At 49.1% G+C, this 142,975-nt stretch overlaps 2 protein-coding genes across 4 annotated transcripts in view; one reads left to right on the forward strand and one right to left on the reverse strand.

Annotated features, from left to right (window-relative positions):
- Window positions 1-268: 268 nt before the first annotated feature.
- irf7 (interferon regulatory factor 7) lies at window positions 269-80,009 on the forward strand. The gene is made up of 10 exons (XM_073049979.1): window positions 269-565; window positions 1,322-1,487; window positions 32,341-32,527; window positions 32,611-32,726; window positions 38,953-39,013; window positions 45,116-45,253; window positions 54,303-54,425; window positions 63,437-63,805; window positions 75,831-75,943; window positions 77,646-80,009. Exons 1-10 carry the CDS (start codon window positions 552-554, stop codon window positions 77,805-77,807), a joined length of 1,449 nt encoding a protein of 482 aa, XP_072906080.1. The 5' UTR covers window positions 269-551; the 3' UTR covers window positions 77,808-80,009.
- Window positions 80,010-97,322: 17,313 nt separating this feature from the next.
- LOC140729774 (cadherin-related family member 5-like) overlaps window positions 97,323-142,975 on the reverse strand; it is a 152,742-nt gene continuing 107,089 nt past the window's right edge. For 2 of the 3 annotated variants that reach the window (XM_073049977.1, XM_073049976.1), the window contains 11 exons: window positions 140,498-140,662; window positions 140,331-140,424; window positions 139,163-139,257; window positions 137,597-137,803; window positions 129,593-129,712; window positions 128,820-128,892; window positions 125,030-125,143; window positions 108,282-108,533; window positions 107,019-107,246; window positions 104,036-104,199; window positions 97,323-99,685 (listed from right to left, as the gene is read on the reverse strand). In XM_073049977.1, the coding sequence (XP_072906078.1) occupies window positions 99,242-99,685; window positions 104,036-104,199; window positions 107,019-107,246; window positions 108,282-108,533; window positions 125,030-125,143; window positions 128,820-128,892; window positions 129,593-129,712; window positions 137,597-137,803; window positions 139,163-139,257; window positions 140,331-140,424; window positions 140,498-140,662 (1,956 nt within the window). In that variant the 3' untranslated portion in view covers window positions 97,323-99,241. The remainder of the gene's footprint in view (window positions 99,686-104,035; window positions 104,200-107,018; window positions 107,247-108,281; window positions 108,534-125,029; window positions 125,144-128,819; window positions 128,893-129,592; window positions 129,713-137,596; window positions 137,804-139,162; window positions 139,258-140,330; window positions 140,425-140,497; window positions 140,663-142,975) is intronic. The other variant, XM_073049978.1, reaches the window with a different exon arrangement.

Raw genomic sequence — 142,975 nt, forward strand, 5'->3', positions numbered from 1 at the left:
AGGGAACGCATGTTTTTGGCGGGACGAGTTTTGGGGACACGTACGGTTAGATGGACGAGATTATGTTAACTGCAGAGACGAATTTCGGAAACGCTTGTAATTGGAGGGATCGATTTCAGTGGAAGCGTGTGATTGGAGGCAAGGGTGTTCAAGGAGCTTGTGATTGGAGGAAAGGGTGTTCAAGGAGCTTGTGATTGGAGGGATAGTTGTACAGAATGCGTGTCATGGGGAGAAGAAATAGAATAGTGAATTTACAATATTATTGATAAGGTGATCGTTCGGCCGGACGATTCTATCCTGGGGGAGTCCGTGCTTCCTTTTTCCTGCTTTACCCGTGGCTGGAGTAGACGCTTCGCTGTGATATGAAATAGAAACCAAACGCGGAGCCTGTGGGGCCGCTCATGTGATTTCCAGGAAAGGGGCGGTGTGGCTGCCGAAAGCGCCGGCGCAGGAATCCCCGCCGCTCGCAGACCGAGGGGAGGGAACCGCCTTTCTAATAAAAACTGCCGCTCCGGGTTGGGCTGTCGATAGAGCTGCTCACACTCTCCTGGATGGGGAAGCAAAGGTAGGGAGAATGAGGGAGTAGCGAGAGGGTTACGTAGTGTAGGAGGATGATGGGTCGAGGAGAGGGTGGACAGGACGCGGGGAGCGGAGGTGTGGGTTGAAAACATGGCTGGAAACCCAGTGCACCACAAAGTGCTGGAGGACCTCAGCATCTGTGAATAGGAACATTTCAGTCCGAGACCCTTACGGGAGGGGAGGAGGTGTGGTAATTGATTGTGCAGTAGAATTTGAACATGTGAACTATCTGTCCTCACCTCCCTCAACCCCCCCGACTCTGCCCTCACCCCCCCCGACTCTGCCCTCACCCCCCCGACTCTGCCCTCACCCCCCCGACTCTGCCCTCACCCCCCCGACTCTGCCCTCACCTCCCCGACTCTGCCCTCACCTCCCCGACTCTGCCCTCACCCCCGACTCTGCCCTCACCCCCGACTCTGCCCTCACCCCCGACTCTGCCCTCACCCCCCGACTCTGCCCTCACCACCACCCCCGAACCCCGACTCTGCCCTCACCACCCTCCGAACCCCGACTCTGCCCTCACCACCCTCCGAACCCCGACTCTGCCCTCACCACCCTCCGAACCCCGACTCTGCCCTCACCACCCTCCGAACCCCGACTCTGCTCTCACCACCCCCCGAACCCCGACTCTGCCCGTCCCCCCGAACCCCGACTCTGCTCTCACCACCCCCCCGAACCCCGACTCTGCTCTCACCACCCCCCGAACCCCGACTCTGCTCTCACCCCCCCCCCCCAACCCCAGGATGAGCCAACAGAAACCGCAGTTGCGACCATGGCTGATTGCGCAGATCGACAGTGGCTGCTACCAGGGTCTTTGCTGGACTAACGAGGAGAGGAACATGTTCCGCATACCCTGGAAACATGCGTCCCGTCACGACCTGTCTGAGGATGACTACCGCATCTTCAAGGTAGGGAGGAGGAGGGTTGGTTACACCTGGACCAGGAGAGTGTCCAATGTTCCCTTGCTGGATCTCACTCTCTCCAGCCTGGGGCACCCCAAAGGACAATCATGGGGAGCCCAGAGATACTGCCGGTTATCAATTTCCAGGTTGGAATGTCTAATTCCAGAGGATGTGTATTTAAGGTGAAAGAGGGTAATTTCAAAGGAGATGTGTGTTTTCTTTACACACACAGTGGTGAGAGCCTGGAATGTGCTGCCTGGGGTGGGGGTAGAGGCAGATGCATTGAAGACTTCTAAGAAGTTTAGATAGACATGTGAATGTGAGGAAAATGGCAGGATATAGTTGGCCATTTGATTACTAATTTAAAAATGCAAACACGAGGAAATCTGCAGATGCTGTAAATTCAAGCAACACACACAAAATGCCAGGCAGCATCTATAGGAAGAAGTACAGTCAATGTTTCGGGCTGAGACCCTTCGTCAGGACTATACAGTTGACGTTTCGGGCCAAAACATCGACTGTACTTCTTCCTGTAGATGCTGCCTGGCCTGCTGCGTTCCACCAGCATTTTGTGTGTGTTGCTTGAGTTGATTCGGCACAATGTTGTGCTGAAGGACCAGTTCCTGTGCTGTCCTGTTCTATGTTCTATGCAATTTAAATTGGTTTATTTCTAAACTTTCCCATTCTGTTGCAGAGAAGTTGGCCGCCTTAGCAAACTTTCTTCCCCTGGAGACACTCTTGTACCCACGCAGAGTTTTCTGTCTTAGAGCAGGTACCTAAGCCGTGACCTGTTTGTTGCTGGTGTCGTGAATTGGTTTTCCTCAGTGCTGTTCAAGTGCCTGGTGCTTGTCCCAAGAATGAGCACATTTCCTCTCCAAACCTGTGGCAAAGGAGAAGATGCCTTTTGGAAAGTCAAGGCTGCGTAGGACTAATACTCTGAATGTAGGGCATGAGGGGATGCAATGGGCTTAGATCATAGAACAGCACAGCACAAAGATACTATCTACTCTGTCTGTGCTTCTCATAATCTTATGCGGTAAACCCCTATCAGATCTCCCATCAGACTCTGCCATTCCAGAGAAAACAACCCAAGCTTGTCCAGTCTCTCATGATAGCACATGCCCTCTAAACCAGGCGGCATCCTTAAGCACCCTCTCCAAAGCCTCAACATATAATGGGGTGACCAGAAGTGTGTGCAAATGGTCTGACTAGAGTTTTATAAAGAGAGGAGCATAGTTCATTGAAAGCAGTGTCACAGGTGGTCCTGATGAAGGGTCTCAGCCCAAAATGTTAGCTGTTTGCTCTTGTCCATAGATACTGACTGACCTGCTGAGTTTGTCCAGCGTTTTGTGTGTGTTGCTCTGGATTTCCAGCAACTGCAGATTTTCTTGTGTTTGCCTCAGGTAGTCAGGTGGTGAGAAGGTGTTTAGCACGTTGACCATCATCAGTCAGGTGGTGAGAAGGTGTTTAGCACGTTGGTCATCAGTCAGGTGGTGAGAAGGTGTTTAGCACGTTGACCATCATCAGTCAGGTGGTGAGAAGGTGTTTAGCACGTTGGTCATCAGTCAGGTGGTGAGAAGGTGTTTAGCACGTTGACCATCATCAGTCAGGTGGTGAGAAGGTGTTTAGCACGTTGACCATCATCAGTCAGGTGGTGAGAAGGTGTTTAGCACATTGGTCATCAGTCAGGTGGTGAGAAGGTGTTTAGCACGTTGGTCATCAGTCAGGTGGTGAGAAGGTGTTTAGCACGTTGGTCATCAGTCAGGTGGTGAGAAGGTGTTTAGCACGTTGACCTTCATCAGTCAGGTGGTGAGAAGGTGTTTAGCACGTTGACCATCATCAGTCAGGTGGTGAGAAGGTGTTTAGCACGTTGACCATCATCAGTCAGGTGGTGAGAAGGTGTTTAGCACATTGGTCATCAGTCAGGTGGTGAGAAGGTGTTTAGCACGTTGATCTTCATCAGTCAGGTGGTGAGAAGGTGTTTAGCACGTTGGTCATCAGTCAGGTGGTGAGAAGGTGTTTAGCACGTTGGTCATCAGTCAGGTGGTGAGAAGGTGTTTAGCACGTTGGTCATCAGTCAGGTGGTGAGAAGGTGTTTAGCACGTTGGTCATCAGTCAGGTGGTGAGAAGGTGTTTAGCACGTTGACCTTCATCAGTCAGGTGGTGAGAAGGTGTTTAGCACGTTGGTCATCAGTCAGGTGGTGAGAAGGTGTTTAGCACATTGACCTTCATCAGTCAGGTGGTGAGAAGGTGTTTAGCACGTTGGTCATCAGTCAGGTGGTGAGAAGGTGTTTAGCACGTTGGTCATCAGTCAGGTGGTGAGAAGGTGTTTAGCACGTTGGTCGTCAGTCAGTTGGTGAGAAGGTGTTTAGCACGTTGGTCATCAGTCAGGTGGTGAGAAGGTGTTTAGCACATTGATCTTCAGTCAGGTGGTGAGAAGGTTTTTAGCACATCGGTCGTCAGTCAGGTGGTGAGAAGGTGTTTAGCACGTTGGTCATCAGTCAGGTGGTGAGAAGGTGTTTAGCACGTTGGTCGTCAGTCAGGTGGTGAGAAGGTGTTTAGCACATTGATCTTCAGTCAGGTGGTGAGAAGGTTTTTAGCACATCGGTCGTCAGTCAGGTGGTGAGAAGGTGTTTAGCACATTGACCGTCATCAGTCAGGTGGTGAGAAGGTGTTTAGCATGTTGACCGTCATCAGTCAGGTGGTGAGAAGGTGTTTAGCACGTTGGTCATCAGTCAGGTGGTGAGAAGGTGTTTAGCACATTGGTCATCAGTCAGGTGGTGAGAAGGTGTTTAGCACGTTGGTCATCAGTCAGGTGGTGAGAAGGTGTTTAGCACGTTGGTCATCAGTCAGGTGGTGAGAAGGTGTTTAGCACGTTGGTCATCAGTCAGGTGGTGAGAAGGTGTTTAGCACGTTGGTCATCAGTCAGGTGGTGAGAAGGTGTTTAGCACGTTGGTCATCAGTCAGGTGGTGAGAAGGTGTTTAGCACGTTGACCTTCATCAGTCAGGTGGTGAGAAGGTGTTTAGCACGTTGGTCATCAGTCAGGTGGTGAGAAGGTGTTTAGCACGTTGATCTTCATCAGTCAGGTGGTGAGAAGGTGTTTAGCACATTGACCTTCATCAGTCAGGTGGTGAGAAGGTGTTTAGCACGTTGGTCATCAGTCAGGTGGTGAGAAGGTGTTTAGCACATTGGTCATCAGTCAGGTGGTGAGAAGGTTTTTAGCACGTTGGTCGTCAGTCAGGTGGTGAGAAGGTGTTTAGCACATTGATCTTCAGTCAGGTGGTGAGAAGGTTTTTAGCACATCGGTCGTCAGTCAGGTGGTGAGAAGGTGTTTAGCACGTTGGTCATCAGTCAGGTGGTGAGAAGGTGTTTAGCACGTTGGTCATCAGTCAGGTGGTGAGAAGGTGTTTAGCACATTGACCTTCATCAGTCAGGTGGTGAGAAGGTGTTTAGCACGTTGGTCATCAGTCAGGTGGTGAGAAGGTGTTTAGCACATTGACCTTCATCAGTCAGGTGGTGAGAAGGTGTTTAGCACATTGATCTTCATCAGTCAGGTGGTGAGAAGGTGTTTAGCACGTTGACCTTCATCAGTCAGGTGGTGAGAAGGTGTTTAGCACGTTGACCTTCATCAGTCAGGTGGTGAGAAGGTGTTTAGCACATTGACCTTCATCAGTCAGGTGGTGAGAAGGTGTTTAGCACGTTGACCTTCGTCAGTCAGGTGGTGAGAAGGTGTTTAGCACGTTGGTCATCAGTCAGGTGGTGAGAAGGTGTTTAGCACGTTGACCTTCGTCAGTCAGGTGGTGAGAAGGTGTTTAGCACGTTGACCTTCGTCAGTCAGGTGGTGAGAAGGTGTTTAGCACGTTGGTCATCAGTCAGGTGGTGAGAAGGTGTTTAGCACGTTGACCTTCATCAGTCAGGTGGTGAGAAGGTGTTTAGCACGTTGACCTTCATCAGTCAGGTGGTGAGAAGGTGTTTAGCATGTTGGTCATCAGTCAGGTGGTGAGAAGGTGTTTAGCACGTTGGTCACCAGTCAGGTGGTGAGAAGGTGTTTAGCACGTTGGTCATCAGTCAGGTGGTGAGAAGGTGTTTAGCATGTTGGTCATCAGTCAGGTGGTGAGAAGGTGTTTAGCACATTGGTCATCAGTCAGGTGGTGAGAAGGTGTTTAGCATGTTGGTCATCAGTCAGGTGGTGAGAAGGTGTTTAGCACGTTGACCTTCATCAGTCAGGTGGTGAGAAGGTGTTTAGCACGTTGGTCATCAGTCAGGTGGTGAGAAGGTGTTTAGCACGTTGGTCATCAGTCAGGTGGTGAGAAGGTGTTCAGCATGTTGGTCATCAGTCAGGTGGTGAGAAGGTGTTTAGCACGTTGGTCATCAGTCAGGTGGTAAGAAGGTGTTTAGCACGTTGACCTTCATCAGTCAGGTGGTGAGAAGGTGTTTAGCAAGTTGGTCATCAGTCAGGTGGTAAGAAGGTGTTTAGCACGTTGACCTTCATCAGTCAGGTGGTGAGAAGGTGTTTAGCACGTTGGTCATCAGTCAGGTGGTGAGAAGGTGTTTAGCATGTTGGTCATCAGTCAGGTGGTGAGAAGGTGTTTAGCACGTTGGTCATCAGTCAGGTGGTGAGAAGGTGTTTAGCATGTTGGTCATCAGTCAGGTGGTGAGAAGGTGTTTAGCATGTTGATCATCAGTCAGTTGGTGAGAAGGTGTTTAGCACGTTGGTCATCAGTTAGGTGGTGAGAAGGTGTTTAGCATGTTGGTCATCAGTCAGGTGGTGAGAAGGTGTTTAGCATGTTGGTCATCAGTCAGTTGGTGAGAAGGTGTTTAGCACGTTGGTCATCAGTTAGGTGGTGAGAAGGTGTTTAGCATGTTGATCATCAGTCAGGTGGTGAGAAGGTGTTTAGCATGTTGGTCATCAGTCAGGTGGTGAGAAGGTGTTTAGCACGTTGATCTTCATCAGTCAGGTGGTGAGAAGGTGTTTAGCACATTGATCTTCATCAGTCAGGTGGTGAGAAGGTGTTTAGCACGTTGATCTTCATCAGTCAGGTGGTGAGAAGGTGTTTAGCACGTTGGTCACCAGTCAGGTGGTGAGAAGGTGTTTAGCACGTTGACCTTCATCAGTCAGGTGGTGAGAAGGTGTTTAGCACGTTGACCTTCATCAGTCAGGTGGTGAGAAGGTGTTTAGCACGTTGGTCATCAGTCAGGTGGTGAGAAGGTGTTTAGCACGTTGACCTTCATCAGTCAGGTGGTGAGAAGGTGTTTAGCACATTGACCTTCATCAGTCAGGTGGTGAGAAGGTGTTTAGCACGTTGACCATCATCAGTTAGGTGGTGAGAAGGTGTTTAGCACGTTGACCTTCATCAGTTAGGTGGTGAGAAGGTGTTTAGCACGTTGGTCATCAGTCAGGTGGTGAGAAGGTGTTTAGCATGTTGGTCATCAGTCAGGTGGTGAGAAGGTGTTTAGCATGTTGGTCATCAGTCAGGTGGTGAGAAGGTGTTTAGCACGTTGACCTTCATCAGTCAGGTGGTGAGAAGGTGTTTAGCACGTTGGTCATCAGTCAGGTGGTGAGAAGGTGTTCAGCATGTTGGTCATCAGTCAGGTGGTGAGAAGGTGTTTAGCACGTTGGTCATCAGTCAGGTGGTAAGAAGGTGTTTAGCACGTTGACCTTCATCAGTCAGGTGGTGAGAAGGTGTTTAGCACGTTGGTCATCAGTCAGGTGGTGAGAAGGTGTTTAGCATGTTGGTCATCAGTCAGGTGGTGAGAAGGTGTTTAGCATGTTGGTCATCAGTCAGGTGGTGAGAAGGTGTTTAGCACGTTGACCTTCATCAGTCAGGTGGTGAGAAGGTGTTTAGCACGTTGGTCATCAGTCAGGTGGTGAGAAGGTGTTTAGCACGTTGGTCATCAGTCAGGTGGTGAGAAGGTGTTCAGCATGTTGGTCATCAGTCAGGTGGTAAGAAGGTGTTTAGCACGTTGACCTTCATCAGTCAGGTGGTGAGAAGGTGTTTAGCACGTTGACCTTCATCAGTCAGGTGGTGAGAAGGTGTTTAGCACGTTGGTCACCAGTCAGGTGGTGAGAAGGTGTTTAGCACGTTGGTCACCAGTCAGGTGGTGAGAAGGTGTTTAGCACGTTGGTCATCAGTCAGGTGGTAAGAAGGTGTTTAGCACGTTGACCTTCATCAGTCAGGTGGTGAGAAGGTGTTTAGCACGTTGGTCATCAGTCAGGTGGTGAGAAGGTGTTTAGCATGTTGGTCATCAGTCAGGTGGTGAGAAGGTGTTTAGCACGTTGATCATCAGTCAGTTGGTGAGAAGGTGTTTAGCACGTTGGTCATCAGTTAGGTGGTGAGAAGGTGTTTAGCATGTTGGTCATCAGTCAGGTGGTGAGAAGGTGTTTAGCATGTTGGTCATCAGTCAGTTGGTGAGAAGGTGTTTAGCACGTTGGTCATCAGTTAGGTGGTGAGAAGGTGTTTAGCATGTTGATCATCAGTCAGTTGGTGAGAAGGTGTTTAGCACGTTGGTCATCAGTTAGGTGGTGAGAAGGTGTTTAGCACGTTGGTCATCAGTCAGGTGGTGAGAAGGTGTTTAGCACGTTGGTCATCAGTCAGGTGGTGAGAAGGTGTTTAGCATGTTGGTCATCAGTCAGGTGGTGAGAAGGTGTTTAGCACATTGACCTTCATCAGTCAGGTGGTAAGAAGGTGTTTAGCACGTTGACCTTCATCAGTCAGGTGGTGAGAAGGTGTTTAGCATGTTGGTCATCAGTCAGGTGGTGAGAAGGTGTTTAGCATGTTGGTCATCAGTCAGGTGGTGAGAAGGTGTTTAGCACGTTGATCATCAGTCAGTTGGTGAGAAGGTGTTTAGCACGTTGGTCATCAGTTAGGTGGTGAGAAGGTGTTTAGCATGTTGGTCATCAGTCAGGTGGTGAGAAGGTGTTTAGCATGTTGGTCATCAGTCAGTTGGTGAGAAGGTGTTTAGCACGTTGGTCATCAGTTAGGTGGTGAGAAGGTGTTTAGCATGTTGATCATCAGTCAGTTGGTGAGAAGGTGTTTAGCACGTTGGTCATCAGTTAGGTGGTGAGAAGGTGTTTAGCACGTTGGTCATCAGTCAGGTGGTGAGAAGGTGTTTAGCACGTTGGTCATCAGTCAGGTGGTGAGAAGGTGTTTAGCACGTTGACCTTCATCAGTCAGGTGGTGAGAAGGTGTTTAGCATATTGATCTTCATCAGTCAGGTGGTGAGAAGGTGTTTAGCACGTTGGTCATCAGTCAGGTGGTGAGAGGGTGTTTAGCACGTTGATCATCAGTCAGTTGGTGAGAAGGTGTTTAGCATGTTGGTCATCAGTCAGGTGGTGAGAAGGTGTTTAGCATGTTGGTCATCAGTCAGGTGGTGAGAAGGTGTTTAGCATGTTGACCTTCATCAGTCAGGTGGTGAGAAGGTGTTTAGCACGTTGGTCATCAGTCAGGTGGTGAGAAGGTGTTTAGCACATTGACCTTCATCAGTCAGGTGGTGAGAAGGTGTTTAGCACGTTGGTCATCAGTCAGGTGGTGAGAAGGTGTTTAGCACGTTGGTCATCAGTCAGGTGGTGAGAAGGTGTTTAGCATGTTGACCTTCATCAGTCAGGTGGTGAGAAGGTGTTTAGCACGTTGGTCATCAGTCAGGTGGTGAGAAGGTGTTTAGCACGTTGATCTTCATCAGTCAGGTGGTGAGAAGGTGTTTAGCACGTTGATCTTCATCAGTCAGGTGGTGAGAAGGTGTTTAGCACGTTGATCTTCATCAGTCAGGTGGTGAGAAGGTGTTTAGCACGTTGATCTTCATCAGTCAGGTGGTGAGAAGGTGTTTAGCACGTTGGTCATCAGTCAGGTGGTGAGAAGGTGTTTAGCACATTGACCTTCATCAGTCAGGTGGTGAGAAGGTGTTTAGCACGTTGGTCATCAGTCAGGTGGTGAGAAGGTGTTTAGCACGTTGGTCATCAGTCAGGTGGTGAGAAGGTGTTTAGCATGTTGACCTTCATCAGTCAGGTGGTGAGAAGGTGTTTAGCACGTTGGTCATCAGTCAGGTGGTGAGAAGGTGTTTAGCACGTTGATCTTCATCAGTCAGGTGGTGAGAAGGTGTTTAGCACGTTGGTCATCAGTCAGGTGGTGAGAAGGTGTTTAGCACGTTGATCTTCATCAGTCAGGTGTTGAGAAGGTGTTTAGCACATTGATCTTCATCAGTCAGGTGGTGAGAAGGTGTTTAGCACGTTGATCTTCATCAGTCAGGTGGTGAGAAGGTGTTTAGCACATTGACCTTCATCAGTCAGGTGGTGAGAAGGTGTTTAGCACGTTGGTCATCAGTCAGGTGGTGAGAAGGTGTTTAGCACGTTGGTCATCAGTCAGGTGGTGAGAAGGTGTTTAGCACGTTGGTCATCAGTCAGGTGGTGAGAAGGTGTTTAGCACGTTGGTCATCAGTCAGGTGGTGAGAAGGTGTTTAGCACATTGACCTTCATCAGTCAGGTGGTGAGAAGGTGTTTAGCACATTGACCTTCATCAGTCAGGTGGTGAGAAGGTGTTTAGCACATTGACCTTCATCAGTCAGGTGGTGAGAAGGTGTTTAGCACATTGGCCTTCATCAGTCAGGTGGTGAGAAGGTGTTTAGCACGTTGACCTTCATCAGTCAGGTGGTGAGAAGGTGTTTAGCACGTTGGTCATCAGTCAGGTGGTGAGAAGGTGTTTATCACGTTGACCTTCATCAGTCAGGTGGTGAGAAGGTGTTTAGCACGTTGGTCATCAGTCAGGTGGTGAGAAGGTGTTTAGCACATTGGTCATCAGTCAGGTGGTGAGAAGGTGTTTAGCACGTTGGTCATCAGTCAGGTGGTGAGAAGGTGTTTAGCACGTTGGTCATCAGTCAGGTGGTGAGAAGGTGTTTAGCACATTGACCTTCATCAGTCAGGTGGTGAGAAGGTGTTTAGCATGTTGGTCATCAGTCAGGTGGTGAGAAGGTGTTTAGCATGTTGGTCATCAGTCAGGTGGTGAGAAGGTGTTTAGCACGTTGACCTTCATCAGTCAGGTGGTGAGAAGGTGTTTAGCATATTGATCTTCATCAGTCAGGTGGTGAGAAGGTGTTTAGCACGTTGGTCATCAGTCAGGTGGTGAGAGGGTGTTTAGCACGTTGATCTTCATCAGTCAGTTGGTGAGAAGGTGTTTAGCATGTTGGTCATCAGTCAGGTGGTGAGAAGGTGTTTAGCATGTTGACCTTCATCAGTCAGGTGGTGAGAAGGTGTTTAGCATGTTGGTCATCAGTCAGGTGGTGAGAAGGTGTTTAGCACATTGACCTTCATCAGTCAGGTGGTGAGAAGGTGTTTAGCACATTGATCTTCATCAGTCAGGTGTTGAGAAGGTGTTTAGCATGTTGGTCATCAGTCAGGTGGTGAGAAGGTGTTTAGCACGTTGGTCATCAGTCAGGTGTTGAGAAGGTGTTTAGCACGTTGGTCATCAGTCAGGTGGTGAGATGGTGTTTAGCACGTTGGTCATCAGTCAGGTGGTGAGAAGGTGTTTAGCACGTTGGTCATCAGTCAGGTGGTGAGATGGTGTTTAGCACGTTGGTCATCAGTCAGGTGTTGAGAAGGTGTTTAGCATGTTGGTCATCAGTCAGGTGGTGAGAAGGTGTTTAGCACATTGGTCATCAGTCAGGTGGTGAGAAGGTGTTTAGCACGTTGATCTTCATCAGTCAGGTGGTGAGAAGGTGTTTAGCACGTTGACCGTCATCAGTCAGGTGGTGAGAAGGTGTTTAGCACGTTGACCGTCATCAGTCAGGTGGTGAGAAGGTGTTTAGCACATTGGTCATCAGTCAGGTGGTGAGAAGGTGTTTAGCATGTTGGTCACCAGTCAGGTGGTGAGAAGGTGTTTAGCACGTTGGTCATCAGTCAGGTGGTGAGAAGGTGTTTAGCACGTTGGTCATCAGTCAGGTGGTGAGAAGGTGTTTAGCACATTGACCGTCATCAGTCAGGTGGTGAGAAGGTGTTTAGCACGTTGGTCATCAGTCAGGTGGTGAGAAGGTGTTTAGCATGTTGACCGTCACCAGTCAGGTGGTGAGAAGGTGTTTAGCACATTGACCTTCATCAGTCAGGTGGTGAGAAGGTGTTTAGCACATTGACCTTCATCAGTCAGGTGGTGAGAAGGTGTTTAGCACGTTGGTCATCAGTCAGGTGGTGAGAAGGTGTTTAGCATGTTGGTCATCAGTCAGGTGGTGAGAAGGTGTTTAGCACGTTGACCTTCATCAGTCAGGTGGTGAGAAGGTGTTTAGCACGTTGACCTTCATCAGTCAGGTGGTGAGAAGGTGTTTAGCACGTTGGTCATCAGTCAGGTGGTGAGAAGGTGTTTAGCACGTTGGTCATCAGTCAGGTGGTGAGAAGGTGTTTAGCATGTTGGTCATCAGTCAGGTGGTGAGAAGGTGTTTAGCACGTTGACCTTCATCAGTCAGGTGGTGAGAAGGTGTTTAGCATATTGATCTTCATCAGTCAGGTGGTGAGAAGGTGTTTAGCACGTTGGTCATCAGTCAGGTGGTGAGAGGGTGTTTAGCACGTTGATCATCAGTCAGTTGGTGAGAAGGTGTTTAGCACATTGGTCATCAGTCAGGTGGTGAGAAGGTGTTTAGCATGTTGGTCATCAGTCAGGTGGTGAGAAGGTGTTTAGCATGTTGGTCATCAGTCAGGTGGTGAGAAGGTGTTTAGCATGTTGACCTTCATCAGTCAGGTGGTGAGAAGGTGTTTAGCACGTTGGTCATCAGTCAGGTGGTGAGAAGGTGTTTAGCACATTGACCTTCATCAGTCAGGTGGTGAGAAGGTGTTTAGCACATTGACCTTCATCAGTCAGGTGGTGAGAAGGTGTTTAGCACATTGACCTTCATCAGTCAGGTGGTGAGAAGGTGTTTAGCACATTGACCTTCATCAGTCAGGTGGTGAGAAGGTGTTTAGCACGTTGGTCATCAGTCAGGTGGTGAGAAGGTGTTTAGCACATTGACCTTCATCAGTCAGGTGGTGAGAAGGTGTTTAGCATGTTGGTCATCAGTCAGGTGGTGAGAAGGTGTTTAGCATGTTGGTCATCAGTCAGGTGGTGAGAAGGTGTTTAGCATGTTGACCTTCATCAGTCAGGTGGTGAGAAGGTGTTTAGCACGTTGGTCATCAGTCAGGTGGTGAGAAGGTGTTTAGCACATTGACCTTCATCAGTCAGGTGGTGAGAAGGTGTTTAGCACGTTGGTCATCAGTCAGGTGGTGAGAAGGTGTTTAGCATGTTGGTCATCAGTCAGGTGGTGAGAAGGTGTTTAGCACATTGACCTTCATCAGTCAGGTGGTGAGAAGGTGTTTAGCACGTTGGTCATCAGTCAGGTGGTGAGAAGGTGTTTAGCATGTTGACCTTCATCAGTCAGGTGGTGAGAAGGTGTTTAGCACGTTGGTCATCAGTCAGGTGGTGAGAAGGTGTTTAGCACGTTGATCTTCATCAGTCAGGTGGTGAGAAAGTGTTTAGCACGTTGATCTTCATCAGTCAGGTGGTGAGAAGGTGTTTAGCACGTTGATCTTCATCAGTCAGGTGGTGAGAAGGTGTTTAGCACGTTGATCTTCATCAGTCAGGTGGTGAGAAGGTGTTTAGCACGTTGGTCATCAGTCAGGTGGTGAGAAGGTGTTTAGCACATTGACCTTCATCAGTCAGGTGGTGAGAAGGTGTTTAGCACGTTGGTCATCAGTCAGGTGGTGAGAAGGTGTTTAGCACGTTGGTCATCAGTCAGGTGGTGAGAAGGTGTTTAGCATGTTGACCTTCATCAGTCAGGTGGTGAGAAGGTGTTTAGCACGTTGGTCATCAGTCAGGTGGTGAGAAGGTGTTTAGCACGTTGATCTTCATCAGTCAGGTGGTGAGAAGGTGTTTAGCACGTTGGTCATCAGTCAGGTGGTGAGAAGGTGTTTAGCACATTGACCGTCATCAGTCAGGTGGTGAGAAGGTGTTTAGCACGTTGGTCATCAGTCAGGTGGTGAGAAGGTGTTTAGCATGTTGACCGTCACCAGTCAGGTGGTGAGAAGGTGTTTAGCACATTGACCTTCATCAGTCAGGTGGTGAGAAGGTGTTTAGCACATTGACCTTCATCAGTCAGGTGGTGAGAAGGTGTTTAGCACGTTGGTCATCAGTCAGGTGGTGAGAAGGTGTTTAGCATGTTGGTCATCAGTCAGGTGGTGAGAAGGTGTTTAGCACGTTGACCTTCATCAGTCAGGTGGTGAGAAGGTGTTTAGCACGTTGACCTTCATCAGTCAGGTGGTGAGAAGGTGTTTAGCACGTTGGTCATCAGTCAGGTGGTGAGAAGGTGTTTAGCACGTTGGTCATCAGTCAGGTGGTGAGAAGGTGTTTAGCATGTTGGTCATCAGTCAGGTGGTGAGAAGGTGTTTAGCACGTTGACCTTCATCAGTCAGGTGGTGAGAAGGTGTTTAGCATATTGATCTTCATCAGTCAGGTGGTGAGAAGGTGTTTAGCACGTTGGTCATCAGTCAGGTGGTGAGAGGGTGTTTAGCACGTTGATCATCAGTCAGTTGGTGAGAAGGTGTTTAGCACATTGGTCATCAGTCAGGTGGTGAGAAGGTGTTTAGCATGTTGGTCATCAGTCAGGTGGTGAGAAGGTGTTTAGCATGTTGGTCATCAGTCAGGTGGTGAGAAGGTGTTTAGCATGTTGACCTTCATCAGTCAGGTGGTGAGAAGGTGTTTAGCACGTTGGTCATCAGTCAGGTGGTGAGAAGGTGTTTAGCACATTGACCTTCATCAGTCAGGTGGTGAGAAGGTGTTTAGCACATTGACCTTCATCAGTCAGGTGGTGAGAAGGTGTTTAGCACATTGACCTTCATCAGTCAGGTGGTGAGAAGGTGTTTAGCACATTGACCTTCATCAGTCAGGTGGTGAGAAGGTGTTTAGCACGTTGGTCATCAGTCAGGTGGTGAGAAGGTGTTTAGCACATTGACCTTCATCAGTCAGGTGGTGAGAAGGTGTTTAGCATGTTGGTCATCAGTCAGGTGGTGAGAAGGTGTTTAGCATGTTGGTCATCAGTCAGGTGGTGAGAAGGTGTTTAGCATGTTGACCTTCATCAGTCAGGTGGTGAGAAGGTGTTTAGCACGTTGGTCATCAGTCAGGTGGTGAGAAGGTGTTTAGCACATTGACCTTCATCAGTCAGGTGGTGAGAAGGTGTTTAGCACGTTGGTCATCAGTCAGGTGGTGAGATGGTGTTTAGCATGTTGGTCATCAGTCAGGTGGTGAGAAGGTGTTTAGCACATTGACCTTCATCAGTCAGGTGGTGAGAAGGTGTTTAGCACGTTGGTCATCAGTCAGGTGGTGAGAAGGTGTTTAGCATGTTGACCTTCATCAGTCAGGTGGTGAGAAGGTGTTTAGCACGTTGGTCATCAGTCAGGTGGTGAGAAGGTGTTTAGCACGTTGATCTTCATCAGTCAGGTGGTGAGAAGGTGTTTAGCACGTTGATCTTCATCAGTCAGGTGGTGAGAAGGTGTTTAGCACGTTGATCTTCATCAGTCAGGTGGTGAGAAGGTGTTTAGCACGTTGATCTTCATCAGTCAGGTGGTGAGAAGGTGTTTAGCACATTGACCTTCATCAGTCAGGTGGTGAGAAGGTGTTTAGCACGTTGGTCATCAGTCAGGTGGTGAGAAGGTGTTTAGCACGTTGGTCATCAGTCAGGTGGTGAGAAGGTGTTTAGCATGTTGACCTTCATCAGTCAGGTGGTGAGAAGGTGTTTAGCACGTTGGTCATCAGTCAGGTGGTGAGAAGGTGTTTAGCACGTTGATCTTCATCAGTCAGGTGGTGAGAAGGTGTTTAGCACGTTGGTCATCAGTCAGGTGGTGAGAAGGTGTTTAGCACGTTGATCTTCATCAGTCAGGTGTTGAGAAGGTGTTTAGCACATTGATCTTCATCAGTCAGGTGGTGAGAAGGTGTTTAGCACGTTGATCTTCATCAGTCAGGTGGTGAGAAGGTGTTTAGCACATTGACCTTCATCAGTCAGGTGGTGAGAAGGTGTTTAGCACGTTGGTCATCAGTCAGGTGGTGAGAAGGTGTTTAGCACGTTGGTCATCAGTCAGGTGGTGAGAAGGTGTTTAGCACGTTGGTCATCAGTCAGGTGGTGAGAAGGTGTTTAGCACGTTGGTCATCAGTCAGGTGGTGAGAAGGTGTTTAGCACATTGACCTTCATCAGTCAGGTGGTGAGAAGGTGTTTAGCACATTGACCTTCATCAGTCAGGTGGTGAGAAGGTGTTTAGCACGTTGACCTTCATCAGTCAGGTGGTGAGAAGGTGTTTAGCACGTTGGTCATCAGTCAGGTGGTGAGAAGGTGTTTATCACGTTGACCTTCATCAGTCAGGTGGTGAGAAGGTGTTTAGCACGTTGGTCATCAGTCAGGTGGTGAGAAGGTGTTTAGCACATTGGTCATCAGTCAGGTGGTGAGAAGGTGTTTAGCACGTTGGTCATCAGTCAGGTGGTGAGAAGGTGTTTAGCACATTGACCTTCATCAGTCAGGTGGTGAGAAGGTGTTTAGCATGTTGGTCATCAGTCAGGTGGTGAGAAGGTGTTTAGCATGTTGGTCATCAGTCAGGTGGTGAGAAGGTGTTTAGCACATTGGTCATCAGTCAGGTGGTGAGAGGGTGTTTAGCACGTTGGTCATCAGTCAGGTGGTGAGAGGGTGTTTAGCACGTTGATCTTCATCAGTCAGTTGGTGAGAAGGTGTTTAGCATGTTGGTCATCAGTCAGGTGGTGAGAAGGTGTTTAGCATGTTGGTCATCAGTCAGGTGGTGAGAAGGTGTTTAGCATGTTGACCTTCATCAGTCAGGTGGTGAGAAGGTGTTTAGCATGTTGGTCATCAGTCAGGTGGTGAGAAGGTGTTTAGCATGTTGACCTTCATCAGTCAGGTGGTGAGAAGGTGTTTAGCATGTTGGTCATCAGTCAGGTGGTGAGAAGGTGTTTAGCATGTTGACCTTCATCAGTCAGGTGGTGAGAAGGTGTTTAGCATGTTGGTCATCAGTCAGGTGGTGAGAAGGTGTTTAGCACATTGACCTTCATCAGTCAGGTGGTGAGAAGGTGTTTAGCACGTTGGTCATCAGTCAGGTGGTGAGAAGGTGTTTAGCATGTTGGTCATCAGTCAGGTGGTGAGAAGGTGTTTAGCACGTTGGTCATCAGTCAGGTGGTGAGAAGGTGTTTAGCATGTTGGTCATCAGTCAGGTGGTGAGAAGGTGTTTAGCACGTTGGTCATCAGTCAGGTGGTGAGAAGGTGTTTAGCATGTTGGTCATCAGTCAGGTGGTGAGAAGGTGTTTAGCATGTTGACCTTCATCAGTCAGGTGGTGAGAAGGTGTTTAGCACATTGATCTTCATCAGTCAGGTGTTGAGAAGGTGTTTAGCATGTTGGTCATCAGTCAGGTGGTGAGAAGGTGTTTAGCACGTTGGTCATCAGTCAGGTGTTGAGAAGGTGTTTAGCACGTTGGTCATCAGTCAGGTGGTGAGATGGTGTTTAGCACGTTGGTCATCAGTCAGGTGGTGAGAAGGTGTTTAGCACGTTGGTCATCAGTCAGGTGGTGAGATGGTGTTTAGCACGTTGGTCATCAGTCAGGTGTTGAGAAGGTGTTTAGCACGTTGGTCATCAGTCAGGTGGTGAGAAGGTGTTTAGCACATTGGTCATCAGTCAGGTGGTGAGAAGGTGTTTAGCACGTTTGTCATCAGTCAGGTGGTGAGAAGGTGTTTAGCACGTTGACCGTCATCAGTCAGGTGGTGAGAAGGTGTTTAGCACGTTGGTCATCAGTCAGGTGGTGAGAAGGTGTTTAGCACATTGGTCATCAGTCAGGTGGTGAGAAGGTGTTTAGCATGTTGGTCACCAGTCAGGTGGTGAGAAGGTGTTTAGCACGTTGGTCATCAGTCAGGTGGTGAGAAGGTGTTTAGCACGTTGGTCATCAGTCAGGTGGTGAGAAGGTGTTTAGCACATTGGTCATCAGTCAGGTGGTGAGAAGGTGTTTAGCATGTTGACCGTCACCAGTCAGGTGGTGAGAAGGTGTTTAGCACATTGGTCACCAGTCAGGTGGTGAGAAGGTGTTTAGCACATTGACCTTCATCAGTCAGGTGGTGAGAAGGTGTTTAGCATGTTGGTCACCAGTCAGGTGGTGAGAAGGTGTTTAGCACATTGACCTTCATCAGTCAGGTGGTGAGAAGGTGTTTAGCACATTGACCTTCATCAGTCAGGTGGTGAGAAGGTGTTTAGCACGTTGGTCATCAGTCAGGTGGTGAGAAGGTGTTTAGCACATTGACCTTCATCAGTCAGGTGGTGAGAAGGTGTTTAGCACGTTGGTCACCAGTCAGGTGGTGAGAAGGTGTTTAGCACATTGACCTTCATCAGTCAGGTGGTGAGAAGGTGTTTAGCACGTTGGTCATCAGTCAGGTGGTGAGAAGGTGTTTAGCATGTTGGTCATCAGTCAGGTGGTGAGAAGGTGTTTAGCACGTTGACCTTCATCAGTCAGGTGGTGAGAAGGTGTTTAGCACGTTGACCTTCATCAGTCAGGTGGTGAGAAGGTGTTTAGCACGTTGGTCACCAGTCAGGTGGTGAGAAGGTGTTTAGCACGTTGACCTTCATCAGTCAGGTGGTGAGAAGGTGTTTAGCACGTTGACCTTCATCAGTCAGGTGGTGAGAAGGTGTTTAGCACGTTGATCTTCATCAGTCAGGTGGTGAGAAGGTGTTTAGCACGTTGGTCGTCAGTCAGGTGGTGAGAAGGTGTTTAGCATGTTGGTCATCAGTCAGGTGGTGAGAAGGTGTTTAGCATGTTGGTCATCAGTCAGGTGGTGAGAACGTGTTTAGCACATTGACCTTCATCAGTCAGGTGGTGAGAAGGTGTTTAGCACGTTGACCATCATCAGTCAGGTGGTGAGAAGGTGTTTAGCACGTTGGTCGTCAGTCAGGTGGTGAGAAGGTGTTTAGCATGTTGGTCATCAGTCAGGTGGTGAGAAGGTGTTTAGCACGTTGACCTTCATCAGTCAGGTGGTGAGAAGGTGTTTAGCACGTTGACCATCATCAGTCAGGTGGTGAGAAGGTGTTTAGCACGTTGGTCGTCAGTCAGGTGGTGAGAAGGTGTTTAGCATGTTGGTCATCAGTCAGGTGGTGAGGAGGTGTTTAGCATGTTGGTCATCAGTCAGGTGGTGAGAAGGTGTTTAGCATGTTGGTCATCAGTCAGGTGGTGAGAAGGTGTTTAGCATGTTGGTCATCAGTCAGGTGGTGAGAACGTGTTTAGCACATTGACCTTCATCAGTCAGGTGGTGAGAAGGTGTTTAGCACGTTGACCATCATCAGTCAGGTGGTGAGAAGGTGTTTAGCACGTTGGTCGTCAGTCAGGTGGTGAGAAGGTGTTTAGCATGTTGGTCATCAGTCAGGTGGTGAGGAGGTGTTTAGCATGTTGGTCATCAGTCAGGTGGTGAGAAGGTGTTTAGCACGTTGACCTTCATCAGTCAGGTGGTGAGAAGGTGTTTAGCACGTTGACCTTCATCAGTCAGGCGGTGAGAAGGTGTTTAGCACGTTGGTCATCAGTCAGGTGGTGAGAAGGTGTTTAGCACGTTGGTCATCAGTCAGGTGGTGAGAAGGTGTTTAGCACGTTGGTCATCAGTCAGGTGCTGGGTCCAGGATCTGGGACATTATGCTGCTGTTGCACTCGTCATTGATGTGGTTTCACTTGGTGTTTGCACAGTCCTGGTCACCCTATTGTAGGAAGGTTGTAGTTAAACTGAAATGAGCATGGTGAAGGTTTATGAGGATGTTACCAGGACTTGAGGGCCTGAGTTACAGAGCGAGGTTGACCAGGCTAAGGTTAGGGTCTTTATTCCCTGGAATGCTTGAGAATGAGGGACAACCTACTAGAAATGTTTAAAGTTATGAGATGGATGGTAACAGTCTATTCCCCAAGTAGTGTAGTCCCACCCTAGGAAACATAGATTTGGGATGTGTGGGAAAGGGTTAAAGGGAACATGGGGGCAAATTTTCGCACAGTGAGTTGGTGAGTATATGGAGCGAGCTGCCACAGGAAGAGGTTGAGGCGGGTACAATAGTATCATTTAAGCAGAACTTGGAGGGGTAGGGATTAGAGGGATATGGGCTGAAGTTGGAAGTTGCTTGGTGGGCAGCATGATCAGTCTGGATTGATTGGGCCAAAGGGTCTGTATCAGGTATATTGCTCTCTACTGTATTTATGTCCTTGGTGGTAGGTAGGCTGTTGCTGGTGATGTGTTGAGCAGTTATGACAAGCTGCTGTAGAGTCTGTCAGGACACTGGTTTGAGGAAGGGTGGGTGCCGGGGAGAGGGAGCTCATTCAGTGTATCTGCACTCTGACCGTGTCACCAATCCTTCTCTCTGCTTTTCATTCGCTGCCTTCCCACTTCTCCAAGCTTTTCCATACCCTTGGCATTCCCAACACAGGGTGACTGCTCCACCAACATCTCCGGTCGGGGGTCACCGTTACTAGAAACCAGATTGGACCTACCACAGAGAGGGTGGTAGTGAGGAACCAAGACTCTGAGTTCATGGATGGCAAGTGGTCCCCATGAGACTATGTCTGTGGACTTGGACAAGGCAGTGAGAGATTGTGGCAAGGTTGGGTGATGGAGGAGCTTCCTGACAAACTCCAGAATGAAGATGAGAAGAGCAGGCAACGTGTTCCGTGTGAGAGCTGACTGGGGTATGCTGCTGGACAGAGGGTCCCAGTGACCACCTTGGTTCATGCTCCTTGCACCTCAAGGAACTTCCAACGATGAGCTGGAACCTGAGTTTTGGGCGTGTCATAGGGAGAAGGATTTGGATATCCTCAGGAAGGGGGTTTCAGGGAGGCACATCTGGTGCAGAGGGGTGTTTGGGGTGGCGATGTCAGGGGGAGGGTTTCAGGCAGTGCATTGTGTGTGTGGGGGTGGGGTTTGGGTCGGTGTGGTCTGGAGAGGGTTTCGGTACAGTACATTCAGTGTGTGGGGGTGGGGTTTGGGACGGTGTGGTCTGGAGAGGGTTTCGGTACAGTACATTTGTTGTGTTTTTTGTGGTGTGTTCGGTGGGGGGTGTGGGTGGGTTTCGGGCTGCATGATTGATCAGTCAGTTATGTTATCCGAGTGCTGCAAGAACTGCAGGATTGGTCATTGAGGATGAGGGGGTGACATTGAGGTTGGTGAAAAGGGCTTATGAATTGGTTGGAGTCGCGGCCGCCAAGCAGAATCGAAGAGATAAGAGGAGGTATGATCAAAAGGTGAGGTTTTCCCAACTCTTAACTCTTTCCCCTTAACCCCTCCCCCCTAACATCCCTATTAAAAAAAAAAAGAGAAAAAAAAAGGAATGCCTGGATATTGGAGGGTCCCCACACGCTCCACGCAGTTCGTAATAACTTTAGTGTATGTATTTATTTCTTTCCCCAAGTAACCAATTATTTCATCTTCGGAGCACCTATATATTTAATCCTGTCTTTTGTAAATAAGGGCGCCAAATTTTCAAAAATGTTTCATATTTATCTCTTAAATTGTAAGTGATTTTTTCAAGTGGAATACAGCCATAAATTTCGTTCTTCCAACGATCTATACTTAGATATGTATCCGATTTCCAAGTCACTGCAATAGCTTTTTTGGCTACTGCCAATGCAATTTTTATAAATTCTTTCTGATATTTATTCAATCTGGATATCGGTTTTATCCCTTCAATATTACCTAGTAAAAGTAATATTGGGTTGTGTGGAAGTTGTATTCCAATAATTTGTTCCAGTAAAACTCTTAAATTTGTCCAAAAAGGTTGAATTTTAGAGCAAGACCAAGTAGAATGTAAAAAAGTACCAATTTCTTGGTTACATCGAAAACACTGATCAGATAGATTTGGGTTTAATTTGTTTATTTTTTGTGGTGTAATATATAGTTGATGTAAAAAATTGTATTGCACTAATCTTAATCGAACGTTTATTGTATTTGTCATACTCTCAAGACATAGTCTTGACCAGTTTTTTTCTTCAATTTTGATATTCAAATCACTTTCCCATTTTTGTCTTGACTTATGGACTCCTTGTTTAATTGCCTGTTTTTGAATCAAATTATACATACAAGAGATAAATTTTTTAATCTTTCCTTTTTGAATTAAAGTTTCTATTTCATTGGGTTTCGGTAGTAACATTGTTTGACCTAGCTTTTCTCTTAAATAAGCCCTTAGTTGAAAGTAACAAAAAAGAGTGTTGTTTGATACTTTATATTTATTCTTTAATTGATCAAATGACATTAATATACCTCCTTCAAAACAATCTCCTATATATCTAATCCCTTTTTGAAACCAATTATATAAAAGTTGATTATCCATTGTAAAAGGAATAAGTCTATTTTGGATTAAAGATCTCTTTGCTAATAAGGATTTCTTTGTCTCATCGTCAACATTTATCTTATTCCATAAATCAATCAAATGTTTTAATATAGGAGATTCTTTCTTTTCCCGTATCCATTTAGATTCCCATTTATATATAAAGTCTTCTGGTATGTTTTCTCCTATTTTATCTAGTTCTATTCTGATCCATGCCGGTTTGTCTTTCTCAAAAAAGGATGCAATAAATCTAAGTTGATTTGCTTTATAATAATTCTTAAAATTTGGAAGTTGTAACCCTCCTAGCTCAAATTTCCATGTCAATTTTTCCAACGATATTCTTGACATCTTGCCTTTCCAAAGAAACTTACTCACATATTTATTCAGCTCTTGAAAAAAACTTCTGGGGTAATTGTATTGGTAGTGATTGAAATAAGTATTGTAATCTAGGGAATATATTCATTTTTATGGTATTTACTCTACCTACTAATGTTATTGGTAATACCATCCATTTATCAAGATCTTCTTGAATTTTTTTCAATAGTGGTAAATAATTTAATTTGTATATGTTCTTTATATCATTATCGACTCTTATACCTAAATATTTTATACCATTTGCCGGCCATCTAAATTGGGTTATTGATCGACATTGATTATAGTCTCCTTTAGTAAGAGGTAAAATTTCACTTTTATCCCAATTTATTTTGTAACCTGATACTTTCCCATATTCTTCTAATCTATAGGATAATTTACGCAACGATTGCAATGGGTTTGTTAGATAAAGTAGAACATCATCAGCAAATAAGTTAATCTTGTATTCTTCCTGGTTAACTCTAAAACCCTTAATATCTGGGTCCATTCTGATCAATTCAGCTAATGGCTCTATCGCCAACACAAATAAAGCAGGTGACAATGGACAACCTTGCCTAGTTGACCTTGTTAACTGAAATGGTGTTGAAATTTGACCATTTGTCACTACTTTAGCTTTGGGATTAGTATTTAAGGTTTTAATCCATTTTATAAAAGATACTCCTAATCCGTATTTTTCCAATACTTTAAATAAAAAATCCCACTCCAATCTATCAAATGCTTTTTCTGCATCTAAAGCAACTGCCACGCTCATTTCCTCCCTCTTCTGTGCTAAATGAATTATACTAAATAAGCGAGTTACATTATCTGCTGATTGTCTATTTTTAATAAATCCTGTTTGATCCATATGTACTAATTTTGGTAAGCATTTAGATAATCTATTAGATAAGATTTTTGCTATTATTTTATAATCAGTATTTAATAAAGAAATCGGTCTATATGATGATGGCTTTAAAGGATCTCTATCTTTTTTTGGCAATACTATTAAAATAGCTGTCGAAAAGGATTCTGGAAGTTTATGCGTTCTTTCCGCTTGGCGTATTAACTCCATAAGAGGAGGAATTAATAAATCTTTAAACTTTTTATAGAATTCAGGCGGAAAACCATCTTCTCCTGGAGATTTATTACTTTGAAGTGATCCTAGGGCTTCTTCGACCTCTTTCAATGTAAAAGGCATATCTAATCCCTTCTGTTCTTCCGTATTTAATTTTGGAAGAGTTATTTGTGATAGAAACCTTTCTATCTTGACATTGTCATTTTGTGATTCTGATTTGTACAACTCAGAGTAAAAATTCTTAAAAGCTTCATTAATTTCTAAAGGTTTATAAGTAATTTTATTTACTCTTGTTCGAATTGCATTTATTGTTTTAGAAGTCTGGTCTGTTTTTAGCTGCCATGCAAGAACTTTATGTGATCTTTCACCTAGTTCATAATATCTTTGTTTAGTTCTCATAATTGCTTTTTCCGTTTGATATGTTTGGAGCGTATTATATTGTAACTTCTTGTTAATAAGTTGTCTTCGTTTTTCTTCTGTCATATTTCTTTGGGATTCTTTTTCTAATTTTGTAATCTCTTTTTCCAATTGATCTATTTCTATCATATATTCCTTCTTAATTTTAGAAGTATAACTTATTATCTGACCTCTCAAGTATGCCTTCATTGCTTCCCACACTATAAATTTATCATCAACTGAATGTGAATTTATATCTAAAAAGAACTGAATCTGATTTTTCATAAAATCACAAAAGTCTTGACGTTTTAATAATATTGAATTAAATCTCCACCTATAAACTGATTCCTCTTTATCTATCATTATCATTGTCATTATTAAAGGAGAATGATCTGACAATATTCTTGCTTTATATTCCACATTTTTCACTCTATCTTGAATATTTGTTGATAATAGGAAAAAGTCTATCCTTGAATATGTTTTATGTCTATTTGAATAAAATGAATAATCTCTTTCTTTTGGATTAATTCTTCTCCATATATCAATCAGATTTAAGTCTTTCATCAATGATAGAGTTAATTTTACTGCTTTTGATTTTGTAACAACCTTTGTTGATCTATCTAAAGCTGGATCTAGACAAAAATTAAAATCTCCACCTATTAATATTTTATCATGTGCATTGGCCAAATTCAAAAAGACCTCCTGTATGAATTTTACATCATTTTCATTTGGTGCATAAATGTTCATAAGGGTCCATAGTTCTGAAAAAATTTGACAGTGTATAATTAGATATCTCCCCACCGAATCAATTAATACGTTTTGTATTTTAATTGGTAGATTTTTGTTAACCAAAATTGCAACTCCTCTCGCCTTTGAATTAAATGAAGCTGCAATAACATTTCCAACCCAGTCTCTTTTTAATTTCTGATGTTCTATGTCTGTTAAATGAGTTTCTTGTAAAAAAGCTATATCTGTTTTCATTTTTTTAATATATGTTAAAATTCTTTTTCTTTTTACTGGCCCATTAAACCCATTAACATTAAAACTTAAAAAGTTTAGTAGATTAGTCATTATTTTTTTTATTACATTATTCCAATCTGTAATAATACCTAATCTTTCCACTTTCGTGGTATCTTGGGAAATCTTTATAAAAATCGTGTTGCTATGTGTGTCCCCACCAATCATCCAGGCTAAAAGATAGAAGAAAATTAAAATATAAAGAAAAAAACAAAATACCCCCCTACTAATGTTGTGGAAAAAAAACACAACATTACCCCCCTCTGCTGTACGGGTCATGGCAACCGCCATGATTACACACGTGAATCCCGCAGTAACCGATCCAAAGCTCCCCAGCCCCCCCGCAACACAAAAACGTATATGTATAAGAAGAGAAAAAAAAAGAAATACCATTCTCATTTAGTATTTCTAAAATTTTGCTTTTCTCTTCTATAATATCCATAAATGTCCATCACTTCTGTTCGTTGGGTCTATCTTCATCTTTAATCCATTACGTTTGGAAGTCTCTATGCGTAATTAGTGAATAGATGGAAGTTCTTGTACAAACTCCTCCGCTTTTCGATAATCGGGAAAAAAATTTTTTCCTTCCTCCAAAAAAATTATCAGTGTTGCTGGATGACGCATTGTAAATTTATAACCCTTTACCCATAAGGCTTTTTTCGCTGGGTTAAATTCCTTCTTTCTCTTCAACAGGTTGTAACTTATATCCGGATAAAAAAGAACTGGTTTTCCTGCTATCATCAATGGCCCGTTTCTATTTTTGGCACTTTGGGCAGCGGCCTTCAGGATCTTTTCTTTGTCTTGGTATCGTAAGCATTTTATCAAAATTGATCGTGGGTTTTGATCAGCTCGAGGTCTTGGCCTTAAGGATCTATGAGCCCTTTCGATCTCAATTGGAATTTCTCCTTCCATTTCCAACTTTTCAGGGATCCATTTTTGAAAAAAATTTATTGGATCTTCTCCTTCTATATCTTCTTTAAGTCCAACAATTTTAATATTATTTCGTCTACTGAAATTTTCAAGCTTATCAATTTGTTCCATAAATTGTTTTCTTTCTGATGCCCAAGCAGCATTTTCATTTTCTATTTTGTCCATTCTTTCAACCATGTCCTCCGTTGTAGTTTCCAAGTCCGTAATTCTTTTTTCCATTTTTTCCTGTCTCTTTGTCATTTTATCAAGCATAATCTCCATTTTGGTCATTTTTTTTCGAGTATTTTTTGATTATTTTTAATGTGTCTAATTTACGCATTATCTGCCTCAAAGTCTTTTCTATATTTCTAGAAGGACTTTTAACTTCTTCTTCATCTGATCTTTCCGAGACGCTTGACTCTCCCTCCGATTCACTATCACTTTCAGTTGCAGTGGTAGCTGGGCTTTGTAGTTCTTGTTGCTCCCGTTTGCGCATGCTCCGTCCTTCGCGTTTGCGCAATTCACGATGACCCTTCCCTTTAGGAATGGCCATTGTTGCCACGGTCTCTTGTTCCGCCTCGCCGGTGGCACAACGTACCTGAGACCGCGGTTCCTTGGCAGACGTGGGCCCCGCTCTTGTTCCAACTTGCGTAATCTTCCCGGTATTAGTTTTCTTCATCTTCCTTCTTTGAGGCAGAGCTTGACACAATCCGGAGTAGTTTATAAGTAACTTTTAGAAGGTACTGACTAACTTTTCTTCATTTAGACATTAATTTATTAACTTTTTACGGGAGAGCTGGGTTCCAGCATCTCGATCCTACGTCATCACGTGACGTCCCCTCCAGCCCAAGATCTTAAGGCACAAACTAACGGAGATGGGAGTAGACTCTCACATGGTGGATTGGATAGTGGACTACTTGGCAGATAGACCTCAGTATGTGCGGTTGGGAGACTGTAGGTCTGACACGGTGGTCAGCAGCACAGGAGCGCCGCAGGGGACCGTGCTCTCTCCAGTCCTGTTCACCCTGTACACATCAGACTTCTAATATAACTCGGAGTCCTGCCATGTGCAGAAGTTCGTTGATGACACGGCCATAGTGGGGTGTGTCAGGAATGGACAGGAGGAGGAGTATAGGAAACTGATACAATACTTTGTGATATGGTGCAACTCAAACTACCTGCGTCTCAATATCACCAAGACCAAGGAGATGGTGGTGGACTTTAGGAGATCTCGGCCTCATATGGAGCCAGTGATCATTAATGGAGAATGTGTGGAGCAGGTTAAGACCTACAAGTATCTGGGAGTACAGTTAGATGAGAAGCTAGACTGGACTGCCAACACAGATGCCTTGTGCAGGAAGGCACAGAGTCGACTGTACTTCCTTAGAAGGTTGGCGTCATTCAATGTTTGTAGTGAGATGCTGAAGATGTTCTATAGGTCAGTTGTGGAGAGCGCCCTCTTCTTTGTGGTGGCGTGTTGGGGAAACCACAACCAAAGGAGTTGAATGACTTCAGACCTGTTGCCTTGACGTCGCATGTGATGAAGACCATGGAGCGGCTGATAATACAGAATCTGAGGCCACAAACCAGGCACGCCTGGGACAATACAGGGGGTGGGGTTTGGGACGGTGTGGTCTGGAGAGGGTTTCGGTACAGTACATTCAGTGTTTGTGGGGGTGGGGTTTGGGACGGTGTGGTCTGGAGAGGGTTTCGGTACAGTACATTCAGTGTGTGTGTGGGTGGGGTTTGGGACGGTGTGGTCTGGAGAGGGTTTCGGTACAGTACATTCAGTGTGTGTGGGTGGGGTTTGGGACGGTGTGGTCTGGAGAGGGTTTCAGTACAGTACATTCAGTGTGTGTGGGTGGGGTTTGGGACGGTGTGGTCTGGAGAGGGTTTCAGTACAGTACATTCAGTGTGTGTGGGGTTGGGGTTTGGGACGGTGTGGTCTGGAGAGGGTTTCGGTACAGTACATTCAGTGTGTGTGGGGTTGGGGTTTGGGACGGTGTGGTCTGGAGAGGGTTTCGGTACAGTACATTCAGTGTGTGTGGGTGGGGTTTGGGACGGTGTGGTCTGGAGAGGGTTTCGGTACAGTACATTTGTTGTGTTTTTTGTGGTGTGTTCGGTGGGGGGTGTGGGTGGGTTTCGGGCTGCATGATTGATCAGTCAGTTATGTTATCCGAGTGCTGCAAGAACTGCAGGATTGGTCATTGAGGATGAGGGGGTGACATTAACCTCTGCATCGTCCAGCAGGTTTACAGTTCTGGCTGTGGGAAATGCTGACTGCAGGGAAGATGAGCAAACTGACCTCAGCACTGTAGGAGCAGGGGAGTCCATTTGGCCCATCTTACGCTGCCCTGTTGTTCTTCTACTTGGCACCAACCCCACAATATCCAGCGTGCATGTGTCTGTATATACAATATAGCGTATATATGCATACATATGCTTATTGTTGTAATTAGTACTGTATATTTTACGTTTTGCTCTGTACTGTTGCTGCAAAAGAGGAGCTGAGGAGCAGTGTTTTCACACAGATGATAGAGACATCGAGCAATCCAGCAATGATATCGGCCCTTGGCCCAACTGACCTTGCTACCACAGTGTTCACCCATATAATGCCTCTAGATCCCATTTCCTGTGTTCAGCCCATATCCCTCTTGGGCTCATCTTAAATTAGACTATTGTATCTGCCTCAACCACTTCCTTTGGCAACTCGTCAGGGTGCGGCATGCAACAAACAACGACATTCAACAATGATAAAAAATTATGTAAAAATAAAGTTAGAGGTTAAAGTACAGACATGGTTGCCGTTTCTATAGCTTTGGGTTTTTATAGTATGGCCGTACTGGCTCCATGCCCAAGCCTCCTCCTCTTACAGCCGGGCTTGGGATTATCCATCCATGACAGAGTTAACGCCCAACCCCTCGTTTGCAGCCGCACTTGGGACTGTACATGGCGGAGTTATAAATACCAGCAATTGTTTACAATGTAAACAGTGTTATAAGAAGTAGTTTAAAGTAACAGAGGTAACCAACAGAGGCCACCCCCCCCCCCCCCCCCGCCCTGTGATAGTGTCACCCTCTGGGACCACCACCTGGACCTGGTTACGTCTGTACTGGAGCTGTTGTCAGTTGAACGTGCAGGTACAGGTTGCCATTAAGAAGTTGGGTAGCTGAGTGGAAGGGTTATAAGACCATAAGATATAGGAGCAGAAGTAGGCCATTCAGCCCATCGAGTCTGCTCTGCTAGTCAATCATGGGTTGATCCAATTTTTCCAGTCATCTCCACTCCCCTGCTTTCTCTCCATACCCTTTGATGCCCTGGCAAATCAAGAACCTATCAATCTCTGTCTTAAATGCACTCAGTGACTTGGCCTCCACAGCTGCATGTGGCAACAACTTCCACAGATTTACCACCCTCTGACTAAAGTAATTTCTCCTCATATCAGTTCTAAATGGACGCCCTTCAATCCTGAAGTCTTGTCCTAGACTCCCCTACCATGAGAAATAACTGCCATATCTAATCTTTTCAGGCCTTTTAACATACGGAATGTTTCTATGAGATCCCCCCTCATTCTCCTGAACTCCAGGGAATACAGCCCAAGAGCTGCCAGACATTCCTCATATGGTAACCCTTTCATTCCTGGAATCATTCTTGTGAATCTTCTCTGAACCCTCTTCAAAGTCAGTGTATCCTCACCCAACAGGACCAACAACCAATGTGCAGAAAACAATGAAATGCACAAATACAGCAATAAATAACTAAGCAATAAATGTGGAGAACATGAGATGAAAAGTCCTTGAAGATGTTGGTGAGGCCTAATTTGGAGCATTGTGTGCAGTTCTAGTCACCTCCCTACAGGAAAGATGACAAGATTGAAAGAGTATAAAGACAATTTACAAGGACTTTGCTGGAATTTGAGTGATAGGGAAAGATTGAATCCATTGTGCTCCTGGAGCAAAGGAGAGTGAGAGGAAACTTGATAGAAGTATACAAAATTATCAAGGGTGTAGATAGGGTAAATGCAAGCAGACTTTGCACTGAGGTTGGGTGGGATGCAACTAGAGGTCATGGGTTGGGTGTGAAAAGTGAAATATTTAAGGGGAACCTGAGGGGAAACTTCTTCTCTTAGAGGGTGGTGAGAGTGTAGAATGAGCTGCCAGTGTAAGTGGTGCATGCGGGTACAACAGCAGTATTTAAGAAAAATTGGGATAAGTATATGAAATCTGAATTAGGTTTATTATCATTGTCGTACGGTATGTTAAATTCTCTTGCAACAGAACTGTAGTACAAACATAAACATTGTTATAAGTTACAAAAATACATAGTGTCGAACAGCGGTGCCGAGGGAGGGTCACACCGCGGGAGGGGTGGTACCGAGGGAGGGTCACACTGTGGGAGGGGCGGTACTGAGGGAGGGTCACTGTGGGAGGGGCGGGTACCGAAGGAAGGTCACACTGTGGGATGGGCGGGTACCGAGGGAGGGTCACACTGTGGGATGGGCGGGTACTGAGGGAGGGTCACACTGTGGGATGGGCGGTACTGAGGGAGGGTCACTGTGGGGGGGGCGGGTACCGAGGGAGGGTCACACTGTGGGATGGGCGGTACTGAGGGAGGGTCACTGTGGGATGGGCGGTACCGAGGGAGAGTCACTGTGGGAGGGGCGGGTACCGAAGGAAGGTCACACTGTGGGATGGGCGGGTACCGAGGGAGGGTCACACTGTGGGATGGGCGGGTACCGAGGGAGAGTCACTGTGGGAGGGGCGGTACCGAGGGAGGGTCACACTGTGGGAGGGGCGGGTACTGAGGGAGGGTCGCACTGTGAGGGTGGTACCGAGGGAGGGTCACACTGTGGGAGGGGCGGTACCGAAGGAAGGTCACACTGTGGGATGGGCGGGTACCGAGGGAGGGTCACACTGTGGGATGGGCGGGTACCGAGGGAGGGTCACACTGTGGGATGGGCGGTACCGAGGGAGAGTCACTGTGGGAGGGGCGGTACCGAGGGAGGGTCACACTGTGGGAGGGGCGGTACTGAGGGAGGGTCACACTGTGAGGGTGGTACCGAGGGAGGGTCACACTGTGGGAGGGGCGGGTACCGAGGGAGGGTCACACTGTGGGAGGGGCGGTACTGAGGGAGGGTCACACTGTGGGAGGGGCGGTACTGAGGGAGGGTCACACTGTGAGGGTGGTACCGAGGGAGGGTCACACTGTGGGAGGGGCGGTACCGAGGGAGGGTCACACTGTGGGAGGGGTGGTACTGAGGGAGGGTCACTCTGCGGGATGGGCGGTACCGAGGGAGGGTCACACTGTGGGAGGGGCGGTACCGATGGAGAGTCACACTGTGGGAGGAGCGGTACTGAGGGAGGGTCACACTGTGGGAGGGGCGGTACTGAGGGAGGGTCACACTGTGAGGGTGGTACCGAGGGAGGGTCACACCGCGGGAGGGGCGGGTACCGAGGGAGGGTCACACTGTGGGAGGGGCGGGTACCGAGGGAGGGTCATACCGTGGGAGGGGCGGCACCGAGGGAGGGTCACACTGTGAGGGTGGTACCGAGGGAGGGTCACTCTGTGGGAGGGGCGGTGCCGAGGGAGGGTCACACTGCGGGAGGGGCGGGTACCGAGGGAGGGTCACTCTGTTGGAGCTCTCTCTCTCCTAAAATTGAAAATTTGCTGTAAAATTGCCCAAGAATGGTTTTGGAGACTACCAGAGGACTTTGAGAGTGTGGCATATCACCTTGGCAGTGGACTGAAACTTTTTTTGGGAGAATTTGTTTTGGCGAAGTCTCTCGGTCCGTGTGTCTTGGTGTTGAATGGTGGGTGCAGCTGGCAGCTCACGCCTGACTTTGCTGGGGGCAGAGACAGATTTATTCCATTTGTTATCCTTCCGGTTCACAGGGTGAAAAGGGCTTTGGAGTAGCAGACCAGCTGGGAAAAAGCTTTCATCTGTTTGCAACTTCTGCACAGATAGTGCTGAGGTTTCTTCTAACACTGCACGGATTTCTCTGCCTAGCCACTCCTCCTCCCCTCTCATCCTGTCCAGTTTCATCTCTGAACTGTTTCTCTTTGAGTGTTTGCTGGTGTTCCACTGGGTGTAGACTGTTTGACTGTTTCCCCGCTCCCCCCCCCCCCCCCCCCCCAGCGGTACTGTTTGAACTGCGCCATGGCTGGGTGCAGTTCCAAGATGGCGCGGCCCAAGTCCTATGCACTAACTGCTGACTCAGGAGCGGCAGCTCTCGAAGTGAACCACCTGTTCAAGCTACTGACTCTAAAGAATGCTGTACAGTGCCTACTTCAGTCGGTAGGGATGCCACCGGAAAGGCCATGGCAGAGACTGTTGGAGGCTGTGAGGGAGATTGTTGCAGTAGCGGATTTGAATGGGAAAACTTTCATTTGAAGTCACTTTATGCAGGGGTGCTTCCCCTGTACATTGGGGACCTGGTGTGGAAGGTGTTGCATTGGGCTGTACTGTACAGCAGGTTCACTGTCCATCCTGTGACTGGGAGGAGTCAGTGTACCACATTTAAATGAATACGTTGGTGCCCAGCTGTCCTCGGAGAGGGAGTATGTGGTTGCAATGGGATCTCCAGGAGCAGTGGGTTCCCCAGGGAATTGACCGTTTTATAGACAGTAGTAATCATATTTTAATTTGAATTATTCTTGTTCTTGTCGATACTGCATGTTTGTACTTTGTGTATTTGTTTTGTAAATAAACTTTTATAGTTTTATGGGAAAAAAACGGGGTGGCATGAGGAGGTCTAGATGTAGAGAATTTCCCTGATCTTTGCAGGACTGGGCTATTGCTAGCGGGAAGTTCACCGGACAGGATGCCAGTGACCCTCCCAAGTGGAAAACCAATTTCCGATGTGCCCTCAACAGCAACGATTCATTCAAGAGGGTGGCTGACAACTCAAAGGACTCTTCTGATCCACACAAAATCTACTGTATCGTGAACCACAACCCGGTTATTGCCTCAGGTATGTCTCCACGCCTTGCTCCCCTCTACCACTTTGATAAGAGTTTACTGGGATGAATGGTGAGGGGTGTCTTCTCGTTATAGGGGTGCGCGTTGGAGCCGCAGAGACAGATGATGAACTGGACTCGATCTTGTACTTCAGCCCGGAGACTGAGCCTGGACGGCCGGACTTTAACCTGCTGCCTGACCCCTACGCACAGGTAGGTGCTCGTCACATACTGTCCCGGCCTGTCCACTGCCGCTCCTGTATCATCACCCCCTCCCACCCTCCCACAACCTGCCCCTGCTGCATCCTCTGCCCGTGCCCTCAGCACGGCACTTTCCTCAGTGCCATCCTCCCACCCGGCAACCCCTCCTCAGAACTATTCCTTTTTTTTTTACAAATGTACAAAATGATACTCAAATATAAAAGACATACAAAGGTTAGGGTAACCATACTGTTACCAAATTGAAATTAAAATACAGCTATAATGACGGAATACCCTGCTTGGCCACAGTTCTCAGAAATACCCCATTGAACCTATGCTCCCTCTCCAAGGACGCCTTGGCACAGATGTAGACCCGGAAGTGGGGCAGAGCATTCGACTGCCCACTGCCTGGACCCACGAATGGCCATCTTGGCCAGGTCTAAGAGCAAGCCTACCAGGACATCCTCCGAGTGACCCTCCCGACTGGGTAACCATACCAGGAACGTGGGCTGAAGTGCAGCCAGAACTTGAGTAGCAGCCCCTCCAGATATTCAAACGGGCTGCAACCTCTCGCATCCACGTAGGCATGGTACACTGACTCCTCCCGGCCACAGACAAGACAGGTGGACAGAGTAACAGCGAAGATGCTCAGGAATCTATTCCATGGTACTGCCTTGTACAACCCCCCTCCACCCCAGGTTCCTAATGTACAGAGGAGGGACCCCTGCATAGAGAGACTTCTACTGGTGGCCTCCCTCACTGCCTGACAGTGAGCCAGACCACCACAGTGTGCCCGGATGGCAGGCAAGGGCACTGAAGTGAAAAGTGTGCAAGGGGAGCCCGTACGGGAACTGTCTCGACATATCGTGGAACGGCATGGCGGGCATCTGCGAGACAGCTCATGCTATGTGGGACCAGCTCCCAAAGGAAATCTCAAGGTTTGGGTCCGGTGTGGATGGAGTCACTCCACATCCACTGTGGCAGGATGGGAAATGACCTTCCCTGTGGAATGAGCTCTGCTCCCTGTGGGTGCAGGAGTACTCTGACCAGAAGAGGCCTCGCAGGAGCTCCCAGTAAAAACACTCGCCTGGTGGCGCGGTCACTGCTCGTCACCTGACCTTTCTGTGGACCAGAGAAGCCAGTGTGCTGAGAGACCACCCCCACAGGCTACACTCCTGCCATTCGCCAGCACTCAAATGCACTCTGAGCAGTCAGCTCCCCCCTTAGACCAGGGGTCACCAAGCTTCTTTGCACCGCGGACCGGTTTAATATTAACAATATTCTTGTGGACTGGCTGATAGTGAGGAAGGGTGGTGTTAGTCACGACCAGAATACTGCGATACTCGAAGGAGGTTCCTTACATCCAGTCTATTCCGCAATTTAGTTTACGTGGCTATCAGCACTTGCTTCTGTCCTGCTTGCTCACGTTTTTTCCGCTCTAAAAACTCAATGGGTTTGTCTTTAAGTGCAGGGTGCTTGGACTCAAGGTATCGAAGCAGTTTTGAGGGCTTCATTGCCTCATTAGACAGCTTCCCGAACTCCAGCCTCCCGCCCGCCACCAGACGCCTTGGCCAGGTGCGGCTGGTCATGCGTGGGGTGAGAGGACGAGGTCAGGGCCGGAGATCCCCGTGCTGGGGCCACGGCGGTCACAGTCCGGAGAGAGTGACTGACCGAGTGAGGAGTGCGACAGGATGCCTCCCCGCCCTCCTTGTAGGTAGGTAGCATCTATCGGCCAACAAAAGTTTGGCTCGAGGGATGACTTTCAGTAGATCGCAGTGAGGTAGCTGCTCTGCTACTTACGAAACCCTGAGCCCAAATTAGGTCGTCTGCGAATAGTTTAACACCGGATTCCCCATGAACATTCGGTGTGGTAAACAGGCTTAGAGGCGGCGCCCATCTGTCCGCGCTCCAGGCCAGTAGCATCGGCACTTCTCACCGGTTACCCGAGGCCAACCAGTGATGCCTAGCACAAGGGTATCACTGCGTTCAGGCAACTGATGACCTCAAGTGCGTTCAAGTTCAATGGTGGGCGTGACAGGGAATAAGGAAAGGTGCAGCTGACTCATATCGCCAAATCATATCGTTTCCTCGTGGCCCGGTAGCACATGCTTTGCGGCCCAGTGGTTGGGGACCACTGCCTTAGATAGCCTGTTTGGTAGGTGCACCCATCAAACCAGAGGCTGCAAGCTCAGGGGATGCAGCCCTGGCTGAGAGGGAGTCTCTTTCTCTGAGGCCATCCTCCAGCCCTGGGGTCGCAGCCCTGGCTGAGAGGGAGTCTCTTTCTCTGAGGCCATCCTCCAGCCCTGGGGTCGCAGCCCTGGCTGAGAGGGAGTCTCTTTCTCTGAGGCCATCCTCCAGCCCTGGGGTCGCAGCCCTGGCTGAGAGGGAGTCTCTTTCTCTGAGGCCATCCTCCAGCCCTGGGGTCGCAGCCCTGGCTGAGAGGGAGTCTCTTTCTATGAGGCCATCCTCCAGCCCTGGGGTCGCAGCCTTTTGCCGAGGTAAGTCTTCCCCCTATCTTCGGAATCAGAAGATGCATGCCTCTTCCTTTTCGTAGCTCCAATGTGGGGAGCTCGGCTGACCTCCATTTCGGCGGAACTCTTGGTCCTCAACACCACATCCTCCCTCACAGCTTCTCCAGGCCCTTGCTGGGTTACCCTCCAGGCTGGGGCTACAGGAAGGCCCTGGCTTCTCGTGTGGTGGAGAGGCCTAGAGAGCCTTCCTGCCCTTTACCTCAAACCACCCTTCCTTGCCAACTGTGCCACACTTGTGCTCACCCACAGTGAGGGATAATGCAGAGTGCACACCAGCACGAAGCATGCAGGATATTGAACTGAACTTTATTAATAACCCCGCTTGAACAGTGTGTGAACTCCTCCCATGTAGGAGTGGCTAACTCAATGGCACAGGAATAACAATGTTAACTACCACTACATCTCCCCTTCTTGGAAAACAAGAAAAGCCAGGTATGTACTCCTTGTCCATACAACTGCATTGAAATTCTAGTCACTGAAAGTCAGCGACTCAGCTCACTTCACCCATAGTATGTAACTTGTGCTCCTTACTTAAAAACCATTATAACTCTCTTTTTCTTTGATTTTTAATACTCTCTCTTCATTTTCATTCCTTTTCACCAATTCCTTTTTTAAGAACAGTCTCATTTTGTGAAATGTTTTCAAAGTTAAAACTCTTTTTAAAAAAGCACAGAATCTAATGGAGGTCAGGGTAGACTACCTGAACACTCGGCAAAGTGAGAGGATTATTCTGCCTCTTTTGTCACTTGCCCTGAGCCATCAGGCTATGGAGTATATCTCTGTGGCGGAACAGATAAACAACCCGATCCGGTGTAGGTTCCTGGAAGTGTTGGAGCGAATGGAGATTTGTGATCAAGCGTGTCCACCTCAGGTAAGTGGTCCTCGTCATAAGAATCAGGCCACTGTATTTCTTCCTCTACCTTTCGTGGACTTTGAAGACACATGAACACGTCTGTTCCACCTGATTTCACCTCGAGATGTTCTGTGACAAATGATCGTGGTGCATGCTGCCCGACTATTTTTCGTTTGGTGAACTGGTCTGAAACTCAAACAGCTTCACCGCTCCTGAGCGGTGATAAAGATTTTGCTCTGTGTCTGAGTGTGCATTCTCTTCATTTTTTATGTGTGTTTAAAAATTTCTCACTTTGTCTAAGTCTCGTCAGTGAGGTTGGAGAAGGGAAGGAAGAACGGCCAGGTTTGTTCCCAGTCTCCAGCCCATTGACAGCTCTGATGGACTGTAGCCATTCACAAGAGATGTGGAGCGATAAGCATGCAGTGCTTTGTAGGGGTCTGTAGCCGTCAGTAGGAGACTCTGAACAGTTTGCACTGCTTTCTGCTTCTCCATTTGCCTGTGGAGATGTGGACATCTTGTCTGGCAAGTCCCTAGTAAAGGCTTTGAGTTCTGAGCAGCTGAATTGTGAACGTTTGACTGACACAAGTGTCTCTGGTATTTCAGAGCGAGGGAATCCAGCTTTCAGATGCTGTATATCCACGCAGAGTCCTCAACGTTCTGTTACTGGTGTGCAGTGAGAAGCTATTTCTCTCTCTTCAGCTGCCGAATAACCATGCCTGCAACTTGCCATGGAAAGCCTAGGAATTCTGTGGGATGCAGAAGTTCAGTAAGATTGTTGTGCAGTTTCCTGCATGCTTCACGTTGCTTCACATAATCTCCCAGCTGAGTGCTCAGACCAGGCCACCACATGGATTATCTTACTCTTAGGTGACATTTTTTGATGCCTTGATGAAGCTGGTGGATTTGACTGATAATTTTGGTGTGCACAGAAGCAGGAATGATGAGTCCGGAGCCCTTTATCAGCAAACCATCAGGAATGGTGACTGTCTTTCAAGCCAGTAAGGACTGAGTCTGTGAGCTCCTTTTGGAACAGCTGGGCCACCCATGCACAGAGTACTGCAAGACCTTGCTGCAAATCTGGTGCTTTTTCAACTCAATGCAAATTTCACTCAGCTTACTTTGTGATGCATGTGATACATATCTGAGCTAAGTAAACGCTGGTATCTTCCATAAGATCAGAGACAGCCTCGTCTTGCAGTGGTTAGGAAGTAGGGCACCACTCCTGGCCTCAGTTTGATAAGGTACTCTTCTTTCAGTACTCTAGGCCTGTGAACAACTCTGGGTACTTCTCCTGCCACTGAACATTGTGTAGCAAATCTATCCTTGGACAGGGCTCTTTGATGTGAAATGGAGAGTTGCTGCATCTCCTGCAGTTGGGCATTTTACCTGTTCTTTGGTTCACTTGTCTGTTTTATTTGAGTTGAGCTCTCTACTGTCACTTCTTTCTGACTGCACCCTTTTTTTTGTACAGCTTCTAGCTTTACCTCGGCATCGTTTTCGTGCCTGAGTTCTTCCTGTGGCTGACGAGCATTCTCACTCTGTTTGAATTATAGTAATAGCTCTCTCTAGTCTGAGATTTACCTGCAACTGGAGTCTCTGACAATTTGGTGTCTAGTAGCCCAACAACAATCTTGTCTCTAATGAGCTCATCTCTCAGAATTCCACATGCACAGTTGTCTGACAGGAATACAAAGCTGTGATGAATTCATCTGATTCCTGTCTTCTGGAGTTGAACTTTGCCCTCTCATCTTCACATTTTGTTTTTCTGTGAAATATCACCTCACCCCGAGAATGTAGGTGAGGAAGGAGGTCTACTTTGTGGAGGTGAGGGTGCAATTATGGAAGGTCACTTTCTGTACAGGGCCTGTCGCCGGCTCTACTGCCATGAAGACCCTTCCATAGTTATCCCCCTACTCAGGGCCAGGGACACCTCTCTAGCAGACAAGTGACTCTTGGTGCATCTTAACCGATCCCAAGAATGCTCTCATCCTCACTCACAGACGCAGCCAGGTGAGCTAACATTTACTCAGCACTCGAGGATGCAGCAATATCACATTGCACCACCCTTTTTGGAGTTACCAGTGAAAGGTGGTGGCTCTTCAGGAGTTCTTTCACCAGAAGCTACGACTCCTGCTACGGAACTTGGTTGGGAGCTGCAGCCAGCCATGTTAAAGGCCCAGACAGTCAGAAATTATGCTGACGCATTGTGCAGCAGGGCTAGTCCAATGTTTCTCTGTCCAAGGATTCAGCAGAAAGCTATTCCCCTGGTCATCCTGGGGGGAGTACTCCAGGTGGGAGGGGTTTATCGATTGGAGCTGGAGAAGTCCAGCTCAGCTCCCAGTAAAAGTTGCAGACGCAAACTTTGGAAGCCACCAGCCACTGTTGCTTTTGTGACCTGAACACAGACTCAATAAAACTCAGCAAAGCAGCTTCCTCTGAGAAGAAACTGCTATAGTCCTCTGCCGAAGATTAGACACCTCCTTCTGTCCTCATCACCGTTCTTCAGGGTTTATTCTGGAAATAAATCAAATTGTTTTCCTGAGAGCTCACGTACCACAGTCTGTCTCACAGTGAGGCCCTCCCTCAGTCCCCTCCACCCTCCCTCAGTCCCCTCCACCCCCCACTCCCCCCGGCACCGTGAGCGTCATCCCAGGTCTCTGCTTTAATTGGATGTTGACCCCAGGTTTACAGTGTGAGTGGAGGTGACTGAGTGAATGACACATCACGCTCTGTCCCTGCTCGTGTCTGGGGAACAGTGGTACCTTGGGGGTGGGGAGCAGTATGTTGCCCTGCGTTGCAGTGTGGGGGTTGTTGGGCACAGACAGCATGGTGAGTGCTCTGTTCTGTTGAACAGGAACCTGTGGAAGATGTGATGCCGCACTTTGGGTTGATGAGTTTGTCCGACAGTCCTCAAGGTGAGTGTTGCTTCACTTTTTTTGCAGGTACAGAAAACGTGCTGAAAGCACCAGCGGTTAATGTGGGGGAGGGGAGATTGAGGCAGAGGATTTGAATATTTTATGTAGTTGGATGCTGTTCAGAATAGGCCCTTCTGGCCCCAGGAGTCTCACCGTCCAGCACCCCATCAATGTAACCCCAACCTAATCACAGAACCATTACCATGACCAATTAAACTTCAAAGTGGACTGTGGGGAGACAACGGAATACCCGGAGGAACCCACGTGCACACGGGATGCACACAGGAATACCCGGAGGAACCCACGTGCACACGGGATACACACCGGATTACCCGGAGGAACCCACGTGCACATGGGATACCTGGAGCCTTTTCGTATTAACTCTTAGCTATTTATCTCATTTGTCCCTTAAAGCAATCCACAATTTAGCTCTCTTCGCTTCTTATTTTTAAGTTCCACTCAAATGGTCTCATTAATGTCCTGTCTTATCAAGAAGGCAACACCAGTCCATGCAGCCCTGTTCCTCCATCACGTCTGAAGCATCAGTATCCAGGAATGTTGAGCTGGCGGTCGCGCACTTCTCAGCCACGTTTTGGTAACGGCTTATGTCTCAGAAATTTCTGGTATCTCATGCTCCTCCTCCCTCTCGCCCCCAGGCCTTCCTCTCCTTGTTTGTTTCGTCTCCCCCAGCCCAGTTGTAGGCCCCTTGGTTCCCCATAGTTTGGTTTTTAGTTGTCGATTACATCCTGTCCGCTTATCTGGTTCTTGCGAACCCTGGCCAGGTTTGGTGTGGAAACCAGCCAAGCATAGGCAGTGTTCTGAGAGAGCTGAGCTGACGGTGACAAATGGTGGGTCACCAACCCTTGTTCTGAAGCAGCAGGGTATGCAGGTTCTTCGATTGAGCATGTTTTGGGATTGTGGTTCACGGAACTCCCTCCCTCCCTCCTCCAGCTCATGGAAATGTTGTCAGCAAGGGCTGTAACTCTGGCCACTGACCGCCTGCTTGTTCCCCTCACCCTCAGGAATAACGCTGAGCCTTGGTCCACAACTCAAGCTGTTATTGGGGCTGTTCACCACTCTACTTTTCTCTTTTGTCTGTGCATATCCATGCGTGTGTGCCTGCACATTTAAGAAGCTTGGAGGAGTGTGGAGGTCTGTGGGTCAATGGGACCGGGCAGTTTGCTGATTTGAGGAGTGTGGAGGTCTGTGGGTCAATGGGACTGGGCAGTTTGCTGATTTGAGGAGTGTGGAGGTCTGTGGGTCAATGAGACCGGGCAGTTTGCTGATTTGAGGAGGGTGGAGGTCTGTGGGTCAATGGGACCGGGCAGTTTGCTGATTTGAGGAGTGTGGAGGTATGTGGGTGAATGGGACCGGGCAGTTTGCTGATTTGAGGAGTGTGGAGGGCTGTGGGTGAATGGGACCGGGCAGTTTGCTGATTTGAGGAGGGTGGAGGTCTGTGGGTCAATGGGACCGGGCAGTTTGCTGATTTGAGGAGTGTGGAGGGCAGTGGGTGAATGGGACCGGGCAGTTTGCTGATTTGAGGAGTGTGGAGGTCTGTGGGTGAATGGGATTGGGCAGTTTGCTGATTTGAGGAGGGTGGAGGTCTGTGGGTGAATGGGACCGGGCAGTTTGCTGATTTGAGGAGGGTGGAGTGCTGTGGGTGAATGGGATTGGGCAGTTTGCTGATTTGAGGAGTGTGGAGGGCTGTGGGTGAATGAGACCGGGCAGTTTGCTGATTTGAGGAGTGTGGAGGGCTGTGGGTGAATGGGACCGGGCAGTTTGCTGATTTGAGGAGTGTGGAGGGCTGTGGGTGAATGGGACCGGGCAGTTTGCTGATTTGAGGAGGGTGGAGTGCTGTGGGTGAATGGGACCGGGCAGTTTGCTGATTTGAGGAGTGTGGAGGGCTGTGGGTGAATGGGACCGGGCAGTTTGCTGATTTGAGGAGGGTGGAGGTCTGTGGGTGAATGGGATCGGGATGTTTGCTGATTTGAGGAGGGTGGAGGTCTGTGGGTGAATGAGACCGGGCAGTTTGCTGATTTGAGGAGGGTGGAGGGCTGTGGGTGAATGAGACCGGGCAGTTTGCTGATTTGAGGAGTGTGGAGGGCTGTGGGTCAATGAGACCGGGCAGTTTGCTGATTTGAGGAGGGTGGAGGGCTGTGGGTGAATGGGACCGGGCAGTTTGCTGATTTGAGGAGTGTGGAGGGCTGTGGGTGAATGGGACCGGGCAGTTTGCTGATTTGAGGAGTGTGGAGGGCTGTGGGTCAATGAGACCGGGCAGTTTGCTGATTTGAGGAGGGTGGAGGGCTGTGGGTGAATGGGACCGGGCAGTTTGCTGATTTGAGGAGTGTGGAGGGCTGTGGGTGAATGGGACCGGGCAGTTTGCTGATTTGAGGAGGGTGGAGGTCTGTGGGTGAATGGGACTGGGCAGTTTGCTGATTTGAGGAGGGTGGAGGTCTGTGGGTGAATGGGACCGGGCAGTTTGCTGATTTGAGGAGGGTGGAGGGCTGTGGGTGAATGGGACCGGGCAGTTTGCTGATTTAAGGAGGGTGGAGGGCTGTGGGTGAATGGGACCGGGCAGTTTGCTGATTTGAGGAGGGTGGAGGTCTGTGGGTCAATGGGACCGGGCAGTTTGCTGATTTGAGGAGTGTGGAGGGCTGTGGGTGAATGGGACCGGGCAGTTTGCTGATTTGAGGAGGGTGGAGGGCTGTGGGTGAATGGGACCGGGCAGTTTGCTGATTTGAGGAGGGTGGAGGTCTGTGGGTCAATGGGACCGGGCAGTTTGCTGATTTGAGGAGGGTGGAGGGCTGTGGGTGAATGGGACCGGGCAGTTTGCTGATTTGAGGAGGGTGGAGGGCTGTGGGTGAATGGGATCGGGCAGTTTGCTGATTTGAGGAGGGTGGAGGTCTGTGGGTCAATGGGACCGGGCAGTTTGCTGATTTGAGGAGGGTGGAGGTCTGTGGGTGAATGAGACCGGGCAGTTTGCTGATTTGAGGAGGGTGGAGGGCTGTGGGTGAATGGGACCGGGCAGTTTGCTGATTTGAGGAGGGTGGAGGGCTGTGGGTGAATGGGACCAGGCAGTTTGCTGATTTGAGGAGTGTGGAGGGCTGTGGGTGAATGGGACCGGGCAGTTTGCTGATTTGAGGAGGGTGGAGGTCTGTGGGTGAATGGGACTGGGCAGTTTGCTGATTTGAGGAGGGTGGAGGGCTGTGGGTGAATGGGACCGGGCAGTTTGCTGATTTGAGGAGGGTGGAGGGCTGTGGGTGAATGGGACCGGGCAGTTTGCTGATTTGAGGAGGGTGGAGGGCTGTGGGTGAATGGGACCGGGCTGTTTGCTGATTTGAGGAGGGTGGAGGTCTGTGGGTCAATGGGACCGGGCAGTTTGCTGATTTGAGGAGTGTGGAGGGCTGTGGGTGAATGGGACCGGGCAGTTTGCTGATTTGAGGAGGGTGGAGGGCTGTGGGTGAATGGGACCGGGCAGTTTGCTGATTTGAGGAGGGTGGAGGTCTGTGGGTGAATGGGACCGGGCAGTTTACTGATTTGAGGAGGGTGGAGGGCTGTGGGTGAATGGGACCGGGCAGTTTGCTGATTTGAGGAGGGTGGAGGGCTGTGGGTGAATGGGATCGGGCAGTTTGCTGATTTGAGGAGGGTGGAGGTCTGTGGGTCAATGGGACCGGGCAGTTTGCTGATTTGAGGAGGGTGGAGGTCTGTGGGTGAATGAGACCGGGCAGTTTGCTGATTTGAGGAGGGTGGAGGGCTGTGGGTGAATGGGACCGGGCAGTTTGCTGATTTGAGGAGGGTGGAGGGCTGTGGGTGAATGGGACCGGGCAGTTTGCTGATTTGAGGAGTGTGGAGGGCTGTGGGTGAATGGGACCGGGCAGTTTGCTGATTTGAGGAGGGTGGAGGTCTGTGGGTGAATGGGACCGGGCAGTTTGCTGATTTGAGGAGGGTGGAGGGCTGTGGGTGAATGGGACCGGGCAGTTTGCTGATTTGAGGAGGGTGGAGGGCTGTGGGTGAATGGGACCGGGCAGTTTGCTGATTTGAGGAGGGTGGAGGTCTGTGGGTGAATGGGACCGGGCAGTTTGCTGATTTGAGGAGGGTGGAGGGCTGTGGGTGAATGGGACCGGGCAGTTTGCTGATTTGAGGAGGGTGGAGGTCTGTGGGTGAATGGGACCGGGCAGTTTGCTGATTTGAGGAGGGTGGAGGGCTGTGGGTGAATGGGATCGGGCAGTTTGCTGATTTGAGGAGGGTGGAGGTCTGTGGGTCAATGGGACCGGGCAGTTTGCTGATTTGAGGAGGGTGGAGGTCTGTGGGTGAATGAGACCGGGCAGTTTGCTGATTTGAGGAGGGTGGAGGGCTGTGGGTGAATGGGACCGGGCAGTTTGCTGATTTGAGGAGGGTGGAGGGCTGTGGGTGAATGGGACCGGGCAGTTTGCTGATTTGAGGAGTGTGGAGGGCTGTGGGTGAATGGGACCGGGCAGTTTGCTGATTTGAGGAGGGTGGAGGTCTGTGGGTGAATGGGACCGGGCAGTTTGCTGATTTGAGGAGGGTGGAGGGCTGTGGGTGAATGGGACCGGGCAGTTTGCTGATTTGAGGAGGGTGGAGGGCTGTGGGTGAATGGGACCGGGCAGTTTGCTGATTTGAGGAGGGTGGAGGTCTGTGGGTGAATGGGACCGGGCAGTTTGCTGATTTGAGGAGTGTGGAGGGCTGTGGGTGAATGGGACCGGGCAGTTTGCTGATTTGAGGAGGGTGGAGGTCTGTGGGTGAATGGGACCGGGCAGTTTGCTGATTTGAGGAGGGTGGAGGGCTGTGGGTGAATGGGACCGGGCAGTTTGCTGATTTGAGGAGGGTGGAAGTCTGTGGGTGAATGAGACCGGGCAGTTTGCTGATTTGAGGAGCGTGGAGGTCTGTGGGTGAATGGGACCGGGCAGTTTGCTGATTTGAGGAGGGTGGAGGTCTGTGGGTGAATGAGACTGGGCAGTTTGCTGATTTGAGGAGGATGGAGGTCTGTGGGTGAATGGGACCGGGCAGTTTGCTGATTTGAGGAGGGTGGAGGTCTGTGGGTGAATGAGACTGGGCAGTTTGCTGATTTGAGGAGGGTGGAGGTCTGTGGGTGAATGAGACCGGGCAGTTTGCTGATTTGAGGAGGGTGGAGGTCTGTGGGTGAATGAGACTGGGCAGTTTGCTGATTTGAGGAGGGTGGAGGTCTGTGGGTGAATGAGACCGGGCAGTTTGCTGATTTGAGGAGGGTGGAGGTCTGTGGGTGAATGAGACCGGGCAGTTTGCTGATTTGAGGAGGGTGGAGGTCTGTGGGTGAATGAGACTGGGCAGTTTGCTGATTTGAGGAGTGTGGAGGGCTGTGGGTGAATGGGACCGGGCAGTTTGCTGATTTGAGGAGGGTGGAGGTCTGTGGGTGAATGAGACCGGGCAGTTTGCTGATTTGAGGAGCGTGGAGGTCTGTGGGTGAATGAGACCGGGCAGTTTGCTGATTTGAGGAGCGTGGAGGTCTGTGGGTGAATGAGACTGGGCAGTTTGCTGATTTGAGGAGGATGGAGGTCTGTGGGTGAATGGGACCGGGCAGTTTGCTGATTTGAGGAGGATGGAGGTCTGTGGGTGAATGGGACCGGGCAGTTTGCTGATTTGAGGAGTGTGGAGGGCTGTGGGTGAATGGGACCGGGCAGTTTGCTGATTTGAGGAGGGTGGAGGTCTGTGGGTGAATGAGACCGGGCAGTTTGCTGATTTGAGGAGGATGGAGGTCTGTGGGTGAATGGGACCGGGCAGTTTGCTGATTTGAGGAGGGTGGAGGGCTGTGGGTGAATGGGACCGGGCAGTTTGCTGATTTGAGGAGGGTGGAGGGCTGTGGGTGAATGGGATCGGGCAGTTTGCTGATTTGAGGAGCGTGGAGGTCTGTGGGTGAATGGGACCGGGCAGTTTGCCGAAGCATCTGTCTTGTTGCTCTAATGCTCTCTGACTGTGAGTTTGAATGTTTGGCTGTGTGCCTCTGTGTGTTTGTCTGATTTCAGAGACTCGTTTTGCTCTCTGTCTGCCTGTACCTTTCCCACCAGGTAGGTGTGACCTTGTATCCGCTTTGTGTTTCCGGTGCAGACCAGCTGGATCCTGGTGCTGGGCACCCACCAAACTTCTACAGCCAGACTGCAGATGTTCCTGGCGTCAGTCACCTGCCCCAAGGTACTGCCCCTCAGGAGGCAGCCAGCCAGATCCCCACTCACGCCTCATCACCAGGTGAGGTCATGGGTGGTGGCAGTGACGGGGCGAAGGTCAGAGATGAAGGGGGTAGCACGATTTGTGGATCCGTCGGTGGAGAATGTCTCACTGTCTGTCGCCTTGCACCTCCTCATCTCTCTGCACCCCACCAAACATCCTTGCCCCACTCTCCCCTCACCCCATCCACATCCCCAGCACGTTGCTTTGTTATTGGAGACGGTCCAGTGGAGGTTCACGAGAATGATTCCTGTAGTGAAAGTGTTAGTGTATGAGGAACATTTGATGGCTCTGGGCCTGCACTTACCGGAATTTAGAAGAATGGGGGTGGGGATCTCACTAAAATTTATCGAATATCGAAAGGTCTAGATAGAGTGGTTGTGGAGAGGATGTTTCCTATATTGGGTCAATCTTGGAAAAGAGGGCACAGCCTCAGAATAGAGGGATATCCATTTAGAACAGATTAGGAATTTCTTTAGTCAGAGGGTAGTGAATTTGTGGAATTCATTGCCATAGACAGCTGTAGAGGCCATGTCATTGGGTATTTTTAAAATGGAGGTTGACAGGTTCTTGATTAGTAAGGGCAAAGGTTAGGGGGGAGAAGGCAGGACAATGGATTTGAAAGGGATAATAAGTCAGCCATGATGGAATGGCAGAGCAGCCTCGATGGGCCAAATGGCCAGTTCTGCTCCTCTGCCTTATGGTGTCATGGACTAACAGAATGTTTGAGGAACTCAGCAGGTCAGGCAGCATCTATGGAGGGGTGTAAAGAGTTAACGTTTTGGGCCGAAAACCTTTGTTAGGACTGAAAACCCACACTGTGTGTCTCAAGTTTAATTGGAAAGATAACCAAAAGGGAAAGCTGATGGGCAAGATCAGCACTAAGTTATGGGCCGAAGGGCCTGGACTGTCTGTCAGTGGGTGGGACTGGAGAGCTGTCATTCAGATCAGAGACCTGTAACCAAGGCGATGTGTCATGGGTCGCTGTTGGGTCTTCTATTGGTCACATAAGAATACTGATGATTTAGATGACAATATTGTTAATCTTGTTATTAAGTTTCTCTGGATTGTCAGAGGCTGAGGGGAGATCTGACAGGAATTTATAAGATTATGAGAGGTACCCAGAGAGTTGACAGACAGTGTCCTTTTCCCAGGGTTGAAATGTCTAAAACCAGAGGACATGCATTTAAGGTGAGGGAGGTAATTTCAAAGGAGATGTGAGTGGTAAGATGTTTACATAGAGAGTGGTGGGTGGCGTGGTGGTAGAAGCAGATACATTAGAGACTTTGAAGAGATGTTTTAGGAGGGTGAGGAAACTGGAGGGATCTGGGCATTATGTAGGCAGGAGACATTAGTTGGCCGTTTGATTACTGATTTAATTGGTTTGACACAACATTGAGGGTTGAAGGGCTGATTCCTCTGCTGTACTGTTCTATAATCTAAGTTTGCATATGACAGAAATGGACAGTGAAGAGGGTTGTCTGAGATTACAACAGGATCTGGCTCAGCTGGGAAAGTGGGCAAGGGGATGGCCGATGGAATTTATCTCCATGTGCTGCATTTCAGTCAGTTAAATGTACACAGGGAACAGCAGGGCCCTGGGGAGTGTTGTAGAACAGGTTATTTTAATTAATATATATTGTGTTTTAATATGTTCAATTATGTTTTACTATCTTTGGTTGTATATATGTACAATCAGATAACTTGAAAGTAGTTCCCTGAATGTAGTGATACAGGTAGACAGGGCAGTGGAGGTGTTATGGCGTGCCGACCTTCAATAGATAAGCAAAGTGACTGGGGTCACCTGCTGGCTGGAGCACCCTCCGTTCCTCCGGCTGGGGTGGGGAGGGGAGGGGAGGGGCGCCTCCTCCTGCTCGCTCAGAGGAAGGGAAGCTCATCTCCTGATAGGATGGTAGGGGAAGGGGTGGTTGTCATCTGCCAGGGTGGGGGGGATTGTCTCCTGGTGAAGTGGTTTTAGTTGGGGGGGGTACATGTGGCTGGAATGGTGGTGGGGGGTGGATTATAGCCAGCCTAAGCAGGGAGGAGCAGGGAAGGTGTGACATTGTCAGTGGCTGCGGCAGGGTTGGATGTGACGGCTGGGGGGTTGTGGGGGGGGTCGTTTGTGGGCAGGGTTGGATGTGACGGGGTCGTGGGGTGAGGGTGGGGTCGTTTGTGGGCAGGGTTGGATGTGGCGGCTGGGGGAGGTCGTTTGTGGGAAGGGTTGGATGTGACGGGGTCGTGGGGTGAGGGTGGGGTTGTTTGTGGGCAGGGTTGGATGTGGCGGCTGGGGGTGGGGTTGTTGGGCAGGGTTGGATGTGGCGGGGTGAGGGTGGGGTTGTTGGTGAGCAGGGTTGGATGTGGAGGCTGGGGGTGGGGTTGGTGGGCAGGGTTGGATGTGGCGGGGTGAGGGTGGGGTTGTTGGTGAGCAGGGTTGGATGTGGAGGCTGGGGGTGGGGTTGGTGGGCAGGGTTGGATGTGGAGGCTGGGGGTGGGGTTGGTGGGCAGGGTTGGATGTGGTGGGGTGAGGGTGGGGTTGTTTGCGGGCAGGGTTGGATGTGGCGGCTGGGGGTGGGGTTTGTGGGCAGGGTTGGATGTGGCGGCTGGGGGTGGGGTTGTTGGCGAGCAGGGTTGGATGTGGCGGCTGGGGGTGGGGTTGTTTGTGGGCAGGGTTGAATGTGGTGGGCTGGGGGTGGGGTTGTTGGTGAGCAGGGTTGGATGTGGCGGCTGGGGGTGGGGTTGTTGGCGAGCAGGGTTGGATGTGGCGGCTGGGGGTGGGGTTGTTTGTGGGCAGGGTTGAATGTGGTGGGCTGGAGGGTGGGGTTGTTGGTGGGCAGGTTTGGATGTGGTGGGCTGGGGGTGGGGTTGTTGGTGGGCAGGGTTGGATGTGGCGGCTGGGGGTGGGGTTGTTGGCGGGCAGGGTTGGATGTGGTGGGCTGGGGGTGGGGTTGTTGGTGAGCAGGGTTGAATGTGGCGGCTGGGGGTGGGGTTTGTGGGCAGGGTTGGATGTGGTGGGGTGAGGGTGGGGTTGTTGGTGGGCAGGGTTGGATGTGGCGGCTGGGGGTGGGGTTGTTGGCGGGCAGGGTTGGATGTGGTGGGCTGGGGGTGGGGTTGTTGGTGAGCAGGGTTGAATGTGGCGGCTGGGGGTGGGGTTGTTGGTGAGCAGGGTTGGATGTGGCGGCTGGGGGTGGGGTTGTTGGTGAGCAGGGTTGGATGTGGTGGGCTGGAGGGTGGGGTTGTTGGTGAGCAGGGTTGGATGTGGTGGGGTGAGGGTGGGGTTGTTTGTGGGCAGGGTTGGATGTGGTGGGCTGGGGGTGGGGTTTGTGGGCAGGGTTGGATGTGGCGGCTGGGGGTGGGGTTGTTGGCGAGCAGGGTTGGATGTGGCGGCTGGGGGTGGGGTTGTTTGTGGGCAGGGTTGGATGTGGCGGCTGGGGGTGGGGTTGTTTGTGGGCAGGGTTGGATGTGGCGGCTGGGGGTGGGGTTGTTTGTGGGCAGGGTTGGATGTGGCGGCTGGGGGTGGGGTTGTTTGTGGGCAGGGTTGGATGTGGCGGCTGGGGGTGGGGTTGTTTGTGGGCAGGGTTGGATGTGGCGGCTGGGGGTGGGGTTTGTGGGCAGGGTTGGATGTGGCGGCTGGGGGTGGGGTTTGTGGGCAGGGTTGGATGTGGCGGCTGGGGGTGGGGTTATCGGTGAGCAGGGTTGGATGTGGCGGCTGGGGGTGGGGTTGTTGGGCAGGGTTGGATGTGGCGGCTGGGGGTGGGGTTGTTGGTGAGCAGGGTTGGATGTGGCGGCTGGGGGTGGGGTTGTTGGTGAGCAGTGTTGGATGTGGCGGCTGGGGGTGGGGTTGTTGGTGAGCAGGGTTGGATGTGGCGGCTGGGGGTGGGGTTGTTGGTGAGCAGGGTTGGATGTGGTGGGCTGGAGGGTGGGGTTGTTGGTGAGCAGGGTTGGATGTGGTGGGGTGAGGGTGGGGTTGTTTGTGGGCAGGGTTGGATGTGGTGGGCTGGGGGTGGGGTTTGTGGGCAGGGTTGAATGTGGTGGGCTGGGGGTGGGGTTGTTGGGCAGGGTTGGATGTGGCGGCTGGGGGTGGGGTTGTTGGTGAGCAGGGTTGGATGTGGCGGCTGGGGGTGGGGTTGTTGGGCAGGGTTGGATGTGGCGGCTGGGGGTGGGGTTGTTGGTGAGCAGGGTTGGATGTGGTGGCTGGGGGTGGGGTTGTTGGGCAGGGTTGGATGTGGCGGCTGGGGGTGGGGTTGTTGGTGAGCAGGGTTGGATGTGGCGGCTGGGGGTGGGGTTGTTGGTGAGCAGGGTTGGATGTGGCGGCTGGGGGTGGGGTTGTTGGGCAGGGTTGGATGTGGCGGCTGGGGGTGGGGTTGTTGGTGGGCAGGGTTGGATGTGGTGGGGTGAGGGTGGGGTCGTTTGAGGGCAGGGTTGGATGTGGCGGCTGGGGGTGGGGTTGGTGAGCAGGGTTGGATGTGGCGGCTGGGGGTGGGGTTTGTGGGCAGGGTTGGATGTGGCGGCTGGGGGTGGGGTTATCGGTGAGCAGGGTTGGATGTGGCGGCTGGGGGTGGGGTCGTTTGTGAGCAGGGTTGGATGTGGCGGCTGGGGGTGGGGTTTGTGGGCAGGGTTGGATGTGGCGGCTGGGGGTGGGGTTGTTGGCGGGCAGGGTTGGATGTGGTGGGCTGGGGGTGGGGTTGTTGGTGAGCAGGGTTGAATGTGGCGGCTGGGGGTGGGGTTGTTGGTGAGCAGGGTTGGATGTGGCGGCTGGGGGTGGGGTTGTTGGTGAGCAGGGTTGGATGTGGTGGGCTGGAGGGTGGGGTTGTTGGTGAGCAGGGTTGGATGTGGTGGGGTGAGGGTGGGGTTGTTTGTGGGCAGGGTTGGATGTGGTGGGCTGGGGGTGGGGTTTGTGGGCAGGGTTGGATGTGGCGGCTGGGGGTGGGGTTGTTGGCGAGCAGGGTTGGATGTGGCGGCTGGGGGTGGGGTTGTTTGTGGGCAGGGTTGGATGTGGCGGCTGGGGGTGGGGTTGTTTGTGGGCAGGGTTGGATGTGGCGGCTGGGGGTGGGGTTGTTTGTGGGCAGGGTTGGATGTGGCGGCTGGGGGTGGGGTTGTTTGTGGGCAGGGTTGGATGTGGCGGCTGGGGGTGGGGTTGTTTGTGGGCAGGGTTGGATGTGGCGGCTGGGGGTGGGGTTTGTGGGCAGGGTTGGATGTGGCGGCTGGGGGTGGGGTTTGTGGGCAGGGTTGGATGTGGCGGCTGGGGGTGGGGTTATCGGTGAGCAGGGTTGGATGTGGCGGCTGGGGGTGGGGTTGTTGGGCAGGGTTGGATGTGGCGGCTGGGGGTGGGGTTGTTGGTGAGCAGGGTTGGATGTGGCGGCTGGGGGTGGGGTTGTTGGTGAGCAGTGTTGGATGTGGCGGCTGGGGGTGGGGTTGTTGGTGAGCAGGGTTGGATGTGGCGGCTGGGGGTGGGGTTGTTGGTGAGCAGGGTTGGATGTGGTGGGCTGGAGGGTGGGGTTGTTGGTGAGCAGGGTTGGATGTGGTGGGGTGAGGGTGGGGTTGTTTGTGGGCAGGGTTGGATGTGGTGGGCTGGGGGTGGGGTTTGTGGGCAGGGTTGAATGTGGTGGGCTGGGGGTGGGGTTGTTGGGCAGGGTTGGATGTGGCGGCTGGGGGTGGGGTTGTTGGTGAGCAGGGTTGGATGTGGCGGCTGGGGGTGGGGTTGTTGGGCAGGGTTGGATGTGGCGGCTGGGGGTGGGGTTGTTGGTGAGCAGGGTTGGATGTGGTGGCTGGGGGTGGGGTTGTTGGGCAGGGTTGGATGTGGCGGCTGGGGGTGGGGTTGTTGGTGAGCAGGGTTGGATGTGGCGGCTGGGGGTGGGGTTGTTGGTGAGCAGGGTTGGATGTGGCGGCTGGGGGTGGGGTTGTTGGGCAGGGTTGGATGTGGCGGCTGGGGGTGGGGTTGTTGGTGGGCAGGGTTGGATGTGGTGGGGTGAGGGTGGGGTCGTTTGAGGGCAGGGTTGGATGTGGCGGCTGGGGGTGGGGTTGGTGAGCAGGGTTGGATGTGGCGGCTGGGGGTGGGGTTTGTGGGCAGGGTTGGATGTGGCGGCTGGGGGTGGGGTTATCGGTGAGCAGGGTTGGATGTGGCGGCTGGGGGTGGGGTCGTTTGTGAGCAGGGTTGGATGTGGCGGCTGGGGGTGGGGTTTGTGGGCAGGGTTGGATGTGGCGGCTGGGGGTGGGGTTATCGGTGAGCAGGGTTGGATGTGGTGGCTGGGGGTGGGGTTGTTTGTGGGCAGGGTTGGATGTGGCGGCTGGGGGTGGGGTTGTTTGTGGGCAGGGTTGGATGTGGTGGGGTGAGGGTGGGGTTGTTGGCGGGCAGGGTTGGATGTGGCGGCTGGGGGTGGGGTTGTTGGCGGGCAGGGTTGGATGTGGCGGCTGGGGGTGGGGTTATCGGTGAGCAGGGTTGGATGTGGTGGCTGGGGGTGGGGTTGTTGGGCAGGGTTGGATGTGGTGGCTGGGGGTGGGGTTGTTGGTGGGCAGGGTTGGATGTGGCGGCTGGGGGTGGGGTTGTTGGCGGGCAGGGTTGGATGTGGTGGGCTGGAGGGTGGGGTTGTTGGCGGGCAGGGTTGGATGTGGTGGGCTGGAGGGTGGGGTTATCGGTGGGCAGGGTTGGATGTGGTGGGGTGAGGGTGGGGCTGGGGTTGGTGAGCAGGGTTGGATGTGGCGGCTGGGGGTGGGGTTGTTGGTGAGCAGGGTTGGATGTGGCGGCTGGGGGTGGGGTTATCGGTGAGCAGGTTTGGATGTGGCGGCTGGGGGTGGGGTTGGTGAGCAGGGTTGGATGTGGCGGCTGGGGGTGGGGTTGTTGGCGGGCAGGGTTGGATGTGGTGGGGTGAGGGTGGGGTCGTTTGAGGGCAGGGTTGGATGTGGCGGCTGGGGGTGGGGTTGTTGGTGAGCAGGGTTGGATGTGGTGGGCTGGGGGTGGGGTTGTTTGTGGGCAGGGTTGGATGTGGTGGGGTGAGGGTGGGGTCGTTTGAGGGCAGGGTTGGATGTGGCGGCTGGGGGTGGGGTTGTTGGCGGGCAGGGTTGGATGTGGCGGCTGGGGGTGGGGTTGTTGGCGGGCAGGGTTGGATGTGGCGGCTGGGGGTGGGGTTGTTGGCGGGCAGGGTTGGATGTGGCGGCTGGGGGTGGGGTTGTTGGTGGGCAGGGTTGGATGTGGCGGCTGGGGGTGGGGTTGTTGGTGAGCAGGGTTGGATGTGGCGGCTGGGGGTGGGGTTGTTGGTGAGCAGGGTTGGATGTGGTGGGCTGGGGGTGGGGTTGTTGGTGAGCAGGGTTGGATGTGGCGGCTGGGGGTGGGGTTGTTGGCGGGCAGGGTTGGATGTGGTGGGCTGGGGGTGGGGTTGTTGGTGGGCAGGGTTGGATGTGGCGGGGTCGTGGGGTGAGGGTGGGGTCGTTTGAGGGCAGGGTTGGATGTGGCGGCTGGGGGTGGGGTTGTTTGTGGGCAGGGTTGGATGTGGTGGGGTGAGGGTGGGGTCGTTTGAGGGCAGGGTTGGATGTGGCGGCTGGGGGTGGGGTTGTTGGCGGGCAGGGTTGGATGTGGCGGCTGGGGGTGGGGTTGTTGGCGGGCAGGGTTGGATGTGGCGGCTGGGGGTGGGGTTGTTGGTGAGCAGGGTTGGATGTGGCGGCTGGGGGTGGGGTTGTTGGTGAGCAGGGTTGGATGTGGTGGGCTGGGGGTGGGGTTGTTGGTGAGCAGGGTTGGATGTGGCGGCTGGGGGTGGGGTTGTTGGCGGGCAGGGTTGGATGTGGTGGGCTGGGGGTGGGGTTGTTGGTGGGCAGGGTTGGATGTGGCGGGGTCGTGGGGTGAGGGTGGGGTCGTTTGAGGGCAGGGTTGGATGTGGCGGCTGGGGGTGGGGTTGTTGGCGGGCAGGGTTGGATGTGGCGGCTGGGGGTGGGGTTGTTGGCGGGCAGGGTTGGATGTGGCGGCTGGGGGTGGGGTTGTTGGTGGGCAGGGTTGGATGTGGCGGGGTCGTGGGGTGAGGGTGGGGTCGTTTGAGGGCAGGGTTGGATGTGGCGGCTGGGGGTGGGGTTGTTGGCGGGCAGGGTTGGATGTGGCGGCTGGGGGTGGGGTTGTTGGCGGGCAGGGTTGGATGTGGCGGGGTCGTGGGGTGAGGGTGGGGTTGTTTGAGGGCAGGGTTGGATGTGGCGGCTGGGGGTGGGGTTGTTGGTGAGCAGGGTTGGATGTGGCGGCTGGGGGTGGGGTTGTTGGTGGGCAGGGTTGGATGTGGCGGCTGGGGGTGGGGTTGTTGGTGAGCAGGGTTGGATGTGGTGGGCTGGGGGTGGGGTTGTTGGTGAGCAGGGTTTGATGTGGCGGCTGGGGGTGGGGTTGTTGGCGGGCAGGGTTGGATGTGGTGGGCTGGGGGTGGGGTTGTTGGTGAGCAGGGTTGGATGTGGCGGCTGGGGGTGGGGTTGTTGGCGGGCAGGGTTGGATGTGGTGGGGTGAGGGTGGGGTTGTTTGCGGGCAGGGTTGGATGTGGCGGCTGGGGGTGGGGTTGTTTGCGGGCAGGGTTGGATGTGGCGGCTGGGGGTGGGGTTGTTGGCGGGCAGGGTTGGATGTGGCGGCTGGGGGTGGGGTTGGTGGGCAGGGTTGGATGTGGCGGCTGGGGGTGGGGTTGTTGGTGAGCAGGGTTGGATGTGGCGGCTGGGGGTGGGGTTGTTGGTGAGCAGGGTTGGATGTGGTGGGCTGGGGGTGGGGTTGTTGGTGGGCAGGGTTGGATGTGGTGGGGTGAGGGTGGGGTTGTTGGTGGGCAGGGTTGGATGTGGTGGGCTGGGGGTGGGGTTGTTGGTGAGCAGGGTTGGATGTGGTGGGCTGGGGGTGGGGTTGTTGGTGGGCAGGGTTGGATGTGGTGGGGTGAGGGTGGGGCTGGGGTTGGTGGGCAGGGTTGGATGTGGCGGCTGGGGGTGGGGTTGTTGGCGGGCAGGGTTGGATGTGGCGGCTGGGGGTGGGGTTGTGAGCAGGGTCATAGCTGGGTGTTATGGGCAGAAGTAGGGTCATGTCACCATCTCAAACACACACAGCTGACTTTTGCCTTTCTCAATGCAGAACAGCAATGGGAGCCGGTGCTGAACCTGTGCCAGGAGGGACCACTGCACGTTCCTGCTCCAGTCGCCAGGCCGCCCCCCAACCAAGGAGCACTCTCGGGGGCAGAGAGCCATCTGTCTCAACGTACGTAGAGCTCGTCACTGTGAGAACTGTGTCGACTAAAGTGAACGATCAGCCCTGATGGACTTGTAATGTTATACAGCACAGAAGCAAGTCCTTCAGCACAACTTGTTCAAGTGACCAGACATCTGGTCAAATGTCCCCTTATTTGGCCCATACCACACTATACGTGGGGTGTCACGGTAGCGTAGTGGTTAGTGCGATGCTACTATAGCTCGAGCAGCTGGAGTTCAGAATTCAGTTCCGTGGCCTCTGTGAGCAAGTTTGTATGTTTGTTCGTGTGTGTGAGTGTGTGTGTGTGTGTATTTTTCCTCTGGGTGCTCTGGTTTCCTCCCACAATCCAAAAGCATACCAGTTAGTAGAATAATTGGTCATTTAAATGTCCTGTGATTGAGGTAAGATTAAATTGGTGGGTTGCCGGCAGAGCCAGAAGGGCCTGTTCGACACTGTATCTCTAAATAAATAAAGTTATAGGCCCTTTGGCCCAATTTGATCATGCCAACCACTTTGCCTAACAATTAGTCCCATTCAGAGCCCTTTGGCCCATCTCGTCCATGCTGAAAACCATTTAAACTGTCTACTCACGTGGATCTGCACGGGACCTTAGCCCTTCATACTTCTACCATCCATGTACCTATCCAAACTCCTCTTGCATGTTGGAATGGAGCTTGCATGCACCACTTGTGTTTTCCACACTCTCATGACCCTCTGAGTGAAGAAGTTTCCCCTCATGTTCCCTTAAACTTATCATCTTTCACCTTGGTTGTAGTCCCACCCAATCTCAGTGGAAAAAGCATACTTTCATTTACCCTATCTATACCCCTCATAATGTTGTACACCTCTATCAAATATCACTTCAATCTTTTAAGTTCTAAAGAATACAGTCCGAACCCATTCAATCTTTCCTTGTAACTCAGTTCCTCCAGATCAGCAACATCCTTGTAAATTTTCTCTGCACCCTTTCAAACTTGCTTACATGTTCCTGGAGATAGGTGACCAAAACTGCACACAATACTCTAGATTGGACCTGAGCAACGTTGTATACAACTTCAACATAACATCCCATCTCCTGTACTTAATACATTCATTTATGAAGGCCAGCGTGCCCAAACTTTCTTTATGACCCTATCTATACGTGACACCACTTGCATTGAACTATGGACCTGTATTCCTAGATCCCTTTGTTCTTTCACACTCCTCAGCGCCCTACCGTTCTCTGTATAAGATCTACCCTGGTTGGTACTATCAAAGTGCCAAACCTCGCACTTGTCTGCATTAAATTCCATCTGCCATTTTTCAACCCATTTTTCCAACTGATGCAGATCCGTTTGCAAGCCATGATGGCCTTCGTCACTGTCCACTATATCCCCAGTCTTGGTGTCATCCGTAAGTTTGCTGATCCAGTTAACCATGTTATCATCCAGATCATTGATACAGATGACAAACAACAACAGACCCAGCACCGATCCCTGTGATACACCGCTGGTCACAGGCCTCCAGTCAGAAAGGCAACCCTCTGTTCTCTATCTTCCCCAAAACCACTGTCCAATCTAATTTACTATTTCATCCTGAATGCCAAGTGACTGAACCTTCTTGACCAGCCTCCCATGCAGGACCTTGTCAAGTGCCTTACTAAAGTCCACGTAGACAATATCCACTGCCTTGCCTTCAACTTGCTCGATAATCTATAAATAAGATTGGTTAGACACGACCTACCACACATCAAGCCATATTGACTATCCTTGATCAGGCCAAGTCTATCCAAATACTTATATATCTGGTCCCTTAGAATACCTTCCAATAACCTTCCCACAACTGATGTCAGAATCGCCCACCTGTAATTTCCTGGTTTTGTAAACAGCGGAACAACATTGGCTATCCTCCAATACCCTGGTAGCTCTCGTGTCACTAAGTATGTTTTAAATATCTTTGCAATGGCCCTGGCAATTTCTGCACTTGTCTTCCACAGGGTCCGACGGAATACTTTGTCAGGCCCTGGGGATTTATCCACCCTGTTTTATCTCGGTAGCAAACACCACCACCTCCGTAATCTGTACAGGGTCCATGAAATTGCTGCACTTTGTCTCACTTCTGTTGACTCTGTGTCCTCCTGAGCAAATGCAGGTGCAGAGAATTCATTTAAGATCTCCCCCATCTCTTTTGGCCCCACACATGTATTGCCATTCTGGTCTTCTGGAGGAGCAAATACAGTATGTCCCTTGCATTACTTTTGCTCTTTAAATATTTGTAGAATATCTTTGGATTCTGCTTCACCTTGTCTGCTAGAGCAATTTCATGCCTTCTTTTAGCCCTCCTGATTTTTTTCTCGTGTTTTCTTGCATTTCTTGTACTCCATAAGTACCTCATTTGTTCCTACTTGACTATACCTGCTATGCACCTTTCCCCCCCCCCCTTTTAACCAGGGCCTCAATATCTCTTGAAAACCAAGAATCCCTACACTTGTTGTCTTTACCTTTTATTCCTATGTCTTACGGTCTTTTTCTAACAGGCACATACAAGCTTTGTACTCTCAAAAATTTGTTCTTGAAAGCCTCCCACTTTCCAAGTACACCTTTGCCAGATACCAGCCTGTCCCAATGCACACCTGCCAGATCCTTCCTGATACCATCAAAATTGACCTTTCTCCAATTTAGAATCTCAACCTGTGGACCATACCTATCTTTTTGTGTATTTATTTTGCAACTAATGGTAATGTGATCTCTGGATCACAGATCAGCTGAGAAGATCATTGGGGTCTCTCTTCCTGCCATTACAGACATTTACACCACACACTGCATCCGCAAAGCAAACAGCATTATGAAGCAACACACACAAAATGCTGGTGGAACACAGCAGGCCAGGCAGCATCTATAGGGAGAAGTACTGTCGACGTTTTGGGCCAAGACCCTTCGTCAGGACTAACCGAAAGGAAAGACAGTAAGAGATTTGAAAGTAGGAGGGAGAGGGGGAAATCCGAAATGATAGGAGAAGACCGGAGAGGGTTGGGTGAAGCTAAGAGCTGGAAAGGAGATTGGCGAAAGAGATACAGAGCTGGAGAAGGGAAAGAATCATGAGACGGAAGGCCTAGGGAGAAAGAAAGGAGGAGGGAGATGGAAAACAGGCAAAGAGTGATGGGCAGAGAGAGAAAAAAAGGGGGGAAATAAATAAATCAGGGATGGGGTAAGAAAGGGAGGAGGGGCATTAATGGAAGTTAGAGAGATCAATGTTCAAGCCATCAGGTTGGAGGCTACCCAGCCGGTATATAAGGTGGTGTTCCTCCAACCTGAAAGTGGCTTCATCTTCATAGTAGAGGAGGCCATGGATAGACATATCAGAATGGGAATGGGACGTGGAATTAAAATGTGTGGCCACTGGGAGATCCTGCTTTCTCTGGCAGACAGAGCATAGGTGTTCAGTGAAATGGTCTCCCGGTCTGTGTCGGGTCTCACCAATGTATAAAAGGCCGCACCGGGAGCACCAGACCTGATATATTTATTCCCCCCCTCCTTTTTTTCTCTCTCTCTGCCCATCACTCTTTGCCTGTTCTCCATCTCCCTCCCCCTTTCTCCCTAGGCCTCCCGTCCCATGATCCTTTCCCTTCTCCAGCTCTGTATCCCTTTTGTCAATCACCTTTCCAGCTCTTAGCTTCATCCCACCCCCTCTGGTCTTCTCCTATCATTTTGGATTTCCCCCTCCCCCTCCTACTTTCAAATCTCTTACTATCTTTTCTTTAAGTTAGTCCTGACGAAGGATCCCGGCCTGAAACGTCGACAGTACTTCTTCCTATAGATGCTGCCTGGCCTGCTGCATTCCACCAGCATTTTGTGTGTGTTGCTTGAATTTCCAGCATCTGCAGATTTCCTTGTGTTAGCATTATGAAGGACCCCACGCACCCCGCATACAAACTTTTCTCCCTCCTGCCATCTGGGAAAAGTCACTGAAGCATTCGGGCTCTCACAACCAGACCAAGCTATCAGACTCCTCAATACCCAGAGTCTGGACTGACACCAACTTACAGCAACTTACTGTGCCTATTGTCTTGTTTATTATTTATTGTGATGCCTGCACTGTTTTGTGCACTTTATGCAGTCCTGGGTAGGTCTGTAGTCTAATGTAGCTTTCTCTGTGTTTTTATGTAGTTCAGTGTAGTTTTTGTATTGTTTCATGTAGCACCATGGTCCTGAAAAATGTTGTCTGGTTTTTACTGTGTACTGTACCAGCAGTTATGGTTGAAATGACAATAGGAAGTGACTTGACTTGGATGAAAAGTGTTCCCCTGCACAAACTTCTGTTACAGATCCAGAATTGCCCTCTCTCTCATTGGGACTTCTTCCTGCTGATGAAGGAACTTCCCTGAACACATTTGACAAACTCTATTTCATCTAGTCCTTTTACAGTATGGGTAACAATTTCCTCACATTTGTTGCACATCCCTCTGAAGATTTGCTATCTGCGTGTCCAAGTGTCTTCTAACTGTTATTGTTGTACCTGCCTCAACCACTTCTTCTGGCAGCTCGTTCCATACATGGGCCATTCTCTGAGAGAAAGCCTTGCCCTTCAGGTCCCCTTTAAAACTAGAGGGCACTTACACAAGGTGAGAATGGAAAGATTTGGACTTCCCTACCCTGAGGAAAGTATTTTATAAACCTTTAAGGCCATCCCTCAGTCTCCTCCACTCTGGGAAAACCTCTCCTTGTAACTCCAGCCCTCCAGTCTGGGTGGTGTGTTGTGAATCTTTTCTGCACTCTCTCCAGCCTAATGACATCCTTTCCTCAGCTGGGTTACCAGAATTACAAAGTTCAAAGTGTTTATAATCAAACTACATACATGTCACCATATACAACCCTGAGATTTATTTTCTTGTGGGCATTCACAGTAAATCCAAGAATCGCAATAGAATCAATGAGAGACTGCACACAACAGGACGGACAGACAACCAATGTGCAAAAGACAACAAACAACCTGTGTGCAAAAGACAACAAACTGCAAATGCAAATAGAAAGAGAAAAATTAGTAATAAATAAGTAAGCATAAATATCAAGAATCTGAGATGAAGAGTTCTTGAAAGTGAGTCCATAGGTTGTGGGAACAGTTCAGTGATGGGATGAGTGAAATTATCCTCTCTGGTTCAAGAGCCTGATGGTTGAAGGGTAGTGACTTGCCCTGAAGCTGGTGGTACTGGCCCTGAGGTTCCAATACCACCTTCCTCACAGCAGAAGTGAGAAGAGAGCATGGCTTGGCTGGTGGGTCTCCAGAGCCCAGTGAGCAGAACTGTAGATGATATTCCAAGTGCAATCTAACTAATAGTTTTCAGAACTTCACATGGTATCCCAATTCCTGCACTTATTATCAAGACTGAAGAAGAAACGCATATCAAAAACTTCTTCACTATCCTTCCACCTGGAACTATGTACCTGTACCCGTAGGTGTCTGTTCTACAACCCTCCCGAGAGCCATGCTGTTCCCTGGTTTAGCTCCCATACTTATCCAAGTTAAATTCCTTTTGATGTTCCTCTTTTCACTTCCCATTTGATCAATATCCCATTTCTAACCTTGGATAGTCACTTACTCTGCTGACTACATCATCACCTGCAAACTTCCCACATCACCTACATGCTCATTGTGATGGTTGATGTCAGGGGGCTCAGCACTGATCCCCCATGACACACCACTGTTTATAGATCTCCAATCTGAAAAACACTTCCACCTTGCCCTTTACTCTGACAGGAGCATGTGTGTCCAACTCCATGTCTCACTTTAAATACCTCCCACATTTCCCTTCACCTTCGAAGAGCCTTTCCCAATTGCCTTTTGTGAGTTTTCTACATGATACCTCCAAAATTAATCCCTTCAGAATTTTAACGTGGACTGGTCTGATCTTTCTCCCCATAGAGATACTGGAGATAGCAGGGTTGTGATCTGGAGCAACAATCTGAGGGAGGAGCTCAGCAGGTCAACAGCTTCTGTGGGGGGGGGGGGGGGGGGTCGGTTGGGGAGAACATTTTGTGTTCGGTTGAAACCCTTTATCAGGAGTCATCCCACCCAAGGGTGGTGGTGAAGTGTATCAGGATATGGACATCCAACATAAGGCCATAAGACATAGGAGCAGAAGTAGGCCATTTGGCCCATCGAGTCTGCTCTGCCATTCAATCATGGGCTGATCCAATTCTTCCAGTCATCCCCACTCTCCTGCCTTCACCCCGTAACCTTTGATGCCCTGGCTAGTCGGAACCTATCTATCTCTGCCTTAAATACACCAGATGCCTTGGCCTCCACAGCCACTCATGGCAACAAATTCCACAGATTTACCACCCTCTGACTAAAGTAATTTCTCCACATCTCAGTTCTAAATGGACGTTCTTCAATCCTGAAGTCGTGCCCTCTTGACCTTGAATCACCTACCATATAACTTTGCCATATCTAATCTGTTCAGATCTTTAACATTTAGAATGTTTCTATGCAATTTCCTCTCATTCTCCTGACCTCCAGGGAGTACAGCCCAAAAGCTGCCAGAAGTTGCTCATACAGTAACCCTTTCATTCCTGGAATCATTCTCGTGAATCTTATCTGAATCTCTCCAATTTTTATACATTCTTTCTAAAATAAGGAACCCAAAACTGCACACAATACTCCCAGTGTGGTCTCATGAGTGCCTTATAGAGCCTCAACATCACATCCCTGCTCTTACATTCTACACCTCTAGAAATGAATGCCAACATTGCATTTGCCTTCTTCACCACTGACTCAACCTGGAGGTTAACCTTTAGGGTATCTTGCACAAGGACTCCCAAGTCCCTTTGCATCTCTGCATTTTGAATTCTCTCCCCATCTAAATAATAGTCTGCCCATTTATTTCTTCCACCAAAGTGCATGACCATACACATTCCAACGTTGTATTTCATTTGTCGCTTCTTTGCCCATTCCCCTAAACTATCTAAGTCTCTCTGGAGGGTCTCTGTTCCCTCAACTCTACCTGCTCCTCAATCTATCTTTGTATCATCGGCAAATTTAGCCACAAATCCATTAATCCCATAGTCCAAATCATTGACATACATCGTAAAAAACAGCAGTCCCAACACCGACTCCTGTGGAACTCCACTGGTAACTGGCAGCCAGCCAGAATAGGATCCCTTTATTCCCACTCTGTTTTCTGCCGATCAGCCAATGTTCTACCCATGCTAGTAACTTCCCTGTAATTCCATGGGATCTTATCTTGCTAAGCAGCCTCATGTGCGGCACCTTGTCAAAGGCCTTCTGAAAATCCAAGTACGCCACATCATCTACATCTCCTTTGTCCACCCTGCTTGTAATTTCCTCAAAAAATTGCAGTAGGTTTATCAGGCAGTATCTTCCTTTTAGGAAACCATGCTGGCTTTGGTCTATCTGGTCATGTGCCTCCAGGTACTCCATAATCTCATCCCTAACAATCAATTCCAATAACTTCCCAACCACTGATGTCAGGCTAACAGGTCTATAGTTTCCTTTCTGCTGCCTCCCACCCTTTTTAAATAGCAGAGTAACATTTGCAATTTTCCAGTCATCCGGTACAATGGCAGAATCTATCGATACTTGAAAGATCATTGTTAATGCCTCCGCAATCTCTCCAGCTACTTACTTCAGAACCCAAGGGTGCATTCCATCAAGTCCAGGAGATTTATCCACCCTCAGACCATTAAGCTTCCTGAGCACCTTCTCAGTTGTAATTTTCACTGCACATACTTCACTTCCCTGACACTCTTGAATGTCTGGTATACTGCAGATGTCTCCCACTGTGAAGACTGATGCAAAATACACATTCAGTTCCTCTGCCATCTCTGCATCTTTTATTACAATATCTCCAGCGTCATGTTCTATTGGTTCTCTGTCTACCCTCAAACTCTCTTTTACCTTTTATATACTTAAAAAAAAGCTTTAAGTAATTTCTTTGATATTAGTTGCCAGCTTTTCATAATTCATCTTTTCCTTCCTCATGACTTTCTTAGTTTCCTTCTGCAAGTTTTTAAAAGCTTCCCAATCCTCTATCTTCCCGCTAGCTTTGGCTCTGACTTCACAGTAGTGTCCTTCTTCCATTCAAAATTTTTTTCTTATTTGGAATATAGCTGTTTTCCACTTCACTTATTTTTTGCAGAAACTCTAGCCATTGCTGCTCTGCTGTCCTTCCTGCTAGTGTCTCTTTCCAGTCAACTTTGGCCAGCTTCCCTCTGATGCCATTGTAATTTCCTTCAGTTCACTGAAATACCGACACTTTCCCTAATAAGCTGTAGGGCATCGAGCTGCAGCTCCAGATCCCTGACACGGTCTCTCAGAAGCTGCAACTTGGTGCACCTGGCGCTGATGTGGCCATCTGGGAGTCAGGAAGATTCCCAGGATTCCCACATCTGTCACCCAGAGCAAAGTACTAAACGTACAGACATGTTCTTAATTCCTCCAAAAAAATGCAAGGAAAAGAAAATCGAAGTCCACTTACCTCGTGGAAGCCCTAGCAGTTACCAATTCACCAGATTGCCATCAGGGAGATGCTACGTCCCTCACCACCAGGACTACACACCACCACTGAAGTTTCTTTCCTGTAGCTATCCAGTTTCTCAAAAAAACCTATTTGGGTGTGATATCCCAACGGTCCCCGGTATCCATTAAATAGTCAGTGTCAGTTAAATAGTCAGCCCTGTTAATGGCCTTTCCTGCACGGCATCCATTAAATGGCCTTTCCTGCACGGCATCCATTAAATGGCCTTTCCTGCTCGGCATCCATTAAATGGTCTTTCCTGCATGGCTTGGTCTGTTGATTATTTTTGCGTTTCTTCATAGTTCACATTTATTTAAGTTTGATTATTGACAATTGTACTAATTATCGATGGCTCGTGGCTGTTTGCACTATTGTTTTGGATATTGTTGGTTGCTATTGTGTTGTTATGGTATTACCCGTGTTTCGTGCTTGGCATTGAGCCACAGTTCTGGTCTGGTATGTTTCACGTACTGGCAATGAAGTGTTTCCTCTCTCCCTCTTGTTGCAGTCCCCAGTGACCTGGACATCACTATCTATTACAGAGGCAGGCAGGTCCTCCAGACCACTGTCACCAACGCCATTGGCTGCCGTCTCTACTTCCAGCAGGAGGATGAGAGTTCTGCTCACCTGCAGCAGATCCGATTCCCAGGCACAGACGACATTTCTGATTACAAGCAGAAGGACTTCACTGACCGCCTGCTGAGCAACATGGAGGGTGGTCTGCTGCTCTGGCACCGGGCTGGCGATCTGATGGCCAAACGGCTGGGCAAATGCCAGGTCTTCTGGGCTAGCGGGGATGTCGGCGCCAGTGATGAGTCCCAGAAACTCAACCGCGATGTGATGACCAGGATCTTCTGTCTGAAGGATTTCATTCAGGGTGAGATGTCCACATGCCCCAAGCCAGGCTGGGAAAGGGTCTTGGCTTTTTCAGTGTTTTTGATGGGGAGGGGAGTGGGTATCTCTGGGAGAGGAGGGAATACAACACTCATTCCCTTTCTTCTTTGGTTTGGGGCAGCCCCCAGCCCTAAGTATAGATTGATGTATCAAAATCAGGTTTATTATCACTAACATATGCTGTGAATTTTGTTGTTTTGTGGCGACAGTAGAGTACAAGATTTAAAAAAATAATTTCCACTTCAATTCCAATACCCATGTCAGTCCGTGGCCCCCTTTTCTGCCAAGATGATGCTGCTCTCGGGTTGGAAGAACAACACTTCATTTTCTGTCCAGGTAGCCTCCAACGTGAACATTGATTTCTCCAACCTTTGATAATCTTTTCCCTCCCCCTTCCCCTTCTTCAATTCCCAACTCTGGCCTCCATCTTGCCTCTTCTCCTCACCTGCCTATCACCACCCCTGGTTCCTCTCCTCCCCTTTCTCTCACTTCTCTCTACTCTCCTCTCCTATCAGATTCCTTCTTCTCCAGCCCTTCACCTTTTCCACCTATCACCACCCAGCTTCTTAATTCAAGCCCTTCCCCCACCCACCTTACTTCACCTATCACATTCTAGCTTGTCCACCTTCTCCCTCCAAGAACTTATTCTGGCTTTCTCCCCCTTCTTTTCCCATCCTGATGAAGGGTCTTGGCTCCAAATGTTTAGTTCCATCCATAGATTCTGCCCGACCTGCTGAGTTCCTCCAGCATTTTGTATGTGTTGGTTTGGATTTCCAGCATCTGCAGAATCTCTTGTGTTTTAAAAAGTACATGTAGTGCAAAAAGAGAGTAAAATAGTGAGATGGTGTTCATGGATTCGTTGTACATTCAGAAATCTGATGGCAGAGGGGAAGAAGCTGTTCCTGAATCGCTGAGTGTGTGTCTTCAGGCTTCTGTACCTCCTCCCTGATGGTAGTGATGAGAAGAGGGCATTCCTGGCTGATGGGGATCCTTAGTGATGGATTCCTCCTCTCTGAGGTAGTGCTGGATGCTGGTGAGGCTAGTGGCCACGATGGAGCTGGTTGAGTTTATAACCCTCTGCAGTAGTGACATTGCTCGGGATCAATCCTGTCTGTTTGCACATTCTCCCTGTGACCAAGTCGGCTTCCCTCGCATACTCTGGTTTCCTCCCACATCTGAAAGACATGCCAATTAAACTTCTGCGTAGACAAGAGAGAAAAGGTTCTGTTGATGGACATGTGTAATAGAGAGCAAACTGGTGGAAGAGAGGATTGGAATTAGTTTATTACTGTCACACGTACAGAGATACAGTTAAAAGCTTGTCTTGCACACATCAGATCATTACACAGTGTATTGAGGTAGAACAAGGGAAAACAGTAACAATGCAGAATAAAGTGTAACAGTTACAGAGAAAATGCAGTGCAGGCAGACAATAAGGTGTGGACCAAAAGAGGTGGATTGAGAGTCCATCTTAATGTACCAGAGAACTGTTGAGTAGTCTTGTAACAGTGGAGTGGAACCTGTCCTTCAGTCTGCTGGTACGTACTTTATGCTGGTGGGAAATGGGAGAAGAAAGTGGGTGGGGGTCTTTGATTATGCTGGCTGATTTTGATTAAATGGGACTGCACTGCAAACCTGATGGGCCAAATGGCCTCTGTTCACATTGACACCATTGAGGGAGAGGGGGGTTTACTGACTGATACCCACAGGGATGTAGGAGGTGGGTGGCACCAGTCTAGGCCACGTACTCTTGGTTTATCCATGAACTCCTCCCTCTTACACCCGGAATACACTAGGTTGTGGGACTCTCGGGTCAACTGTCAAAAGCTGGAGATGCACACCCCCCCCCCCCCCCCCAAACCCTCCCTGCTGGTTGGCTGTGACAATCCTCAGCTTCTCCCACTGCCCTGAACAAAAATAAACGCCAACACCCCTACAGGGGCTTAGGCTGCCAACACAGCTTGTCAGAATCCTCGACTTGAGCCAGTCCTTCATGTTGTCCCCAGGTGTGGCAAATGAAATATAATGTTGAAAAATGCATGGTTGTGCACTTTGCTAGTAGAAATAAATGTGCGGACTATTTTCTAAATGGGGAGAAAATCCAAAAATCTGAGATGCAAAGGGACTTGGGAGTCCTTGTGAGAACACCCTAACGGTCAACTTGCAGGATGAGTCGGTGGTGGGTGAGGAAAGCAAATGCCATGTTTGCATTCATTTCAAGAGGTCTTGGATACAAGAGCAGAGAAGCTTTATGAGGCACTGGTGAGGCTTCACCTTGAGTATTGTGTACAGTTTTGGGCTCCTCATCTTAGAAGAGATGTGCTGGCTTTGGAGAGGGTCCATAGGAGGTTCACAAGGATGATTCTAGGAATGAAAGGGATATCATATAAGGAACATTTAATGGTTCTGGGTCTGTACTCACTGGAATTTAGGAGGATGGGGGGGGGGTGGGATCTCATTGAAATCTTTCGAATGTTGAAAGGCCTAGACAGAGTAAATGTGGAAAGGATGTTTCCTATGGTGGGAGAGTCTAGGATAAGAGGACGCAACCTCAGAATAGAGGGGTATCCATTCAAAACAGATGCAGAGAAATTTCTGTAGCCAGGGGGTGGTGAATTTGTGGAATTTGTTGCCGCATGCAGCTGTGGCGGCCAGGTCATTGAGACAGAGGTTGAGAGGTTCTTGATTGGACACGGCATCAAAGGTTACAGGGAGAAGGCTGGGGAATGGAGTTGAGGAGGAGAGGGGAAAAAAGGATCAGCCATGATTGAGTTGTGGAGCAGCCTAATTCTGCTCCTATGTCTTATGGTCTTATTGAGGCTATATTACAGGCCTCCAAACAGTCCTAGGGATTTAGAGGAACAACCTTGTAGAGAGATCAGACTGTTGCAAGATACATAAAGTTGTTCTAGTAGGTGATTTTAACTTGCCACATATTGACTGGGACTTACTGTAGAAGGACTAGATGGGATAGAATTTGTCAAATGTGTTCAGGAACATTTCCTTAATCAGTCTCAATGAGAGTATACAATACTTGATCTGCTACTAGAGAGTGAGACGGCAGATGACAGAAGTTCGAGTAGGGGAACATTTTGCATCCAGTGATCACAGTGCCATTAGTTTCAAAATAAATATGCAAAAAAAAATAGGTCTGGTCTGAGGGTTGAGATTTTTGTAGTTGGAAAAAAGACCGATTTTGATGGTATCAGAAAGGATCTGTACAGTGGGACAAATGTGCATTCTGCAAAGATGCACTTGATTATCCTTCAAAAGTGAAATGTAGCGAGTACAAAGCTTGTATGTGCCTGTCAGAATACAGAGCAAGGATGACAAGTGTAGGGAACCTTGGCTTTCAAAAGATATTGAGGCCCTGATTAAGGAAAAAAAAGGTGTGTAGCAGGTATAGGCAGTTACGAACAAATGAGGTGCTTATGGAGTATAAGAAATGCAAGAGAATACTTAAGAAAGAAACCAGGAGCGCTAAAAGAAGGCACGAGATTGCCCTAACAGACAAGGTGAAGGAGAATCTTAAGAAATTCTATGGATATGTTAATGGCAAAAGGATTGCAAAGGACAAAATTGGTCCTCTGGAAGATCAGAATGGTAATTCATGTGTATTTGTTCAGGAAATGGATACAGAAGTGAGGCAAGTGGCATCAACTTCATGGACACCATACAGATTACAGAGGAGGACCTTTTGGATCTCAACCAAATTAGGTGGATAAATCCTCTGAGCCTAATAAGGTGTTCCCTCGGACTCTGCGGGAGACGAGGTTCAGTTGCTCAGCATTTAAGATGAGGTAGTAAATTGGATTAGACATTGGGTTTCTTGGAGAAGCCAGACAGTGGTAGTAGATGGTTGCCTCTCTGACTGAAGACCTGTGACTAGTGGTGTGCTTCAGTGATCAGTGCTGGGTCCATTGTTGTTGGTCATCTATATCAATAATTTGGATGATAATGTGGTTAACTGGATCAGCAAATTTGCAGATGACTCCAAGATCGAGGAAGGCTATAATAGCCTGCAGCAGGATCTGGCCCAGCTGGGAAAATGGGCTGAAAAATGGCAGATGGAATTTAATGTAGACAAGTGCAAGATATTGTATTTTGGTAGGATCAGTCAGGACAGCTCTTACACAGTGAATGCTAGGGCACTGACGGGTGCTGTAGAGGAAAGGAATCTGGAAGTATGGGTTCATAATTCATTGGAAGCGGCATTACAGATAGACGGTCATAAAGAAAGCTTCTATCACATTGGCCTTCATAAATCAAAGTATTGAGTACAAGAGTCAGGATGGCATGTTGAAGTTGTATAAGATATTTGAGGCCTAATTTGAAGTACAGGTGCGCCCCCACCCCCCCCCCCCACAAAGGGGTAAAGCTTTCCTGTGAAACTTTTCTTAAGCCGAAATGGCGTAAAGCGAAGAACCATTAACTTATATGGGAAACATTTTCGTAAAAGCGAAAATCCTCTTTGTAATGCGAAAACAGGTTACCAATATAGGTCTTTTGTAAAAGTGAAGTGGTGTAAAGCGGGGGACACCTGTATTGTGCTCGGCTTTGGTCACCTACCAAAGCCTACACGACGCCTACACAGAAAATTTATAAGGATGTTACTGGGTCTGGAGTAGCTGAGTTATAAGGAAAGATTGACTAGGTTAGGACTTTATATCTTAGAATGAAGAAGATTGAGAGGAAATTCGATGGAGGTATATAGAATTATGAGGGGTTAGATAGGATAAATACAAGCAGTTTTTTTCGACAGATAGGGTAGAACTACAGCCAGAGCTCATGGGTTAAGGAGGAAATGTGAGAAATTTAAGACCATAAGATAGAGGAGGAAAATTAGGCCATTTGGCCCATTGAGACTGCTCCACCATTTCATCATATTTGATCCAATTTTCCCCTCAGCCCCAATCTCCTGCTTTCGCTCTGTACCCTTTCATGACCTGACCAATAAAGAATCAATCAACCTTTGCCTTCAATATACATAAAGTCTTGGCCTCCACAGCTGCCTGTGGCCAAGAATTCCACAGATTCACCACTCTCTGGCTAAAGAGTTCCTCCTCGTCTCTTCCAAAAGGATACCCCTCTGTTATGAGGTTGTGTCCTCTGGTCTTAGGCTCTTCCACCATAGGAAACATTCTCTCCACATCCACTCTATCAAAGCCTTTCACCATTCGATAGGTTTCGATGAGGTCACCCCTCATTCTTCTGAATGCCAGTGAATACAGGCCCAGAGCCATCAAACACTCTTAATATGACAAGCCATTCAATTCTGGAATCATTTTCATGAACCTTCTTTGAAACATATCCAGTTTCAGCCCATCTTTTCTAAGATAAGGTGCCCAAAATTGCTCTCAGTACTCCAAGTGAGGCCTCACCAGTGCTTTATAAAGTCTCAACATTACATCCTTGCTTTTATATTCTAGTCCTCTTGAAATGAATGCTAACATTGCATTTACCTTCCACACCACAGACTCAACCTGCAAATTAACCTTTAGGGAATCCTGACAAGGACTCCCAAGTCCCTTTACACCTCAGTTTTTTGTGTTTTCTCTCCATTTAGAAAATAGTCAACCCTTTCATTTCTTCTCCCAAAGTGCGTGATCATGCATTTCCCCACATTGTATTCCATCTGCCACTTCTTTGCCCATTTTCCTAATCTAAGTCCATCTGTAGCCTCTTTACTTCCTCAAAATTACCTGCCCCTCCATCTGTCTTCATATCATCTGCAAACTTTGCAACAAAGCCTTCGATTCCATCATCCAAATCATTGACATATAATGTAAAAAGAATCAGTCCCAACACAGACCCCTGTGAAACACCACTAGTCACCAACAACCAACCAGAAAAGGCTCTCTTTATTCCCACTCTTTGCTTCCTGCACTGTTTTATCCATGTTAGAATCTTTCCTGTAATACCATGGGCTCATAGTTTGCGAAGCAGCCTTGTTTGGCACCTTGTCAAAAGCCTTCTGAAAGTTGAAGTATACAACATTAACCAATTCTTCTTTGTCTATCCTGCTTGTTACTTCTTCAAACAATTCCAACAGATTTGTCAGGTAAGATTTTCCCTAGAGGAAACCATGCAGACTATGGCCTATTTTATTACGTGCCTCCAACTACCTTGAGACCTCAACCTTAGTAGTGGAAAGATGTTGGAGTTGATCATTGAAGTCAGACTAACTGGTCTATAATTTTCCTTTCTTCTGCCTCTCTCCCTTCTTGAAGAGTGGAGTGACATTAGCAATTTTCCAGTCTTCCGGAACCATTCCAGAATCTTGTGATCATTACTAATTCCTCCATGATCTCTTCAGCCACCTCTTTCAGAACTGTAAGGTGTACACCATCTGGTTCAGGTGACTATATCTACCTTCTGTTAAGTATACATGACTAACACTCGTAAGAAACTGTTCTGAGAAAGTGTCCTGCCCCAGTTAAGCAGCATAGTGTTCCAAATGAATGAAGGGAATCCTAAGTATTTTCTCAATTAGTTCTTTAGGTGTTGTCCCAAATAAGCTGCTGCCTTAGTTAAACAGAATCCACTATATTTAATCTTTAAAAATAAGCCATGATTGAATGGTGGAGAGGACTTAATGGGCTGAGTGGCCTAACTGCTCCTCTGTTTTGCAGTCTGTTGTGGTGTCAGGATATTGGGAGTATGGGGTAGACTCGGGTACTGAGTGAGGTTGTGATGCCAGGATGTTGGGCGGATGGGGTAGACTCGGGTACTGAGTGAGGTTGTGATGCCAGGATGTTGGGCGGATGGGGTAGACTCGGGTACTGAGTGAGGTTGTGATGTCAGGATGTTGGGCGGATGGGGTAGACTCGGGTACTGAGTGAGGTTGTGATGCCAGGATGTTGGGCGGATGGGGTAGATTCGGGTACTGAGTGAGGTTGTGATGCCAGGATGTTGGGCGGATGGGGTAGACTCGGGTACTGAGTGAGGTTGTGATGCCAGGATGTTGGGCGGATGGGGTAGACTCGGGTACTGAGTGAGGTTGTGATGTCAGGATGTTGGGCGGATGGGGTAGACTCGGGTACTGAGTGAGGTTGTGATGTCAGGATGTTGGGCGGATGGGGTAGACTCGGGTACTGAGTGAGGTTGTGATGTCAGGATGTTGGGCGGATGGGGTAGACTCGGGTACTGAGTGAGGTTGTGATGTCAGGATGTTGGGAGTATGGGGTAGACTCGGGTACTGAGTGAGGTTGTGATGTCAGGATGTTGGGCGGATGGGGTAGACTCGGGTACTGAGTGAGGTTGTGATGCCAGGATGTTGGGCGGATGGGGTAGACTCGGGTACTGAGTGAGGTTGTGATGCCAGGATGTTGGGCGGATGGGGTAGACTCGGGTACTGAGTGAGGTTGTGATGCCAGGATGTTGGGCGGATGGGGTAGACTCGGGTACTGAGTGAGGTTGTGATGCCAGGATGTTGGGCGGATGGGGTAGACTCGGGTACTGAGTGAGGTTGTGATGTCAGGATGTTGGGAGTATGGGGTAGACTCGGGTACTGAGTGAGGTTGTGATGTCAGGATGTTGGGCGGATGGGGTAGACTCGGGTACTGAGTGAGGTTGTGATGCCAGGATGTTGGGCGGATGGGGTAGACTCGGGTACTGAGTGAGGTTGTGATGCCAGGATGTTGGGCGGATGGGGTAGACTCGGGTACTGAGTGAGGTTGTGATGTCAGGATGTTGGGCGGATGGGGTAGACTCGGGTACTGAGTGAGGTTGTGATGTCAGGATGTTGGGCGGATGGGGTAGACTCGGGTACTGAGTGAGGTTGTGATGTCAGGATGTTGGGTGGATGGGGTAGACTCGGGTACTGAGTGAGGTTGTGATGTCAGGATGTTGGGCGGATGGGGTAGACTCGGGTACTGAGTGAGGTTGTGATGTCAGGATGTTGGGCAGATGGGGTAGACTCGGGTACTGAGTGAGGTTGTGATGCCAGGATGTTGGGCGGATGGGGTAGACTCGGGTACTGAGTGAGGTTGTGATGCCAGGATGTTGGGCGGATGGGGTAGACTCGGGTACTGAGTGAGGTTGTGATGCCAGGATGTTGGGCGGATGGGGTAGACTCGGGTACTGAGTGAGGTTGTGATGCCAGGATGTTGGGCGGATGGGGTAGACTCGGGTACTGAGTGAGGTTGTGATGTCAGGATGTTGGGCGGATGGGGTAGACTCGGGTACTGAGTGAGGTTGTGATGTCAGGATGTTGGGCGGATGGGGTAGACTCGGGTACTGAGTGAGGTTGTGATGTCAGGATGTTGGGCGGATGGGGTAGACTCGGGTATTGAGTGAGGTTGTGATGTCAGGATGTTGGGCGGATGGGGTAGACTCGGGTACTGAGTGAGGTTGTGATGTCAGGATGTTGGGAGTATGGGGTAGACTCGGGTACTGAGTGAGGTTGTGATGCCAGGATGTTGGGAGTATGGGGTAGACTCGGGTACTGAGTGAGGTTGTGATGTCAGGATGTTGGGAGTATGGGGTAGACTCGGGTACTGAGTGAGGTTGTGATGCCAGGATGTTGGGCGGATGGGGTAGACTCGGGTACTGAGTGAGGTTGTGATGTCAGGATGTTGGGCGGATGGGGTAGACTCGGGTATTGAGTGAGGTTGTGATGTCAGGATGTTGGGCGGATGGGGTAGACTCGGGTATTGAGTGAGGTTGTGATGTCAGGATGTTGGGAGTATGGGGTAGACTCGGGTATTGAGTGAGGTTGTGATGTCAGGATGTTGGGAGTATGGGGTAGACTCGGGTATTGAGTGAGGTTGTGATGTCAGGATGTTGGGCGGATGGGGTAGACTCGGGTATTGAGTGAGGTTGTGATGTCAGGATGTTGGGCGGATGGGGTAGACTCGGGTATTGAGTGAGGTTGTGATGCCAGGATGTTGGGCGGATGGGGTAGACTCGGGTATTGAGTGAGGTTGTGATGCCAGGATGTTGGGTGGATGGGGTAGACTCGGGTACTGAGTGAGGTTGTGATGCCAGGATGTTGGGCGGATGGGGTAGATTCGGGTACTGAGTGAGGTTGTGATGCCAGGATGTTGGGCGGATGGGGTAGACTCGGGTACTGAGTGAGGTTGTGATGCCAGGATGTTGGGCGGATGGGGTAGATTCGGGTACTGAGTGAGGTTGTGATGCCAGGATGTTGGGTGTATGGGGTAGACTCGGGTACTGAGTGAGGTTGTGATGCCAGGATGTTGGGTGGATGGGGTAGACTCGGGTACTGAGTGAGGTTGTGATGTCAGGATGTTGGGCGGATGGGGTAGACTGGGGTACTGAGTGAGGTTGTGATGCCAGGATGTTGGGCGGATGGGGTAGATTCGGGTACTGAGTGAGGTTGTGATGCCAGGATGTTGGGTGTATGGGGTAGACTCGGGTACTGAGTGAGGTTGTGATGCCAGGATGTTGGGAGTATGGGGTAGACTCGGGTACTGAGTGAGGTTGTGATGTCAGGATGTTGGGCGGATGGGGTAGACTGGGGTACTGAGTGAGGTTGTGATGTCAGGATGTTGGGTGGATGGGGTAGACTCGGGTACTGAGTGAGGTTGTGATGTCAGGATGTTGGGCGGATGGGGTAGACTGGGGTACTGAGTGAGGTTGTGATGTCAGGATGTTGGGAGTATGGGGTAGACTCGGGTACTGAGTGAGGTTGTGATGTCAGGATATTGGGCGGATGGGGTAGACTCGGGTACTGAGTGAGGTTGTGATGTCAGGATATTGGGCGGATGGGGTAGACTCGGGTACTGAGTGAGGTTGTGATGTCAGGATGTTGGGCGGATGGGGTAGACTCGGGTACTGAGTGAGGTTGTGATGTCAGGATGTTGGGCGGATGGGGTAGACTCGGGTACTGAGTGAGGTTGTGATGTCAGGATGTTGGGCGGATGGGGTAGACTCGGGTACTGAGTGAGGTTGTGATGTCAGGATGTTGGGTGGATGGGGTAGACTCGGGTACTGAGTGAGGTTGTGATGCCAGGATGTTGGGCGGATGGGGTAAACTCGGGTACTGAGTGAGGTTGTGATGTCAGGATGTTGGGTGGATGGGGTAGACTCAGGTACTGAGTGAGGTTGTGATGTCAGGATGTTGGGCGGATGGGGTAGACTCGGGTACTGAGTGAGGTTGTGATGTCAGGATGTTGGGTGGATGGGGTAGACTCAGGTACTGAGTGAGGTTGTGATGTCAGGATGTTGGGCGGATGGGGTAGACTCGGGTACTGAGTGAGGTTGTGATGTCAGGATGTTGGGCGGATGGGGTAGACTCGGGTACTGAGTGAGGTTGTGATGTCAGGATGTTGGGTGGATGGGGTAGACTCGGGTACTGAGTGAGGTTGTGATGCCAGGATGTTGGGAGTATGGGGTAGACTCGGGTACTGAGTGAGGTTGTGATGTCAGGATGTTGGGTGGATGGGGTAGACTCGGGTACTGAGTGAGGTTGTGATGTCAGGATGTTGGGCGGATGGGGTAGACTCGGGTACTGAGTGAGGTTGTGATGCCAGGATGTTGGGCGGATGGGGTAGACTCGGGTACTGAGTGAGGTTGTGATGCCAGGATGTTGGGAGTATGGGGTAGACTCGGGTATTGAGTGAGGTTGTGATGTCAGGATGTTGGGCGGATGGGGTAGACTCGGGTATTGAGTGAGGTTGTGATGCCAGGATGTTGGGTGGATGGGGTAGACTCGGGTATTGAGTGAGGTTGTGATGCCAGGATGTTGGGAGTATGGGGTAGACTCGGGTACTGAGTGAGGTTGTGATGCCAGGATGTTGGGCGGATGGGGTAGACTCGGGTACTGAGTGAGGTTGTGATGCCAGGATGTTGGGCGGATGGGGTAGACTCGGGTACTGAGTGAGGTTGTGATGTCAGGATGTTGGGCGGATGGGGTAGACTCGGGTACTGAGTGAGGTTGTGATGTCAGGATGTTGGGTGTATGGGGTAGACTCGGGTATTGAGTGAGGTTGTGATGCCAGGATGTTGGGAGTATGGGGTAGACTCGGGTACTGAGTGAGGTTGTGATGTCAGGATGTTGGGTGTATGGGGTAGACTCGGGTATTGAGTGAGGTTGTGATGTCAGGATGTTGGGTGTATGGGGTAGACTCGGGTATTGAGTGAGGTTGTGATGTCAGGATGTTGGGTGTATGGGGTAGACTCGGGTACTGAGTGAGGTTGTGATGTCAGGATGTTGGGAGTATGGGGTAGACTCGGGTACTGAGTGAGGTTGTGATGCCAGGATGTTGGGCGGATGGGGTAGACTCGGGTACTGAGTGAGGTTGTGATGTCAGGATGTTGGGCGGATGGGGTAGACTCGGGTACTGAGTGAGGTTGTGATGTCAGGATGTTGGGTGGATGGGGTAGACTCAGGTACTGAGTGAGGTTGTGATGTCAGGATGTTGGGCGGATGGGGTAGACTCGGGTACTGAGTGAGGTTGTGATGTCAGGATATTGGGCGGATGGGGTAGACTCGGGTACTGAGTGAGGTTGTGATGTCAGGATGTTGGGTGTATGGGGTAGACTCGGGTACTGAGTGAGGTTGTGATGCCAGGATGTTGGGCGGATGGGGTAGACTCGGGTACTGAGTGAGGTTGTGATGTCAGGATGTTGGGCGGATGGGGTAGACTCGGGTACTGAGTGAGGTTGTGATGTCAGGATGTTGGGCGGATGGGGTAGACTCGGGTACTGAGTGAGGTTGTGATGCCAGGATGTTGGGCGGATGGGGTAGACTCGGGTACTGAGTGAGGTTGTGATGCCAGGATGTTGGGCGGATGGGGTAGACTCGGGTACTGAGTGAGGTTGTGATGTCAGGATGTTGGGAGTATGGGGTAGACTCGGGTACTGAGTGAGGTTGTGATGTCAGGATGTTGGGCGGATGGGGTAGACTCGGGTATTGAGTGAGGTTGTGATGTCAGGATGTTGGGCGGATGGGGTAGACTCGGGTACTGAGTGAGGTTGTGATGCCAGGATGTTGGGCGGATGGGGTAGACTGGGGTACTGATCGAGGTTGCTTCTCGTTGCAGGCATAGTTCAGTTTACGGAGCATAGAGTCAGGGCACCGCCATGTGCTATCTTCCTGTGCTTTGGTCAACACTTCGCCGGGAGTGAGCAAAGCAAGAAGCTCATTCTGGTCAAGGTAAGGATGATTTTCACCTATCCATCGGGGATTCCTTGCATAAATCACCAATGAAAGGCTTTGGAATTATAAAATTTACACAGAGCAGCTGGGGAATAATGGATTTGGGATAGGAGGAGTCTTAGAAACACAGAAACGTAGAAAACTACAGCACAATACCGGCCCTTCGGTCCACAAAGTTGTGTCGAACTTGTCCCTACCTTAGAAATTACTAGGCTTACCTATAGCCCTCTATTTTACTAAGCTCCATGTACCTATCCAAAAGCCTCTTAAAAGACCTTATCGTATCCGCCTTCACCACCGTTGCTGGCAGCCCATTCCACGCACTCACCACTCTCTGAGTAAAAAAAACTTACCCTGACATCTCCTCTGTACCTACTCCCCAGCACCTTAAACCTGTGTCCTCTTGTAGCAACTATTTCAGCCCTGGGAAAAAGCCTATGACTATCCACATGATCAATGCTTATCATCATCTTATACACCTCTATCAGGTCACCTCTCATCTTTCTTCGCTCCAAGGAGAAGAGGCCGAGTTCACTCAACCTGTTTTCATAAGGCATGCTCCCCAATCCAGGCAACATCCTTGTAAATCTCCTCTGCACCCTTTCTAAGGCTTCCACATCCTCCCTGTAGTGAGGCGACCAGAACTCAGCATAGTACTCCAAGGGGGGTCTCACTAGGGACCTGTATAGCTGCAACATTACCTCTCGGCTCCTAAATTCAATTCCACGATTGATGAAGGCCAATACACCGTATGCCTTCTTAACCACAGAGTCAACCTGCACAGCACATAAGCATGGTAAGGAGCTTTAAAGGCATCGGTCAGCATATTGAGAGTGGCTTTGGCCTCTTTATCTAAGAAAAGATGTGCTGCCATTGGAGACAGACCAGAGGGGATTCGCAAGAATGATTCCAGGAATGAAAGAGTTAACATAATTCTAGGCCTGTACTTGCTGGAGTATAGAAAAATGAGGGAGGTTTCAATGAGATCCCATTGAAAATTGAAAGTCCTTGATAGAGTGGATAGGAGCAGAATAAGCTCATCAGGTCTGTTCCTCCATTCCATCATGGCTGATTTATTATCCTGCTCAATCCCATTCTGAAGTGTTGCATAATCAAGAACCTATCTGCCTCCACTTTTAAATGGACCCAATGACTTGCTCTCCACAGCCATCTGTGGCCACGAATTCCACAGATTCTCCACCCTCAAGCTGAAGAAATGGATGTCCCTTATTCTGAGGCTGTGCCCTCTGGTCTTAGACTCTCCCACTCTCGGAAACATCCACTCAATCTAGGCCCCTCAATGCTCAATAGGTTTCAGTGAGGTTTCCCTCCTCGTTCTTCTGAACTCCAGCAGGTACAGGCACAGAACTATTAAACGTTCCTCCTACAACCATTTCCTCTGGCAGCTCATTCCATGTACACTCCATCCTCTGGAACCTAGAACACTACAGGCCCTTCGGCCCACAATACTGTGCCAATCTTTTAATCTACCCTGAGATCGATCTGATCCTCCTCTCCTACATTACCTTCCATTTATCTCATCCATGTGCCTATCCAGGAGTCTCTTAAATGTCCCTAATGTATCTGCCTTTGGCACTCACCAATCTGCCCACAGCAATGCCTGGAGTTGGGGTGGGGTGTTGAGTGTGGGAGAACAACGGTGCCTGATCTTCCCTTTTGGCTGTTGTTGAACTGACAGGTGATCCCCAAAGTTTGTGAGTTCCTCACTGAGATTGCTCACCAAGGCGGCGCCTCGTCACTGAACAGCGAGAATGTCAGCTTGCAGATCTCTAACACAACATCGGTGGACAGCCTGTACGCCCTGCTCCAGGAGATTGAAGACATGGAGGTGGACCTGTAATCAAGTTTAGAACCTGCCTCAGCACTGAGCCTGGGGCCACCATTTTGTTACTGGTTCAGCGCCGGCCTCTGCTGTCCGCCAGCCGCCTTTGACTCTTGGGCAGGCCGGGATGTGAGGGAGCTCTGCCTGATCTACGTTCTGGAGGGTCAGCTCCCGAACCCCCCCAGTCCCCTGTGGACTCCCTGCAACCCCTGGGCAGGCCGGGATGTGAGGGAGCTCTGGCTGATCTACGTTCTGGAGGGTCAGCTCCCGAACCCCCCCCCCCCCCCAGTCCCCTGTGGACTCCCTGCAACCCCTGGGCAGGCAGGCAGGTGTGTGAGGGAGCTCTGCGTTCTGCTGAACCTCTGTGTCTGCCCCACAGCTCCCTAGGGACCCTTGCAACCCTCGGGCAGTCGGCCTGCGCACGGTCCCCTCCCACTGCTGTGGCAGTGCTGTTCTCCGGTGAGCTGTACGGATCATTCAGATGGTAAGAAGGGCCGTCTCGATCCTCGCTTTGGCCTGAGCTTGTCCAGCTGTGCCACTTTGCCGACTGTGGTGCAGACATTTTGCAGGAGACCAGCTTCATCTCATGTCTGTCTCTCCCGTGGATGCTCTGGGCGAGACCTGGAGCCTGGTGTGAGTTGATTGTCCACCAAGACCTACAGAGATGGAAGTGGACACCTCGGTTCCCATTCCACCACTTTTCAAAACATTTATTAAAACCCAGGAAGCAAAGTTTCCAGCATCTCTTTAATTCAACCATCTGGTTTAAGGCACTGAGCCTGCCTCTGTGACAGAGGGGAAGGGGGGAGATGAGCACGTTATGGAGACAAGGGATTTGTTAGACGAGCGGACAGGAGGTTCTGTGGGTGAGAACAAGATTCCCGGATGGTATGTTGTCTCCTGGGTCAGGGCCCAGGATATCTCGGATCGAGTCCTCAGTATTTTAAAATAGGAGGGTGAACAGCCGAGGATGTGGTCCATGTAGGTACCAAAGAAATGGGTAGAAGAGTGACGAGGTTCTGCTTAGGAGTTAGGTGCTAAATTAAAGGACAGGACCTCCAGGGTTGTGATCTCAGGATTGCTACACATGCCATGTACTGGTGAGGCCAGATCTGGGAAGATTATACAGTTTAACACGACTCTAGGGAGATGGTGTAGGAGGGAGGGTGTAAGATTTTTGGATCATTGTGCTCTCTTGCAGGGAAGGTGAGACCTGTACACAAGGGATGGTTTAACCCTGAACTGAAAGGGGACTGATAACCTAGCAGGAAGGTTTCCTAATGCTGCATGGTAGGGTTTAACCTAGAGTTGCAGGGGGATGGGAACCAGAGTGCCAGAACAGATAGTGGAGAGGTTGAGAAGACAGATTTGGTAAGACCGCAGACAAAGTCAGGAATTAAAACGTTAAGCCTGGTGCGACCAGTGTCCTGAGCTGTGCGTATTTCAATTTGAGGAGTATTTTAGGAAAGGCGAGTGAGCTCGGGGCGTGGATCGACATCTGGAATTATGACATTGTAGCTATTAGTAAGACTTGGTTGTAGGAGGGGCAGGACTGGCAGCTCAATAATCCACAGGATCCATTGTTTTAGACGTGACAGAGCAGGAGGGATTAAAGGAGGAGGGGTGGTGTCACGGCAGTGTCCCATTGGGACAGACTGGAGAGGTATTATGGGTGGAACTGAGAAATAAGAAAGGTAGGACCATGTTAATGGGTTATATGACAGACCACACAACAGTCCTAGGGATTTAGAGGAACAAGTTTGTAGAGAGATCACAGACTGTTGCAAGAAACATAAGGTTGTTATGGTAGGTGATTTTTAACTTTTCACATACTGACTGGGAATCTCGTACTGTATGTAATGCCCTGGTAAAGGTTTCACTGCTAATTATTGTTAGAGATGAGGCTGCTTTGGAATGTGGGCCATCCAATCAGAAGAGAAAGCTGGGGAGCAGGTTTTTTTGCCTAACACTGGTGGGAGTCTTGATCTTTGTTCTGCGAGAGATGAGAGAACCAGTCGTAAGATTCGATCCGGAGGGGACTGTGATTCGATTGATCCAAGGTGCGGGAGTCTGCTGGGGATCGGTCTATATGATTTCTGGAAGATTTGAGGTCCAACCTGTGCACATTTGACTGTTTAATTATAATGTCCTTTTTTGTTTTTTTTTCTTTTCTCTATTATTTGGTTAAGTTAATATTCATAAATATATTTCCTTTACTTATGTGTGGTGTGCAGTCTGTTATTTCCTGCGACTAGCTGTAACAGGGCAGCAAATCACGCAGACCGGGATATGCCATTCTCACGGATTCGGTGGGACTGGAGTGTGTATGAGCGAAACACGCGAGGCTGGTGAAAGGTGGGTTTCTCGGCGCTGAGTTGGGAGACTGCCAGCAAGGGCTAACGAGTCGTGTCCTGAGACAGCTTGGGAGAAAGGGAGTTTCATGTAAAAGGACTAGATGGGAGAGAGTTTGTCAAAAGTGTTTAGGAAAGTTTCCTTCGTCAGTATATGGAAGTCCCAATGAGAGAGCATGCAATACTGGATCTGCTGTTAGGAAATGAGACAGGGCAGGTGGCAGCAGTGTGTGTAGGGAAACGTTTTGCATTTAGTGACCACAATGCCTTTAGTTTCAAAGTAAAAATGCAAAAAGATAGGTGTGGTCAGCAGGTTAAGATTCTAAATTGGAGAAAGACCACACCTATCTTTTTGCATATTTGCTTTGAAACTAACGGCACTGTGGTCAGTACTGTCACCTGCCCTGTCTCAGGGGCTGTAGGAAGGATGGGCAACCTAGCTCTGGCACTGTGGTTTGGAGAGAGGGGTTAAAGAGAAGAGAAATGTAGTAGTGATTGGGGATAGTATAGTCGGGAATAAACAGAGTACTCTATCAGGAGGATAGAGTGTGCTTGTGCCCGGGTTTGGGACATCTGATGTGCAGAGCAATCTGCAGTGGGAGGAGAAAGATCCAGTTGTCATGGTCCATGTGGGTACCAATGACATAGGTAGAACAAGGAAAGAGGTTCTGCTGAGGGAATTTGAGCAGCTGGGGACTAAAAGAGCAGAGCCAAAAAGGTGAGGTTGTAACCTCTGGATTACTACCTGAGCCATGTGCAAATTGGCATAGGGTCAAAAAGATTAGAGAGTTAAATGCGTGGTTCAAGGATTAGCGTGGAAGAAGTGAGTTTGAATTCATGGGAAATGGGCACCAGTATTGGGGAAGGAGGGAGCTGTACCAATGGGACGGGCTCCGTCTGAGTCACAATGGGACCTGGATCACAGCAAATCACGTATCTAGGGTTGTGGCTAGGCTTTAAACTAAGTAGTAGGGGGGTGGGTTCAACAGATTGGAGAAGAGTGGAGTGAAGAAAAATCAAGTGCAAAAGAGAAAAAGATGACAAGATATTAAAAGCACAATGAGTGTAAGGGCACTTTACCTGAATGCTCGTAGTATTAGAAACAGGGTTAGTGAACTTGTGGCACAAATCAGTACGAAGGGCCACTTAGTGGCCATTACAGAAACATTGCAAGGTGGAGAGGATTGGGATTTAAATATCCAAAGATATAAGGTAATATGGAAGGATAGGCAGGAAGGTAAGGGAGGTAGGGTAGCGCTCTTAATTAAAGTTGAGATCAGGGTGATGGTGAGAGACGATATACAATCTGAGAAGCAAAATGCTGAATTTATCTGGGTATAGATTAGGAATAGTAATGGAAAGAAAATCACTGGTGGGAGTTACTATTGGCCACTGAATAATAAGATTACAGTGGCAGATAAACAGAGAAATGTCTGAAACTTAAGAATGGAACAGCAGTTATTGTGGGGGACTTTAACATCCACATAAATTGGGTGAACCAAATTGGTCAAGGCAATCCTGAGGAGAATTTCATAGAGTGCATCCGTGATGGCTTTCTTGAACAGCATGTTACTGAACCTACAAGGGAATGTGCTATCTTAGATCTAATTCTGAGCAATGAGACAGGTAAAATAAGTTATCTTGTAGTTAGGGATCCTCTTGGAAAGAGTGAACACAGTTTGATTGAATTTCTCATACAAATGGAGGGTGCAATATTTCAATCTAAAACCAGTGTATTATGCCTAAACAATGGAAACTACAGTCGGACGAAGAAGGATTTGGCTAGTGTAGACTGGGAACACAGGCTATATGTTGGGATAGTTAAGGAACAGTGGAAGACTTTCAAAGAGATTTTTCATGCTGCTTAACAAAAGTATATTCCAGTTAAAAGCAAGAACAGTAAGGGTGGGGAGAGCCAGCCTTGGATAACTAAGGATATAAAGGAAGGCATCAAACTAAAACCTCATGCATACAAAGTCAGCAAGAGTAGTGGGAAACTGGAAGATTGGGAAAACTTTTAAAAGCAGCAAAGAACCACTAAGTGAGCAATAAAGAAAGGGAAGCCAGATTATGAAAACAAACACAAAATATAAAAATGGATAGTAAAGTTTTCATAATTATATAAAGTGGAAGAGGGTGGCTAAAGTGAATGTAGGTTCTTTGGAGGACAAGAAGGGGGAATTGATATTGGGTAATGAAGAAATGGCCAAGGCTTTGAATGTCTATTTTGTGTCGGTCTTCATGGTGGAGGACACGTCTAACATGTGGAGAGATGTTATGGATGCGATGGGAGGTGAGCTCCTTGATATAGCTATCACCAAAGATGTAGTGCTGAGCAAACCAGTGGGCCTGAAGATAGATGATTCCCCTGGTCCTGATGGAATGCATCCCAGGGGACAGTTTTAAGGTGCTTGGAAGTAGGTACAGAGGAGATGTCAGGGATAAGTTTTTACTCGGTGAGTGTGTGGAACGGGCTGCTGGCGACGGTGGTGGAGGCAGATACAAGGGTCTTTTAAGAGAATACTGGATAGATGCATTGAGCTTAGAAAAATAGAGGGCTATGGGTAACCCTAGGTATTTTCTAAAGTAAGTACATGTTTGGCACAGCATTGTGAGCCAAAGGGCTGGTATTGTGCTGTAGGGTTTCTATGTTTCACTGTGCTGAAGGAAATGGCAGAAGTTATAGTAGAGGCTTTGGTGATAATTTACCAAAATTCTCTCGACTCTGGGCAGATCCCGACTGATTGGAAGATGGCGAATGTCACGCCACTGTTCAAACAAGGATGGAGGCAAAAGACCAGTTAGTTTAACATCTGTAGTTGGGAAAATGTTTGAAGCTATCGCTAAAGCAGGATCGAGGCACAACTGCGCAAGTGCGTGATGTCAGTGAGTTGGACCTCCAGGATGGATTTAAAAGAAGACAGTTTTATAGAGTGGGTGACAGTAGGAGGGCTTTGGTTCAACAGGGCTTCAACTATAAGAGGTTGAGGTGAGATAAGCTATTTGTGAGGAATAAGAAATATATCTGAGGCCAGTGTTCTGCATTGGCAGTCAGATGTGTGAAGTCTTGGAGTCTCCCAGCCTCCTGGATGGCCACATCAGCACCAGGTGCATCGAGCTGCAGCTCCTTAGGGACTGCGTTAGGGAACTGGAGATGCAGCTCGAAGACCTTCGTCTGGTCAAGGAGAGTGAGGAGGCAAAGCAGTTATAGGCAGGTAGTCACACCGGGGCCTTGGGAGACAGAAGTGGGTGCCAGTCAGGAGAGGGAAGGGCAAAAGTTCAGTTCTAGAGAGTACCCCTGTATGTCCCCCTTAACAAGAAGTACTATGGTGGGGGGAGGGAAATGGCCTACCTGGGGGAATCAACAGTGGCTGCGCCTCTGGTGCAGAGTCTGACCCTGTGGCTAGAAGGTTAGGGAAGGAAGAGGAAAGCAGTAATGATAGAGGACTCTATAGTCGGGGTCAGACAGGCGATTCTGTGGACATGGGTGCCAGGGTCCAGGATGTTTCTGATCACGTCCATGATATCCTGAAGCGGGAAGGAGAACAGCCAGAGGTTGTGGTACATACTGGTATCAATGACATAGGTATAAAAAGGGAGGAGGTCCTGAAAACATATTACAGGGAGTTAGGAAAGAAGTTGAGAAGCAGGACCTCAAAGGTAGTCATCTCAGGATTACTGCCTGTGTCACGTGACAGTGAGAATAGGAATAGAGTGAGGTGGAGGATAAATGTGTGGCTGAAGGATTGGAGCAGGGGGCAGGGATTCAGATTTCTGGATCATTGGGACCTCTTGGGGCAGGAATTCAGATTTCTGGATCACTGGGACCTCAGGGCAGGGATTCAGATTTCTGGATCACTGGGACCTCTTGGGGCAGGGATTCAGATTTCTGGATCACTGGGACCTCTTGGGACAGGCGTGACCTGTACTAAAAGGACGGGTTGCACTCGAATCCGGGGTGGGGGGGGGGGGATCAATATCCTGGCAGGGATGTTTGCAAAGGCTGTTGGGGAGAGATTAAACCAGAATTGTTGGGAGTGGGATCTGAACTGAAGAAACAGAGGAAGGGGCTGTTGGCTCACAAATAGAGAAAGCTTGGAGACAGTGTGAGAGGGAGGATAAACAGGTGATAGAGAAGGGACGCACTCAAGACCGATGGTTTGAGATGTGTCTATTTTAATGCAAGAATCATCATGAACAAAGCGAATGAGTTTAGGGCGTGGATCAGTTCTTGAGACTTGGGTGGCTCAGGGGCAGGAATTGTTTAGAGTGCCAGGCTTTAGATGTTTCAGAAAGGACAGGGAGGGAGGCCACAGAGGTGGGGTCATGGCACTGCTGATCAGAGATAGTATCACGGATGCAGACAAGGAGGAAGTCATGGAGGGATTGTCTACGGAGTCTCTGTGGGTGGAAGTTGGGAACAGTAAGGGCTTAATAACAGTACTGGGTGTTTTATTTAGACCAGACAATAGTAACAGGAACATCGAGGAGCAGATAAGGAGACAAATTCTGGAAAGGTGTAATAATAACAGGGTCATGGTGGTGGGAGATTTTAATTTCCAAATATTGATTGGCATCTTCCCAGAGCAAGGAGTTCAGATTGGATGAAGTTTGTTAGGTGTGTTCAGGAAAGTTTTCTGACACAATATGTAGATAAGCCTTCAAGAGGAGAGGCTGTACTTGATCTGGAATTTGGAAATGAACCTGATCAGGTGTCAGGTCTCTCAGTGGGAGAGCATTTTGGAGATGGTGATCATAATTCTATCTCCTTTAACATAGCATTGGAGAGGGATAGGAACAGACAGGTTAGGAAAGTGGAGTAAGGGGAAATATGAGGCTATCAGGAAGCATAACTTGGGAACAAATGTTCTCAGGGAAATGTACGGCAGAAATGTGGCAAATGTTCAGGAGATATTTGCGTGGAGTTCTGCATAGGTATTTTCCAATGAGACGGAAAGGATGGGAGGGTACAGGAACTATGGTGTACAAAGGCTGTTGAAAATCTGTTGAAGGATGGGTTAGTAAATTTGCTGATGACACAAAGGTTGGGGGTGTTGTGGATAGTGTGGAGGGCTGTCAGATGTTACAGCGGGACATTGATAGGATGCAGAACTGGGCTGAGCAGTGTCAGATGGAGTTCAACCCAGATAAGTGTGAGGTGGTTCATTTTGGTAGGTCAAATATGATGGCAGAATAGAGTATTAATGGTAAGACTCTTGGCAGTGTGGAGGATCTGAGGGATCTTGGGGTCTGAGTCTATAGGACACTCAAAGCTGCTGCACAGGTTGACTGTGGTTAAGAAGACGTATGGTGCATTGGATTTCATCAACCGTGAAATTGAGTTTCAGAGTTGAGAGGCAATATTACAGCTTTATAGGACCCTGGTCAGACCCCACTTGGAGTACTGTGCTCATTTCTGGTCACCTCACTACAGGAAGGATGTGGAAACCATAGAAAGGGTGCAGAGGAGATTTACAAGGATGCTGCCTGGATTGGAGAGCATGCCTTATGAGAAAAGGTTGAGTGAACTAGGCCTTTTTTTTTTGGAGCGACGAAGGATGAGAGGTGACCTGATAGAGGTGTATAAGATGATGAGAGACATTGATCATGTGGATAGTCAGAGGCTTTTTCCCAAGGCTGAAATGGCTAACACGAGAGGGCACAGTTTTAAGGTGCTTGGACATAGGTACAGAGGAGATGTCAGGGGTAAATTTATTATGCAGAGAGTGGTGAGTGTGTGGAATGGGCTGCCGGCAGCAGAGGTGGAGGCGGATATGATAGGGTCTTTAAGAGACTCCTGGACAGAAACATGGAGCTTAGAAAAATTGAGGACTAGGGTAATCCTAGGTAATTTTAAAAATAAGTACATCTTCAGCACAGCATCATGGGCCGAAGGGCCTGTATTGCGCTGTAGGTTTTCTATGTTTTTAAATAGCAAGGCATCTGGAAAGAAATGGATCCAGCAGGCAGATGCAGCCTGGATTCAGCAAAGGCAGGTCCTGTTTGACAAACTTGCTGGAGCTCTTTGAGGATATAATGAATGCAGTGGATAGAGGGGAACAGATGGACGTTATTTACTTGGATTTCCAGAAGGTGTTTGATAAGGTGTCTCATTAAAGACTTATCCATAAGGTAAGGATGCATAGAGTTGGGGGTGATGTATTAGCATGGATAGAGGATTTGTTAACTGATAGAAAGCAGAGAGCTGGGATACATGAGTGTTAACCTGGTTGGCAATCAGTGGTAGGTGGTGTGTCGCTAAGTTGGTGCTGGGCCCACAACTGTTCACGATATATGTTAACGATCTGGAAGAAGGGACCGAGTGTAGTGTATCTAAGTTTGCTGATGACACTAAATTGCGTGGATAAGCAAATTGTGCAGAGGATATGGAGAGTCTGCAGAGAGATATAGATAGGTTAAGTGAGTTGGCAAGGGTCTGGGTCATGGAGTATGATGTTGGTTAATGCGAGGTCATCTACTTTGGAAGGAAAAATGAAAGAGCAGATTATTATTTAAATGGTAAAAGATTGCAGCACCCTGCTGTGTAGAGGGACTTGGGAGTGCTTGTGCATGAATCACAGAAGGTTGGTTTGCAGGTGCAGCAGGCTAGCAAGAAGGCAAATGGAATGTTGGCCTTCATTGCTAGAGGGATTGGAATTAAGAGCAGGGAGGTTTTGCTGCAACTATACAGGGTACTGGTGAGGCTGCACCTGGAGTACTGTGTGCAGTTCTGGTCTCCTTACTTGAAGAAGGATATGCTGGCTTTGAAACAGTGCCGACAAGATTTACCAGGTTGATTCCAGAGATGAGGGTGTTAGACGACAAGGAGAGATTGAGTCGCCGGGGACTGCACTCGCTGGAATTCTGAAGAGTGAGAGGAGATCTGATAGAAACATACTGTGATGTTCTGAAGTGCAGCGTGATTGACAGCCCAACCCATTTCTAGCCCACTTCTAATGACCAGTACTGTTTATTGTTCTTGTGTTAAAATGCTTTTGTGGGACTATGGTGGTAAGTTCCAGTTTGTTTACTGTTACATTTTAGCTTGGGTTATACAGTTATTTCTTGTGTATTTGTGGGTCACTCTAACTGTAACCAGGGTGTGTGATAGTCACCTCCCCCATCGGTGTGAGACTGGTGGGGTTCACTCTCCGGGTCAGGGTGCTCGGTCTGTTTTGTGTTACTCACAATAAAACGGTTGTTGAGTTAAAGAGCTTCCTTGTCTGTCATTATGGATCCAATGCTCGTCACAATATAAAATTATGAAAAGCATAGATAAGATAGAGGCAGGAAAGTTGTTTCCACTGGTAGCTGAGACTAGAAGTAAGAACATAGCCTCAAGATCCTGGTGAGTAGATTTAGGACGGAGATGAGGAGGAACTGCTTTTCCCAGAGGGTGGTGAATCTGTGGAATTCTCTGCCCAATGAAGCAGTGGAGGCTACCACAGTAGACATATTTAAGACAAAGTTGGATAGATTTTTGCATAGTAGGGGAATTGAGGGTTATGGGGGAAAGGCAGGTAGGTGGAGATGAATCCATGGCCAGATCAGCCATGATCTTATTGAATGGCGGAACAGGCTCGATGGGCCAGATGGTCTACTCCTGCTCCTGTTTCTCATATTAAAATGAACTGACAAGTGTGAAGTAGGACAGGCTGTTTTCCGGCAAACATGTCCAATAATATTCCCACAACTGATGTCAGACTCACGGTCTATTATTTCCTTGTTTATGTTTAGAACCCTTTTTAAGCAGTAGAACAACACTGGCTATCATCTGAGCCTCTGGTACCTGTGTAGGCTTTCACAAATAAAACAGAGTGAGCTTTTTATGTTTTAGAAAAACCATAACCAAAGTGCACTAAAACTCTTCCCATGATTACATCATCACACCAGACCAGCCTCTCTTAAAATGAAACCCCAATTCAGTGTTGGTGGTTGTGAATTATGTTACCCTCCACCTCTCCTGCCACTAAGGATGATCTCAAAATCTCTGCTGGGGCCCCAGTAATTTCTACAATTGTCTTCTACACTGGCCCAGGGGATTTATCCACCCTGATTTGCCTCAGGACAGCAAACACCTCCTCCTCTGTAGCCTGTATCAGGTCCATGAAGTCGATGCCACTTTGCCTCATTACTACAGACTACTGAATAGACTACCATCTACTGAGTAAATACAGATGCATGGCTTTGTGCGTGATAAATCATATCTAACAAATCTTATAGAGCTTTTTGAGGAAGTTGCCAGGGAAGTGATGAAGGCAAGATGGATGTAGTCTACATGGCAATTGACGAGGTCCTGCATGGGAGGGTGAGTAAGAAGGTTCAGTCGCTCTGCATTCAGGATGAGGTAGTAAATTGGATTCGACATTGGCTTTGTGAGTCTGTCCTGCCATTCAATCATGGGCTGATACCATTTTTCCAGTCATCCCCACTCCCCTGCTTTCTCCCCATACCCTTTGATGCCCTGCCTAATCAAGAACCCATCTATCTCTGTCTTAAATGCATCTAATGACTTGGCCTCCACAGTCACTCGTGGTAACAAATTCCACAGATTTACCACCCTCTGACTAAAGTAATTTCTCTGCATTTCTGTTCTAAATGGATGTCCTTCAATTTTAAAGTCATGCCCTCTTGTCCTAGACTCCCCTACCATGGGAAATAACTTTGCCATGTCTAATTTGTTCAGGCCCTTTAACATTTGGAATGTTTCAATGAGATCCCCCCTCGTTCTCCTGAACTCCAGGGAATACAGAACAAGAGCTGCCAGACATTCCTCATATGGTAACCCCTTCATTCCTGGAATAATTCTTGTGAATCTTCTCTGAACCCTCTTCAATTTCAGTATATCTTTTCCAAAATAAGAAACCCAAAACTGCACACAATTCTCCATGTGGTCTCACAACTGCCTTTTAGAGCCTCAACATCACATCCCTGCAACTTATATTCTATACCTCTAGAAATGAATGTCAATATTACATTCACCTTCTTCACAACTGACTCCAGCTGGAGGCTAATATTTAGGGTATCCTGCACAAGGACTCCCAAGAAAGCTTTTGGCGCATTGGCCTTTATAAATCAATGTATTGAGTACAGGAGGTGGAATGCTATGTTGAAGTTGTATAAGACAGTGATGAGGCCTAATTTAGAGTGTAGTGTGCAGTTTTGGTCACCTACCTCCAGGAACAATGTAAATAAGGTTGAAAGAGTACAGCGAAAATACTGGGTTTGGAGGACCTGAGTTATAGGGAAAGATTGAATAAGTTTGGGCTGTATTCCTTAGAATGTACAAGATTGAGAGATTTGATAGAAGTCCTCAAAATTATGAGAGGTAGAGATGTAATAAATGCAAATAGACTTTTTCTACTGAGGTTGGATGGGATTTCAACCAGAGGTCATCGGTTAAAGGTCAAAGGTGAAAAGTCTAAGGGGAGAATGAGGGGAAACGTCTTCACTCAGAGAATGGTGAGAGTGTGGAACAAGCTGACAGTGCAAGTGGTCACACGAGCTCAATTTCAATGTTTAAGCAAACTTTGGACGTGTACATGGGAGGTAGGGGTATTGGGGCTATGGTCCCAGGGCAGGTTGATGGGAGTAGGCAGTTTAACTGGTTTTGGCATGGACTAGATGGGCTTGTTTCCATCCTGTACTTCTCTATGGTTCTATGATTCTGTAAGACATCTCAGCATTCAGCTCATTGAGTCTGCTCTGCCACTCCATCATGCTGATTCAACATCGAATGTTGAAAGGGTTGGACAGAGTAGATGTGGAAAGGCTGTTTCCTTTGGTGGGTGAGTCCAGGACAAGAGGTCACAGTCTTAGAATTAGAGGGTACCCATTTAAAACAGAGATGAGGAGAAATTTTTTTAGCCAGAGGGTCGTGGATTTATGGAATTCGTTGCCACATACAGCTGTGAAGGCCCAATCATTGAGGGTGTTTAAGGAGGAAATTGATAGGTATCTAATTAGTCAGGGTATCAAGGGATATGGGGAAAAAGCCGGAAATTGGAACTAGATGGGAGAATAGTTTAGCTCATGGTGGAGTGGTCATTCGATGGGCCAAATTGCCTACTTCTGCTCCTTTGTCTTGTGATCTTGTGATTTATTATCCATCTCAAAAGCATTCTCCTGCCTTATCCCTGTAAATTTTGATACCCTGACTAATCCAGAGCCTATCAAACTCCACTTTAAATATACCCAATGACTCGGCCTCCACAGCTGTCCATCGCAATGAATTCCACAGATTCACCACCCACTAGCTAAAGAAATTCCTCCTGATTGCTGTTCTAAATGGATGGCACTGTATTCTGAGGTGGTTCCCTCTGGTCCTAGGCTCATCCACTACAGGGAATATCCAATCCTATCTTGGCTTTTCAATTTTGATAGGTTTCAATGAGATCCTTCCTCACTCTTTTAACCTCCTGTGAGTACAGGCCCAGAGCCATCAAATGCTCCTTTCTGCAATAACGCTATGCTACCCTCCTGCTCTCTGCATGCGTACAATGTGTGGATAGGAGAGGCAATGGGCCGATGGGACTAGCTCGCTGGGCAACACAGTCACTATGGACCAGTTGGGCCAAAGGGCCTGTTTCCATGCTGTATGGCATTGAGACACCACTAATATTGCCGTCTGAAGGGTTGGCTCCCTGGCTGGTTCTCAATTTTAACCACATGGGGTTGAGGATACCCTCCCTCTGTTCTGACGCAATGGACTCCTAACTCAATAATGCAGTCCCCTATTAGTTCTGCTAGGCTGCAACATGGCTTGGTATGGTGACTTCTTTCTACCTCAGTAAAGCAGCCAGCATAATCAAAGACCCCATCTCACTTCTCCCCTCTCCCATTGGGCAGATGATGCAAAGCCTGAAAGCACGTCCAACAGGACAGCTTCTACCCCACTGTTATCGGACTATTGAATGGTTCCCTAGGATAAGAGCTCACAATCTATCTCGTTATGAATTGAATTGAATTGACTTTATTACTTACAGCCTTCATATACATTAGGAGTGAAAATCTTTACGTTATGTCTCCGTTTAAATGTGCAATCTATAGTAATTTATAATAAATGGATGTACAACAGGATAGTCAATATAACATAGAAATACAATTGTGTCAGCATGAATTAATCAGTCTGATGGCCTGGTGGAAGAAGCTGTCTCGGAACCTGTGGGTCTTGGCTTTTATGCTGCGGTACTGTTTCCTGGTTTGTGGTTGGGTTGACTCGGGTCCCCAATGATCCTTCGGGCCCTTTTTACACACATATCTTTGTAAATGTCCTGAATAATGGGAAGATCACTGGCTGTCCACACCACTCTCTGCAGAGTCCTGTGATTGAGGGAGGTACAGTTCCCATACCAGGCAGTGATGCAGCCAGTCAGGATTCTCTCAGTTGTTCACTGTAGAAAGTTGTTAGGATTTGGGGGTCCACACCAGGGTGATGACCTTGCACCTTATTGCTTTTCTACATTGCACTTTCTCTGTAACTGTAACACTTTGGTTTGCAATCTGTTGTTGTTTACTTCTTGTTTGACTTCAATGCACAGTGTAATGATTTAGAACACAAAACCTTGACCACAGAAAAATCCAGCATGGGTGAGGTGTCTCAGCCCACATCGTACCAAACCAAATAAAGTAGTAGTCGTATGGCTAACTGAACTCATCTCTTCTGCCAACACAATGCCCAGATCCCTCCACTTCCCTCACATTCACGTGCCTGTCTAAACATCTCTTAAAAGCATCTAATGTATCTGCTCCTCGGGTTGAAGTTCTAAACTGGAAAAAGGCCAAATTTGAAGAAATGAGAAAGGATCTAAAAAGCTGGGACAGGTTGTTCTCTGGCAAGGATGTCACTGGTAAGTGGGAGGCCTTCAAAGGAGAAATTCTGAGAGTGCAGAGTTTGTATGTTCCTGTCAGGGTTAAAGGCAAAGTGAATAAGAATGTGGAACCTTGGTTCTCAAGGGATATTGGAACTCTGATTAAGAAGAAAAGAGAGATGTATAACATGTATAGGCAACAGGGAGGAAATAAAATGCTTGAGGAGTATAAAAAGAGTAAGAAAATACTTAAGAAAGAAATCAGGAGGGCTAAAAGAAGACATGAGGTTGCTTTGGCAGTCAGGGTGAAGGATAATCCAAAGAGCTTCTACAGGTATGTTAAGAGCAAAAGGATAGTGAGGGATAAAATTGGTCCTCTTGAAGATCAGAGTGGTCGGCTATGTATGGAACCTAAAGAAATGGGAGAGATATTAAATGGATTTTTTGCATCTGTATTTACTAAGGAAACTGGAATGGAGTCTATGGAAACAAGGCAAACAAGTAGGGAGGTCATGGAACTTATACAGATTAAAGAGGAGGAGGTGCTTGCTGTCTTGAGGCAAATCAGAGTAGATAAATCCCCAGGACCTGACAGGGTATTCCCTCGGACCTAGTGTTGAACTTGCAGGGGCCCTGGCAGAAATATTTAAAATGTTGATATCCATGGGTCAGGTGCCAGAGGATTGGAGGATAGCTCATGTTGTTCCATTGTTTAAAAAAGGCTCAAAAAGTAAGCTGGGAAATTATAGACCGGTAAATTTGACATCGGTAGTAGGTAAATTATTGGAAGGAATACTAAGAGATGGGATCTACAAGTATTTGGATAGACAGGGACTTATTAGAAACAGTCAGCATGGCTTTGTGCGTAGTAGGTCATGTTTAACCAATCTATTAGAGTTTTTTGAGGAAGTTACCAGGAAAGTGGATGAAGGGAAGGCAGTGGATGTTGTGTATATATGGACTTCAGTAAGGCCTTTGACAAGGTCCCGCATGGGAGGTTAGTTAGGAAGATTCAGTCGCTAGGTATACATGGAGAGGTAGTAAATTGGATTAGACATTGGCTCAATGGAAGAAGCCAGAGAGTGGTAGTGGAGGATTGCTACTCTGAGTGGAGGCCTGTGACTAGTGGTGTGCCACAGGGATCAGTGCTGGGTCCATTGTTATTTGTCATCTATATCAATGGTCTGGATGATAATGTGGCAAATTGGATCAGCAAATTCGCTGATGATACAAAGATTGGAGGTGTAGTGGACAGTGAGGAAGGTTTTCAAAGCTTGCAGAGGGATTTGGACCAGTTGGAGGAATGGGCTGAAAAATGGCAGATGGAGTTTAATGCGGACAAGTGTGAGGTATTGCACATCGGAAGGTCAAACCAAGGTAGAACATACAAGGTAAATGGTAGGACACTGAGGAGTGCAGTAGAACAGAGGGATCTGGGAGTACAGATACATAATTCCCTAAAAGTGGTGTCACAAGTAGATAGGGTTGTAAAGAGAGCTTTTGGTACATTGGCCTTTATAAATCAAAGTATTGAGTATAAGAGTTGGAATGTAATGATGAGGTTGTATAAGACATTGGTGAGACCGAATTTAGAGTATTGTGTGCAGTTTTGGTCACCTAATTACAGGAAGGATATTAATAAGGTTAAAAGAGTGCAGATAAGGTTTACAAGGATGTTGCCGGGACTTGAGAAAGGTTGAATAGGTTAGGACTTTATTCCCTGGAGTGTAGGAGAATGAGGGGTGATTTGATAGAGGTGTATAAAATTATGATGGGTATAGATAGAGTGAATGCAAGCAGGCTTTTTCCACTGAGGCCAGGGGAGAAAAAAAACAGAGGTCATGGGTTAAGGGTGAAGGGGGAAAAGTTTAAAGGGAACATTGGGGGGCTTCTTCACGCAGAGAGTGGTGGGAGTGTGGAATGAGCTGCCAGATGAAGTGGTGAATGCAGATCACTTTTGACATTTAAGAAAAGCTTGGACAGGTACATAGATGAGAGGGGTTTGGAGGGATATGGGCCAGGTGCAGGTCAGTGGGACTAGGCAGAAAAATGGTTCGGCACAGCCAAGAAGGGCCAAAAGGCCGGTTTCTGTGCTGTAATGTTCTATGGTTCTATGGTATCTGCCTCCACCCCCGCCCCAGGCAGTGTGTTTCAGGCACCCACCACTCTCAGTAAAAACTTTCCCCTCACTTTGAAATTGCCCATTTGAAATGTTTGGACAGTATACAAGATAAGTTTTTCAATGTACCTCGGTACAGGTGACAATAATATACCAATTTACCCTGCCCCCACCCCACGCCCGTCACACAGCTCTGAGGATTCCATGCCCCAGAATGCTGAGGGCTCAATCTTGCCACAATGGCAGGTACAGATGATTCACTTTAGCAGTCAGACTGGTCTGAGCCTTTCACATCTCCGCTCCACCCCACCGCCCTGCTCTCTCTTGTGCTGTGCGCTCACACTGCACTATAGAAACTCTGGCACTGTTGCCCCTCCCTCCCACAGCGGTGAGTTGGAGGTAACCTTGGCTCTGGAGGACTGAGGGGAGGAGATGCCAAAGCAGTGTGGGAGAAGCAGAGGTCTTTGTGGGGGGGGGGGGGGCATACTGGAATCCATACTAAGCACAAAATACTCTGTAGATGCCGGGGTCAAAGCAACATGTATAACATGCTGGAAGAACTCAGCAGGTCAGGCAGCATCCATAGAAACAAACAGTCAATGTTTCGGGCCGAGACCCCTCCAGTCCTGACGAAACTTTGATTGTTCATTTCCACGGATACTGCCCGACCTGCTGTGTTCCTCCAGCGTGTTGTGCATGTCGCTGGAATCCATACTGATTTGGGGATGGTTGGGGTGGCGGGGGGGATGCTGGCTCTTGCCATTGGTGCTGCTCTCCAGTGTTCGCTCTGTAGAAGTACAAGCTGGAACAGACCAATTTCCTATGTGTAAGCCCCCAGGTTCGGTGGGCTGCGTTAGTCTCAGGGAAGATAGTCACTGCCCCCGCCAAGCTGATGAAATCTCGTGTGGATGCTGCGTGATGTGTCCCCCCGTTTCAACTCAGTACCGTGAAAGATCAGATGGTACACCAGATGCAATTAAACAATTGAGCTTTATAATTCTTAATCTGACTATACAGAAAACAAGAAAAAGGGCTCATTTTAATGAAAAAGTCTATTGTGCATGTTGGAGATCACAGTTTTCCGTCCTTGAACTCATCGATTTCCTTCAAGCGTTGTCGATTCCCAGACCCTCACTTCAAGTCCACTCCATCCTGCGGTCTACCAGCTCGCTCCTCTCACATCTTCTATCTTCATCTCTCACCAACTAAAACTATGAATACCTCCTCTCAGATATGCAAGAAAGAAACAACACGCCTCTCATTGGATGGTGTACATTCCAAAGCCCCTGTTATCTCCAGTCATAACCCGAACACTGCTGCTACAGAGAAACCATTACATTGGCAGTGAAACCTTACAGAGAAGCCATTACATTATCAGTGGAATCTTGCAGAGTGTTGCATATGAATCTGCACTCATGCCACTCCGGGACTTGGGCTATATATTTCATTCACTTTATGATTGTATGTTGTTCTGCTATCATAACAGTATGTGCTATTTGTATTATGTGCAGTGTGCTGTGGGTAATGTGTTTTATAGCTTGGCCCTGATGAACACTGTATGGTTGAATGATGATTAAACTTGAACGTGAACATTCACCCACCACCTTTCCACACAGTTTGGAGCAAGATGCCCTCTGAACTTTCCTTGTTCCCCTCCACTCTCCTGTTCCCACCCCCCAATTTGTCTAAGCAGTAGGGTTGACTGTCTCTCAAAAATGTGATGTCAACCATTCAGGTACGCACCACAGAACCTGGCTCGAAACCAGAAAACTAGACCGTGAGGAGTGTGTCAGGATTCCCATTGACAGCGAGAAACCTGACTCTCACCCACTGTGTTCTTAATGTCGAAATATGTCATCCAATTCCTGTTCCTGGACTGGACAAACTTTCACAGCCTTTATGGAACCAATGTGCAGTGTTGAGAAGGTCATTCATATATGTGATGTGCATAAACACAGACCTCCACCATGGACAGTCCTGGCCAGGCTACAGAACTCCACCATGGACAGTCCCAGGCCAGGCTACAGAACTCCACCATGGACGGTCCCAGGCCAGGCTACAGAACTCCACCATGGACGGTCCCAGGCCAGGCTACAGAACTCCACCATGGACGGTCCCAGGCCAGGCTACAGAACTCCACCATGGACGGTCCCAGGCCAGGCTACAGAACTCCACCATGGACGGTCCCAGGCCAGGCTACAGAGCTCCACCATGGACGGTCCCAGGCCCGGCTACAGAACTCCACCATGGACGGTCCCAGGCCCGGCTACAGAACTCCACCATGGACGGTCCCAGGCCAGGCTACAGAGCTCCACCATGGACGGTCCCAGGCCAGGCTACAGAACTCCACCACGGACAGTCCCAGGCCAGGCTACAGAACTCCATCACGGACAGTCCCAGGCCAGGCTACAGAACTCCACCACGGACAGTCCCAGGCCAGGCTACAGAACTCCACCACGGACAGTCCCAGGCCAGGCTACAGAACTCCACCACGGACAGTCCCAGGCCAGGCTACAGAACTCCACCACGGACAGTCCCAGTCCAGGCTACAGAACTCCACCATGGACAGTCCTGGCCCAGCTACAGAACTCCACCATGGACAGTCCTGGCCCAGCTACAGAACTCCACCATGGACGGTCCCAGGCCAGGCTACAGAACTCCACCACGGACGGTCCTGGCCAGGCTACAGAACTCCACCATGGACGGTCCTGGCCAGGCTACAGAACTCCACCATGGACGGTCCCAGGCCAGGCTACAGAACTCCACCATGGACAGTCCTGGCCCGGCTACAGAACTCCACCATGGACAGTCCCAGGCCAGGCTACAGAACTCCACCATGGACAGTCCTGGCCAGGCTACAGAACTCCACCACAGATGGTCCCAGGCCAGGCTACAGAACTTCACCACGGATGGTGTGAAGCCACAGGGCCAATGAGCCTTCGGTCGAGGACAGAGGGTTGTGGCGAGGTGCTGCCAGTGGGCTTTACCCAGCAGTGGTGACGGGCTGACGGAGAAGCCAGAAACACTGCAGGTGCTGGAAATCCTGAGCAACACACAAAATACTGGAAGAACTCAGCAGGTCAGGCTGCATCTATGAACAGGAATAAAGAGTTGATGTTTCAGGCTGAGATCTGAAGATTTTGTGCGTGGTATGTGGGATGTGTGTTGAACCCACAACTGAAGTTAAGTCTGAAGCTACGCCAGAGCTCAGCTAATCTCAGCTCTTGTTACACAACTAGCAATTCAAGAGGAGAACTGTCTCATTAGGAGGTTTATTAGAGATGACAATATTCAGTAACTACAAGATCAAGCAGCATGGTGTTGTTAAACCATAAAGCATAGGAGCAGAATTAGACCGATCGGCCCATTGATCATTCTCCACCATTCCATCAGGGCTGATTTATTTTCTCTCTCAACCCCATTCTCCTGCCTTCTCCCCAACCCTTTGATGCCCTTACTAATCAAGAACACATTAATTTCTGCTTTAAATATACCCAATAACATTGCCTCCACAACCAGCTGTGGCAATGTATTACACAGATTCACTATCTTCTGGGATTAGTTTGGGGACTGTCACAGGGCTGTGGGGAGAGAGTGGGACAGTGGGATTAGTGTGGAGACTGACACAGGACTGAGGGGAGAGAGTGGGACAGTGGGATTAGTGTGGGGACTGACACAGGGCTGTGGGGAGAGTGGGACAGTGGGATTAGTGTGGGGACTGACACAGGGCTGTGGAGAGAGAGTGGGACAGTGGGATTAGTGTGGGGACTGACACAGGACTGTGGGGAGAGAGTGGGACAGTGGGATTAGTGTGGGGACTGACACAGGGCTGTGGAGAGAGAGTGGGACAGTGGGATTAGTGTGGGGACTGACACAGGGCTGTGGGGAGAGAGTGGGACAGTGGGATTAGTTTGGGGACTGACACAGGGCTGTGGGGAGAGAGTGGGACAGTGGGATTAGTGTGGGGACTGACACAGGGCTGTGGGGTGAGAGTGGGACAGTGGGATTAGTTTGGGGACTGACACAGGGCTGTGGGGAGAGAGTGGGACAGTGGGATTAGTTTGGGGACTGACAAAGGGCTGTGGGGAGAGAGTGGGACAGTGGGATTAGTGTGGGGACTGACAGGGCTGTGTGGAGAGAGTGGGACAGTGGGATTAGTGTGGGGACTGACACAGGACTGTGGGGAGAGAGTGGGACAGTGGGATTAGTGTGGGGACTGACACAGGGCTGTGGGGTGAGAGTGGGACAGTGGGATTAGTGTGGGACTGACACAGGGCTGTGGGGAGAGAGTGGGACAGTGGGATTAGTTTGGGGACTGACACAGGGCTGTGGGGAGAGAGTGGGACAGTGGGATTAGTGTGGGGACTGACACAGGGCTGTGTGGAGAGAGTGGGACAGTGGGATTAGTGTGGGACTGACACAGGGCTGTGTGGAGAGAGCAGGGCAGTGGAATTAGTCTGAGACAGAGTTGAATCAGCAGAGTTTATTAAACTATTTGGTTAGTTAAATTTTTGACACCTCCAGAATATTTCAGGTCTTTGGTTTGTCTGAATTTCAAATGCGTAATAATCATTGTTGGAGAATCTGTGAGATGGATCACCAAGGGAGTGTGAGTCAGGAGATCAGTGAGGGCCTGTTACAGAGTGCAGTGTCCAGAATGTGTGTGAGCAGTGTGTCCGCGTCCCGTGGCTTTGGGCTGGACCCTGGGCTGCCCACGTCTACTGCATCACCATCTGATATCGAAAGGCACCACATCAGGAAAAACTGCAGAAAGTTGTAAACTCAGCCTGCTCCATCATGGGCAGTAGCATCCCCGGTACCCAGGACACCTTTGAAAGGCGGTGCCTCAGAAAGGCAGCATCCATCATTAAGGACCCCCTCACACAGGGCGTGCCCCCCTTTCATTGCTACCATCAGTAAGGAGGTGCAGGAACCTGAAGGGACACACTCAGTGATTCAGGAACATTGTTTCCCCACCATGATCAGATTTCTGAAACGACAATGAACCCATGAGCCCCTCACTATTTTCCCTCTTTCTCCACTACCTATTAATTTTTGATCTATATTGTATTATAGTAATTTATAGTTCTTTATGTTTTGCAATGTACGACTGCCACAAAACAATGAATTTCATGGCATGTCCCACTGATATTCAACCTGATTTTGATTCCATCACAGATTGGAGTAGAAGCCACCATCATCATTGTCGGAACCATCCCTTCCTTCCTCGTCATCCTCTGGGCACTCGATCACTCGCTCCTCGTTGGCCTGTGGCTCGATGTCCTCTTTGAACCAGACGGCTTTGTAGCCCTCTGCAGCCTTCCTCTCTTTGGTGAGGATGGACTTCACCTCGCCGTCCGTCGTGACCTCCTCCAGCGAGTTCCGATCATAGTCATCCCCGGGATTGTTCCTGCTCCCAATCGCTCCCAACTTCCCCGGGCTGCTGTCCACGGCCGGTTCCAAGACAGAGGCTAGAGCGCTGGCTGTGACCACAGGCATGCTCTCCTGTGGTAACTGCCCTGTCTTCAGGGATGACTTCAACGTTTCTTCCACCAGGAAGCCCTGGTTTGTGAACTGCACTGGGTCACCCTCTGACGAGTGTGACTGTCTGGGAAACTGAAAGAATTACCATGGAAATTAGTGGCTGATCTTTGTTTGGGCATCAGCATCAACCGGGTTAATACAGGGGCACAGGGAGGATGAGTAGTCATAAACTTTTGCCCAGGGAAGTGCAGTCTCAATCAAGAGGATACGGGATTAGGGTGAGAGTCATTGAGCGGAAACAAAACCCTTCGGCCCATCTTGTCTATGCTGAACTCAAAGTTCAAAGTAAATTTATTATCTATATATGTCACCATATATAATGTTGAGATTCATTTTCTTGTGGGCATTCACAGTAATTCGAAAGAAACACAATAGAATCAATTAAAACTACACACAAGGCGGACAAGCAACCAATGTGTAAAAGCCAACAAAGTGTGCAAATACAAACGGTAATATAAATATAAAGGCAATAAATAAATAAGCAATAAATATTGAGAACATGAGATGAAGAGTCCTTGAAAGTGAGTCCATCGGTTGGGGAACAATTGAGTGTTGGGTGAGTGAAGTTATCCACGTTGGTTCAAGTGCCTATTAAACTGCCTTCTCCCATCAATCTGCACCGGGACCATATTCCTCTCATACACATACTATCAAAACTTTGCTTAAATATTGAAATAAAACCTGCATCCACCACTTCCACCGGCAGCTCTCCACACTCTCAGCACCCTCTGAGTGAAGATGTTGTCCTTAAACATTTCATCTTTCATCCCTAATCCTTGAACACTAGTTCTAGTCTCACCCAACTAAAGTGGAAAAAGCCAGCTTACTTTTACCCTATCTCTTCCCCCAAGATTTTGTATACCTCGATCAAATCTCTCCTCATTCTCCCCTGCTCCTGGAGAATGATTTAATGGGGATCATAATGGTAATTTCTCACCCATGGGTAGTGACTATATGGAACGAGTTGCCGGGGGAAGTGGTTGAAGCAAGTACACTAACGTTAAAAAGTCATTTGGGCTGGTACATGGATACGAATAATTTAGAGGAATATATGAGGTGCCCTGGGAGGGCTAGCACCTCTGGTGAAGCTGCTTGTCTATTCTGGGGCAGCTCACTCAACTTTGGTGTCCACCGGATACTCAGCCCTCACCTGCGACTCCAAGTAGAGATGTGTGACAGTTGCCACACCTTGGTACACCACTTTGAGAGGCAAGCTACACTAGGTGAGAGTAGCCATTGGGCCTCTTACTCCATTGTATTAAGGACATGCCTGTTCTAGCATGCAAAGTCAGCTCTGGTGGACTGGGCAGATGAGATCAACTGCCAGTGCAGATCCATCGGCAATGCTCTGTGGAGAGTGAAGGGCATGACAAGGCACAGGAGAGTCACGGTCATCCACTGCAACCCACCGGACCCGGACGTCTGAGGTCGAGAGAGTGGAACCGTCCCAGTGCAACAGCTTTCCCACTTTAAAAACCCTCCCTTCCGGGTACCTGTCATCGTCAGATACGACGGACAACTAGAAGAACAGGGGTCCCCAAGCTGAGTCCTGTGACATCTTAGTTCACTTCTTCTACAAGTACGTGAAGAGCAAGAGGACAAGATGTGATGGAATAGTACCAATCAAATGTGATAGTGGATAAGTGTGTATGGAACCACAGGAGACAGCTGAGGTACTTAGTGAATACTTTGCTTCAGTATTCACTACGGAAAAGGATCTTGGCGATTGTAGGGATAACTTACAGCTGCCTGAAAAGCTTGAGCTTATAGACATCAAGAAAGAGGATGAGCAGGAACTTTTGGAAAGCATCAAGTTGGATAAGTCACCGGGACCAGACAAGATGTACCCCAGGCTACTGTGGGAGGTGAGGGAGGAGATTACTGAGCCTCTGGTAATGATCTTTGCATCATCAATGAGGACGGGAGAGGTTCTGGAGGATTGGAGGGTTGCAGACGTTGTTCCCTTATTCAAGAAAGGGAGTAGAGATAGCCCAGGAAATTATAGACCAGTGAGTCTTACCTCAGTGGTTGGTAAGTTGATGGAGAAGATCCTGAGAGGTGGGATTTATGAACATTTGGAGAGGCATAATATGATTAGGAATAGTCAGCAATGGCTTTGTCAAAGGCAGGTCGTGCCTTATGAGCCTGATTGAATTTTTTGAGGATGTGAATAAACACAATTGATGAAGGAAGAGCAATAGATGTAGTGTATTTGGATTTCAGCAAGGCATTTGATAAGGTACTCCATGCAAGGTTTACTGAGAAAGTAAAGAGGCATGGGATCTAAATTGGCCTTGCTTTGTGGATCCAGAATTGGCTTACCCACAGAAGCCAAAGACTGGCTGTAGACTGGTCATATTCTGCATGGAGGTCATTGACCAGTGGTGTGCCTCAGGGATCTGTTCTGGGACCCTTACTCTTCGTGATGTTTATAAATGACCTGGATGAGTTAGTAGAGGGATGTGTTAGTAAATTCGCCGATGACAGAAAGGTTGGAGGTGTTGTGGATAGTGTAGAGGGCAGTCAGAGGTTACAGCGGGACATCGATAGGATGTAAAACTGGGCTGAGAAGTGGCAGATGGAGTTCAACCCAGATAAGTGTGAGGTGGTTCATTTTGGTAGGTCAAATATGATGGCAGGATAGAGTATTAATAGTAAGACTCTTGGCAGTGTGGAGGATCAGAGGGATCTTGGGGTCCGAGTCCATAGGACACTCAAAGCTGCTACGTAGGTTGACCCTGTGGTTAAGAAGGCATACGGTGCATTGACCTTCATCAATAATGGGATTGAGTTTTAAGAGCCGAGAGGTAATGTTGCAGCTATATAGGACCCTGGTCAGGCCCCACTTGGAGTACTGTGCTCAGTTCTGGTCGCCTCACTACAGGAAGGATGTGGAAATTATTAAAAGGGTGCAGAGGAGATTTACAAGGATGTTGCCTGAATTGGGGAGCATGCCTTATGAGAATAGGTCGGCCTTTTCTCCTTGGAGTGACAGAGGATGAGAGGTGACCTGATAGAGATGTATAAGATGATGAGAGGCATTGATCATGAGGATAGTCAAAGGCCTTTTTCCAGGGCTAACACAAGGGGGCACAGTTTTAAGGTGCTTGGAAATAGGTACGGAGGAGATGTCAGGAGTAAGTTTTTTTTACACAGAGAGTGGTGAGTGTGTGGAATGGGCTGCCAGCAAAGGTGGTGGATGTGATAGGGTCTTTTAAGAGGCTCCTGGATAGGTACATGGAGCTTCGAAAATAGAGGGCTATGGGTAACCCTAGGTAATTTCTGAAGTAAGTACATGTTCAGTACAGCATTGTGGGCCGAAGGGCCTGTATTGTGCTGTTGGTTTTCTATGTTTGTTTCTAATGGTAGGGGTCCATGGCATTAGAAACCCCTGCATTATGAAGTGAATGGGACAAGGTCAGGAAGGCACCATAGTCAACATTGACCAGTTGGGTCAAAGGGCCTATTTCTGTGCTCTATGGCTTATATTGCTGAAACAGAAATGTTCAATTGTGTCGAAGGTGTGAGGCTGGGACCCTTATTATCCATCCTGAGACCTTCCAGAGCTGCCGACCATGCACTAAGGTTTGGCCAACATGCTGCTGGTTTACCTCCAGTTCCCTGCCCCTGACCACATCCTTGTTCTCTCTACTACACCTACACCTAGCCCAAGACTGTAGAGAGGTCCTCATGTGGTTGGGGTCGATCATGGATGCTGCAACCCAGCTGTCTACACAGGCCAGAACGCAAGCCAGGGAAGAACAATGTGGAAAGCAAGCTATTGTGGCCACAGCAGGCTCCTCCACCCATCTCCGTGCAGCTGATGAGTGCAAAGGAAAGACAGAGACCGACACAGTGGGTGGTGGGAAAAGACAAATCTCAGAGCTGTATATACTTTAATAAATGCACCTTGAACCTTGAGTTTGGTACCGGTGAGTTACCAGTCAGCATTAAACTCAATGTAGGACTGGCTTAGGGCCTCCGGGGTTTACCCCTGGGCCTTCCCCATAAGTGGGTATAGCCACAGTGCAGTGGAGGTTTGAGATCAGAGTTTACCTTCTTCCAGGTGAGTTGCCAACACAGCTGGCAAGCCCCATCTGCCCAAAGTGACTGGTTTTAAGGTGCCAGTAATCCGTCTTTGCCCCTTCTCCTGTCAATAGAAATGGTTCCACTGGGCTTAGTAGCTGAGCGACACTGAAGGCCAGGAGCAGGACTTGGTTGTCAGAGGCTGTTTGAGATGTGCGCCATTGGGAGCATTTAGTAGGTAGTGGGAGCTTGTCCCCATGAACCCCACTCCTCCAGCTAAGGGCTCAACAAGACCCCACTGATTAACCAGACCCAGCTCCTGCCTCCCCCTACTTCCCTTTCGCTAATGGTTCCAAGATCACCCCTGTCCCTGTCAGGCGGGTGTTGATAACTTACACTCTTTAAGCGTGCTGCTGTCCTTCGCTTGAGTTTGGCCCATCCGCCGTCCTGGAGGAGAATTCCGATGACAATGATACAGATTATTAGGAGGAGGGAGAGAGGCACACCGACTGCCGCCATGTGTTTGGCGTCATACAGCAACAGCTGGCGCGTCTGGTTGTCTGCAAGACAGAACACAAGACCATAAGACACAGGAGCAGAATTAGGCCATTTGGCCCATCGAGTCTGCTCTGCCATTTCATCATAGGTTAAATTATTATCCAACTCAACCCCATTCTCCTGCCTTCTCCTTGTAACCTTTGATGCCCTGACTAATTAAGAAATTATCAACCTCTGCTTTAAATATACTTAATGACTTGGCCTCCACATTCATTTATGTGGCAATGAATTTCATAGATTTCCCACTCTCTGACTAAAGAAATTCCTCCTAATCCATTTTAAAGGGACGTCCCTCTATTCTGAGGCTGTGCTCTCTGGCCCAAGACTCCACCGGTATTGGAAACATCCTCTTTCTCTAGGCCTTTCAGTATTCAATAGGTTTCAATGTGATCTCCCCCCATTTTGCTAAGCTCCAGAGTACTGGCCCACAGACATCATACATTGACCCTTTCATTGATGGGGGCAGTGTGAACTGTTGCCACTCTTCAGCCACTGCACACTGGGAAGCTTTGCTGTTTCCTCTGCCCCTAATTCAGAGGACCATGTGGCCCCCAACCCCATGCCACCCCTCAGGGCAGAGTTAGATACCAGAGGTGGGCACAGAGGGGTTCCCAGTGGGCTGTGGAAGGAAGGGCAGGTGAGTTGCTAGGACCCATGGGTTTTCCTCAGACGGGCACAGGCACGCATTGGGACACAAGTTGGCTGCTGGGATTACGGCTGGACCATGGCTGCTGGGTGGGAGGGGTGCACTGTGGGAGAGAGCAGTACTAAGGGTATTGCAACTGAACCTGTATCTATCACTTGTGTTGGCAGCTCATTCCACACTCTCACAACCCGCTGAGTGCAGAAATTCCCCCGACATTTCACCCTTCACCCTTAACCTATGACCTCTAGTAGTCTCACCCAACCTGAGGGGAAGAAGCCTGCTTACAATCATCCTATCTGTACACTTCATAATTTTGTATGTCTCTATAAGATCTCTTCTCAATAAAGTCTTAGAGTCATAGAATGATAGAAAAGTACAGCACAGAAACAGGCCCTTTGGCCCATCTTGTCCATTATGAACCATTAAAACTACTTACTCCCATCAACCTGCACCTGGACCATAGCCCTCCATACCCCTAACATCCATGTACTTATCCAATCTTCTCTGAAACATTGAATTCAAGCTTGCAGGCCCTACTTATCAACTTGTTCCACGCTCTCACGACCTTCTGAGTGAAGAAGTTTCTCCTCATGTTCCCCTTAAATTTTTCACCTTTCACCCTTAACCCATGACCTCTGGTTGTAGTGCCAACCTACCTCAGTGGAAAAAGCCTGCTTGCATTTACCCTATCGTCAGATACATAGAGCATAACGGAGAGGCGACAGTGGATAGAGGCCACTGGAAAACGATGCTGGAGAGATAGCAATGGGGAGGACAACAAAATAGCAGAGGAACTGAATAAGTATTTTGCATCAATCTTCATTGTGGAAGACTGTAGCAGTATGGTAGAAGTTCCAGGTACCAGGGGGCATGAAGTATGTGAAGATACCATAACTAGAGAGAAGGTTCTTGAGCAACTGGAAGGTCTGAAGGTAGGTAAGTCACTGAATCAGATGGTGTACAGCCTGGAGTTCTGAAAGAGGTGGCTGAAGAGATCGTGAAGGACTAGGGATGATCTTTCAAGGATCACTAGATTCTGGAATGGTTCTGGAAGACTGGAAAATTGCAAATGTCACTCCGTTCTTCAAGTAGGGAGAGAGGCGGAAGAAAGGAAATATAGGTCAGATAGACAGACCTCAGTAGTTGGGAAGATGTTGGAGTTAATTATTAAACACGAGGTCTCGAGGTACTTGGAGGCATATGATATAATAGGCTGTAGTCAGCACGGTTTCCTCAAGAGAAAAACTTGCCTGATGAATCTGTTGGAATTCTTTGAAGAAATAACAAGCAGGAGAGACAAAGGAGAATCGGTTGATGTGTACTTGGATTTTCAGAAGGCCTTTGACAAGGTGCCGCACATGAGGCTGCTTAACTGACTATGAGCCCACAGTATAACAGGAAAGATTCTTGTTTGGATAAAGCAGTGGCTGATTAGCATGAGGCAAAGGGTGGGTGTGGTGAACTAGATATACCTGTCTGACTGCTCCTGTGGCTCCTCCCACAGACCCCTGCTGACTGCTCCTGTGGCTCCTCCCACAGACCCCTGTATAAAGGCGACTGTGGTCTGCTGCTCTCCCTCATTTTCCCAGGATGTAGTGTTGTTCTTCAGTCAATAAAAGCCGATATCTCACTTCCTAAGTCTCAGCGTGAGTTATTGATGGTGCATCAATTTTATTGACTGTGGTGAACTAGATATACCTGTCTGACTGCTCCTGTGGCTCCTCCCACAGTGGGACTGTTTCTTTTAACATAATATGTCAATGATTGGATGTTGGAATTGTTGGATTTCTTGCAAAGTTTGCAGATGATATGAAGATAGGTGCAGGTGGTTTTGAGGAAGTAGACAGGCTACAGAAGGACTTAGACAGATGAGGAGAATGGGCAAAGAAGTGGCAGATGGAATACAGTGTCAGGAAGTGTATGGTCCTGCACTTTGGGAGAAGAAATGAAAGGGTTGACTATTTTCTAAATGGAGCGAAAATACAAAAATGTGAGGCCCAAAGGAATTTGGGAGTCCTTGTGCAGGATTCCCTCAAGGTTAATTTGCAAGTTGAATCTGTGGAAAGGAAGGCAAATGCGATGTTAGCATTCATTTCAAGGGAATAGAATATAAAAGCAAGGATGTACAAGGGGCATGCAGTGATGAGCTGGCACAGTGTGATCCCACTAGCTTACTTGTTACTCCTGGTCCGGAGTCAGGGTGTTTAGACGAAGATGGCCCAGCTCCTGAGGTGCCCAGGTTTGGTGTTGTCCCAGTGACTGGAGGTTTGGTTGATGTAGGTCGGGGTCCAGGGGGCTGTCCGTCTGTAGTTCCAGAGGTCGTGGGTGGGTTCTTGGACGTGTGAGTCACTGGTTCCGATGGTCCAGTTCCTCGAGCTGTTGTTGTTTTCACGGAGGGTGGAGCTGGTTTAAAAGGAGCTCACTTTAATAAAGCGAGAGGCAGCGGGATGGTGATTTCAGGATCCAGTGATGGGTCAGGGATACGGTGCCCGTGTGTGTTCAGCCCTTGCGCTACTGTATGATGGTCTGTGGTGCAACAGGTCACAGCTCCCTGTCACGACATCTCCACACTGCTGTCTACTCACTATTCTGTGTGGTTCATCCCGCCTCCGAATATGCATGGACCTGCCCACACCTTTAGATGAAGTGTCATACTGCAGGAGTGGTGGTACTGAGGGAGGGTCACTGTGGGGGGGGCGGTACTGAGAGAGGGTCACACTGTGGGGGGGCGGTACTGAGAGAGGGTCACACTGTGGGGGGGCGGTACTGAGAGAGGGTCACACTGAGGGAGGGTCACACTGTGGGGGGGCGGTACTGAGGAAGGGTCACACTGTGGGGGGGGCAGTACTGAGAGAGGGTCACACTGAGGGAGGGGTGGTACTGAGGGAGGGTCACATTGAGGGAGGGGTGGTACTGAGGGAGGGTCACACTGTGGGGGGGCGGTACTGAGAGAGGGTCACACTGTGGGAGGGGCAGTACTGAGAGAGGGTCACACTGTGGGAGGGGCAATACTGAGAGAGGGTCACACTGTGGGAGGGGCAGTACTGAGAGAGGGTCACACTGTGGGAGGGGCAATACTGAGAGAGGGTCACACCGTGGGAGGGGCGGTACGGAGGGAGGGTCACACTGTGGGGAGGTGGTACTGAGGAGGGGCGGATCTTAGGGAACGTTGCACTGCGGAAGGGGTGAAAATTAGGGAATGTCACACTGTGGGAGGGGTGAATCTTAGGGAACGTCACACTGCTGGAGTGGCGCTACTGCGGAGTGGGACATCTGCCTTGGCTGGACTCGCTCACTCAGCTGGGACATGTGGGAGAAAGTTGGGATGAGAATTGCTGCTGAACCGCCGGTTTCTCAGGAAGTGCTGGGGAATGGGGTAGTGGACTCTACCAGGGACACGTGCTGGGGAATTGACACAGTGTGATCCCACTAGCTTACTTGTTACTCCTGGTCCGGGGTCAGGGTGTTTAGACGAAGATGGCCCAGCTCCTGAGGTGCCCAGGTTTGGTGTTGTCCCAATGACCGGAGGTTTGGTTGATGTAGGTCGGGGTCCAGGGGGCTGTCCGTCTGTAGTTCCAGAGGTCCTGGGTGGGTTCTTGGACGTGTGGGCTGACACAGTCCTGGCTGTGTGAGTCACTGGTTCCGATGGTCCGGTTCCCCGAGCTGTTGTTGTTTTCACGGACGGTGGAGCTGGTTTAAAAGGAGCTCACTTTAATAAAGAGAGAGGCAGTGGGATGGGTTATCCCAGGATCCAGTGATGGGTCAGGGATACAGTTCCCATCTGTGTTTGGGTACAGATCGGGCTCTCACTCTACCATGGGATAGTCCGTGTTGGAACAGGTCACATTTCCTTGTGATGGCATCTTCTCAGGGCTATTTACCTCCTACCGCTTGTGGTCCATCCCTCCCTCTGAATATTCCTGGACTCCCATTCCCACTCGTCACATTGTGGAAGGAGTGCTTCTGAGGAATTCTCTCTGCGTCTTTCTCAATCCCTGTCAAGGTGGTCTTGTAGCTTTCTGCTTCTTTCTCAATAAAAGAACCAACTAGTTCCCCTCCAGTACCAGCCCCACCCTTACAGTCTGCCAGAAATGCTCCTCACCCTCAACAATTTCTACTTCGGCTCCTCCCACTTTCTCCAGACTCAAGGAGTGGCCATGGGCCCCAGATATGCCTGCCTCTTCTTTGACTATGTAGAATAGTCTATCTTCCAAGCCTTTCCCGGTAATGCTCCCCAAATCTTCCTCCACTACATTGACCTCTGCATTGGTGCTGCTTCATGCATTCATGCTGAGCTCTTCAGTTTCATCAACTTTGCCTCTAACTTCCACCTTGCCCTTAAATTCACATGGTCCATTTCTGACATCTCTCTCACCTTTCTTAAGCTCTCTGTCTCCATCTCTGGAGACTAATAGTTGACCCACATCTTTTATAAACCTACTGATTCTGACGGTTATCTTGAATATACCTCTTCACACTCTGTAAAAATGCTATTCCCTTTTCTTAGTTCTTTCATCTTAGCCACATCTATTGCCTGGATGTAGTTTCCTTTCCAGGATATCAGAGAGGTCCTCCTTCTTCAAAGAACAGGGTTTCTCTTCCTCCACCATTGGTGCTGTACTCATTCGCATCTCCTCCATTTCCCGAACATCTGCACTCGTCCCATCATCCCACCATCTTACCGGGGATAGAGTTCCTCTTGTCCTCATTTACCACTCCATGAGTTTCCGCATTCAACACATCATTCTCCATAACTTCTGCCATCTCCAAAGATATCTTTACCTTCTCCCCCCTCTCCACTTTCCACAGAGATCACTCCCTCAGTGATTCCCTTGTCTATTTGTCCCTCCCCACTAATCTCCCTCCTGCCACTTATCCCAGGGAGCAGCCAAAGTGCTACACTTGCCCAGTCACCACCTCCCTCACCTCCATTCAGGGCCCCAAGCAGTCTTTCCAGGTGAGGTAACACTTCATCTGTGAATCTGCTGGGGTTGTCTACTGTATCCTGTGCTCCCGATGCAGCCTCCTCTACATTGGTGAGACCCGTCATAAATTGTAGGATTGCATAATTGAGCAGCTCTGTGGAACTTCCCAGTGGCCAAACATCTTAATTCTGATTCCCATTCCCAATCTGAGATGTCAGTTCATGGCCTCCTCTTGTTCCAAGATGGGGCACCCTTAGGGTGGAGAAGCAACACTTTATATTCCACCTCGATAGCCTCCGACCTATGGCATGAATATCAATTTTTCCTTCTGGTAAAAAAAATTCCTATCCCCTCCCCTCTTCTATTTCCCACTCTGGCCTCTTCCCTCTTCTCACCTACCCATCACCTCCCCCTGCATCCCCTCTTCCTACCCCTCACCTCCCCCTGCGTCCCCTCTTCCTTCCCTTTCTCCTATGCTCCACTCTCCTCTCCCATCAAATTCTTTCTTCTCCAGACCTTTACTTTTCCTGCTCAGCTGGGTTTCCACCTCACTTTCTAGCTGGTCCTCCTCACCCCTCCCCCTCCTTTTTGTTCTGCCATCTTCCTCCCTTCCTTTCCAGTCCTGGGGAAGGGTCTTGGCCAGAAACATTGTCTGCTTCTTCTCCCCCGTAGATGCTGCCTGACCTGCTGAGTTCCTCCAGCATTTTGTATGTGTTACTCTTGATTTCCAGCATCTGCAGAACTTCTTGTGATTTTGAGGAATTGTCACACTGTCAGAGGGGCGAATCTTAGGGAACGTCACACTGCTGGAGTGGCGGTACTGCGGAGTGGGACATCTGCCTTGGCTGGACTCGCTCACTCAGCTGGGACATGTGGGAGAAAGTTGGGATGAGCATTGCTGCTGAACCGCCGGTTTCTCAGGAAGTGCTGGGGAATGGGGTAGTGGACTCTACCAGGGACACGTGCTGGGGAATTGACACAGTGTGATCCCACTAGCTTACTTGTTACTCCTGGTCCGGGGTCAGGGTGTTTAGACGAAGATGGCCCAGCTCCTGAGGTGCCCAGGTTTGGTGTTGTCCCAGTGACCAGAGGTTTGGTTGATGTAGGTCGGGGTCCAAGGGTCTGTCCGTCTGTAGTTCCAGAGGTCGTGGGTTGGCTCTTGTACGTGTGGGATGACACAGTCCTGGCTGTGTGAGTCACTGGTTCCGATGGTCTGGTTCCCCGAGCTGTTGTTGTCTTCACGGACGGTGGAGCTGGTTTAAAAGGAGCTCACTTTAATAAAGAGGGAGGCAGTGGGGTGGGTTATCCCAGGATCCAGTGATGGGTCAGGGATACAGTTCCCATCTGTGTTTGGGTACAGATCGGGCTCTCACTCTACCATGGGATAGTCCGTGTTGGAACAGGTCACATTTCCTTGTGATGGCATCTTCTCAGGGCTATTTACCTCCTACCGCTTGTGGTCCATCCCTCCCTCTGAATATTCCTGGACTCCCATTCCCACTCGTCACATTGTGGAAGGAGTGCTTCTGAGGAATTCTCTCTGCGTCTTTCTCAATCCCTGTCAAGGTGGTCTTGTAGCTTTCTGCTTCTTTCTCAATAAAAGAACCAACTAGTTCCCCTCCAGTACCAGCCCCACCCTTACAGTCTGCCAGAAATGCTCCTCACCCTCAACAATTTCTACTTCGGCTCCTCCCACTTTCTCCAGACTCAAGGAGTGGCCATGGGCCCCAGATATGCCTGCCTCTTCTTTGACTATGTAGAATAGTCTATCTTCCAAGCCTTTCCCGGTAATGCTCCCCAAATCTTCCTCCACTACATTGACCTCTGCATTGGTGCTGCTTCATGCATTCATGCTGAGCTCTTCAGTTTCATCAACTTTGCCTCTAACTTCCACCTTGCCCTTAAATTCACATGGTCCATTTCTGACATCTCTCTCACCTTTCTTAAGCTCTCTGTCTCCATCTCTGGAGACTAATAGTTGACCCACATCTTTTATAAACCTACTGATTCTGACGGTTATCTTGAATATACCTCTTCACACTCTGTAAAAATGCTATTCCCTTTTCTTAGTTCTTTCATCTTAGCCACATCTATTGCCTGGATGTAGTTTCCTTTCCAGGATATCAGAGAGGTCCTCCTTCTTCAAAGAACAGGGTTTCTCTTCCTCCACCATTGGTGCTGTACTCATTCGCATCTCCTCCATTTCCCGAACATCTGCACTCGTCCCATCATCCCACCATCTTACCGGGGATAGAGTTCCTCTTGTCCTCATTTACCACTCCATGAGTTTCCGCATTCAACACATCATTCTCCATAACTTCTGCCATCTCCAAAGATATCTTTACCTTCTCCCCCCTCTCCACTTTCCACAGAGATCACTCCCTCAGTGATTCCCTTGTCTATTTGTCCCTCCCCACTAATCTCCCTCCTGCCACTTATCCCAGGGAGCAGCCAAAGTGCTACACTTGCCCAGTCACCACCTCCCTCACCTCCATTCAGGGCCCCAAGCAGTCTTTCCAGGTGAGGTAACACTTCATCTGTGAATCTGCTGGGGTTGTCTACTGTATCCTGTGCTCCCGATGCAGCCTCCTCTACATTGGTGAGACCCGTCATAAATTGTAGGATTGCATAATTGAGCAGCTCTGTGGAACTTCCCAGTGGCCAAACATCTTAATTCTGATTCCCATTCCCAATCTGAGATGTCAGTTCATGGCCTCCTCTTGTTCCAAGATGGGGCACCCTTAGGGTGGAGAAGCAACACTTTATATTCCACCTCGATAGCCTCCGACCTATGGCATGAATATCAATTTTTCCTTCTGGTAAAAAAAATTCCTATCCCCTCCCCTCTTCTATTTCCCACTCTGGCCTCTTCCCTCTTCTCACCTACCCATCACCTCCCCCTGCATCCCCTCTTCCTACCCCTCACCTCCCCCTGCGTCCCCTCTTCCTTCCCTTTCTCCTATGCTCCACTCTCCTCTCCCATCAAATTCTTTCTTCTCCAGACCTTTACTTTTCCTGCTCAGCTGGGTTTCCACCTCACTTTCTAGCTGGTCCTCCTCACCCCTCCCCCTCCTTTTTGTTCTGCCATCTTCCTCCCTTCCTTTCCAGTCCTGGGGAAGGGTCTTGGCCAGAAACATTGTCTGCTTCTTCTCCCCCGTAGATGCTGCCTGACCTGCTGAGTTCCTCCAGCATTTTGTATGTGTTACTCTTGATTTCCAGCATCTGCAGAACTTCTTGTGATTTTGAGGAATTGTCACACTGTCAGAGGGGCGAATCTTAGGGAACGTCACACTGCTGGAGTGGCGGTACTGCGGAGTGGGACATCTGCCTTGGCTGGACTCGCTCACTCAGCTGGGACATGTGGGAGAAAGTTGGGATGAGCATTGCTGCTGAACCGCCGGTTTCTCAGGAAGTGCTGGGGAATGGGGTAGTGGACTCTACCAGGGACACGTGCTGGGGAATTGACACAGTGTGATCCCACTAGCTTACTTGTTACTCCTGGTCCGGGGTCAGGGTGTTTAGACGAAGATGGCCCAGCTCCTGAGGTGCCCAGGTTTGGTGTTGTCCCAGTGACCAGAGGTTTGGTTGATGTAGGTCGGGGTCCAAGGGTCTGTCCGTCTGTAGTTCCAGAGGTCGTGGGTTGGCTCTTGTACGTGTGGGATGACACAGTCCTGGCTGTGTGAGTCACTGGTTCCGATGGTCTGGTTCCCCGAGCTGTTGTTGTCTTCACGGACGGTGGAGCTGGTTTAAAAGGAGCTCACTTTAATAAAGAGGGAGGCAGTGGGGTGGGTTATCCCAGGATCCAGTGATGGGTCATAGAAACATAGAAAACCTACAGCAGAATACAGGCCCTTCAGCGCACAATGCTGTGCCGAACATGTACTTACTTTAGAAATTAGCAAGGGTTACTCACAGCCCTATATTTTTCTAAACTCCATGTACCTATCCAGGAGGCTCTTAAAAGACCCTATCGTATCCGTCTTCACCACCGTCCCCAGCAGCCCATATAAAAGGTGCAGAGGAGATTTACAAGGATGTTGCCTGGATTGGGGAGCATGCCTGATGAAAACAGGTTGAGTGAACTTGGCCTTTTCTCCTTGGAGCATAGAAACATAGAAAAGCTACAGCACCATACAGGCCCTTTGGCCCACAATGCTGTACCGAACATCTCCTACCTCAGAACTACCTAGGGTTACCCATAGCTCTCTATTTTCTAAGCTCCGTGTATCCATCCAAGAGTCTCTTAAAAGACCCTATCGTATCTGCCTCCTCCACTGCCATTCCACACACTCACCATTCTCTGTGTAAAAAACTTACCTTATACTCCTCTATCAGGTCACCTCTCATCCTCTGTCACTCCAAGGAGAAAAGGCCGAGTTCACTCAACCTATTCTCATAAGGCATGCTCCCCAATCCAGGCAACATCCTTGTAAATCTCCTCTGCACCCTTTCTATGGTTTCCACATCCTTCCTGTAGTGAGTTGACCAGAACTGAGCACAGTACTCCAAGTGAGGTCTGACCAGGGTCCTATATAGCTGTAACATTACCTCTCAGTCCTAAACTCAATCCCACGATTGATGAAGGCTAATAAACTATATGCCTTTTTAAATACAGAGTCAACCTGCACAGCAGCTTTGAGTGTCCTGTGGACTCAGGCCCAAGATCCCTCTGATCCTCCACACTGCCAAGAGTCTTACCATTAATACTATATTCTGCCATCATATTTGACCTATCAAAATGAACCACCTCATGCTTATCTGGGTTGAACACCATCTGCCATTTCTCAGCCCAGTTTTGCATCCTATCAATGTCCTGCTGTAACATCTGACAGCCCTCCACACTATCCACAACACCCCAAACCTTTATGTCATCAGCAAAATTACTAACACATCCCTCCACTTCCTCATCCAGGTCATTTATAAAAGTCATGGAGAGAAGGAGTCCCAGAACAGATCCCTGAGGCACCGCACTCGTCACTGACCTCCATGCAGAATATGACTAGTCTACAACCAGTCTTTGCCTTCTGTGGGCAAGCCAGTTCTGGATCCACAAAGCTTGGATCCTCTGCTTGGATCCCATGCATCCTTACTTTCTCAATAAGCCTTACATGGGGTACCTTATCAAATGCCTTGCTGAAATACATATACCTATATCTACTGCTCTACCTTCATCAACGTGTTTAGTCACATCCTCAAAAAATTCAATCAGGCTCATAAGGCACGACCTGCCCTTTAACAAAGCCATGCTGACTCTTCCTAATCATGGTATGCCTCTCCAAATGTTCATAAATCCTGCCTCTTTTCCATCAATTTCCCAACCACTGATGTAAGACTCACTGGTTTATAATTTCCTGGGCTATCTCTACTCCTTTTCTTGAATAAGGGAACAACATTTGCAACCCTCCAGTCCTCTGGAACCTCTCCATTTCCATTGATGATGCAAAAATCATCGCCAGAGGCTCAGCAATCTCCTCCCTCGCCTCCCACAGTAGCCTGGGGTACATCTCATTTGGTTCCAGAGACTTATCCAACTTGATGCTTTCCAAAAGCTCCAGCACATCTTTTTTCTTAATATCTATATGCTCAAGCTTTTCATTCCACTGTAAGTCATCCCTACAATCACAAAGATCCTTTTCTGTAGTGAATACTCAAGCAAAGTATTCATTAAGTACCTCTGCTATCTCCTCCTGTTCCATACACACTTTTCCACTGTCACACTTGATTGGTCCTATTCTCGCATGTCTTATCCTCTTGCTCTTCACATACCTGTAGAATGCCTTAGGGTTTTCTTTAATCCTGCTCGCCAAGGCCTTCTCATGGCCCCTTCTGGCTCTTTTAATTTCATTCTTCAGCTCCTTCCTGCTAGCCTTATAATCTTCTAGATCTCTATCATTACCTAGTTTTTTGAACTATTCATAACCTTTCAGAACCATAGAACATTACAGCACAGAAACAGGCCTTTTGGCCCTCCTTGGCTGTGCCGAACCATTTTTCTGCCTAGTCCCACTGACCTGCACCTGGGCCATATCCCTCCATACCCCTCTCATACCTGTCCAAGTTTTTCTTAAATGTTAAAAGTGAGCCTGCATTCACCACTTCATCTGGCAGCTCATTCCACACTCCCACCACTCTGTGTGAAGAAGCCCCCCCAATGTTCCCTTTAATTTTCTCCCCATCACCCTTAACCCATGTCCTCTGGATTTTTCCTCCCCTAGTCTCAGTGGAAAAAGCCTGCTTGCATTCACTCTATCTATAACCATCATAATTTTATATACCTCTATCAAGTCTCCCCTCATTCTTCTACACTCCAGGGAATAAAGTCCTAACCTATTCAACCTTTCTCTGTAACTCAGTTTCTCAAATCCCGGCAACATCCTTGTAAACCTTCTCTGCACTCTTTCAACCTTATTAATATCCTTCCCGTAATTCGGTGACCAGAATACTCCAAATTCGGTCTCACCAATGTCTTATACAACCTCACCATAACATTCCAACTCTTATACTCAATACTTTGATTTATAAAGGCCAATGTACCAAAAACTCTCTTTAGTACCCTATCTACCTTTGAGGCCACTTTTAGGGAATTTTGTATCTGTATTCCCAGATCCCTCTGTTCTACCGCACTGCTCAGTGCCCTACCATTTACCTTGTATGTTCTACCTTGGTTTTTCCTTCCAAAGTGCAATTCCTCACACTCGTCTGTATTAAACTCCATCTGCCATTTTTCAGCCCATTTTTCCAGCTGGTCCAAATCCCTGTACAAACTTTGAAAACCTTCCTCACTGTCCACTACACCTCCAATCTTTGTGTCAACTCACCATGTATACCTAGCGACTGAATCGTCCTAACTAACCTCCCATATGGGACCTTGTCAAAGAACTTACTGAAGTCCATGTAGACAACATCCACTGCCTTTCCTTCATCCACTTTCCTTGTAACCTCCTCGAAAAACTCTAAGAGATTTGTTAAACATAACCTACCACGCACAAAGCCGTGTTGACTATCCCTAATAAGTCCCTGTCTATCCAAATACTTGTAGATCCTATCTCTTAGTACTCCTTCCAATAATTTACCTACTACCAACGTCAAACTTACCAGCCTATAATTTCCTGGGTTACTTTTAGAGCCATTTTTAAACAATGGAACAACATGAGCTATCCTCCAATCCTCCAGCACCTCAACCGTAGATACCGACATTTTAAATATATCTGCCAGGGCCCCTGCAATTTCAATACTAGTCTCCTTCAAGGTCTGAGAGAATACCCTGCCAGGTCCTGGGGATTTATCTACTCTGATTTGCCTCAAGACAGCAAGCACCTCCTCCTCTTCAATCTGTATAGGTTCCATGACCTCACTGCTTGTTTGCCTCATTTCCATTGACTCCATGCCAGTTTCCTTGGTAAATACAGACGCAAAAAACCCATTTAAGATCTCCCCCATTTCTTTTGGTTCCATACATAGCCGACCACTCTGATCTTCAAGAGGACCAATTTTATCCCTTACTATCCTTTTGCTCTTAACATACCTGTAAAAGCTCTTTGGATTATCCTTCACCTTGACTGCTAATGCTACCTCATGTCTTCCTTTAGCCCTCCTGATTTCTTTAAGTTTTTTTTGCACTTCTTATACTCCTCAAGTACCTTATTTGCTCCGTTTCCTATAAATGTCATACATCTCTCTCTTCTTCTTTATCAGAATTCCAATATCCCCAGGGAACCAAGGTTCCTTATTCTTATTCACTTTACCTTTAATCCTGACAGGAACATACAAACTCTGCACTCTTGAAATTTCTCCTTTGAAGGCCTCCCACTTATCAATCACATCTTTGCCAGAGAACAACCTGACCCAATCCACGCTTTTTAGATCCTTTCTCATTTCTTCAAATTTGGCCTTTTTCCAGTTTAGAACCTCAACCCGAGGACCAGATCTATCTTTATTCATGAACAAGTTGAAACTAATAGTGTTATGATCACTGGAACCAAAGTGTTCCCCTACACACACTTCCATCACCTGTCCGAACTCGTTTCCTAATAGGAGATCTAATATTGCATCCTCTCTTTAAGGTGGGGGGTTATATGGGAGGCAGGGTTTGAGGGTCGGCACAACATTGTGGGCCAAAGGGCCTGTAATGTGCTGTACTATTCTATGTTCTATGTTCTCTCTAGTTGGTACCTCTATATATTGATTTAGAAAACTTTCCTGAACATATTTTACAGACTCTATCCCGTCTAGACCTTTAACAGTATGGGAGTCCCAATCAACATGTGGAAAATTAAAATCCCCTACTATCACAATTTTATGTTTCCTGCAGTTGTCTGCTAACTCTCTACAGATTTGCTCCTCCAATTCTCGCTGACTATTGGGTGGTCTATAATACAACCCCATTAATGTGGTCATGCCTTTCCTGTTTCTCAGCTCCACCCATATGGCCTCGGTAGACAAGCCCTCTAATCTGTCCTGCCTGAGCACTGCTGTAACATTTTCCCTGACTATCAATGCCACCCCCCCCCCCCCCACCCTTCATCCCTCTGCCTCTATCATGTCTGAAACATCAGAACCCTGGAACATTAAGCTGCCAGTCCTGCCCCTCCTGTAGCCAAGTTTCAGTAATGACTATAATGTCATAATTCCATGTGCCAATCCAGGCCCTTAGCTCGTCTGCCTTTCCCACAAATACTCCTTGCATTGAAATAGACACACTTCAGAAGATTATTACCACCACACACAACCCTTCTATTTCTGATTTTGCATGAACTTTTAACATCATTTATTTTCACCCCCGCACCACTATCTGCTCTGGCACTCTGGTTCCCACCCCACTGCAAGTCTAGTTTAAACCCTCCTCAATAGCACTAGCAAATCTCCCTGCAAGGATATTGGTCCCCTGTAGTTCAGGTGTAACCCGTCTCTCTTGTACAGGTCCCACCTGCCCCAGAAGAGTTCCCAGTTTTCTTTTCTTCTTGACTAGATTTTCAACAGCCTTTGTACACCACGGTTCCTGTACCCTACCATCCTTTCCCTGTCTCAATGGAACGTAACTATACTGAACACCACTGAAATATCCCCTGAACACTTGCCACATTTCTGTCATACATTTCCCTGAGAACATCTGTTCCCAATTTATGCTTCCAAGTTCCTTCCTGATAGCCTCATATTTCCCCTTACTCCAATTAAACGTTTCCCTAACTTGTCTGTTCCTATCCCTCTCCAATGCTATGGTAAAGGAGATAGAATTGTGATCACTATCTCCAAAATGCTCTCCCACTGAGAGATCTGACATCTGACCAGGTTCATTTCCCAATACCAGATCAAGTACAGCCTCTCCTCTTGTAGGCTTATCTACATATTGTGTCAGGAAACCTTCCTGAACACACCTAACAAACTCCACCCCATCTAAACCCCTCGCTCTAGGGAGATGCCAATCAAAATTTGGGAAAATAAAATCTCCCAACACAACAACCCTGTTATTATTATACCTTTCTAGAATCTGTCTCCTTATCTGCTCCTCGATGTCCCTGTTACTATTGGGTGGTCTATAAAAAACACCCAGTAGAGTTATTGACCCCTTCCTATTCCTAACTTCCACCCACAGAGACTCAGTAGACAATCCCTCCATGTCTTCCTCTTTTTCTGCAGCCGTGACACTATCTCTGATCAACAGTACCATGCCCCCACCTCTTTTGCCTCCCTCCCTGTCCTTTCTGAAACATTTAAAACCTGGCACTTGAAGTGACAATTCCTGTCCCTGAGCCATCCAAGTCTCTGTAATGGCCACCACATCATATCTCCAAGTACTGATCCACGCTCTAAGCTCATCCGCTTTGTTCATGATACTTCTTGCATTAAAATAAACACTTTTTTTTAGATTATGAGGACACTCAGTCCTCGTTTATTGTCATTTAGAAATGCATGCATGCATTAAGCAATGATACAATGTTCCTCCAGAGTGATATCACAAAATAAAAAAAGGACAAACCAAGACTCACACCATTGGTCTGAAACCATTGGTCCGAGCGTGTCCCTTCTCTATCATCTGCCTATCCTCCCTCTCACACTGACTCCATGTTTTCTCTATTTGTGAGCCAGCTGCCCTTACCTCCTAGCAATTCTGATTTAAGTTCTCCCTAGTAGCCTTAGCAAACCTCCCCGCCAGGATATTGGACCCCTGGGATTGAAGTGCAATCCGTCCTTTTGTACAGGTCACACCTGCCCAAAAGAGGTCCCAATGATCCAGAAATCTGAATCCCTGTCCCTTGCTCCAATCCCTCATCCACACACTTATCCTCCACCTCACTCTATTCCCAAGGTCAGGGATACAGTTCCTGTGTGTGTTTGGGTACAGACTGGGCCCTCATTCCACCATGGGATGGTCCAGGTTGGAACAAGTCACAGCTCCCTGTGACAGCATCTCCACACCCCAGTCTACCCCTGGATCTTCCTGCCCTTACTGCTGTTCACCTCCCACCTTCAATATTCCAGGATTTTACCTCTCAAAGACCTTTATGAAGATTTCTCCATCCCCAGGGTTTTCACTCATTGGATATTGTCATTGTTCAATAGAGGCTCTATTTATAGTGTTTATATCCCTTCAGCCCAACCAGTCATGCCAGCCCATTTAATGCCTCTAGTCCTAATGTCCCATTTTTTTGAACTCTATCTACCCTGGGGCAGGTGGGGCTCATCAGCCTTGACCAGCGGCCCGCCTAGGAGAAGGAAAACTCTAATTTGAAACCTCCGCTGCCTTGTGGCCGTACCCACCCACGGGAAAGGCTTCGGGAGTAAACCCCGAGGAAGAAATCTGGAGCTGGGGTCCCTAAGGCAGTTTGATGTTGTTTACAACTTGGACTACATCAGTGACATGGAGAGGGGGAACCCGCTGTATGGGCAACAGCCGATTCTTCAAATCTTCCCACCCAGGCTTACACCCTGGAGAGGAGACAGCCCACCAGAGGCACAAACCCATGATCCCCCGGGATCAACGGTGGTTACTACTACCCTGGGGAGAAGACTGTCATCGTTACCCATCTCTGCCTCTGATAATTTTAAACATTTCTATATGGTTGTTCCCTTGTTCTCTGAGATTCCAAGGAATAAGGATCTAGGCTGGACCATCTCTTGCTGAAACTCAAGACCTCTATAGTCTTGGCAACAAACTTGTAAATCTTCCCAGGCCAACCACATCTTTCCTCCCATATTAGCTGTGGTGAACTAGATATACCTGTCTGACTGCTCCTGTGGCTCCTCCCACAGACCCTGCTGACTGCTCCTGTGGCTCCTCCCACAGACCCCCGCTGACTGCTCCTGTGGCTCCTCCCACAGACCCCCTGCTGACTGCTCCTGTGGCTCCTCCCACAGACCCCCGCTGACTGCTCCTGTGGCTCCCCCCACAGACCCCTGTATAAAGGCGACTGTGGGCTGCTGCTCTCCCTCATTTTCCCCAGGATGTAGTGTTGTTTATTCTTCCAGTCAATAAAAGCCGATATCTCGCTTCCTAAGTCTCAGCGTGAGTTATTGATGGTGCATCATTAGCATAACACAAATAGTGCACAGTGTTCCAAGTGTGCCCTCACCTATACAAATAGTGCACAGTGTTCCAGGTGTGGCCTCACCTATACAAATAGTGCACAGTGTTCCAGGTGTGGCCTCACCTATACAAATAGTGCACAGTGTTCCAAGTGTGGCCTCACCTATACAAATAGTGCACAGTGTTCCAAGTGTGGCCTCACCTATACAAATAGTGCACAGTGTTCCAGGTGTGGCCTCACCTATACAAATAGTGCACAGTGTTCCAAGTGTGGCCTCACCTATACAAATAGTGCACAGTGTTCCAGGTGTGGCCTCACCTATACAAATAGTGCACAGTGTTCCAAGTGTGGCCTCACCTATACAAATAGTGCACAGTGTTCCAGGTGTGGCCTCACCTATACAAATAGTGCACAGTGTTCCAAGTGTGGCCTCACCTATACAAATAGTGCACAGTGTTCCAGGTGTGGCCTCACCTATACAAATAGTGCACAGTGTTCCAGGTGTGGCCTCACCTATACAAATAGTGCACAGTGTTCCAAGTGTGGCCTCACCTATACAAATAGTGCACAGTGTTCCAGGTGTGGCCTCACCTATACAAATAGTGCACAGTGTTCCAAGTGTGGCCTCACCTATACAAATAGTGCACAGTGTTCCAAGTGTGGCCTCACCTATACAAATAGAGCACAGTGTTCCAGGTGTGGCCTCACCTATACAAATAGTGCACAGTGTTCCAAGTGTGGCCTCACCTATACAAATAGTGCACAGTGTTCCAAGTGTGGCCTCACCTATACAAATAGTGCACAGTGTTCCAGGTGTGGCCTCACCTATACAAATAGTGCACAGTGTTCCAGGTGTGGCCTCACCTATACAAATAGTGCACAGTGTTCCAAGTGTGGCCTCACCTATACAAATAATGCACAGTGTTCCAGGTGTGGCCTCACCTATACAAATAGTGCACAGTGTTCCAGGTGTGGCCTCACCTATACAAATAGTGCACAGTGTTCCAAGTGTGCCCTCACCTATACAAATAGTGCACAGTTGCACGTGTGGCCTCACCTATACAAATAGTGCACAGTGTTCCAGGTGTGGCCTCACCTATACAAATAGTGCACAGTGTTCCAAGTGTGGCCTCACCTATACAAATAGTGCACAGTTGCACGTGTGGCCTCACCTATACAAATAGTGCACAGAGTTCCAGGTGTGGCCTCACCTATACAAATAGTGCACAGTTGCACGTGTGGCCTCACCTATACAAATAGTGCACAGTGTTCCAAGTGTGCCCTCACCTATACAAATAGTGCACAGTTGCACGTGTGGCCTCACCTATACAAATAGTGCACAGTGTTCCAGGTGTGGCCTCACCTATACAAATAGTGCACAGTGTTCCAAGTGTGGCCTCACCTATACAAATAGTGCACAGTTGCACGTGTGGCCTCACCTATACAAATAGTGCACAGTTGCACGTGTGGCCTCACCTATACAAATAGTGCACAGTGTTCCAGGTGTGGCCTCACCTATACAAATAGTGCACAGTGTTCCAGGTGTGGCCTCACCTATACAAATAGTGCACAGTGTTCCAAGTGTGGCCTCACCTATACAAATAGTGCACAGTGTTCCAAGTGTGCCCTCACCTATACAAATAGTGCACAGTTGCACGTGTGGCCTCACCTATACAAATAGTGCACAGTGTTCCAAGTGTGCCCTCACCTATACAAATAGTGCACAGTTGCACGTGTGGCCTCACCTATACAAATTGTGCACAGTGTTCCAGGTGTGGCCTCACCTATACAAATAGTGCACAGTGTTCCAGGTGTGGCCTCACCTATACAAATAGTGCAGTGTTCCAAGTGTGGCCTCACCTATACAAATAGTGCACAGTGTTCCAAGTGTGGCCTCACCTATACAAATAGTGCACAGTGTTCCAAGTGTGGCCTCACCTATACAAATAGTGCACAGTGTTCCAGGTGTGGCCTCACCTTTACAAATAGTGCACAGTGTTCCAAGTGTGGCCTCACCTATACAAATAGTGCACAGTTGCACGTGTGGCCTCACCTATACAAATAGTGCACAGTGTTCCAAGTGTGGCCTCACCTATACAAATAGTGCACAGTGTTCCAGGTGTGGCCTCACCTTTACAAATAGTGCACAGTGTTCCAAGTGTGCCCTCACCTATACAAATAGTGCACAGTGTTCCAGGTGTGGCCTCACCTATACAAATAGTGCACAGTGTTCCAAGTGTGGCCTCACCTATACAAATAGTGCACAGTGTTCCAAGTGTGGCCTCACCTATACAAATAGTGCACAGTGTTCCAGGTGTGGCCTCACCTATACAAATAGTGCACAGTTGCACGTGTGGCCTCACCTATACAAATAGTGCACAGTTGCACGTGTGGCCTCACCTATACAAATAGTGCACAGTGTTCCAGGTGTGGCCTCACCTATACAAATAGTGCACAGTGTTCCAAGTGTGGCCTCACCTATACAAATAGTGCACAGTGTTCCAAGTGTGGCCTCACCTATACAAATAGTGCACAGTTGCACGTGTGGCCTCACCTATACAAATAGTGCACAGTTGCACGTGTGGCCTCACCTATACAAATAGTGCACAGTGTTCCAGGTGTGGTCTCACCTATACAAATAGTGCACAGTGTTCCAGGTGTGGCCTCACCTATACAAATAGTGCACAGTGTTCCAGGTGTGGCCTCACCTATACAAATAGTGCACAGTTGCACGTGTGGCCTCACCTATACAAATAGTGCACAGTTGCACGTGTGGCCTCACCTATACAAATAGTGCACAGTGTTCCAGGTGTGGCCTCACCTATACAAATAGTGCACAGTGTTCCAAGTGTGGCCTCACCTATACAAATAGTGCACAGTGTTCCAAGTGTGGCCTCACCTATACAAATAGTGCACAGTTGCACGTGTGGCCTCACCTATACAAATAGTGCACAGTTGCACGTGTGGCCTCACCTATACAAATAGTGCACAGTGTTCCAGGTGTGGTCTCACCTATACAAATAGTGCACAGTGTTCCAGGTGTGGCCTCACCTATACAAATAGTGCACAGTGTTCCAGGTGTGGCCTCACCTATACAAATAGTGCACAGTGTTCCAAGTGTGGCCTCACCTATACAAATAGTGCACAGTGTTCCAGGTGTGGCCTCACCTATACAAATAGTGCACAGTGTTCCAGGTGTGGCCTCACCTATACAAATAGTGCACAGTGTTCCAGGTGTGGCCTCACCTATACAAATAGTGCACAGTGTTCCAGGTGTGGCCTCACCTATACAAATAGTGCACAGTTGCACGTGTGGCCTCACCTATACAAATAGTGCACAGTTGCACGTGTGGCCTCACAGCAATTTGCACAACTACAACATGATATCTTAACTCCTATACTCAACGCCCTGACTGATGAAGGCGAGTGTGCCAAATGCCTTTCTCATCACTTTGCTTCCATGTGATATTGATTTAGTGAACGATGCACTTGTCATCCGCAGTGCCTCTGTTTCTTTACACTTCTTACTGCCCTAGACTGGTAGTGTAAGTTCTACACTGGCCTGACTTGCTAAGCAGGTTCTGCAGATGAGGGAATACGCTCTCCACAGCACAGGCCAGCCAGCCAGAGAATGGGATGGGAGATGGGGAACGGGGGGGACATGGCAGATTTGTGAGAGGGCACAGTCTCCATGGGGCAGTTCCTGAGCCCTGGGGAGGAATGATGCACCCATTACCTGGGGGAGGCACTGTTGACATTGGAACCTCAGTAACCGATCCAGAGAATGGTGGGTCAGTTTGTGGCTTCGTTGATGCCGGTCCTCGGGTTGTAGTTGTTACTGTGCCTGGTGCTAGGAAAAGATCAGAGTTAACTAAAACAGGCAGAATCTGGAGAATAAAAAGCAGTTTGCAATGGGAGGGGGAAGAGGCATGTAACAGAGGGCCCCCATAACAGGACGTGTGTAAGTGGGCCTGTGTAATGGATGACCAGCATACCAGGGTGGAAGGTGGAAAGGTTTGTAACAGAGAGACTGATTAACACAGGGACCCTGTCAAGGAGAGCTTAGCACTTCACCGGTTGGTCCTACACCATGTGGTGATGTGACTGGCTTTGGAAGCAGTGTTGACAAAGGAGAATGTCCCCTTTCCAAACCATAGAATTGCACGGTATTGTGCAGAGCAGTTCGCGTTCTGGTCTTGTCAGACTACGCCAAAAGGTAGGCACTGCTCCCGCAGTACCTCCCCTCCCTCAGAGTGACCCTCCCTCAGTACCTCCCCTCCCACAGAACGACCCTCCCTCAGTACCTCCCCTCCCACAGTGTGACCCTCCCTCAGTATCACCCCTCCCACAGTACAACCCTCCCTACCTCCCCTCCCACAGTGTGACCCTCCCTCAGTACCACCCCTCCCACAGTGACCCTCCCTCAGTACCACCCCTCCCTCAGTGACCCTCCCTCAGTACCACCCATCCCAGTGTGACCCTCCCTCAGTATCACCCCTCCCACAGTCTGACCCTCCCTCAGTACCACCCGTCCCAGTGTGACCCTCCCACAGTACAACCCTCCCTCAGTACCTCCCCTCCCTCAGTGCCACCCCTCCCACAGTGTGACCCTCCCTCAGTACCTCCCCTCCCACAGTGTGACCCTCCCTCAGTATCACCTCTCCCACAGTACAACCCTCCCCCAGTACCACCCATCCCACAGTACAACCCTCCCACAGTACCACCCTCCCTCAGTATCACCCCTCCCACAGTACAACCCTCCCTCAGTACAACCCTCCCTCAGTACAACCCTCCCTCAGTACCACCCCTCCCACAGTACAACCCTCCCTCAGTGTGGCCCTCCTCAGTATCACCTCCCACAGTACAACCCTCCCACAGTACAACCCTCCCTCAGTACCACCCTCCCTCAGTACCACCCTCCCTCAGTACCACCCCTCCCTCAGTACCACCCCTCCCACAGTACCACCCCTCCCACAGTACCACCCTCCCTCAGTGACCCTCCCTCAGTACCACCCTCCCTCAGTATCACCCTCCCTCAGTATCACCCCTCCCACAGTACGACCCCTCCCACAGTACGACCCTCCCACAGTACGACCCTCCCACAGTGTGACCCTCCCACAGTACCACCCTCCCTCAGTGTGACCCTCCCACAGTACCACCCCCTCCCTCAGTACCACCCCCTCCCTCAGTACGACCCTCCCACAGTACGACCCTCCCACAGTACGACCCTCCCACAGTGTGACCCTCCCTCAGTACCACCCTCCCTCAGTACCACCCTCCCTCAGTACCACCCTCCCACAGTACAACCCTCCCACAGTACAACCCTCCCTCAGTACCACCCTCCCTCAGTACCACCCATCCCACAGTACCACCCTCCCTCAGTACCACCCTCCCTCAGTACCACCCCTCCCTCAGTGTGATCCTCCCTCAGTACCACCCTCCCTCAGTACCACCCTCCCTCAGTGTGACCCTCCCACAGTACCGCCCCTCCCACAGTACAACCCTCCCTCAGTACAACCCTCCCTCAGTACCACCCCTCCCACAGTTTTACCTTCCTTCTTTTCAGCCTGTGCTGAACTCTGGCTGTTTCCTGGGGACTCAGTGAATCCCTTTGGAATAAATGGGCCTGTGTGATTGCGGGCAGGGAGGGGAAGCAGTGGGTGGTGGTGCTCCCTGTCCGTGCCTTCAGTTTGGAGGTAATGGGTCTGTGAGGTCCTTGAGAAGAGCCTCGGTAAATGGCTCCTCCCCATCAACCATACATACTGCAATTACATTGAGTCCACCGTTGACTGGACAAACTCCCCAACCCAGTTTGCCCTATCGAAGATTCTTCCTTTTGTAAGTCTACCCTTCTGGACTCTCTCTGCAACTGGAAACTAATCTCTGATGAACGGTCTTCGGGAGGAAATGTGGACTCTATTAGTTCGTCTGCAGATGCTGCCCATTTTGATCAGTTTTTCATAGCCTCCTAGTCATTGAAACAGGCTCTTTGGTCCTTCTTGTCAATGACAGCTCTTCCCCAGCGAGCTAGTCCCATCTAATCAGAAGGGCCCTTGTTAAAGACTTCACCAAAGTCCTCATAGACAACATCCTCTGCCCTCTCCATAACTTCCCTCTCCTCTTCTGCCATCTCCTCATCTACCCTCTCCTCATTTGCCCTCTCTTCATTGCCCTCTCCCCATCATCCTCTCCTCATCTCCCCTCAACTACCCTCTCCTCATCTGCCCTCTTCTCTCCTCATTTGCCTTCTCCTCATTACCCTCTCCTCTCTGCCCTCTCATCTACCCTCTCCTCATCTACTCTTTTCTCATCTGTCCTCTCCTAATCTACCCTCTCCTCATCTGCTCTTTCTTCATCTGCCCTCTCCTCATTACCCCTTAGTACTCTTTCCTCACCTACCCTCTCCTCATCTACCCTCTCCTGATTACCCTCTCCTCATGACACTCTCCTCATCTCTTCTTATCTACCCTCTCTTCATCTACTCTCTCCTGATTACCCTCTCCTCATTACACTCTCCTCATCTCTTCTTATCTACCCTCTCTTCATCTACTCTCTCCTGATTACCCTCTCCTCATTACCCCTTAGTACTCTTTCCTCACCTACCCTCTCCTCATCTACCCTCTCCTGATTACCCTCTCCTCATGACACTCTCCTCATCTCTTCTTATCTACCCTCTCTTCATCTACTCTCTCCTGATTACCCTCTCCTCATTACACTCTCCTCATCTCTTCTTATCTACCCTCTCTTCATCTACTCTCTCCTGATTACCCTCTCCTCATTACCCCTTAGTACTCTTTCCTCACCTACCCTCTCCTCATCTACCCTCTCCTGATTACCCTCTCCTCATGACACTCTCCTCATCTCTTCTTATCTACCCTCTCTTCATCTACTCTCTCCTGATTACCCTCTCCTCATTACACTCTCCTCATCTCTTCTTATCTACCCTCTCTTCATCTACTCTCTCCTGATTACCCTCTCCTCATTACCCCTTAGTACTCTTTCCTCACCTACCCTCTCCTCATCTACCCTCTCCTGATTACCCTCTCCTCATGACACTCTCCTCATCTCTTCTTATCTACCCTCTCTTCATCTACTCTCTCCTGATTACCCTCTCCTCATTACACTCTCCTCATCTCTTCTTATCTACCCTCTCTTCATCTACTCTCTTGGTTACCTCCTTGAGGAACGTTAAGAGATTTGTCAGACATGAACTCACACACAAAGTTGTGCTGAATGTCCCAAACCTGACACTGTCTCCAAATGTCGGTTGTTCCTCTCCTTCCTCTCTCTGCCAACCACTTTCATATCCCTGTGGAATTGCCTTTTTCAGCCATTGGGTTCTACCCCCTTCTGGCTTTAATTCAGGTGCCTGCAGGGTCCTGAGGTTCATAAAGTTGGTCAATCCCATCGTGGCCAGGGCTGGCACACTACCCGAACATGGCAGGTGCACGACTAACACCCCAGCCAATCAAAGAGTCAAAGAACTGACCAATCAGAGCCCCCTAGAATATAATGAGCCCACTCACCATCAGGACTGGACACCAGCAAGTTAATTATGGCCGAACAATTGTCTCCCTGGTCTACGTCCATTGCAGTCACCTGCAGATACAATACAGCAGGTCACCCAGCACGCCAGGATCATGGGACAGTATGGTGAGGGCTGAAAGGTGAGAGGGTGTTGTGTTTTATAACTTCTAAAGATTAAACGAAGGAAAATGAGGTTGTAACTCCCGTTGACACATGTGTAATGTGGGAATGTGATGACCTATGCAATTCACGTATAACCCGTGAATAATTATTTAAATGATGAAGAATGCTTAATCAAATAGCATAGACACAAGACTACCCAAATACCACTGAAATATTAAATACACAGCAAGAGGTGAGGTTGAGTGGTGACGGATGAGGAGTGGGGGCAAGGGGTGGTGTTGAGGGCTGGAGGAGGGAGGGTCAGAGGAGGGAGGGGTGGGAGGGAAGGGAAAGAGAGGTGAGTGGTGGAGGAGGGAGGGTTGAGGGGCAGTGGGAGGAGGGGGCAGAGAGGAGGGAAGAGGGATGTGTGGAGGAGGGATGTGTGAGGGGTGGAAGTGAGAGGAGTGGGTGTGAGGGATGAGGATTGGAGGATGGTGGGCATTAAGAGGAGGTGGGGAGGATGAGGGAGAAGGGAAGGGTGAGGGTTGGGGCAGTGAGGAGGTGGGAGGAGTGGAGGATGGAGAAGGGTAGGTGAGGGGTGAGGGGCAGTTGTTAGGGTTGCTGTGGGAGGGGGGGGGAGATGTTTATGGAAGGGTGGGGACTGTCCTACCGTCATGTTGTACTGGCTCTGCGCTGCTGTCAGGAGGTCTTTGGTGAAGATCAGTCCGAATTCAGTGATGGTGAACAGATCAGATGGGCTGAGGAAGTATTTCAGGAACAGGCTTGTCTTCTGTGGAGGGAGAACAGCCGATCCCACATCAGAACCACCTGATTGCACAATCCCACAATCCCACATCACATAAGTCACACACACACTCTCTCTCGGTCCATGTCAGAAACTCCCTCACTCCGGGTCCATGTCAGAATGTCCCTCACCCCGGGTCACGTCAGAATCTCCCTCGCTCCGGGTCAGAATCTCCCTTACCCCGGGTCACGTCAGAATGTCCCTCACCCCGGGTCACGTCAGAATCTCCCTCACCCCGGGTCACTACAGAATCTCCCTCACCCCGGGTCCATACCAGAATCTCCCTCACTCCGGGTCCATGTCAGAATCTCCCTCACTCTGGGTCCACGTCAGAATCTCCCTCACCCCGGGTCCATGTCAGAATCTCCCTCACCCCGGGTCCACGTCAGAATCTCCCTCATTCCGGGTCCACGTCAGAATCTCCCTCACTCCGGGTCCATGTCAGAATCTCCCTCACTCCGGGTCCACGTCAGAATCTCCCTCACTCCGGGTCCACGTCAGAATCTCCCTCACCCCGGGTCCACGTCAGAATCTCCCTCACTCCGGGTCCACGTCAGAATCTCCCTCACCCCGGGTCCATACCAGAATCTCCCTCACCCCGGGTCCATACCAGAATCTCCCTCACCCCGGGTCCACGTCAGAATTTCCCTCACTCCGGGTCCATGTCAGAATCTCCCTCACTCCGGGTCCACGTCAGAATCTTCCTCACTCTGGGTCCACGTCAGAATCTCCCTCACCCCGGGTCCACGTCAGAATCTCCCTCACTCCGGGTCCACGTCAGAATCTCCCTCACCCCGGGTCCATACCAGAATCTCCCTCACTCCGGGTCCACGTCAGAATCTCCCTCACCCCGGGTCCATACCAGAATCTCCCTCACCCCGGGTCCACGTCAGAATTTCCCTCACTCTGGGTCCATGTCAGAATCTCCCTCACTCCGGGTCCATGTCAGAATCTCCCTCACCCTGGGTCCATGTCTGAATCTCCCTCACTCCGGGTCCACGTCAGAATCTCCCTCACCCCGGGTCCACGTCAGAATCTCCCTCACTCCGGGTCCACGTCAGAATCTTCCTCACTCCGGGTCCACGTCAGAATCTTCCTCACTCCGGGTCCACGTCAGAATCTCCCTCACTCCGGGTCCACGTCAGAATCTCCCTCACCCCGGGTCCACGTCAGAATCTCCCTCACTCCGGGTCCACGTCAGAATCTTCCTCACTCTGGGTCCATGTCAGAATCTTCCTCACTCCGGGTCCACGTCAGAATCTCCCTCACTCCGGGTCCATGTCAGAATCTCCCTCACTCCGGGTCCACGTCAGAATCTCCCTCACCCCGGGTCCACGTCAGTATCTCCCTCACCCCGGGTCCACGTCAGAATCTCCCTCACTCCGGGTCCACGTCAGAATCTTCCTCACTCTGGGTCCATGTCAGAATGTCCCTCTCTCCGGGTCCATACCAGAATCTCTCTCACTCCGGGTCCACGTCAGAATCTCCCTCACTCCGGGTCCACATTGGAAACTTCCTCATTCCAGGTTCATGTCAGAATCTCCCTCACTCCAGGTCCATGCCAGAATCTCCCTCACTCCGGGTCCACATTGGAAACTTCCTCATTCCAGGTCCTTGTCCGAATCTCCCTCACTCTGGGTCCACGTTGGAAACTTCCTCATCCCAGGTCCATGTCAGTAACTCCCTCACTCTGGGTCCACTCCAGAAACTCCCTCACTCCGGGTCCACTCCAGAAACTCCCTCACTCTGGGTCCACTCCAGAAACTCCCTTGACCCGGTGCACGTCAGAAACGTGTTCACCGCAGGTTCACACCAGAAACACCTTGGTAAAGTCAGATGACAATAAACTTGAATTTGAAATGTGTCATTTGCATCCCTGCCCAACACAGTTGGATGAATGTGCTGGGGGCAGCCCACATGTGTCTCCATGCTTCTGGTGCGAGAATGGGTGCCCACAACTTACTAACCCTAACCAGTACATCTTTGGAATGTGGTTCGAAGTGGTAGTGCCCAGAGGAAATCCCTCTGGTGAAGGGGAGACCATACAAAATCCTTCCAGACAGTAGCCAGAATGAACCTACACCAGTTGTGCTATAATGGCCTCACACTAATCACTTTGTTAATTTAAAATCCGCTTCCAGCACCTCCCCTGACAACGTGTTGCAGAGACGCCTGCAGGCTGAGGTGCTGTTTAAACAGGAACTGCGGTAAGCAGGAACAAGACGAACCAAAGGTTCCCATGCCTTGTGTTCATCCTCTCTCATGGGCATCAACGATTATGGGCAGAAGAGAGGAAAATGGGGTTAAAAAGGAAAATAAATCAGCCATGATTGAAAGGTGGAACAAATTCGATGTGCCAAATGGCTCAATTTTGCTCCTATGTCCAATGGTCTCCTGGTCTTATAGTCTAACCCTCTATCCACCCATGTTTGCATCTGCTGCAAGTTTGGTCATAGTCCACACAATGCGTTCAGTAGCCAACGTGACAATTGTTAATCAGAATCAGAATCAGAATCCAGATTAGTTGAAATTTGTTGTTTTGTGGCTGCAGTACATTACAATACAGAACATCAATATAAATTAAATGCAATATAATTTAGTACTAAAAGAGAACAAAAATGTCCATGGCTTCACTGTCTGTTCAGAAATCTGATGGCAGAGGGGATGAAGCTGTTCGTAAAACACTGAGTGTGGTTCTTCAGGCACCTGTGCCTCCTCCCTAACAGTACAATGAGAAGAGGGCATGTCCTGGGTGACGGGGGTCCTTAATGATGGATAACGCCTTCCTGAGGCATCGTCTCTTGAAGATGTTCTTGACGCCAGAGCTCAAGTGCTGGTCTATGTGACATTACCCCCACATGACCCCCAACCCCTACCTGTGCCAACACATTTCCCAACCATGGGCTTTCACTGTTCAAAAGGGCACATTAGCCAATGTCTTCAGGCAGTCCCAGTACACTACATCTACTGGTTTGCCTCTACACACACTGGTTGTTACAGGGTGTAACTTCAAGCAACTCGAGCAAATTGTTCAAAGGCGATTTCTCTTTCGTTAAGCTATCTCAACTCTGCCTGATTATTTTTGTCATTTTACAAGCATTCCTCCCTTTTCTGCTCAGCAGGGATTCGAGCAGTTTTCCTGGGGACAGGCATTAGGCTAATCGGCCCATCGTTCCCTGCTCTCTTTCTCTTCTTTCCACCAACAGTAACACGGGAGATTCTGCAGACGCTGGAAATCCAGAGCAACACACACAAAATGCTGGTGGATCTCAGCAGGTCAGGCAGCGTCTATGGAGAGGAATAAACAGTCATCATTTCAGGCTGACAGATTTCCTTTCCAGTCCTGATGTTGCCTGACCTGTTAACATCGAGCATCTTGTGTGTGTTGCTCTGACATTTCCAGTTTTTCAATTCCCTGGAATCCAGGGAATTTTGGTAGATCAGAGCCATCTTCATAATCACTCCCTGGTTGCAGGCCACTGGGTCGGAGGAGATTTGGGCCTTTGGCGCTGTTACTCTGGCCTGTTTCTGCTCTGTGGGTGATGGGAAAGGTAGAGATCCCTCCCTCCGGCCTTCACTACTGGGACTGTTCAGTTCCTCTGCCGCAAAGTCCAACCCATGATAATTATTTCAAAGCTCTGCCGTTTCTTGGTTTGCCCTCATTAATTCCCTATTCACCCTCTGAGGTAACAGTGTTGACAGGAGCAGGAGCTGGACTGAGATTGGGATCAGAATCAGGAGCAGGACCGGGATCGGAAATGGGATGAGGATGAGCAGCAGGGAAGGAAATAGCATTGAGGGTGTTTGAATTGAGACCAAGGTAAAGATCGAAATGAGGATCAGAATCAGAAGCAAGGGTGGGATCGGCAAAAGCATCCAGATTGGGAACTGAGTTGGGAAAGGAGTCAGGGTTTGGATCAGGGGAAGTGGTGGGTCTGGAGGGAGGGCAGACTTTGTCAGATTTCTATAGGTGTGTGGTGGAGAATTTGTTGACCGGCCCCAGTATGGAAACACCAATGCCCTTGAATGGAAAATCCTACCAAAAGTAATGGATACGGCCAAGTCAATCACAGGTAAAGCCATGCCCCCCCCCCCCCCCCCCCCACCATTGAGCATACTTACATGGAGCATTGCTGCAGGAAAACAGAAATCCATCATCAGGGACCCTCCCCACTCAGGACACGCTCTCTTCTCTCTTGCTACCATCGGCAAGAAGGTACAGGAGCCTTAGGACTCACACCACCAGGTTCAGGAACAGTTATTACCCCTCAACCATCAGGCTTCTGAACCAGAGGGGATAACTTCACTCAACTTTGCTTATCCCATCACTGAACTGTTCTCACAACCTATGGACTCCCATTCCGGGACTCTTCAACTCATCTTCTCGGTGTTTATTGCTTATTTATTTACCTATTTATTCTTTTGCATTTGCAGCTTGTTATCTTTTGCATACATTTGTGTGTCTGTTCTGTTGAGCCTTCCATTAGTTCTGTTATGGTTATTGGATTTATTGTGAATGCCCACAAGAAAATGAATCTCCGGGTCATGTGCTGATGTACATGTGCTTTCATGATAAAAAAAATTTTAACTCCGAAGGAGAGCCAATGCTGCCAAGCTGGTGGCGAGGGCACCGCAGGGACTGTGTCAGTGGGTAGAACATAGAATAGTACAGCACAGTGCAGGCCCTTCGGCCCACAATGTTGTGCCAACCCTTAAACCCTGCCTCCCATATAAACACCCAACTTAAATTCCTCCATATACCTGTCTAGTAGTCTCTTAAACTTCACTAGTGTATCTGCCTCCACCACTGACTCAGGCCGTGTATTCCACGCACCAACCACTCTCTGAGTGAAAAACCTTCCTCTAATATCCCCCTTGAACTTCCCTCCTCTTACCTTAAAGCCATGTCCTCTTGTACTGAGCAGTGGTGCCCTGGGGAAGAGGCACTGGCTGTCCACTATCTATTCCTCTTAATATCTTGTACACCTCTATCATGTCTCCTCTCATCCTCCTTCTCTCCAAAGAGTAAAGCCCTAGCTCCCTTAATCTCTGATCATAATCCATACTCTCTAAACCAGGCAGCATCCTGGTAAATCTCCTCTGTACCCTTTCCAATGCTTCCACATCCGTCCTATAGTGAGGCGACCAGAAATGGACACAATACTCCAAGTTTGGTCTAACCAGAGTTTTATAGAGCTGCATCATTACCTTGCGACTTAAATTCTATCCCTCAACTTATGAAAGCCAACACCCCATAAGCTTTCTTAACTACCCTATCTATCTGTGAGGCAACTTTCAGGGATCTGTGGACATGTACCCCCAGATCCCTCTGCTCCTCCACACTACCAAGTATCCTGCCATTTACTTTGTACTCTGCCTTGGAGTTTGTCCTTCCAAAGTGTACCACCTCACACTTCTCTGGGTTGAACTCCATCTGCCACTTCTCAGCCCACTTCTGCATCCTATCAATGTATCTCTGCAATTTTCGACAATCCTCTGCACTATCCACAACACCACCAACCTTTGTGTCATCTGCAAACTTGCCAACCCACCCTTCTACCTCCACATCCAGGTCATTACTAAAAAAAAATCATAAAAAGTAGAGGTCCCAAAACCGATCCTTGTAGGACACCGCTGGTCACAACCCTCCAATCTGAATGTACTCCCTCCACCATGACCCTCTGCCTTCTGCAGGCAAGCCAATTCTGAATCCACCTGGACAAACTTCCCTGGATCCCATACCTTCTGACTTTCTGAATAAGCCTACCATGTGGAACCTTATCAAATGCCTTACTAAAATCTATGTAGATCACGTCCACTACACTACCCTTATCTATATGCCAGTTCACCTCCTCAAAGAACTCTATCAGGCTTGTTAGACACGATCTGCCCTTCACAAAGCCATGCTGACTGTCCCTGATCAGACCATGATTCTCTAAATGCCCATAGATCCTATCTCTAAGAATCTTTTCACAGAAGTAAGGCTCACTGGTCTATAATTACCCGGACTACCCCTACTACCTTTTTTGAACAAGGGGACAACATTCACCTCCCTTCAATCTTCCGGTACCATTCCCCTGGACAACGAGGACATAAAGATCCTAGCCAGAGTCTCAGCAATCTCTTCCCTCACCTCGTGGAGCAGCCTGGGGAATATTCCATCAGGCCCCGGGGACTTATCCATCCTAATGTATTTTAACAACTCCAACACTTCCTCCTCCTTAATATTAACATACTCCAGAACATCAACCTCACTCATATTGTCCTCACCGTCATCAAGTTCCCTCTCATTGGTGAATACTGAAGGGGAGTATTCATTGAGGACCTCACTCACTTCCACAGCCTCCAGGCACATCTTCCCACCTTTATCTCTAATCGGTCCTACCTTCACTCCTGTCATCCTTTTGTTCTTCACATAGTTGACGAATGCCTTGAGGTTTTCCTTTACCCTACTTGCCAAGGCCTTCTCATGCCCCCTTCTTGCTCTGCTCAGCCCCTTCTTAAGCTCCTTTCCTGCTACCCTATATTCCTCAATAGACCCATCTGACCCTTGCTTTCTAAACCTCATATATGCTGCTTTCTTCCACCTGACTAGATTCTGCACCTCACTTGTCACCCATGCTTCCTTTACCCTACCATTCTTTATCTTCCTCACTGGGACAGTTCAGGTGCCACCCATCCAATCTGTACAGGTCCCACCTTCCCCAGAAGAGATCCCAATGATCCAAAAATCTAAAACCCTGCCCCCTGCACCAACTCCTCAGCCACGCATTCAACTGCCATCTCCTCCAATTCTTACCATCACTATCACGTAGTACTGGCTGCAATTCTGAGAACGCCACCCTTGAGGTCCTGTTCTTCAGCCTTCTGCCTAGTTCCCGAAACTCACACTTCAGGACCTCATCCCTCTTCCTGCCTATGTCGTTGGTCCCAACATGTATCACGACTTCTGGTTGCTTTCCCTCTCGTACCAGGATGTCATGCACCCGGTCAGAGACATCCCGGATCCTGGCACCCGGGAGGTAATAAACCACGCGGGTGTCCTTCTCACGTCCACAAAATCTCCTGTCTGCTCCCCTGACTATAGAGTCCCCAATGACGACAGCTCTCCTCTTCACCGTCCCATCCTTCTGCACCACAGGGCCAGACTCAGTGCCAGAGGCCCTGCCACCGTGGCTCACACCTGGTCAGTCGTCCTCGCCAATAGCATCCAGGACGGTAAACTTATTATTCATGGGAATGGCTACAGGGGTGTTCTGCACTGCCTGTCTACTCTCCTTCGCTTTCCCCCCTCTGACTGTCACCCAACGACCTGCTTCCGGCAGCCTAGGTGTGACTACCTCCCTGTAGCTCTCATCTATGACTGCCTCATTCTCCCTTATGAGTCGAAGGTCATCCAGCTGCTGCTCCAGATCCCTCTCACGGTCTTCCAGATCGCCCAGCCGCAAGCATTTCTGGCAGATGTGATTCTGTGGGAGAGGGTAGTTCCCCCAAGACTGCCACATCTCACAGGAGAGGCACATCAACGTCTCATGAGGCATTGTAAAGACTAACTGGGAACAAGCTCATTCAAGCCTCTCAAGTCAAAGCTCCACTCCTTCACAGGCTGCTCCACTTGAGCTACCCCTCTATTTATTTGTTTGAGCTTTTCAAACTGCTTGGTCACCTGACCTTGATTGCCCAATCAGCTGCTTTCTGCTGAGTCTGAGCTATTCAAATCTTGATTGACTTGATTGCACAGTCCAACTGCCAAAACTGCCAGAAACTCTGGAGTCAAAGCCTTAAAGCTCCGCTCCTTCACTGGCTGCTCCGCTTGAGCTACCCCTCTATCTATCCATGGCAGCCGAAGGTTGGCCTCAGTGGACTTACGTTGGGATAGTCCTGGTCCTGAGCCTGCACTCTGAGGGGCAAGGTGCTGGATCCTTGCTTGGTGACGATGCTTCCCTTCGGTGAGCCGGCTTGAACAGACCCAGAGTAGACGCTGTGTGGAAACTCGGGTGGGTATCGGTTGACGGGCAGCACTGTCAGGGTGACGCTGGTCATGGTGTACCTGTAGGGGTCGTCCGCCTGCTTGGCCTGGGGAATGGAACAGTATAGTTAGACCTCTGGCCCCGTGGTCTGAGTGTCATTCCCCAGACTCCTGCATTCTCCTCCCCGAGCTCAGGCGGACAGTGAGCACTGAGGCTGGTGCCGGAAACCCAAACAACAAATCAACTGGTGCACAAGCTTAGTGGATTGGACAGCCTTGGGGAGAGCGGAGGCTCAATGAGTCAGATCAAGTCTCTTTGCCTGGTGTTCCGTATGTCCGCTGGCCAGAGGTGGAACATTAGTATGAGGCTCTGGGCCTGTACTCATTGGAATTTAGAAGAATGAAAGGGGATCTCATTGAAATCTATTGAATATTGAAAGGCCTAGATAGACTGAATATGGAGAGGATTTTTCCTATTGTGCAGGAATTAGGACCGAGGATCATAGTCTCAGAATAGAGGGATATCCATTTAGAACAGAGATGAGGAGGAATTTCTTTAGCCCAGAGGGTGGTAAATCTGTGGAATTCATTACTACAGATGGCTGTGGAGGACAAATCATTGTGCATACTTAAAAAAGATGTTGATAGGTTCTTGATTAGTCTGGGCATCAAAAGATATGGGGAGAAGACTGGGAAATGGGGTTGAAGTGGATAAAAAATCAGCCATGATGGAATTGTGGAGATTACTGGATGGGCCGAACGGTCCAATTCTGCTCCTATATCTTATGGTCTTATCAGGCGACCCCTGGAGCTTGGCTAAAGGAGACAGACAGACAGACATACTTTATTGATCCCGAGGGAAATTGAGAGACCCTCCCAACTTCGACTGGACAAGGCCAATCACTGATCCTAACCCACAACTCAGCTGAAGCTTTGCTTACCTCTGTGGGGACTGCACATTCACAGGGGTGGGACTCATGAAGTTTGGTTTTCATTCGGTAATTTGAGCTGGTGATATGTATTGGCTCAATTACTGCATCATCTTATATCAGTGCAAGGTGTATAAAAGTGATGTAGTCAGAGGGCTTGATAGTCACTTTTGTTGGGGCTTCTCTGACCTCTGGTTGTGGACAACGCCACTGACTGGCAGAACTGTGGGCCCTCTCACTGCAGCGTTTAGAACAGGGCTGAGTGACGGGCTGTGCACACCCAGGTACGTGTTTTAAAGCTTAGTCTGTTCTGTCCGAATAAATGCAGTTTTGTAATCCAAACTAGATCATTGGTATTTATGTCCTGTCCAATTGAGTCAGATCTGAGAAACTGTTGTATTAACAAAACATTAATTGGAAGAGCCTGAGGACGTGGTTGGGGTTCTGTGGCTGGGAAGGCAAAGACCTTCCTAAGGACACAGTGGGCAGAGATTACTGGTACCCACCGGGTCACCACAGAGCCGCGCGCTCACCTACCAGGATGGTGAGTGCGACCAGACCGCTGCTGTTGATAGCTCTGGTCATGGTTAATGTGCCATCACTTGCGTTAATCCAGAAGGCGCGGTGGTAATCTGTAAAACAAGGCCAGAGAGTGGGTGAACACTGTTGGCAGTGGTCCTGGGCACAAAAGCTCTGTCTGCCCAGCCTCCGGGCAGGGAACTGACCTACTGAGACAACCGTGGGCATCTCATGGAGAGCTGTAGTCACACAATGGCCAGTGGTGGTCACACCGTGGTCAATGGGGGTCACGCTTTGGTTCGTGGTGGTCACACCGTGGTCAATGGGGGTCACGCTTTGGTTCGTGGTGGTCACACCGTGGTCAATGGGGGTCACGCTTTGGTTCGTGGTGGTCACACCGTGGTCAATGGGGGTCACGCTTTGGTTCGTGGTGGTCACACCGTGGTCAATGGGGGTCACGCTTTGGTTCGTGGTGGTCACACCGTGGTCATTGGGGGTCACGCTTTGGTTCGTGGTGGTCACACCATGGTCAATGGGGGTCACGCTTTGGTTCGTGGTGGTCACACCGTGGTCAATGGGGGTCACGCTTTGGTTCGTGGTGGTCACACCGTGGTCAATGGGGGTCACGCTTTGGTTCGTGGTGGTCACACCATGGTCAATGGGGGTCACGCTTTGGTTCGTGGTGGTCACACCGTGGTCAGTGGCGGTCACTCTGTAGTGCTTAGTGGTCACCTATGTCACAGCACGGTCTCACAGTACGACAGATGTGAGCACAGCAGTTATGTGATGGCATCTTCATACACCCCTGGACACACTCGGATACATGTGTGCACCCTGAGACAGGTGTGGGTCCTTCTGGACAGATGAGGTCATCCCCCAGACTCCTCCAGACAGATATAGGCACCCTGGACACACCCAGACAGACGTGGGCACTCCCCGGACAGACGTGGGCACTCCCCGGACAGACGTGGGCATTCCCGGACAGACGTGGGCATTCCCGGACAGACGTGGGCACTCCCCGGACAGACGTGGGCACTCCCCGGACAGACGTGGGCACCTCTGGAGTGCTGTCAGCACAGCATTTTGACAGCCCAGTGAGAGGCCAATGATTTCAGCAAATAGCAGGGACTTAAAAGACAGAGTGGCCTTGCTCTGTGTCCCTGGTTATTGAAGTGTCAGAACTCACCACCGCTTACAATCTGGTACAGGATGGTGGCATTGATTCCTGTGTCCCCGTCCACAGCCAATATATGATGTGGCTGGAGGCTCAGAGGGCTGCTCTGGAACAGAGAGGAGAGGGGAGTGAGTATGGCGAGGGTCAGCACGGTGTCGGGAGTGCAGCGTCAGTAATACCTCGGTCTGGTACTGCTTGATCTTTCCGGTGTACTTCGCGTTCAGGCAGAAGCTGGGATCCGTCAGGGAGATGCAAGGCTGAAACGCTGGCGGCCTGTTGTCCTCATCGATGATGCGGATTGTAATGGTCACTGAGTCACTGATGTTTATGCTGTTCGCTGTTTCCTGTAACAGCCAGAAGAAAGTAACCTTCAAATCCCATGGGGACTTACACCACCAACTACTTGCCTTCAAGAGGGGTTAGCTTTTGGGATTTAAAAAAATTTACTTTTTAACTGATTCAGCACAACATTGTGAGCCAAGGAGCCAAGGAGCCTGTTCCTATGCTGTACTGTTCCATGTTCTATCATTCTTCCAGTCCTCTCACAGTGACCCTCCCTCAGTACTACCCCTCCCACAGTGTGACCCTCCCTCAGTACCACCCCTGCCACAGAGACCCTCCCTCAGTACCTCCCCTCCCACAGTGTGACCCTCCCTCAGTACTACCCCTGCCACAGAGACCCTCCCTCAGTACCTCCCCTCCCACAGTGTGACCCTCCCTCAGTACTACCCCTCTCACAGTGACCCTTCCCACAGAGTGACCCTCCCTCAGTACTACCCCTGCCACAGAGACCCTCCCTCAGTACCTCCCCTCCCACAGTGTGACCCTCCCTCAGTACCTCCCCTCCCACAGTGTGACCCTCCCTCAGTACTACCACTGCCACAGAGACCCTCCCTCAGTACCTCCCCTCCCACAGTGTGACCCTCCCTCAGTACTACCCCTCTCACAGTGACCCTCCCTCAGTACTACCCCTCCCACAGTGTGACCCTCCCTCAGTACCTCCCCTGCCACAGAGACCCTCCCTCAGTACCACCCATCCCACAGTGTGACCCTCCCTCAGTACTACCCCTCCCACAGAGACCCTCCCTCAGTACCACCCCTCTCACAGTGACCCTCCCTCAGTACTACCCCTCCCACAGAGACCCTCCCTCAGTACCACCCCTCTCACAGTGACCCTCCCTCAGTACTACCCCTCCCACAGAGACCCTCCCTCAGTACCACCCCTCTCACAGTGACCCTCCCTCAGTACTACCCCTCCCACAGAGACCCTCCCTCAGTACCACCCCTCTCACAGTGACCCTCCCTCAGTACTACCCCTGCCACAGAGACCCTCCCTCAGTACCACCCCTCTCACAGTGACCCTCCCTCAGTACTACCCCTCCCACAGTGTGACCCTCCCTCAGTACCTCCACTGCCACAGAGACCCTCCCTCAGTACTACCACTGCCACAGAGACCCTCCCTCAGTACCTCCCCTCCCACAGTGTGACCCTCCCTCAGTACTACCCCTCTCACAGTGACCCTTCCCACAGAGTGACCCTCCCTCAGTACTACCCCTCCCACAGTGTGACCCTCCCTCAGTACTACCCCTCTCACAGTGACCCTTCCCAGAGTGACTCTCCCTCAGTACTACCCCTCCCACAGTGTGACCCTCCCTCAGTACTACCCCTGCCACAGAGACCCTCCCTCAGTACCTCCCCTCTCACAGTGTGACCCTCCCTCAGTACTACCACTGCCACAGAGACCCTCCCTCAGTACCTCCCCTCCCACAGGGTGAATGGTGGCTGTTTAGGGGTCACTAACCCCTAACCCTAAATCCATTAATCCCATGGTCCAAATCATTGACATACATCGTAAAAAGCAGTGTTCCCAACACCGACCCCTGTGGAACTCCACTAGTAACAGGCAGCCAGTCAGAATAGGATCCCTTTATTCCCACTCTCTGTTTCAGCCAGTGCTCCATCCACGCTAGTAACCCCTTGTAATTCCATGGGCTCTTATCTTGCTAAGCAGCCTCCTGTGCGGCACCTTGTCAAAGGCTTCTGAAAATCCAAGTACACCACATCCACTCTATCTCCTTTGTCTACCATGCTTGTAATTTCCTCAAAAAATTGCAGTAGGTTTGTCAGGCAGAATTTTCCTTTCATGTGCCTCCAGGTATTCTGTAATCTCATCCCTAACAATCGATTCCAACAACTTCCCAACCACTGATGTCCTCTGCCATTTGCCAGTTTGCAGTCTCCTCTGCACCCTTTCTATGGTTTCCACATCCTTCCTGTAGTGAGGCAACCAGAACTAAGCACAGTACTCAAAGTGGGGTCTGACCAGGCTCCTGTTCAGCTGCAACGTTACCTCTTGGCTCCTAAATTCAATTCCACAATTGATGAAGGCCAATGCAGAGTATCCTTTCTTAACCACAGAGTCAATCTGCACAGCAACTTTGAGTGTCCTAGGGACTCAGACCCCAAGATCCCTCTGATCCTCCACACTGCCAAGAGTCATAAGAACATGAGAAATAGGAGCAGGAGTAGGCCATCCGGCCTATCGAGCCTTCCCCACCATTCAATAAGATCATGGCCGATCTGTCCGTAAACTCAGCTCCATCTACCTGCCTTTTCCCCATAATCCTTAATTCCCTTACTATGTAAAAATCTATCTA

Source organism: Hemitrygon akajei, chromosome 6 (assembly GCF_048418815.1).
Source record: "Hemitrygon akajei chromosome 6, sHemAka1.3, whole genome shotgun sequence".
In the NCBI taxonomy this organism is placed as follows: Eukaryota; Metazoa; Chordata; class Chondrichthyes; order Myliobatiformes; family Dasyatidae; genus Hemitrygon; species Hemitrygon akajei.

Bases quoted from the DNA above. Each gene is read 5' to 3' on its own strand.
- irf7 (XM_073049979.1), top strand. The intron at 32,727-38,952 runs GTAGGTGCTCGT...TCTGTTGAACAG, and splicing joins TGCCTGACCCCTACGCACAG to GAACCTGTGGAAGATGTGAT. The intron at 45,254-54,302 runs GTGAGGTCATGG...TTCTCAATGCAG, and splicing joins CACTCACGCCTCATCACCAG to AACAGCAATGGGAGCCGGTG.